Here is a 120,023-nt window from a genome sequence, read left to right on the forward strand (position 1 = left end):
CTTAATACTAAGAGATACAGTTCAATTTAATGATTCTTTATTTCTATAAGAGTTAAATATATATATATATATATATATATATATATATATATTGTTCAAACTTTATGTGAAAATAATAATTTAAATGATATACATGTAAATATATAAGGGATTTTTGAAGGGTATATATATTTATGTGAAAAAAAACTAAATGAATAATTGCTCATTTAGGCCTAACTGTATTTAGTGGTAAATGAAATATCTCCCTAAGAATTTACCCTCAAAATAAAATAAATAAATAAGAAGAAGAAGAAGAAGAAAAATTAAATAGGCTTCTAGTAGCAATTATATATCAGCCAGAGATGACCAGACTTTATTTATATATTAATCCATCGAAGGACTAAATCTCACACACAATCCCTGAGATGAATTATATACTAATCACCACGTTTGAACATAACCGGGAAGTCCATCCCATTCAAACCCAACCACTTCACCCCGTCCTCATCGAACACCCCCAGATCCCCACACTCCACCTTACAAAACTCACACACACTCGGACAAAACACAAGCTTGTACTCTCTCTCTCCGTACATCTCAATCTTAAACCAATTGCTCACCGTATCCTTCCCCGGATTCCCCTTCTGGCCGCTCGTTAGGACGTACCGCCGGCCGGTGACCTCGTCGACGCCCCCCAGCTCCCACACCAACGACTGGATGCAGATGGTGATCACATCGGAGAACTGCACGTTCAGGTCCGTCGAGAGCCGGACGATCTTGTCATCCGGATCTACCGGCGAGAAGGTCACCGGAAAGCCGTTTTTGACCTCCAAGGATTCCTGGCGGACGTAGAGTGGGCAGGTTACGTTACCGTGACTCGAAAGGGTCAGCCCGCCACCACGGCCGCGGATCACCGGTAGGACATAGTATTGGACGCCCGGGCGTAGCTTACCGCCGTCGACGTCGAGAACGGCGTCGTTGCTGGCCGCTGCCCATGATGGAGTTAAGAGGAGTATGATGGGTACGAGTAGTAGAATGAGGTGCTTCATGGCTAGCTACCATGGAAGAGGGGGGTAGTTCGAGGGTATATTTATAGGAGTAGAGAAGCAATCTTGGTCAGGCTGGTGAGTCATGTTAGAGATATGGACGTGTTGACTTTTGTAGAGATGAGAGGATAAAATTTGAATTGGTACGGCGGCGTTTAGTTTTGGCACCAAGTTTGTTCGGTAGATCTTCCAATTAATTTGCACGTTTCACGTGGATGGTTGTCTGCCTCAATTTGAATGATGCGTACGAAGGAGGAGTTTGGTCAAGGTTGGAGTTCTCTTGAATAGATAGATATCCTGACGACGGTACTCGCATGTTGTGCCAGATCTCACTAATTAATGGATTTAAAGTATAAAAAACAAAATAAAAGATATTAGGCATCCAAAATAACTAAAACTATTAAATAAAATTGCAAGAGAAAGAGAGAGAGATTTATATAGTTCAATAATTTGGTTATGATTTTGTACGGTATAAGAATCGTTCCTCCGGGATGAAGATGCAAAGCATGAAGTCAAGCTAGACATTATTATTAGGCTTGACTCGCCTAAATTTGGCTCGAAACTGTCCGATTTAGGCTTAGCTCGACTCGAGCTGAAGAAAGTAATAGGCGGCATGGGCTAAGCCTTTGCTGGCCCGGCCCGACTTGAAAACCCTATCCACTACTCTCATCTATAGCTCGACCTATAATGTATGTATATTCTTATAATTATTTTAGTCTCACATTAGATATTTAGTAAATTATATATTACTATATAGTTATGTTCTCATAAAAAATAATTAAAATATTTTCATATAAGCCTATTAAACATGGCCCAATAAGATATAATATTTTTTTTATATTTAACTCATTATGTTAGACTCATTGTACACAACTCAAACCTAATATCTAATGGGCTAGTGGGCGGTAACGGACTAAAACATTCTAGCCGGGCCTTGACCTCGCTTGAATAATTGGTGGGTCGGGCTATAAACAAATATTTAAGCTCGATTGATTTTGAAAAACTTGGCCTGAACCCAGCCTGGCCTGCTCGATAATCACATCTACGTCAGGCCAACAAAGAAGCTTGGCAGTGCGTAATAATGGAAGTACTGAGATCGGAGAGTTTGCAGTTCAAAATAGTGTCTTTTTTAGGCATGCTGAGGTTAAGGACTGGATGAATCATCTTACACCGGAGATGGCTCGCCGGATCGATGAGATCACTGAGAACAAGTTTGGAGATCAAATTTGTTGCAGACTTGTGCTGGGATTTATGATGGTAGTTTTTTGGTATTTGTTTGGCTAGCTACTTGGATTACAGTCCATTCTAGTATGTATCCATTCTCTCCCAAATTAATCATTCCTAATCAGCTGTTTAATAAAAAATAAAAGTCGATGGATCGAACCACTGGTGCCAGTGATTTGGATCGGACTTCCCCGATGTGTAGATCTAAGCATTGCTCGAGTGAGATTGAGCTCATATCTAAGCGCGACGAACTCTCACAGGCCCGAACTTGATCCAGATCAGATCGGATTTAATTCTCAAGCCCATCCCACCCCATGCGCTTCTACCTCTATCCACGCTCAACCCAAATCCCCAGGCTTAGGCCGATCCACTCTACTAATATTAAATATTTTTAATTTAACAAATATTAACATCCTCAAATATATCAATGTATTAAATTAATATTATAACTATATATTAAATTAATTGAGCCTCAAGCCTGACTCAATTATAATTTATAAATAGGGCTCATAAGTTAAAACCCGATGAACTAAAAACAAAAATAAAAGATACAAGGCTAACTAAAATGTTAATAATTAAAAAGAGAAGGTAGAAAGATTTATATATTTCAATAATTTGGTTACTAGTTTGTATGGTGTAAGAATCGTTCCTTCTTTTAAGAGTTTTTTTATCAAACAAGAAGCTTATCTTTTTTTTATTAAAATAGATTATCTCTCAAATTTATTATCAAACATGATCTAATTCATTGTAGCCATAATAAAAATACTAAATTTATCAGTATTTCTAAAAATATAATCAGTTCAGTGGTTTTATCGCTAGACAAATTTTTTTCTTAAATGCTGAAAGATTAAGTTAAATATATTTATATACATAAAATACTAATCAATTCGGCGTTTTAGGACCATACAAGAACGCTGGACTAATCATCATTTTTTACTTAGTGATAAAACACTAATTAGTTCAGCGCAGTAATAAATTTAAGGAATACTTTATTTTAGTTAAAAGGGAAAGAATTAGAACATCACTAGTTTGGTTAAAAACTCCTTTTCTTTTCACGTCCAGACCAAATAGGCCCAGCATGTTTTGTTTCTTCTTCCTACCGGTCAAGTAGTGGAAACTAATATCAATATGTAAACCTAATTCAATTATTAGGAACTATTAACACTACTATCCAATTGGAAATAGAAATAGTGAGGTGGGAATAGAGCCACATTTATAATCAACAATTACCAGCTAATTGTTTACCATCAATATCAAGTTATAACTACAATCACTCATTTTCGATTCTCATTCGTAAACCTGTGAGGTTACTTGAACTTATCAGCGGTAACCATAGAATCAGAGATGGTAACCTTACAGGCGGCGAGGTTAGGATTGGTGGTTAGATGGAAAAAGAACACTTGGATATTGAATATGGTTAATGCTAAATAAGAATTAATTTATAGCACCTTTCCTCCCTAAAATGATACGTATTGTCTAATTTGGCTACGCGTCCTGATAGCATGTATATTTTGTGAATGCCAAAGCCAAGACTATATTATCATATTTATTATACAGAGTTTTTAGATTCTGGTAGAGACTATCTCATGCATGCATCATGTGTCCCAATGGCAGTTACTGCAGGTCTGCCGTTTCCTGGCCAGAGTAGACCACTTTTAGTCAAAAACTGAAAAATGATTGAGAAGGACGTGGCACATGACACACGCAGTTCTTGCAACGATGACCTGGTTGGCGTTATAAATGATTGTAGAATCCAAAATGAGCAGCTCACACCACCGTAGAGTCTCTATGGCTTACTCCCATCTACTACTCTCCCAATGCCTCAACTCTCTGACCAAAGAAGAGGAGGAAGGCCATCGAAGGACCTACCAGAACTTGACCAAATTAGTCTCCACCTTCCCAAGAGTAGAAGCAGACGATATTTGGAGCCTCTATCGCCATAGGGATGGTTGGTGCGCACCTATTCCCATGATGGTTGGCGCCATGGTTGCACAGCAACACTTCAAGGCTCGCCCAAGTGATATAATCCTCGCCTCTTACCCCAAATCCGGCACCACTTGGCTCAAAGCACTTCTCTTCGCCACGGTGCATCGTAGATCCAACGCAAACTCCTCTACTCCCCACTCCTTGGAGACGCATAGTCCACACCAATGCGTTCCCTTTCTCGAGATAGAGGTGTACACCAACGACAAGATCCCAAACCTGGACTTGCTTCCCTCACCGAGGCTCTTCGCCACCCACATCCCATTTGGTTCACTGCCTGAGTCCATCACGGGCTCCAATTGTAAGATTATCTACATATGCCGAGACCCGAAAGACAACCTCATCTCTTGGTGGCATTTCATCAACAAGTTGAGGGCGAAGGCCAACATGGAACCTAGTCCTTTAGAGAAGACCGTTGAGCTCTTCTGCAATGGCGTTCACAATTTTGGATCTCTATGGGATCATGTTCTTGGCTTCTGGAAGGAGCATTTGCAGAGACCTCATCAGGTGCTGTTTCTTACGTACGAGGGATTGAATGAAGACCCACGTGGGAATTTGAAAAGGTTGGCTGAGTTCGTCGGGTGTCCTTTTAGTGTTGATGAGGAGAAGGGAGGGGTGTTAGATGGGATCTTGAAGCTCTGTGAGTTTAAAAATTTGAAAAGCTTGGCAGTGCGTAATAACGAAGGGACTCAGATCGGGGAGTTGGAAGTTCAAAGTAGTCTCTTTTTTAGACGTGGTGGGGTTGAGGACTGGGTGAATCATCTTACACCGGAGATGGCTCGCCGGATTGATGAGATCACTGAGAGCAAGTTTGGAGATCAAGCTGGCCTCACATTATAAGCAAGCAGCTTGATGATGATATTTGTTGCAAACTTGTGCTGAGAATTATGATAGTAGTTTGTTAGTATTTATTTGGCTAACCATTCTCTCCCAACTTAATTTATTCCTAATCAGTTGTTTGATGAAAAAATAATAATAATAATTCAACCGATCATGGAACCACTGGTGCTAGTGATTTGGGTCGCACTTCCTCAATTAACCCTATGTGTTTCAATCTGGACTCTGGAGTCAATCCACTCTACTAATATTAAATATTTTTAGTTTAACAAATATTAACATCCTCAAATATGTAAGTATATTAAATTCGTACTATAGCTACATATTAAATTAGCTGCATCGATTTGGATTGAGGCCCAAGCCTAACTCAATTATAAATTGGGCCTCATAATTTAAACCTAATCAAGCCCAATGAACTAAAAGTACTTGACTTAGCAATAGCGGGTCGAAGTAGATCTAACTAATATTGTTACAAAAGGAATAATAATAATAATAATAATTATTATTATTATTATGTTTGACAAATAATCATGAGAAAAATCTTTTAGTTACGCACGTAGTTCAAAAAAATGCACAACTAGAATCCGTTATTACTAGTTATTCCTGTCGAATTGATACTAATCATTGAAACTGATGGGGGTAAACAAATGAGTTCGAATATTAATAAAAACTACCGAAAAGTTATCTGTCCAAATAATACTCTAATCGATCTATTAGCAACAAATAGATAGACGGCATGAGATTAGTAATGCGTCAAGATAAAATTTAAATTAATTGGATCGCCATTAAATTTTCATCTCTTTTTAAAAAAAATACCTAATTTAATCCAAATACAAATTTAATTCAAGTTTGAATTGGATTAAACTTAAATTATGTTGAATAAACAAATCAAACTTTATCTAATCATGTTTGATTGAAAGAGTATATATGAAATTTTGCATCCTTTTCCAACGGTCCTAAATCTTATAAGTTCATATTCGAGTTTTATCGACCAGAGCCCAAGCAATCCTCAAAATTCATATTTTTAAACTTACATAAATGATATATCAGTCCATGGATTTTACCCTCAAAATTGAGAAAACAATAAAAAAGAATGAAGTAGGCTTGTAATAACTAATAAGAAGTGTCAGCCAAAATATGGGTAGACTTTATAATATATATATATATATATATATATATATATATATGTCCATTTGAGGATTTAATCTCACACATAATCGATCCTTGAGAGGAGTCTACTAACTACTACGTTTGAACGTAACTGGAAACTCCGTGCCATCCAAACCCAACCACATCTCCTCGTCCTCAATGAACACCCCCACATCCCCACACACTACCTTACAAGACTCGCACACACTCGGACAAAATATGAGCTTGTAGTCTCTCTCATTGTACCTCTCAATCTTAAACCAATTGCTCACTGTATAAGCCCCCGGATTCCCCTTCTGCTCGCTCTTTAGGACGTACTGCCGGCCGGTGACCTTATTAGCGCTCCCCAGCCCCTAGACCAATGACTAGATGCAGATGATGATCACATCGGGGAACTGCACATTGAGGTTTGTCAAGAGCTGAACGATCTTGTCATCGGGATCTACAAGCGAGGTCACTTGAAAGCCATCGTTGACCTCGGAGGATTCTTGGCCGACGTAGAGTGGGCAGGGTAGGTCGCCATGTTTCGAGAAGGTCAGCCCCCCCACTAAGGCCGCGGAAGACCAAAAACATTCTTCGTAGATTCTCTTAGGGTCAAAAAGATCTCAACGAGTTGCAGATTTTGTAAAAATTTATGATCTAATTCGAATATAAGAATTCCACATTTTTTACTATCCGAAAATTACTTCCGTTAGGATACAGGAGTCCCTATAACTTTAAATGACTTCCAGGGTGTGATCAAATAACATTTATAATGGGTGTGTTCAAATAACATAATGAATAGTTAAATACAAAGTGCCCATTTGAACACACCCTGGAAGTCATTAAAAGTTGATATACATGAGTCTCTCTAACTTTAAAAGATTTAATGCCTATGTATATTCGAATGATTTTTAGAGTGTGTTTGAATAGTTGCTAGGGTGCGTTCACATAATATAATAAACAATTGAATGTAAAGTGATTATTATAATACCCTTTGATTTTTTTTTTTGAGGCTACTCCAACTATCATGATATCGCTTGAGCACATCAAAGATAATTTTTATATTATTTAAAATATTATAAAATTGTTCGAACACTTTGAATTAAAAGTTTTTGAAACTGAAAAATCTTCAATTTACATCTTTAGATCATATATATATATATATATATATATATATATATATATTTTATTAACTTCAAAATTAATTTTTTATTTTAATATTCTTCATCAAAGATCTCATAACTTGTCACGACCCATATATATATATACTAATATATAAAATCTGAATACATTATATGAGTAAAATTTAATTTTGAAATATAATTTATTAATTACATAAGTATAAAAAAAATCTTACACACAGTATCATATTTTCTTTTTTATGGGTTAATAGCACTGCTGCTCAAGTACTTACAGATCTCGCTCTTCGAGAACATAATTATCTATTCTTATCCACCAATTGATCATGTTTTGCAACCAACTTTGAATGAAATATACTTGACTATGAATTCTTACTAATAGAAATGCCTAGAAACCGCCAGATTGATATTATTAAAAATTGAATCACGTAAATCTTTTCGCATCGTTACACTAAGTTTTGGGATCCGTTAATTAAAAATAGAAATAGTACGATGATAATAGATCCACGCTTATCACACGCAAGTAATTCCCCAATAATAGATCGCCAACTAATTTTTCCCCATCCCAATATCAAAGTTGGGTTGCCAGCTTGCTATTTATTGTCTATTCCATGTCGCCAGCAGCCGATTAACTTGAAGTTACGATTTTAGGTATGAACTTATTATACCGTTGGATAATCCGATCGATCGTAAAAATCTTTTTTTTTTTATATAGAAAAAGGAGAAATTTAATAGGAAGGAAACAATTTTAATCAGTGTTTTTGTTTGCTTCCGTGCATCTCGGTAAATAGAAACAATTTCTTCTTCTTCTTCTTCTTCTTCTTCTTCTTCTTCTTCTTCTTCTTCTTCTTTTTTTCCTTGCATGCTGCTGCTCTTGGTACTCCAGAAATTCTTCATACGTTTGTTTTTTTTTGACAAAACTAAATATTGTTCGGCCTATATGTAGGAGGAAAAACTAAGATGGACATTTCAACCAAAAGAGTAGGATATTTATACTAATTCCTACGCATCTAAATGTTCTTCCATGTTTTATCCATGGGCAGCAACCCTTGGACTATTCTATAACAAGTTGTTCGATAGTTTGACCTTGTACATGTGACGTCTATTGTTTGACAGCTCTTTGTGTCGACTAGAAGATCCAACGACTAGTAACTGCAGAATCCAAACCTTTTCAGTACCAACCACCAAATATAGATTCTATAGTGTCCCAATGGCTTACACCAATCTCCCACTGACCCAATGCCCCAACTCCATGACCAACGACGAGGAGGAAACCCATACGAAGATATACAAGAAGTAGACCGATTAGTCTCCACCTTCCCAAGTCAGTTGAAGTTATGGGCTGCCACCATATAGATAGATACTTCAGTGCCGGAGAATAGATTATAATTATGATCTGATTATCGTAACAGCCGATTTTACTAGTTCTACTCATCCGGTACCAATTTCTCAGTACCGGTTTCAACCCGTGAAAAAGGGCATATTAGTCCTTTTAGCACATCTCCATCTCCATCTCCATCTCCATGATCCATGGCTTTCATCACCGGATCAATGATCTCTCGTTGTCGTGGAGCCCACCCTTGGCTAAAATATAACTAAAATATTTTCATATAAACTTATTAAATTCGACCCAATAAGATATAATATTTTTTTATATGTAATTCAATATGTTAGACTCATTATACACATCCCAAGTCTAATATGTTAGACTAATTATATACAAGCCAGGTTAAAATATTCTAGCCTGATTTTAAGCTTGGTTGGGCCTGAACCTGGTTAGATAATCACATCTACAACATGTGAACAGAGAAGACGCCCTTCTTTCCATGCTGATCGCTACCTTGGAGACCCAGGTCGTTTTGCTTCTACATCCTACAGGTGGAGTGGTGGAAATGAACTCATCTGGATATGCAAACCTAATTCAATTAGGAACTTTAAACATTAATGCCCAATTCGAAATAGAAATAGTGAGGGTGATCGAGATGGGAGTGGGGGCACATATATAATCAACAATTGCCAGCTACTTCTTTACTATAGATCGATATTAAGTTATATATTCCAATAATGAAATAAACATCTTACCCAACGTTGACTCGAGGAGATTATAGGGTTCATTTCAAAGAACTTTAAGGTGCCATTATGCAAGAGGGGTAACCTTATCTTAGTGGTAAACATAGCATGAGAGATGGCAGCTATACATGCGGCGAGGTTAGTGTTGGTCAGATGGATAAAGAACACTATTGAGGATCTTCTTTCCTGAAATGATGCATCTTGTCTAATTTAGATACCCGTTTCCTGACAGCATACATTGCGAATGGTCAATCCAAGATAACAGTATTTGTACTTTGTTTTTAGATTCTGGTAGAAACTATCTCACGCGTGAATCATGAATTTGATGGAGGTCTGCCATTTATTGGGCAAAGTAGAAACCTTTTATTCAAGAACTGAAAACATGGCACATGGCACATGACGCACGCAGTTCTTCTGCAGAGATTACCGGCTGGCATTATAAGTAATTGTAGAATTAGCAGCTCACACCACCAATAGAGTCTCTACTCTCCATGGCTTACTCCCATCTAATCTCCCAATGCCTCAGCTCCCAGACCAAAGAAGAGGAGGAAAGCCATCGAAGAACCTATCAAAACTTAACCCAATTAGTCTCCACCTTCCCAATACTGCATGGAGACGATCCTGGGAATCTCTACCGCCACAAGGATGGTTGGTACGCGTCTAGTCACATGATGGTCGGCGCCATGGTTGCACAGCAACACTTCAAGGCTCGCCCGAGTGATTTTATCCTCGCCTCCTATCCCAAATCTGGTACCACTTGGCTCAAAGCCCTTCTCTTCGCCACGGTGCATCGTAAATCCAACGTAAACTCCGCTAGTACTCCTCACCCCTTGGAGACCCTTAACCCACACCAATGCGTCCCCTTTCTCGAGTCACAGGTGTACACCAACAATAAGATCCCAAACCTGGACTCGCTTCCCTCGCCGAGGCTCTTTGCCACCCACGTCCCATTTGGTTCACTGCCCGAGTCCATTACAGGCTCCAATTGTAAGATTATCTACATATGCCGAGAACCAAAAGACAATCTCATCTCGTGGTGGCATTTCATCAACAAGTTGAGGGTGAATGCTAACATGGAGCCTAATTCTTTGGAGGAGACCACTGAGCTCTTCTGCAATGGTGTTCGCAATTTTGGGTGTCTATGGGATCATGTTCTTGGTTACTGGAAGAACCATTTGCAGAGACCTCATCAGGTGTTATTTCTTACGTACGAGGGGTTGAGCGAAGACCCGTGTGGGAATTTGAAGAAGTTGGCTGAGTTCCTTGGGTGTCCTTTTAGCGTGGATGAGGAGAAGGGAGGGGTACTGAATGGGATCTTGAAGCTTTGTGGCTTTGATAATTTGAAAGGCTTGGCAGTGCGTAATAATGGAAGAACTGAGATCGGGGAGTTTGCAATTCAAAATAGTGTCTTTTTTAGGCATGGTGAGGTTAAAGACTGGGTGAATCATCTTACACCGGAGATGGCTCGCCGGATCGATGAGATAACTGAGAACAAGTTTCGAGATCAAGCTGGCCTCACGTTGTAAGCAATCAGTCGATCAAATTTGTTGCAAACTTGTGCTGGGAATTATGATATAGTTCGTTGGTATTTACTTGGCTAGCTACTTGGTTTATGGTCCATTCTAGTATGTATTCTTCCTCTTCCAAGTTAATTCTTTCTAATCAGTTCTTTGATGAAAAACCATCCCAATTAAGAGAAGATTAAGATTGAATGCAGGAGATCCCATGTAGACCTGAGCAATTCTCGCGGCAAGTTGGGCTCAGGTCTAAGCCTGACGAATTCTTCTAGGCCCGAGCTTGACCTTGCCCAAAATAATTATTCCTTTTCCAAGCCTAAGCTCGCCCTATGTGCTTGTAACTCAATCCAGGGCTCCAGGCTCAACAAATGCAAACAATCGGGTCAAAGTTTGGCTTAGGCCCACCCACTCCATTAATACTAAATATGTTTAATCTAACAAATAATAGATCGCCCAAATATATAAGTATATTAAATTAGTACTTATAAATGTTATATATATATATATATATAATTATGTCAGGGAAGAGACGAGTCTTTAGAGTTATAATCAAGCCCAAGAATAACCCAATTATAAATTGGACCTCATAATCTAAATCCGAGCCTGTTCAATGAATTAAAAATAATTGAGTCCACTTATGAAAAGAAAAAAGAGGTAGTGTCGTGCTATTGATGGTCCGGCCTAATCTTGTGTGAGTCATTGGATTTGTGCCAATGTATTACTCATGTGCATCTCACGATTTTAGTCATGCTCACTCTAATTTTATGATTCTCACATATTTGGTTTCAAATTTGATCTAAGTCATCGGATGAGCATAGTTGATAAGGTGGTGCACATCCAACAATGCACTAAGTTGAATGGGCTAGCCAACAATTGAAATTGACACACAATAGACTTGCATTCCACTTCTGTAAAAAAGATAATCTAATTGTCTACCTAACTTGGGTGACTAGGTCTACATGAAACTTCAACTATACTGGTTGGCTTTTCTCAAGATTAGATAGAATCTCAAGCTAGAAACAAAGTACTATAGGCCTTATAAGATTGTGGAACAAATTGATGTTGTCACTTATCGTCTTCCCACCAAAGTCTAATATCCACCCCCAGTCTTCCACTTATCCTAGCTTAAATGCCATTTGGGATCACTGACCATAGCTAGCTCATTCTTATCACTCGCTTGATTCTAATGGAGAATCCTTGCTCTACCTTGAAAATAAATTCTAGCTTATAGGGTGATAAAATAAAAAGGAATTAGGTTGTTTCTCAAATTTTGTGTAGTGTAACTCCATATTCGAGGAGGTGACATGGAAAGATTATGTTGAAAAATTATATATTTGAACATAAATTTTATACAAATTTTGAGTCCAAGTTTAAGTCGGGTTCATATATTATTAATGATAGATTAATAGTGAAAATTATCAAGCTCAATGAATACTTTAATATCATATATTCGTTTACTCAAATCTATGAAGAATAGTGAATGAAAATTAGTTTTAATGTAGCTATTATGACAATGAAAAATAAAGAAAGTGAGTTTAGTAACATATTGCCTATTTGAAAAATGTTAGTAAAGTATACAAGCGTCAATCTTTTCATAGGCTTTGGGCCCAACAAGAATACCTATTCTGTGGGTAAAGTTTGATACAATTTTAGTCTAGTTCGAATCGAATCAGGTGGGACCCAAAGTGATGTGTTCCTTCAGATGAAGCAATTAATATTAACATGTTGTGAAGAGGTGCATCCTTTTGATGTGCCATTTCATGACCTATTCGTCGTGGTTTTACCCTTTCAGTGCTAATCAAATTTTTGTACCCCTTTATCATGGCTGTTCATTTTTTAAATAGGCCTACGGTCTGCACTAGTTTAAAAAAATGAATTAGTTCATTCTATATGTAAACTTTTTCAATCTTCTGCTTTTACATTTGAGAGATTAATAAAGCATTTTTCTGGTTCAATAAGGCACTCAAATAGCAGATTTCTTTTATATGCAAAGTAGTTATTATATCTTAAGAGACCAACATCCACTGTTTCAGGAAGTAATCGATAGAGGACAAAATAGTCTTAAGAAAATATTATCTAATACTAAACTTGACTTATACAAAATTTTATATTCTTTAAATTGTAAGTATATTTACTTTTATTTCTTTTATCTTATCGGATTTTATTGTGATTATTGAATCAGATTATAAATGTCAACAAGATATTATGTCATTATTGCTAGATTTCCTTCCCTAGATCCTAGAGGGCAAGGATCTTGACTACCGGCTATTGCCATGACTTCTGTGAGGCCAGTGAAGAAGAAGAAGAAGTATCACGTGCTGACAGTTGAGTCTGAATAATTTTAATTTTCTATTAGTTAGGAGGGTGATTTGGAGATCTAAGAGTATAAATTGTGTGTAATCCCTAACTTGGGACCAAGCTTGATGAGTGAAGTAATAGGGTTGTCTATCCACAAGCTACGGTGGGAGATTAGTCCAAATTACTGAGTATATTGTGCAATTTCTGCAATTTGAGTGTGGATTTGCAGGTTCCTGCTGGTGATTCAGCTGCCGCAGTGATCAGGATCATTACAAATTGCGAATCAAATTTTTCGCCAGTTATAACAATCTATTGTGATCCATAAATTCCACTCGTTTTCTGTATATGAAAAGGCATCAATCTTGTTTTTAAACAGCAATCATCGTTGTCACTCTGAAATCGCCTGCTTTAGGTGCTTGAAAGATCTGTGGTAGCTGACAAAACCCATGAAACCAGAACTCAAAGCCATCCGCTGTAATTATCTGGACATACTTTTTGGCCTGACTTGTTCACATTCTCAACGGATGTTGCATTATTTACCCTGCCAATTGGAATCAAAACCTACACAAAGGCACCAAAATGTGTGAGCTAAAATATTTTCCAATACTTGCAGTGGTTGCATTCAAAAGACTCCGTGAGACTTTGTTTGAATTTATCTTGTAGGGAACTCTTGTTGGCAGAACATTGGACGTCGGTCTCCTAGGATTACTTTAAAATTGGACTTGACATGTGCGTGCGAACCAAACCGAGCCGGGCGGCGCACGCGCGTGTGAGTTAAGTTGCATAGTAACTTTTACCCACAAAATAGGTACCCCTTTTGGGGCTCAAAGCCCATAAGAAGTTTATTATTTATATACCATATTAACATTTCTCAAATATCCAATATCGTACTAAACTCACTTTTCTTTATTTTCCATTGCCATGATACCCACTTTAGAGCCAATTTTCATTCACTTCTCTTCATGAATTTGACTAAGTAAATATTTAACAATAAAGTACACTTTAAGCTAAATTAATTTCACCATTAAACTATCATTAATAATGTGTGGGTCCCACTTAAAACTTAGCTCAAAGTTAAAAAAAAAATCATGTCAAATACAGAAAATTACCAACAACTCTCGGCATGCCTCCTTTAGGAGAAGTTAATGCCAAGGTCTCATCGCTACGGAAAGCGTACCATCTTTGCAGTCAATATAAAGAGAGTGAAGAGTTGCCTGCAAGAGGGCTAGCGCGGCGAGCTAAGTAAATCAAGAAGTACTTTATAGCTCCTTTCTTCCCTAAAATGATGTATCTTGTCTAATTTGGCTATCCATTTCCTAGTAGCATATTTTGTGAATGGCAAATTCAAGACTACGTTATTAGATTTATACTGAGTTTTCTAGATTCTGGTAGAGACTATCTCATGCGTGTACCATGTGTGCCAGAGGTAGTCAGAAACTGAAAAATGAGCTAGAAGGACATGGCACATGACACACTCAGTTCTTTTGCAATGATTACCCTGTTGGCGTTATAAGTGGTTGTACAATCCAACATTAGCAGCTCACACCACCGTAGAGGTCTCTATGGCTTACTCCCATCTACTACTCTCCCAATGCCTCAACTCCCCAACCAAAGAAGAGGAGGAAAGCCATCGAAGAACCTACCAGAACTTAACCCAATTAGTCTCCACCTTCCCAAGACTGCGAGGAGACAATCCTAGGAATCTCTACCGCCACAGGGATGGTTGGTACGCATCTATTCCCATGATGGTCGGCGCCATGGTTGCACAGCAACACTTCAAGGCTCGCCCAAGTGATCTAATCCTCGCCTCTTACCCCAAATCTGGTACCACTTGGCTCAAAGCTCTTCTCTTCGCCACGGTGCATCGAAAATCCAACGCAAACTCCACTGCTCCTCACCCCTTGGAGACCCATAGCCCACACCAATGTGTTCCCTTTCTCGAGTCAGAGGTGTACACCAATGACCGGATCCCAAATCTAGACTCGCTTCCCTCGCCGAGGCTCTTTGCCACCCACATTCCATTTGGTTCACTGCCCGAGTCCATCCCGGTCTCCAATTGTAAGATTATCTACATATGCCGAGACCCAAAAGACAATATCATCTCTTGGTGGCATTTCATCAACAATTTGAAGGTGAAGGCTAACATGGAACCTAGTTCTTTGGAGGAGACCATTGAGCTTTTCTGCAATGGTGTTCACAGTTTTGGGTCTCTATGGGATCATGTTCTTGGTTACTGGAAGGAGCATTTGCAGAGACCTCATCAGGTGTTGTTTCTTACGTACGAGGGGTTGAGCCAAGACCCACATGGGAATTTGAAGAGGTTGGCTGATTTCATCGGGTGTCCTTTTAGTGCGGATGAGGATAAAGGAGGGGTATTGGATGGGATCTTAAAGCTTTGTGGGTTTGAGAATTTGAAAAGCTTGGGAGTGAATAATAGTGGAAGGACTGAGATCGGGGGGTCAGCAGTACAAAATAGTGTCTTCTTTAGACATGGTGAGGTTAAGGACTGGGTGAATCATCTTACACCGGAGATGGCTCGACGAATCGACGAGATCACTAAGAACAAGTTCCAAGATCAAGCTGGCCTCACATTCTAAGCAATCAGCTTGATGATGAAATTTGTTGCAAACTTGAGCTGGGTATCTACTTGGCGAGCTACTTGGTTTATAGTCCATTCTACTATGTATGCATCCTCTTCCAAGTTAATTCTTTCTTAATCAGCTATTTGATGAAAAGCCATCCCAATTAAAAGAAGATTAAGACTGAATGCAGGAGGTCCGTGTATACCTGAGGAATTCTCTGGTCAAGTTGGGTTCCAGTACTCTAATCCCGATCAATTCTCGTAGGCTTGAGCTTGACCCGGCCCAATATAATTATTCCTTTTTTTAAGCCTAAAGTCAGTCAAGGCTAGACGTATGCGACCGAGTCGAGTATAGCCGTATAGGTAGCTCGACATGAACCATTTTTTGGGCAAGTTGAGTTAATAGTTTTAATTTATTTGGCTTCGGATTTTAATTATGAGACCCAATCTTTCAGTTGGTTATGTTTAGGTTTGATTATGACTCACTCAACTTAATTCGACCATGACTTAATTAATTTTACTTTATTAATATATATAAATATATATAATATTTATAATATTAATTTAATATACTTATATATTTAGGCATGTTAATAATTGTTAGATTATGATATTTAATATTAGTGGAACGGGTTAGCCTTAATCTTGTTTAAGTTAATTTGAGTGGCACCGAATTTGCGCAGAAGCATCGATCATGTACATCTCTCATGTATATGCTTTCATATTGATTAAGATCATCGGTATATTGGCATAAATCTAATAATGTACTCACGCTTAGTTTAAATAGTTTAGCCTAAATTGAATCCTCGCTCATCAAAGCGTGTGGGGTCCAGAATTACGTGTATGTTACTACAACTGAAATTGACCCGCCATAGACTTGTAGTCTTCTTTTTTTAATTTATTTTTGGTTAAGATAAGTAGATAACTCAATTGACTACCTAACTTGAGAGGATTTCCCCTCACCATCCGATCTATAGTCTATGAACTCTGAAATTATTAAAAAAAAAGTACCCTTTTGGGAAGAAAATGAGGATTCCAATAGAAAGCCAAGTGAAATTTATTAGATATTCAAATCTTTGCAACTTCTCATTCATTCCATCGGGGGAGTAAATCTCACCAAATCCCAGAGAATTTGGTCTTTGGAATGATCATCAAATAGGGGTCAAACACTTAACCATACTCGATCTCCGACTACTTACGCCGTTTGAACACGATAGGCAACGGCGTACCTGCTAGAGGGGTAATCTTACTGGTGACCATATTATCAGAGATGGTAGCCTAGCTTACAGGCGGCGAGGTCAGGGTTGGTCCGATGGATAGAGAACACTTGGATATTGAATATGATTAATGCTAGATAAGAATTAATTTATACTACCTTTCTTCCCTAAAATGATGCATCTTGTCTAATTTGGCTACCTGTTTCCTCACAGCATATGTTTGTACTAAATTTGTTTTTTGTTTTGTTTTTAGATTCTCGTGCGTACTGCGTACATCATATGGGCTGCCAGCTGGAGGTAGTTGGTGGAGGTACTGTCATTTACTGGGCAAAGTAGACCCCCTTTTATTCAAAAGCTGACAAATGAGCGAGAAGGACATTTCTTTTGCAGAGATTACCGGTTGGCATTATAAGTAATTTTAGAATCCAACAATAGCAGCTCACACCAGCGTAGAGTCTCTATGGCTTACTCCCATCAACTACTCTCTCCATGCCTCAACTCCCTGACCAAAGAAGAGGAGGAAAGCCATCGAAGAACCTACCAGAACTTAACCCAATTAGTCTCCACCTTCCCAAGAGTGGAAGCAGACGATCCTAGGAACCTCTACCGCCACAGGGATGGTTGGTACGCACCTATTCACATGATAGTCGGCGCCATGGTTGCACAGCAACACTTCAAGGCTCGCCCAAGTGATCTAATCCTCGCCTCCTACCCCAAATCCGGCACCACTTGGCTCAAAGCTCTTCTCTTCGCCACGGTGCATCGTAAGTCCAACGCAAACTCCTCTACTCCTCACCCCTTGGAGACCAATAGCCCACACCAATGCGTCCTCTTTCTCGAGTCAAAGGTGTACACCAATGACCGGATCCCAAATCTGGACTTGCTTCCCTCGCCGAGGCTCTTCGCAACCCACGTCCCATTTGGTTCATTGCCCGAGTCCATCCCGGGCTCCAATTGTAAGATTATCTACATAGGCCGAGAACCAAAAGACAATATCATCTCTTGGTGGCATTTCATCAATAAGTTGAGGGCGGAGGCCAACACGGAACCTAGTCCTTTGGAGGACACCGTTGAGCTCTTCTGCAATGGTGTTCGTAGTTTGGGGTCTCTATGGGATCATGTTCTTGGTTACTGGAAGGAGCATTTACAGAGACCTCATCAGGTATTGTTTCTTACGTACGAGAGGTTGAGCAAAGACCCGCGTGGGAATTTGAAGAGGTTGGCTGATTTCATCGGGTGTCCTTTTAGTGCGGATGAGGATAAAGGAGGGGTATTGGATGAGATCTTGAATCTTTGTGAGTTTAAGAATTTGAAAAGCTTGGCAGTAAATAATAGTGGAACGGCTCAGATCGGGGAGTTGGCAATTCAAAATAGTGTCTTTTTTAGACGTGGTGAGGTTAAGGACTGGGTGAATCATCTTACACCGGAGATGGCTCGTCGGATCGATGAGATCACTGAGAACAAGTTTGGAGATCAAGCTGGCCTCACATTCTAAGCAATCAGCTTGATGATGAAATTTGTTGCAAATTTGTGCTGGGTATCTACTTGGCTAACTACTTGGTTTATAGTCCATTCTACTATGTATTCATCCTCTTCCAAGTTAATTCTTTCTTAATCAGCTATTTGATGAAAAACCATCCCAATTAAAAGAAGATTAAGACTGAATGCAGGAGATCCGTGTATACCTGAGCAATTCTCGGGTCAAGTTGGGTTCCAGTACTCTAAGCCCGATCAATTCTCGTAGGCCTTAGCTTGACCCGGCCCAAAATAATTATTCCTTTTTTAAGCCTAAGGTCAATCCAGGCTAATATTATATTTGCATATATATTAATAAAGTAAAATTAATTAAGTCATAATCAAGCCTAAACATAACTCACCGATAGATTGGGTCTCATAATTTAAATCCGCAGCCAAATAAATTAAAAATCATTAACTCAACTTGCCCAAAAAAAAAGGTTCATGTCGAGCTACTTATACTCCGGCCTAATCTTGTTTAAGTTAATTTGAGTGCGGCACCGAATTTGCGTAGGAGCATCGATCATGTACGTCTAACAACTCTTAGTCATACTCATGTATTTGCTTTCATATGTGATTAAGATCCTTGGTATATTGGCATAAATCTAATAATGCACTTAGGCCTAATTTAAATAGTTTAGCCTAAATTGAATCCTCGTTCACCAAAGCGTGTGGGGTCCAGAATGACGTGTATGTTACAGCAATAGACTTGGTCTCTTTTTTTTTGTTCGAATTAAATTGAGTTGAATCAAATTAGTTACCTAATTTTATATTATTATTTTAAATTTTAAATAAATCGGATAATCCGTATGTGGATCTGATGCGCTAGGAATTTTACTCTTATAAATAAGGGTGGACATGCATTGATAATTATCGTTGGAAGAAATATGAGTTTAGCGAGATATTATTTTCAGTTTTATCTTTTATCTAGCCGATCGCTTTATCTTTCTAGGAGTAGATTATAGCCTAGATCGTTTTATTTTTCTAAGAATAGATCATGACCGTAGAAACATCCCAACTTTCTAAATACTAGTTACCTCCTACCTCTAGCAACTACCCTACAATAAGGTTATCCACCACCACCCTTGGCCGTCCACCACCCTTCGACGACTGCCGTAACGTCGAATAATTACCGTTATGCCCTCTCTAACATATCTCTAATATTTTATTTTTAACTTTTTATTCCGACCTCCGATTTAAGTGAAACAGAGTCATTAGAACTTTATCTCACGAGGTTACTTCCACCTAAATTTTCATAATTTTCTTACGTTCAGATCGGTCCAGATTTGGTTCGTAACAATAACTTAATCGACTACCTTTTTTTATCATTCATAAGCCCGAAGACTAAATATGAGCTAGACAAAGGGCTAACCCTTTCTATATACATAGGCACTTAGACTTCACCGAGCTTTTAGTTGCCTAATCTAGGCTCCATATGCGTCGTCGAATAATTGCTCCGAATCAAACACTGCTGAGATTTGCTCCAAGTCATTACATAGCCAAACTGTTCCTCCAAGCTAACCGCACTGTCGGCCATCAACTGAGTTGAGCTAAGCCACTAAACCACCAACTATCAAACAATTTCTCCACAATATTATTTGGGGTTAAAGTTAAACCCAAGACTTTGTTGGTCATGAGAAAAGTACCTACCAACTCTACTGGAGTTGGTTGTTACTCAATTAACTACCTAATTTGAGAGGATTTGCCCTCACCGTCCCATCTAATTTCTATGAACTCAGAAATTTAGGAAGAAATTGAGGATCCCAACAGAAAGCAAAGTTAAATTTATTAGATATTCAAATCTTTGCAACTTATTCATTCCACCAGGGGAGTAAATCTCACCAAATCCCAGAGAATTTGGATCTTTGGAATGATCAAATAGGGGTCAAACACTTATCCACACAATCCAAGATACTCGATCTCCTACTACTTACGCCGTTTGAACACGACAGGGAACAGCGTACCACCGACACCCAGCAACTTCTGCCCGTCCTCAACGAACACCCCCACATCCCCACACACCACCTTACAAAACTCACACACACTCGGACAAAACACAAGCTTGTACTCTCTCTCTCCGTACTTCTCAATCTTAAACCAATTGCTCACCGTATCTACCCCCGGACTCCCCTCCATGCCGCCGGTTATCACATACCGCCGACCGCTAACTCCGTCGACGTCCCCCAGCTTCCACACCGACGACTGCAGACAATAGTTCAGCGCCAAGAACTGCACGTTGACGTCCGTCGAGAGCCGAACAATCTGGACATTGGGATCCGCCGGTGTAAACGTCACCGGAATCGCATTGTTGACCTCGTAGAATTCTTCGCGCACGTAGAGTGGGCAAGTCGTGTTACGGCTCCCAAAGGTCAGCCCGCCGCCACGGCCATGGATGGCCGGTAGGATGTAGTAGTACATGCCCGGATGTAGCTTGCTGCCATCAACGTCGATGACTGCGGGGTTGCTCGCAGCCTCTGATGGAATCAAGAGTAGTAAGGTGGATAGGAGGGAGAATAGAATGATGAGGTGCTTCATGACTAGCTACTGTCGAAGAGGGAATAGTTTTGAGTGTATTAATTATTAATACATAGAGTGTCGGCTTTTATAGATGGGACGATAAGATCTCGCGTGGAGACAGGTGTGCCATTCTGAATTGGACAAGAGAGTTCAAATTGAATATGGCGGCATTTACTTTTTGACTCAAGTTGACTGACAGTGGAATAGTTTGTGATCTTCCACATGGTAGGCTGCTTCCGTTTAAATAATTGCATAGTTGAGATGAGAAGGAAAGTGCAAAATTTTGCTGCACAGCTAAGGAATTGGTCGAGATTAGCGTTCTCTTTGATCAAGGATTACATAAGGCATCTAACTGGTGGGCCAAACAAAGGTGAAGAGCCGATCTAGCAAATTCACATAGATCAAAGAATAAAATAAATAAAGTAGACACAAAGATTTAATATAATTCGGCAATGTGCCTACACAATCACTAGTCGTCCTCTTCACTTATCAATAGACCAAAATACAGAGAGTATACATTATTAAATAGGGATAAACCTAAGCCAAGTCCACAAAGTGTGGTTGTTATAATTACCCTTCTAAATGTAGGAGATAGGCTTTTAACATACCCACATAATATAAAACAGATTGAAATGGAAGAGAAGTGGATCAACCATTAGTATATTCTTAGACTATCTAAAAGTTCATCCAAAACGATAAATTACCAAAGCCGAGCTTGACCAGAGTGAGGAAGTTATTAAAGGGCCAGGAAATTCCCGTTGCACTCAGTTTGCAAAGACATGCATATTCCTCCAATAAGTTTGAGAAATAATCCTAATTTGTCAAAAAGTCCGTTCTCGACATCGTACCATTATTCATTGCTAACTAGATATATCTTGATCAAGAATACTATATAAGTTACTAATTTAAGTGGAGAACTGGGGATTTTGTTTATCCCCAGTTGAAGCCTCCATTCAACCTTATGAATTCACAATTTGTTTCAGTTTGAGCTTGGAGGAAACAATTTTGAAGATGAGATGTTAATTGCTTTTGCATAGAGAGGAACGGATTTCTTTCTTTATATCTCTTTTAGATGGATCCATATCATCCTCGTAATTCTCATACAATATCACAACCAAGAATTAATCGTAGTATTACAATATCGCAATCACTTCATCTTCATCCACGGTCCTTTTGTCATGAGATGATCAATCATACTAATTGAATGATGATCTTTGTATAAAACTTGCCCTGACAAAATTCCCGAGCAAATTTTCCACCAACTACAACAATCTATTGTGATCTATAAACTCTACTGGCTTCCTGTACATGAAAAAAGCATCAATCTTGTCCTTAAACAGCAATCCTCGTTGTCAATCCGAAATCGCCTGCTTTAGGTGCTTGAAGGATGTCTGGTAGCTAACAAAGCCCATGAACCAGAACTCAAAGCCATCCACTGTAATTATCTGGACATACTTTTGGTTTGGCTTGTTCACATTCTCACTGGGTGTTGCACTCTTTACCCTTCCAATTGGAATCAAAACCTACACAAAGGCACCAAACTATGTCAGCTAACACAATTCCAATACTTGGTTGCATTCAAAAGACTCCGTGAGACTTTGTTTGAATTTACCTTGTAGGGAACTCTTGCCATGTCTCCTTTAGGAGAAGTTAATGCCAAGGGCTTATCACTATGGAAGGCGATCTTCGCAGTAGATATAAAGAGCATCCCTGCAATAGGACCAGCTGTAGTAGAGAGGTAGCACTGAAAGGCCTTCAATAGTTTCTCTCCTTTCTCAACAGAGAAGGCTAGTCTGAAGTCTCTATCGACGCCGCCAGCATGAAGAATCCTTGCACTTAGTCTCAACTTCCCCTTGACAGTTTCGGAGAATTTGGTTCCTAGAGTCACTGCAATATCAAAAGAACAATATTGGTTAGTCATCTAGTTGCACCTATTTTTCCTAAGACAACTTGATAATAAAAACAGGCTCGGAGATTATTACCATGTTCTCTGATGCCTTGCACATAGTTGTCTGTTCTTTTGCTCAGTTTGCTCACCCAATCAACAAAGGACCTCTTCTTGTTGTTCTGTTTGGAATCAAACGACCCATATGGACTTGGATCTAGGTATGAAGTGGCAGAACTCACAGGAATACCAATGGCCAGATCATGGCTCAAGCTCTCCATTTCTTTGATGTATCTCCTTTGCCTTCTCCTCTCTTGAGTAAATTTTTCCTTGTGAGAGATGCTTGTTGCTCTAAACAACCAGGAGGGGTTCCCCTTTTATAAGGTAAAATGCATTCAAAGGACTAAAAGATGTGTAAGAAGTGAATCAGCACTTTCTGCTGCAGAGTCACCATCACCTCATCAGGATAAAAAGCTAGAGTATCCTATTGACCCAGGAAAAGAGCTTTTGCTTCTACTTGTAAAGAGCTAATTGTAGTATATTCCTCCTCCATTTTACTATTGCTGGTGGTTATAGATCTCTCCCTGACGTGAGGAATGAATCAAGGCAATTCATTTATCTCATTAATGATCGAATAGCCAAGCTAACTGACAAGATATTGTTACTTAATCAGAGACATATCATGTGTTTGATTTGGTGCTACACATTAGAAACACATCACAACACATTAAAGGATCTTTTGACAATTTGGATGATGCAATCTTCTTTGGATTTCCTTGTAGGTTGGGAGGCCTCAGGCTGATGTGGAATGAGATGGATCTGATGCGTAAAACTACCTACTTTCCATAAGAATTAAATGAGCTGCTTATTAGTCTTCTTTTTATCTTTCCTTAATGCTCTTCAAACTTCCACGTCGGTGTAATCACACGCAGCATCTAGTCAGCAATTTTCTACACCTAACCTAGCCTGGTGGTGACTGGAGAAGAATCTTTGGAGCTGGAAATGTTAGCTTGATTGTCCATATCAAGTATAAATATGAAAGGCCTAACAGTTATATTGAATAGTCCATGGATTTCTTGGCAACTACTTTTGTATACATACAGATGCATGAAGTTGGCTTCCTCTTGTCTTCTTATTTCAAAGTTACTGCTATACTCTCTGAGAACTTAAGAAGTGTCTTTTTTTTTTTTCTCTTTACTTTTAAACTATATAGGAATTGAATATTTATGTCCATTGCTTAACTTCAGCATCTGAGAGCACATGAATCACATAACTCATAGTTAGATAATTAGATTGCAATATTAATTGTTATGATCCGACCATTAGAGTTAAGTCAATCGAGTCGAGTTACTTAGTTAGAATTACTTATTAGTTTAAATTTCAAGTAAAGCGGAATGTAAACGAATCTGAACCGTTACGCTTCTACTCTTATAAATAGAAGTTGGCATGGGTTAATTATTACGATGAAATGGTTGTTAAGTTAAGTATTTTATTATTCCATTTTTATCTTTTATAGTAACTGTTATGTTGTTATTATTTTCGTAGGAATAGATCGTAACTCTAGATTCATTCAAAGCATCTAAAACCTAGCTACCGTCTTCCCCACGAGCCACCCTATCTTATAACCATCCACCACTATCCTTAGCCATCTATCACTCTTCGACGACCGTCATAATATCAGATAAATTTGACATTCCTCTAATGTTTTATTTTTATCTTTTCATCCTAATTTTAGAATTATGTGAAAACTAAAGGTAAAAAAATCTTAACTCGTGAGGCTACTACCTATAAAAATGTCACAATTTCTTTACATCCAAATCATTTCAGATCTAGTTTGTAATATTAATATATGACATGCTTGCTCACAGAGAATAATTCTGTTTAAGAGAATTTGGAAAATGAGAAGTAGTATATCACATTTTCATGCTCACAGAGTACTACCCAAATATTTGCAATTGACCCAATACAAATTATTATTTAAGGGCCCCTATTTTGCAAAAGAGTCTATCTTAGCACAGAGTTAGTAGTATCCTTAGGAAACTCTAAAATCAATTTTCACCGTAAGGTATGCCTACAGAACTGTAGGGTAATATAAGATCATGATCGAATCTAACGACAGCAATCGTCATGAAGTAGACAACATAATATCCCTCATCCACATACTCAACCTTGTTAGAAGAAAAGAGATTCTGATTAATTTGCAGCACATACTGCTGATTCCTGCTGAATCAACTCACGCACACACAACTTGTTGTGCTTTGCTAAACAATAATTGGGTCTTTAAGATAGTATCGAACGTAGAAACTACTGTCTGATAAACAATAAGAAGACAGTAAATGTTAATTAAGTTGAAAATATATAACATGCAATCAAGATTCTTTTCAATTCTATCTTGCCGCAGGGATGTGCTTGACTAGTATAAAGTGATGTGATCTCAAACAGTGCTTAACTATTTGGAGGGGGGGAAAGCCTAATGAGATTTGTAGTCTAACTTTTATGCTTTTAAAAAAAAGAGACAAGCTCAGGAACAAAGTCATGATGGAGAAGTTGCTCCCATAAAGGCAGTCACACTTCACAGTGGGAGTCGATATAGGTATGGCCGGAGCTACATGCATGCAAAAAGGAGGGTCATGGGTCCCCATTTTTTTTCTTAAATATCCACAATGCTATTTTTTTCAATTAAGATTTTATATTATTTGAAATTATATATTGAATACACCATTTGGCTTCGCCGTCGGATACTGACATTGATGATCATAAACCCCTTTTTTAACGGATCATCAAGGCTTTGACTTTGGTGCACTATTTGAAAAGAGTGATTAATCGTCTAGTTGTTTGTCAATTTCCGTAATAATGACATAATATTCTTTTTTGCTCGGTTTGGCTTGGTAAGTTATAGAAAATTAATCACAAACATCCTGTGTTTTACTTCTTACATCTAATCTTATAAGTATCTATTATTCACTCATGTATTTTGAGTTCAATCCTCAAAAACATTTTAATTTAATGTGACAATAGCAACCGAATAAAAAATATTTTATTGATTTAATATTAAAAAAAATGAAGTATTTAATTAACTTTTCTTCTTTCTCTCTCGAGGGATATTTCTATTCTCTCTTTGATTCCTCCTTCCCTTAGACTGCTATCCGCTCTCTCTCTCTCTCTCTCTCTCTCCTTCCATCTCACATATTTCTCTTCTCCCTCGTATAAATTATTTTCCTTCCTAATCCTCTCTCTCTTTCTCATCTCTCTCAACTTTCTTAGCTTGCATGCCATCTTTATCGTATTCTTTTCACCGCCGAAGAAAAACATCCATCTCCATCTTATTTTTGGCGATGGTGCAACAACATTGGGGTCATTGCCGACACCATGTAGTCTCCTCTCTCTCCTCTTTTCTTTTTTCTTTTCTTCTTTACTTTATTTTAGATCTCAGAGACAATTAGAGAGGGCAAAGAGATAGTAAGGGCACTTCAATCATTTTATATCTATAATTTAATTAATCAATGTATATGATTACCGTTGGTTAAAAAAATTGAAGTTATGATATTTTTTAGGATCAAATTCAAAATGCAAATATCTATAAGATAAGAAATGCTAATAAAAGAAAAAAATTATGGTGTTTTTGATTTATTTTCCTAAGTTCTATCTAGTAGTCTCCAGGACGAGCTCCTAGGTTAAAACTAAATGCTTCACAAGCCGATTATTCTCGTTTTGATATTGAAAAAAAAAAGCCGAGAAGATAGTAGGTGTTAAGTCACGCTGCCAACCCCCCCCAAGGCCAACATCTCAATCAGAGATACAGATCTCGAGAAAGATCGGAGGGCTAAAGCGGTCTTAAACCAACGCTCTTCCGCTCTTTAGAGTTCGTAGCCAAGCCAACGCAGTTGATGCAGAGCCCGACCAGGCAAATCACTCTCCACGAATCAATCCGAAAGGAGGAGGCAAAAAAAGAAAAGAAAAGAAAGAAAGCCAAGCACGCATAACCCCCTCCCTTCGCAACCTTAACAAACCTTTCCTTCTTTTCCCTCTTCCCTTCCCTCTTCAAGAAATCTTTAAACCCTAATCTTTCTCTCTCTCGCTCTCTCTCTCTCTCTCTCTCTCTCTCTCTGCGATGTTGCCCGCGCCGCCGGGTTTCAGTAACGGGCACACGCCGCGATCGCGAAGGGGGCGGGCGAGGGGATCGGTAGTCGGCAGGCACGGCAATGTCGGCGCCGGCACTCCGCACAATCCTCCTCTGGCTCCGCCGTGCACCGATTTCGACGTTGCCTACTTCAAGGCCTACTCGCATCTCGGAGTCCATGAGGAGATGCTCAAGGTCTTACCCGTCCTTCTTCTTGATGTTTTCTTCTTGATGGTGTCTTGATGGGAAGGAGGTTTCTGGTCTGAACTACTGAAGTATTAGTCCTATTAAGATGGGAGGATCAGTATTTGTATATATGCTGCTTTCAGTTATATGATTGAGATGTTATGCTGTTCTACAAATTAGGTTCTTCGTAAATATGGGTTCTTCAGTGATTTGAGAATCAAAGATGGTGAGAAATTTGATAACTCTACTTGCAGATGGTCAAAATGGAAGTTTCGAGCATCATTTATTCAGTAGAATATATAGAAAGAGCAAATGATGAAAATGGGGTGGACTTGTAGTCACGAATTAATTTTGTTTTTTCTTTCTAAATATTCTGAGAGATGTACAATTATGAAGAATATGTAGTTAGTGCATTATGTATGTATGTGAAGATACATTAGTAAATTTGGTAAGTCGTGATGTGTACTGTTTACTGGGGAAGAAATTCTTGCATGAACAGGCTGTAAATTGTCAAAGCTAGAAAACAAGGTCATAAGTAGCATATGAAGAAGATGTAGTAAGTGCATTTAATATGTATGTGAAGATACGGTAGTTAATTCAGTAAGCCACAACATGTTATTGACTTGTCGTAGCTAAACATTGTAACACAACATTTTTCATGATTGTGAAGATTTGTCTGTTTGTCGACAGCCTTTTTTCTCCGGGGCATGGGAAGACTCACTTGAGGGTTAGTGATGCGACCTTCTGTATAAGCATCACGCGGGTGAAGGCCCTTGAACGCGGGCAAGGTGCAAATACAAATACGAGATCTCTTTGTGTCATCCTAGTTGGATAATAAGATTTTAGAGGAGAGTTTTTAAATGTGCTTAGTAGAGAAGCTGTTTTACCATGCTCTTGTTCCTAGTTATTAATAGCTAAACATAGCCAATGCAGATTCAATTTGTAGTAATCAGCGTTGATGTCAGGTCGGGAGTGGGTCTTTAAAGTCTGTTAAATTCTTTTGGAGTTTTCTCATCATTGAGCCTTCTAATTCTGACCCCATCGTAATGCTGTACTCTTGGAAAAGGCTTGGATGATGACAATGACGCCTCTCTTTTTAGTGTGTGTGCATGTCAATGGATTTCATTATAAATGAAGACAACTTTCCCACCATACATCGTTAAAAGAAATTTGTGGAAATTTATTTATTTTCTTAACACTAGTCAATTTCGTCTGGAACCAAACTTTTGCTAATTATTCTATGTACATTGCAGGATCATGTGCGAACCGAAACATATAGATCTGCCATCATGCGATATCAAAATTTCATTGCTGGCAAGGTAAGATATCTCAATGCATTTTAGCATCTAGGAGGCACTTTAGGCTAAATTTCTCAAGGGATTATTTAAGTTGGATTTGTTTATGTTTACTATCAATAGTAATTTTGCAGGTTGTACTAGATGTTGGCTGTGGCACCGGAATACTTTCTATATTTTGTGCTTTTGCTGGTGCTAGGCGGGTAAGTGCAAATTATTTGAAACTTTCGAAGTCTACATTGCTTATTAACATCTTAGTGATCAGTTGATATGATTAGAATAATGTTCAGCCATATATGGTTCATTACTTGCACTGTTACGCTTCCAACATCAATGGATTAGCAATTGTTCTTTATGATTCCATTTCATCATCTTTCAACAAAGAATGAGATGTATCAATGGATTTTTTAATTAGGCATGGTGAACAACTGAGTCATGAGCTAAATTTAAAATCTCGACTTGCTCTTCTGCTGACAAAAATTGGAGATTGAAGTACTTGTATGTTCTGGACTATTGAAAGAAGGAATTTTTTGCTAAGGTGCAAGACACTAACACCGAGAGGTTAAGAGTTTCAAATTGACAAGTTCCATTGAATTTTTGTGGGGTCACTCAGTGATCTGTCATTTTATCTTCATTTCCCTCTCTGTGGCACCAATGAAAACTAAATGTCTAAATAGAACTAGCAGAAGTATGAAAGATATTATGTCCGGTCAATCCAGTCTCATAACAATGTAACACAATTTTACTCTACTGCTCCCCTGAAGGTCTTTGTAACGTCACTTGCAACCTTGGTTCATGATTAGATTACTAAATTTGTTAGTGCAGACCTATTCAATATTCATACCCTATAATCATCACAGAATGATGGAGGCTTTCTTCCATTAACAGAATGATGAATTAAAATTCCTTTCAGATAACAATCTTAGAGATTCAAATAAATTTGTGATGCAATACACCAATGATTGAATGAACTAGTACAATGTAGATTCTTCTACTCTTCAACAAATTATGAACAACATTGCACTTTCCCTTCAAAGGGCTGGTCATCTCAGTGTTTATCCAAGCTCAATAATAGTGAAATGTTCAACTGATGCTTCTATTGAGATCTCCGAGTCCTAAAAGTCTTTTCTACTGGATTAGTGGTGGATGTGAGCACAATAAAAACTTTGACTATGATATTCTTAATAGGTGATTTGTTATGAACATGTTTTGGAGTATGTGGGTTTTGCATTAGGTTGATGACATCAAAGATAGTAAGGCCCCGTTTGGTTGGAGAATGGGAGACTCTTATCCATGAATTAGATATCTCTTATTCATGGTTTGTACCTAAACACCATCAAATCCAAGTATAACTAATACCATGGTAAACATTTCTATGGTATTACTGATACCATGGATACCAGATGCAAGCCATGAATAAAAATGAGTATAACACAATCTATGAATTACTTTTTATTCTTCAATCAAACGAGGCTTAATTTTAGAAGTTGTTAACACAAATGGAGTACTATGTGAATGGGTTGCAAAGAAAGGAGATTAAAATCAAAATATCAAGATCAAAAGCAGGTATCACCATCTGAAATTTCAAAATGATACCAATAGTTGTGCATGACTAACAGTGGAATGTATCCACTGATTTACAGGATGAGGTATTAATTGTAAAAATTGGGCCCTACCAGACACATATTAATCTTGCAAAATCAAATTTCTAGAGTCTCTTCATCTTGAGTCAGTCTACAGAGATGTTGGAAAATAAAAGAATTTGAGGGATGAAAGTAGATGTTTAAGTTGGTGGCCAGCTTTTTTGCATGTGCATGTATTCTTTTTTGTGCATTTGTGATTGTGAGAGCAATTTACAATTTAAGTGTGTAGAGGATGCTTGATACTGGAAAAGAATCCGGCTAGGTAACTACTGTACATTCAGATCTTTTGGCAAGAATGTACATATGTTATAAGAGATACTTGATGCTCTAGATTGAGATATATATATATATATATATATATATATATATATATATATATATATATATATATATATTTTGCTGATAGTATTATTTGGCTTCTTCACTGATACAGAATTCTTTCCATTCCTTTTGCTGCACCAACTGATTAAGTTTTTTTATCATACTTTATAAAATCTTGATGTGTTTGCCAGGTATATGCGGTAGATGCTAGTGAAATTGTAGTGCAGGTACTTATTTTTTGCTTCCGTTTTCTATCCAAAGATATATATTTTTCTTCTTAACAAGCATTTCATGCAATATTGGACAAATCTATGTTTGGATTTGTTTATGCTTTCTAAATGTTGCTCGATCTACCTAACTGACTGATAACGCATGACTCAACTGAATGATTGGAAAAGAACTTTAGAACTATAAGAAAATATTGTATTTCTATACCTACAGTAATGGAGCTCCACTGTGCATTATCAAACATAATCTTTTTTGTTACCTAACTATGCTTCTTTATTAGATATTGGAATTGAAACTGTTAAGGTAATCTCCCACCCTAAAATGTTGTTGCAAGGATAATGCTTCATCCTTTTGCTGTCAGCATTGCATATGTGTATTCTATACCATTCCAACATCTTATATCCCAGATGGAGCTAATCATCTGGTAGATATAATATGCTTGAGATCTGCTTATGCCATTTAAGTTATTTATTGTTTTGGGTGTAACAAGATGAGCATGTCTAAATTCTCAGATATGATATTACAATGTAAAACATTTTAGCATTCTAAGCCAGAATAATTTTATTGGAAATTGGAAACCTCAATCCTCCAATTTTCTTATTTATGCTAGATTTGTTATGTTGCTTATAACCATATATTTGATAGGCCTAGCTTGTTTTTGACTTCTTGGTTTTCTTTGTATGTGCTGAGTAGGAAGTTACATATCTTCTAGGTTATATTGATATGTGTATTTACTGTTTAATATGTTCAGGCTGTTGAAGTTGTTAAAGAAAATAATTTGTCTGACAAGATCATTGTTTTGCATGGACGAGTTGAGGTGCGAGAACTGTTGCCAAGTCAGTTTCTTATTATTTTCCTTTTCTGTTGTATGATGTATGCATATCATAAATTATGCACCTCTTCTTCTTTTTTATATCTTTTCCTACAATTCCATAATTTTACAATGTGTTATATTGCCCTGCTCAACTTGTTTATCTTGTAAATTACAAAACCGATAAGCAAGAAGTTGTAAGTTCCTTCTCAGGAGGAATCATTGTTCTCTGTGCATGTTTACTTGAAAATTCCTTACAATAAAGCATCACTACATTGTGCACTGAACATTATGTTCTGACCTTTTTTACATGAAAATAACTAGCATATGGTTAATACTTAGATAGTTTGCTAATTTTTCATTCTGATTTGCTTGGGAATTACTTGAAAAGATAATCCTGACCATTGTGATTGTGTTAGAGCTTAGCAAAGTATGACGCATGTCCAGGACCTCAGGAAATTTCTAATATATAACTTTGTCTTAGTAAGAAAATGTTTAGAGACTTCATATCTTCTCAAAAAATTGCAACTTTCTAGTTTAGGAACAATAAAATAAGTGTATAGATGCTATAGATTTTGTGAGTAAAAAAGGATATGAAGGAAGTGTTTCTTTAAAGGGGGAAAAGGAGAACAACAGATTGATGTGGTTGTGGAGCCTGCCAGACTGTCAGCAGCAGAGTAGGAGAGGGAGAGATAGGATGGGTTGAGTTCATTGAGGTGCCAGAGAATTGGGAGGAAAGATGAAGTGAGGTGTCACTGGGAAACTATAACTAATAGAGGGTGATTAGGTTGTTCTTATTGTAGGTTTGATAAAACTCTAATTATAATGGCAGCAAAAGGAGGGTGTTCTTCAATCTTTGACATGCTGTAGTTGGATTGAAAAAGCTATGACAACAAGAAAAAGGAGGCTCAGCATATGTGCGAAAGATAGGTCTAGAGGGGAATTGCTTTCATTATTCTAACCTGCATGATATATGGATGGGAATTTACTATTTAGTTAGATTTAGGGGCAATAGAGGCACAAAAGTACACAGAGAAAAGGAGTGGTGGGGCAAAGCTACTTCCTTCATTTTGCTAGGATGTAAAGATGGCCTGTGTAAATGTAATGATGTTTCACACCTTTCTATGTAGTCAACACCAAGAGGCTTTTGAACTGTTCTATCTCCATTCTCGAGTGATAACCAGGATTTCCTCTCTGAAGAAATGGTAAATAGATTTGGATACTAGTCTCTAATAGTATAGCTGTGGCACTCCTCTGTCATTTGTTCCTTTCTGGCAATTTGTTGGTGTGTGGGCTTTGTTTTTCTTTTCTTTGATCTTTCAAGTAACATGCGGTGTTTATTATGCTTATGAGGTTCCATTGTTCTTTAACTGCTTTCTGTTTTGTCACACAATCTCACATACGGTTTCTTTGGAGATCCTAAATTCAGGATGTCAACATTGAAGAGAAGGTTGATGTCATTGTTTCTGAGTGGATGGGCTACATGCTTCTATATGAGGTACATGCGATTATCTTTGTTATTTAAAATTTGAATGTTGAGGAGTACTCTTATAAATTATAACTGAACCTGAGAACATATAGCTGCATTGGAGTAGCACATTTAGGTTGACTCGTCGAACCTAACCCCATTTTTCTTAATGGTTGACTGTAGAGTATGCTGGCTAGTGTAATTTTTGCCAGGGATAAATGGCTCAAGCCGGGAGGGCTTATTCTTCCCTCACATGCAGTGGTAATGTGTTCATGCTTATTACTCTCCTTTAGTTAATTAGTTGAGGCAATTTCAGATGAGATTTAGAAAAGCATGAACTGATATTTGAGTTTAATATTTACCTTTCAGACTAAACTGCTCTCCTTAAATCTAATAAGAAGAAGAAAATAAGCTTTCAAGCATACTAACTGCAACTTGTTTGGGTTCCATGAAGAGTTCTTTGTACTGGGGCAAGTTGAAATTAATTTTAAATGTCCTCATGTTAATGAAGTTGCACAGTTCTATGATAAAGCTAAAGTTCAGTGATAAGAGTGATGAGAGTTATGACAATTGGAGCAACTTCTTTTACTTTGTATAACATTATGGAAGTGAACATGAAGAAATTACTACAGGGTTGCTAAAGCCCCAGAGGGGTTATTAAATCATTAAATTAATAGGACAATTAGAGAAAAACTTCTTTTAGTTGGTCTAGTACTATGAAGATGAAGAAATTGCCACAGGGTTGCCAAAGCCCCAGAGGGATGACTAAAATAATAGGACAATTGGAGAAACTTCTTTTAGTTGGTCTAGTACTATGAAGATGAAGAAATTGCCACAGGGTTGCCAAAGCCCAAAGGGGGCACTCTATGTTACATTTCGTCTCTCCCTTCTCTTTCCCTCTCTCTTTCTCTCTCTTCCTCCCTCTCTGTTACTCATTCTCAATCTCTTCCTTTTCTCTCTATTGCCCCCCTCAATCTCTTCCTCCTTTTCTCTCCCTTCACTCTCTCTCTCTCTCTCTCTCTCTGTTACATCTGCAGTAACAGACACTATAAGAGAGAGAGATGGAGGAATATATTGGAGGAAAGAAAAATGGAAGACTGAGAGATAGAGAGGAAGAGTTTAGAGAGAAAGGAGTAGAGAGATGGGGTGTTAGAGAGAAGGAAAAAAAATGAAAAAAGTACTACTCGAGGTCGCCGGAGGTTGAGATTGCTGATTTTGAGGAGGTTGAGATTGCTGATTTTGAGGACGTCGAGGTTGCTATGATTTGTGTCAGGTGCCGTCGGTAGGGGAGAGAGAGAGAGAGAAAGAGAGAGGAGAACAGGAACATCAATTAGGGAGAACCCGTATCGAGCGGGATTGGCCAATCTTGACCCGATATTGATCGAGTATCAGTCGATTTGGTCGATACCTAACCAAAACCACTCGGGATCAGCTGAAATATTGCTTGTCACTGGCATTGAAATCAATGTTCATCAATGTCAATGCTTCCTTGGCAGTGAAGAAGGTGGGCCGGTTCATCTCTTGGGAAATCTCTCACTGAGGCTGTCTTAACCTTGTGTCTTCCGGATGCGCTGTCTCCCGATTCTTGGGTGTGGACTGAGTTGGAATTTGGAGCACCCTCCTCTAAGTCTCACCCTCTCTCTTAGTGGCAGGAATGACAACTGTATGGAAACTTCCAATAGTTCCTAAAACCTAAAATTGTCTGGAACAAATGCCGGGACGCCTCCCGACTAGTGAATGGGTACACTTTATTCAGCTGTCTCCCTTTCCTCTGTGCAGGAGTTCAAACTTGTGTGGAGAATTTTCTCCATCTCCTTATGGGCTATTCTCTGCCGACTTCTCTATGGGTCCTCCTTGAATGGGAGCCTTCTATTCCTCTTCTTCTCTATGATGCCTTCTTAAATGGGAGCTTTCCACTCCTCTTCTTCACAGACAAGGATGGTGTAATGGGGATTGGCTTCTTGAGGGTTCTTCCCTTGAGCTTCACACCCTCTGCTTTCTGAGGTGTGCTCTTTATGGGCTCTGGTTTGTCTGGAAGAGCTGCAATAATGTCATATTTCCATGATTCTGCTTCCTCTCTGCTTCATCAGATCTTGCCTGCTGGTTGGGATTATTTCCTATCTTAGATGCCAGAGCAGAATGCTCCTCTCGTGACCTCTTCCACGGCTTTACCACGTGCAAGACACTGGTCTGCTCCTTTGATCCTCTGGATTAAAATCAAATCCAATGGATTGCTCTCATTGGCCACAACCACCTTGATGAATTCCTCTTTGCCGAGTCTCTTCTGTTGAGCCCTTCTTCCCCTCTTCAAGCTGAAGCAGAGAGTCTGATTAGGGTTCTCTCCTTTGCTGCCCTCAGGGTGCTAGACTTCATATTCTGTGTATCTGATTCTTATCCTCATCAAGTTTTTATCAGATCTAGATGACCCTCCTTGGACTATCAGATCTGTAATGCTTGATGTTTGGCTGTAAAGACTAGGTTCAACATCTGTTTCAACCACTGCTCTCAGGATGTTTAATGAAGCTGTACATTGGCCGGCAACTCAAGGCAGTGGGAGGCAAATGTCGAAGTGTACATAAGGATACCATAATCTTTTTACAGCCAAAGTGTACTTAACGCTGTAAAGACTTCATATTTTGGTTGAGGTAACATAATCTTTTTACCAAAATAATAATAATGTGTGGTCTGCCATAAATAGGAATTTTTAACCTTCACTACTATGAATTGTTTTCTTGACAATTTGTTGTCTGGCTTTTTGGAAATATATTTATTATGCATTATATTTGAAAGCTCAACAGTACATTGTATTCAAGCTGACAGTAACATCATGTTATGTTTAATATTGTGCTCTAGTGTTCATGTTGTATCCAAAATATAAAAGCAATATAGATAATGGCTTTCTGTATTGCAGCTCTACATGGCACCCGTTACACATTCCGAGCGTTACCGAGAGAGTGTTGATTTCTGGCGTGATGTGTATGGAATTAAAAGTAAGTTGACTGGGACTTATTTGTAAATTGTGACTAGCAAACTTATTTGCATTTCCAAGTGAGGTTGATTCAGTAATTTTAATAGTTTGCCTTCCATATTGTGCAAATGAGAATAAATCTTGAACAGTAGTTGGGATTAAAATTGGGCAAGGATATTTTTCTTTTGAATGGCAATGATGTTTTGCATGGATGCAGTGTCTTCTATGGTGCCTCTTGCAAAACAATGTGCATTCGAGGAGCCCTCTGTTGAGACAATTACAGGAGAAAATGTTCTGACTTGGCCATCATTGGTGAGTGCCATATTCTCTTTACTTCTTCTGGCATTACACTGGTTTCCCTCGGTTTCCTTCGGTTTCCTTATTCTGAATTCGTTTAATGTGTCATAGTCTATCAATAAAGATTGTATTTGAGCTGAACTTTTTGTATTAAGCGCAATGTTGCTTGCACATGGAAACTTCTCTTTTAGCATTTTTACTGGTTTAATGTTGGAGGATTTCACTTGAATTGCAAATTGCTTTTGTGAACTTCATGAACAGGTTAAGCAAGTGGATTGCTATACTATAAAAAGTCAAGAGCTCGAAACTGTTACTGAGAACTTTAAATTTTCATCAATGCTTCATGGTAAAGTGTCCTTGTCCAAAATTTGATCTTGTATATTATTTTTATGATATATAGTAAGCATGACTTCTTCATGAATAAGAGAAAAGAATTCTAAGTTGGCTTTTGCTTGCCACGTGGACTTATTTCCTTTTCATTTTTCTCATCTGAAGCTCCACTGCATGGGTTTGCTTTTTGGTTCGATGTCGAGTTTGATGGGCCTGCAATTTCTTCCCCGAACTACAATCTGCTGGTAGACTCTTTGAGTCCATCAGACCAACTTCCACAAAGTTCTAGCCAAAACAAGAAAAGGGCAAAATCAGATGAAACAATTGTGCTATCAACAGCACCTGAGGATACCCCTACCCACTGGCAGCAGGTAATTGAAGCCTTTCTTAATCTCTCAGATAAATTTGCAAATTCCTCTGTTTTGACTTGTCATGTGCATAATCTATGTATGAATAACAACTGATGGACCTTTCTTTCAGACTCTTTTGTACTTGTATGATCCTATAGAGTTGAAGCAAGATCAAATTATAGAAGGTTCTATAACACTAACTCAGAGTAGAGAGAACTCGCGGTTCTTAAATATACACCTTGAATACTCGTAAGTTACACTACTGGCGGACTATTTCACTTTGAATTGTTTCTGCATTGTGTTATTCAGATTAACTAATACTCTCATTTCTTTTCCTGTTTTAGCAGTTCTGGAGGCCGATCTTTTGTAAAAGAATCTGTGATGCGATAATGTTGACTATGAAGACTTTCAGAAACAAAATTCTGCAGCTCACCAAGCCCCTGTGAACATTTTATTTTTAGAGACAATATGGTTTGCTGAAAAAAGAAAATACAATTAGGCATGACCCATGACAATGCTTTCTTTTGGAGGTATACTAGAAGCTTCACTGGTTTATTGACCTGCTATTTCGGCAGGAACCCCCTTAAATGGTGCAGAGGAAATTCGTTTTAACATCTTGTCATCTGCATCGACTTCTGGCTCTGATTGCCTTAAAAGCCCAAATTACGGGCAATGCAAGTGACCATGGGTGTCAAAGTAACTCATTAATCAAATCCAATTGGTGAAGAATAATTTTTTGAATGTAATCTGAGTAGGGAAGCTCACTAATCAAATATAATTCCTTTGTGTGACTAGTTTTAACATTTCATATTGTTAGTCCTCATTTATAGTTCAATGTAAAAATGCACAATCATATTGCATTAGGATTTACATGATGTGTAAAGGACATCCGAGTATATTTAATGTAGCAAGACTAATGTTATCAATTGCAAGGTACAGATCGACTTCACTGGTAATATTTCTTGTGGTTGCCACAGCCAAATGGAATTTGAAGTAGCGTCTTCTTCATATATATATAAGCGAACTTCAGTTTCCGTGTATTAATAATCATAAATGATTCTACCAAAAGAAAATCATAAATGCGATTTTGCTCCTGCAGATCCTTCCAAAAGGGAATAACTCATCTGAGGCTTTTGCAGTTATGGCTTATGGAGGCGTAGTTGTTTACTGCGTGCATTGGGAGTTAATTAATCGTGAATTTGAGTGATCAAATGAAATCAATGATTAAACGTGAAGAACTTTCAGCATCGTTTTCAGTGAGATTGTAGTTACAAGCAAATCGAAAACACCAAATCAATGAGTCCTTACCACGAGGAGAGGCATACAAGATGGATCTTTATCAAGTTAACATAAAATTTGCCTAAATAATGATACATCAGACATCCTGTTGCATGATATGCAAGGGAGAAGCATAATACCGCTTCATGCCAATCAAAATTTGTCCCTACCGAAAACCTAAAATCTGGTTTACAGCTTTGGAGAATGAAACTCCAAGATTACCAAATCTGCAATTCACAACAAAATGTTCATAATCAGCAGAGTAACAAGCTGTGCATAAATCTCTCCTGTCATAGCCAGATAAAATTAATTGCGAGCTGAAAAAAGTAATTTAACAAGTTAAATTAGAATAAGATATCGCAGATCTACATCTGTGAAGAAACAGTTAAAATGGAATAATTAGGTATGAATTGTGCTAATCCAAAACCTACCTATCATTGAATAAGATCATGGTTAGAGGCTCATGAATTTCCAACAAACAATAATTAATCTAATGTGCTAATTTGAATTTGCTTTACGCCTTTATCTGTCTTAGATGAAGAAGAAGTTAATAACCTGGCAAAATCGCACCTCAAATTACTTGCTTTTACAGCTCAATTCAACATGCGTCAAACTTACGGACGAGAGGGCAATCTTGCCCTAGTCCAAGATGGAGGACCAGTCAGAGGTAGTCTATTGCATTTTTCTGTACACCAGTGCAGTAACCATAATTCATTCTCCAGAGGTGCTACCTATGAAATGCCGCAACTAGCAGCAAGGGGAGAGTTTTAGCTAACCATACAATTATAAATTATTTAAAAATTCAATAGATGGATGGAGCTGCAAACCTTAAGCAAGATCATGTTAAAATATATCAAATTCTGTAAAATTGGATCAGTCGTCATCTTCATCATCTTGATTGTTGGCATGATTGATCTTTTGAGCACGATACATTTCAGCAACCTAGAGAAGTTTGACCAACAACTTAAGAAGAAATTTAGAGGAAAACAATATCAAGCAGGTCTAGTGTCGACCAATAAATGTTATCCTTTATTCCTTTACTTGTTCAGATGTCGTTGCTTGTTCAGGGCTTTTGTCATCTCGCACACGTACCAAACGAGGAAATCGAAGGGAAATACCCTGTTAAAGAGCACAAGTTGGGAAAGAAAGCATTTCATCAGTTATTCTTCCAGAAAAACTACATTATGATGGTGGATTATCCATTGAGAAAGATTATGTTATGGTGCTAACTTTATTTGGATCAACTGTACCACTAGCAGCACGATGAACAGGACTGATGCTCAAGTCTGCAGCTTTTACCTCCCAAACCTGTTGCAAAAGCAAATTGATTACTATGAAAAATTCCAGAATTGGCAATAGGTTTAAGAACATAATTCACTTTCCAATGTAAAGTAATGTTTACGTCAAGCTGAAGAGAGCGCTGAGATGTGATGAGACTTCAAGATTTACTCAAATGGATCCATAAATAGTCGCATTGTTGATGAGAAAAGTGGTGAAAGGCAGCCGTGGGTTGTGGGTAGTCACTCAACCACCTAGCGCCTACGCGAAAGATAGGCGCTAAGACGGTCTAACATTTTTAATAAAATATTAATAAAAAATAATCATATCTGATGTATAATATATATAAAAAATTTAATACCACATTGCACCAAAATATTAATAGTGCCCTACTCCTCTTGATTATATGAAGAGCTCATGAAAAAGGAAACATTGAGGCTTCGGTTGGTCTTGTAACTACTGCTGCAAGGCCAGAGAGCCTAGAGAAGATATTTGGTGCAAAGAATGTTGAAGGAACATATAAGAATGTAGAAACGGAAGTAAAGAAGACAAAGGCAAAGAAGAGAAAATGGAAAAAAAGAGAAGAAACAAAGGAGAGTGAAAGGGAAGAAAGAGAAGAAGAAACATAGCAGAGTGAAAAGGAAGAAAGAGAAAAAGCCAAGTAAATGTGGAAGGCAAGAAACAGAGAATAAGAATTAGAAGAAAGAGAGTAAGAAGAGGGTAAACACTTGTTGCCACTCGAGAGAGTAGGAGAGAGGAGACGATTGGTTAGGGCTCAAAATCTCAGATGGCTAGAGAAGGAATTATGGAGAGATCATTTTTTTTTTGGTGAAAATTGGTTAGTTCATCTTATAGCATATGACCTATTGAAATTAGGGGTTGCAAAACAAGATTTGACCCGATAAACCGACACGATAATTTGACTCTTAGTCAGATTTGAGTTCAGTCTAATCGGGTTCAAATCATAAATGGGTCAATCTGCTTAACCCGTTTATTAATTGGGTTGTGTTCGGATTTATGCTAATGACCCATTTTGACCTGTTTGACCCATTTAAGTAAACGGTTTGAGTCGGATCAACTCGCCAATCCATTATATATATATATATATATAAACTGAAAAACCCGTTATATATATATATATAAAAACTGAAAAACCCTAAATACACCTACCCTAACTCACGCATGCCTCGGTCTCACATTCATGCCCTCTCCACTCCACTCCAGCCGTCTTATTGAAAGCTAGAAATGGCAAAAAGAAATTCGCCCCGACTTGCCGCTTGCCACGATGCCTCTATCTGCCGCCTATCGTTTATCACTTGCCGTCAGTGGATCTCCTCACCCCATCAGAACCATCTGCCCTCACCCTTGTTGTCACCGCCTGCCGAGCCCATGGTTCATTTTGCACTAATTTTTATTGAAGATTCAAATGTTTAACTAGTTTTTATTTCTCTACAAAATCTCTCGAATCTGGCACATAAATTAGGGTAGTTCTTATGGCAGATTTTAATCAAAGATCTTTTTTGTTGATTGTTAGATTTGGCCATAATTTTAATCACTTGACTTTCAATAGTTAGATCTGTTTAATTGGTTTGCTAGTAGCATTGTTATGTTCCAATGTACTAGTAGAAAAATTTTACTGCAATATTTTAGATCTGTTTAATTACTGCAATGTAGTGTTTTGAAAAGCAATAATGGCGGCCGTCATGGCTAGGCGGCGCAATGACCACCCCTCAAAGTGGCAATGCGGCCTGCCAAAGGCAGGCATGCCGCATTAGCGCTCAGCTTTGGCACCTGGCGGACCGCTAGATGCGAGTCGGGTTGATAGACACAGGTCAGGTTCTGGCAAACTTAAAAAACCTGACATCGATCTCCTCAGTCTTCTCTCGCACTAGATCCTCCTTTTCTGCCCTAAGCGGCAGCGGTAGCACGAGCGGTGACAAGCGGCAGTGGTAGCACGAGTGGCAAGCAGCAAGCGACAACACAAGCTCATCTACATTCCTTGCCCCTTCTTGCTCTTCTGCTGAGGCTTGTGTGTGTGTGTGTGTGTGTGTGTGTGTGTGTGTGTGTGTGTGTGTGGCAACGAGAAGTTGAGGTATTTCTCACTCGCTCTACTTCCCTCTTTGCTTTTTTTCTATGTTTCCAATTTTAACCCTAATATAAATAGATGACAGGCTGGCATTTGAAGTAATGCTTAAGGGTAGTATGGAGATTTTTTATTTTCTAGTTTTTTAGAATCTCAGTGATTGTTAAATGAGAAAAAAGGACTAGTTATGATTCTATTTTAGCTACTTGTAATCTTAGTATTAATTTTTAGCTACATTAGAATATATTATATATCTCATATAATTAGTTTTAATTTTTTTATATATTAAAATACTACATCACCTTGGCGCCTACCTTCAGCCTAAGTGCTAGGCAGTGGGGTGACAATTTGCAGCCGCCTTTCAATACACTGCTGCAATATTTACTGCATTGATCTATTTAAACAAATAATTATATAATGAACAATGTTCGACTGCATTGATCCGTTTACTACAATGTTTAATTGATCTATTTAATTGATTTGTTAGATTTGCAATGTTTAATTAATTATTGCAATGTTTTACCGCATTGATCTGTTTACTGCTTTAACAGCTTTCTTGGATTCGGATGATTGTGTTTGAAGTGTTAAATGCTATTGTACAATAGTAAACAGTAGATTTCTCATACCATAGCTCTATTATGGAAGATTGGAGTATCTGACTTCTTGTTTCAGTATCATTTGTGCATCAAATAAAAATGAGGCCATGATGCATTTACTTCTTACTTAGATCACCTTAATCTTCATTGCCTGAAGCACCTTTGAAGGCATATGTCAGGCAAAAGATGTATATAACTATGTAAGCTATTGTAATAGAGTAAATTACATTGAACTAAAAGTATAGTAATTAAAATTAATAACTTCTCCATTGTGATATTCTTTAGATAATTTCTCTTATCTTTTCACTCAAAAGCTTCCTATGTTATGACATGATTTTTTTGATTCTTTTCTTATGTCAGAACTTCAATTTAATTTAATTTTGTAACTTCCGTTCCTATGTCATGATATTGTTTCTCTTGTTCTCATTTTAGTTCATAATAGTGTGAAGATATTCACTAAATATGGAGAAAGTATTTATGAGAAGATTTCTCCTCCCATAGTAGGTGGAGAGAACTCTAGTAATAAACGAAAAAAGAAAGCAAACATCTAGTGTTTGAGAAGTGTTTAGGAAACTATTCCAATTAGAGAAGATGGGTGAGGGGTAAATGTAAATTTTGTAATGTAGTATACATATCAGATATCAAGTACATGACTGAAAATATAAAATGTCATATACCTATATGTCCAAAGTAAAAAAAACTAAATTATTCCTTACTAAATTAGAAGGATCTGTCTTTTCAAATTTCTAATTTTAATTCGAAGAAATACCGTGAATTGGTTACAATAACAATTATTAAGCATGAGTTGCCTTTTCAATTTGTTGATTATGAAAAAGTTAAGAGTACTGCACAGTTACTTATGTGATGACGTCAGACTCATTAGTAGAAACACAACTATGACAGATATTTTGAAAATGTATAAAAAGAAGAAGATAAATAAAAAATTTGGTTATATTCTATTCCTGGAAGAATTAGTTTAATGCCCGACTTGTGGACCTCTATAACCATCATTAGTTACTTATGTCTCACAACACACTTTGTTGATGAAAATTAGGTATGTACAAAGAAAAAATTATTGTCCATAACACTTAATAATGCATGTGCAAATAATTTGTTTTTTGGGTTGATGAAAAGCTAACTCACATCAAAGGATGTTTTATTATGTGAAGGTGTGATCATCTTGAGTTTGATTCATTTGAGAGTTTTGAGTTTGTGACTAAATCACAAAAGTCACAATTAGAATTGTGTCTAGAAAAGTCTCAAGTTGATCGAAATTCTAAACTGAATATTCTGAATTATTAGAAATCCTATCAATTTCGACATTCAAATCTTTTTTTCATTGCATGTGATATATTAAGTACTCTTATCTTTACAGTTGCTTCTGAATCTGCTTTTAGCATTAGTGATAGAGTACTTGACCAATATAAAAATGTCTTAAAACCTAAGACTGTAGAAGCTTTAATTTGTACTTAAGATTGATTGTTTCTTACTAGAGGTAATTATATTTTATTTTCTTATATAAATATTCAAAAAATTTAGTCAGCTAATTATTTCATTATATTATAATAGAAAATTTAGTAGCATTGGAGGAGCTAACGGAACATATTACAAATTTGGACTCTATGTGAAACTATAGAATCTGATGAATGCTCAAATACATAAATCTAATACTTAATAAGGTACTTGTATAGATTTTAATATCTAGGGAGAATAGTGGTTCTTGCATTTATATGCTTTTCTTGAAGATATCATAGTTTCCCAAATTCTTATATACGAGGCAATCTAAGTATTTACTCAATTTTCTCAAGATATTTCTTTTTATAACTTTTATATTATATTTTTATAGTCAATATCTTATATATTTAATATTGATGTTTGGTATGAGAATCTCAATTTTTTCTCTCTATCTTCTATATTAGTTATTTATGTTCTCTTTATTCTTTTTGACAAGGTCATGATCTTTGAACAATAAAATGGAGGGTTTAATGTTGTTGTTTGTTTATTTCAAACTATTTATAATTTGTAATAGATTGTAAACTTAACTATGTTCTAATTGTCATGGGATTGTTAGATTTGAGAGTTAGGAACTAAATTAGTATTTAAATACTTAATGTTGGATATTAGTGGTTGAATTGTGAAGTTGAAACTATATTGTAATTGTCATGAGAGTTGAAACTATGTTGTATGGATTTATATTATAATGAATCATTAGAATTATTATTTTTATGTTGCATGAGTTTTGAATTGAAAAGAGTCAATTTTGTTTGTATAATACACCATTTATATAGATTAAATCGATAATAGTTGATTTTTATATAGGGTTAATATTATGTTATTCATGTCATGTTAAATAGGTTATCATTTTGTGTTAACATGTCATGTTAACACGATCCATTTATTAAACGAGTTATATAGGTCGTGTCGTATTATTCATTTAATAATCGGCTCGTGTTTGTATTACGATGAAGTTAACTTAGACTCGAATATAACCTGACAAGATTGCCAACCCTAGTCAAAATCGGCATGTTAGCTTAGGTAGGCCAAAGCCAAAGCAAGCCGCCAGCCAACCCGCCAAGACTGCCATGTTGCTACTCCGCCTCCTTTCCCAGCCACATTTCCAATCTACAGGATGGCCTGTGTCTGCCCCGTCAAGGCAGCAACCTTGAACGTCTTTCAAAACATTGGAGAGAGATTATCTCAGTCCTTGCCCAAGCGAATGGCATTTTCATGATCTTTTCAGCCTTATTGCTTTCGGAACAATAAGAAAAGTCATAGATTTATCAGGCCTCGACTAAATAAGTAATCTTAATATAAGAATTATACTCAATTACTGGTTATAATGATCATGAAACTCAAGAAAATTGGCAACATCCACAGAACAAATTTATCAAAAGAAATTTATGCCTTAACAGGTAACTTCTTTCACAGCTACAAACTTACCAGAAAATGAACTTCCTGACAACTCAAGAAAAGTATCAGACAAATAAATAGGAAAACATAGCAACTCGGTGAGTACTCTTGTAAAGTTCTTTCCACTATCTGTCTATCTCTTTCATCTGAAATTTCTAAGAGCCAACACTACCGTTCATTATGTTGTTACTTTGATTAAGAGCTATTAAGAACATCAAAGAGACAACAAGGCGAAATGCAAATTAAATTGTTGTAACATTATAAATTATCAGAGACATCATCAATTACCTCTGATGGCTCAAACCATACATCTGGATTCATTGAATCGGCATACCTATAATATGGCTGGAAAGGACAAAAGGAAAAGGTTTTACAAGAGAACATATAACACAGAAATAAGACAGCATGTAACAACACTTCCAAGTAAAAGGAAACATGATTATAGGGTCACCTTTGGTTTTGGAATCACTTTAGTCCGAAGGCTTACAGAGCACTCTTCAAGTTGTGATTCAGAAAATCCAGTACCTAATTGCCAAAGGAGAGTATTATTGTGGCATTGATTTCAATCTGATTTGAGATACAACAATAAACAAGCCTCTCTTCCCAATTATTCAGGATCAGCTATGATTATAATACATCTTCTGGCTTACCTATATTACAAATTGTTTGATACTCTTCATTGTTTTCATCATAGCAAGCAAGGAGAAATGAACCATAAACCCCTACAAATAAAAGCAGTATTAGCTATAGGATGGCCAAAAGAAACCAGAGAAACATTCAACAGAAGTACTAAATACAAAAACAGCTTAAGAAAGTTATATCAGATGCTGCAGAGAGTACTAAAAGAAAGATGTATGTTATTTTTAAAATCCTAAATTTCAAACTTGGTATATTTCTTGACATTTACCTGTCCGTTTTCCTCGGCCATGGAAAGCAGCAATAGGCACCAAATCTAGTGAATCACCAATGCTGCAGAAATTGTTATAGTTAAATGACCAACAACTGAAGATAATAACTCAGCGATAGATACATCTGGGGAAAAATTAAGACATCCCAATGCACATGGCTCCTGTTTTCTAATGCTCTGATGTAACCATGAATCTAAACTTAGTCCTAATAGATGGTCAAGACCATAGAAAAAGTATTTGAACCATGGATGGCCGAGCCGTGCCGAGCCATGCCGGGCTCGCACGGGGCTGTGCCGAAAGTGCCATGTGGAGCCTTTTTTTTCTAATTTTTTTCTATTTTCATTGGTTATTATCAAATCAATTGATCAATTGATCATTTAGAAGACTTAGATAAAATTAATGATAATGAGACTAAAGATAATAATGATGATGGTGATGGTAATAATAACGAGACTTAGTCGGGTGACGGTGATAATGGAGATGAGAAATGCGTCCCTGTTATACAACCTTCTCAGAGAGATATTCTTTTTACAGAGGACTTAAGTTTATAGAGAACAGGACATTAGGAGAAGTGCACCCACAGGATGATATAAGTTTATCATAATTACCATCATATCAATCACACCCACCAGAGCCAAAACACTATTATTATATTCTATATCTATAATCTGCATATGTTTATGGTGTGTTTGTGTTTATGCCGATGTCATTCATTCCCGTGCATGTTTAATATTTATATCATATCATAGGAAAATTATAAAATTTCTATTTGTATGAAGACTGTGTTAGACGTTATAATAAGCAATACTATCAGTGAATAAGTTTTGAATAATATCGACAGTATTTAATGCAATATTCTCGTGTTATTCTTATGCCGACAAATAAAGTATTTGATTCTTCTCATCATTTTACGTTCAACTAGATATTAATTTTAATTACTAAACTATTATCGATTAATATTATGTATTCAATTATATTATGAAGTGTTTCAATCACTAATATTAGTTTTAATGAATATCTTCAATCATAGTATATGTTGAATAATATTATATTTAACTGTTATTTTATCTTCAATAAAATGTCATTTACAAAAATAATCTAAAAATAAAATATTATAATGTAGGTTTTAAACTTTTAATATATATATCTAAACCAAAAACTAAAGATAAACATATCAAAGACCGCAAAACATATTTAAATATTCTAAAAAATTTATTAAAAATATTCTAAATGCGTGCCAGTGGCACGTATGGGTGTGCCACTAGCACGGTGGGGCGTGTCGAGGCATGTCGCTCGACACACCCTTTGTCGACTGGCACGTGCCACTAGCACGGCTGTCGTTGATTTGAACTATATAAAATTAATATCACGCACCGAAGGTGGCCGGCCACCTACGTGGGGGTTCAGTTTAAGCAATTCGGAAATCAATTTTCAACCACCTATCACCAATACAGCTCCCAAGTTACTATCTCATGTTGTGCATCTTCCTTAATTACTAGTCATATGTTTCATTGGATAAAGGACCCGACATAATCAAAGTATCATCATTATTCCACCTACCCTATCTCTTTTTTTCTGCAATTTTATATACTAAAATTAAGAATATGTACATAGATTTTTATTATTTTCAGGTATTTGGAGCAAATTAGTTTCCACCTGTCCATGTAGTCTTTCTTTAATTTCAGCCAGTTGTTTGATCTCTTTGAAGGCTCATATGTAGCATCTTTATCCAGTGTTTTGATAATCAATCCTTCACAACTACAGAAACATTAGAACGTAAGTTGCAGGAAGAAAGCAAGCTTGTATTCAAAAAAGAAACAAAGAATAACAGTCACATTGAAATTCCTCAAACAATAGTAGTTAGACAACTTACTGACAGATATACAGGTAATCAGAAAGTAAAAGGTCAATTAACTTCCAAAGTCCAAACATACAGAAATTGACTAGGGCAGTATTGAAGCATACTATTTTGACACGATATTGATATTTCTTGGTCATTCAATAAATAAAGATTATATGCCTTTCTACAATATATAAATTCTTCACTAAATGCATTTAATGCAACAAAAAGGAGAGAATAAACAGGAAAAAATATGGTTAAATACTACTGAAGCAATCATCGCAAGGAAACTTCATATTCTGTTCTATCACCGCAGAGAAGGACCATAATTACTTAAAGATATATATGTTCCTCATAGAATCATAACAACTAGAGCTATATAATATTAAATGGTAATCTTAGATGAAATATTAGAAATTCTATCCTAAAATTTTCATCAGCAGCCATGAACATAAAGTATGAAACAGCCACCCAAAAGAGAACAGTTCTGTAGAAGCCAAAATCTAATGACAGTGTGCCAATAACCAGAATATTACCAGCTTAAGAGTTAACAATTGTCAGAAAAATAAGAACTTCCACATGACACAAGACATGGACACAACAACAAGGAAGCTAGCAGAATCTATCAGTTCAAGGAATTATTCATCAATATTTCTGTTGCATCTTATGTTTATCCATACAATCCATCACACTATTTGAGATGGTAAGGTTCTACTCATATTAAGATTAAGCCCTCAAACTAGATATATAACTTAAATGTACATGTTTTTAGAGAAAAGCATTATCCCTCTCAACATATACCAATCATGAGTTTTCTGATTTTCTTATACATAATGCACTATTTCATGATTAAAAACGCTTCTTTCCTTGCTCTTTACTTCAAAGTCAAAACAGCTATTCAAAGTTACTTTTAACAATAAAACATAGTCCAACTGACCAATCTAGATAACATAACTACACAAGTGCCACAAAAGATCCACTATGTAAGAACATGAATAATCAGGCCTTCATCATTCATGGTACATTGGTAGCAGATAAGAGAATCAGAAGATATGAAGTGAGACATCACAAGAATCAAATCGAATATAGCTCAAATAGGAATAAAACTAGCAATCCACATTTAGCAGCATCAAGAAGAAGGATAACATTAAGCTCAGCAATTTTTTTCTCCATAGTATTATAACATTTGTATGCCTTGCCTACCTGGAGTTGACAGCTGCCTCAAGAAACTTCTGTATTTCCTCAAGATCATTTGATGTTATTGCAGTTGCAAACTGAAAAACTCCTGGTACTTCCTCAAAAGAGCTATAAAGGTGCTGGACAAGGCCAAATCAGTCAAAAGAGTGAATATCACTCTTGCCATTGAAACAAAACACTGTATTCACGACAATAGCATTTATATTATTCTTGACAGTTGAATCAATCCCAAGTGTGTTCTGTATATATATATATACATGCATATATACATACATAAGTACATATATATATATATATATATCAATGTTTTGAAAGATGGCCGTGGGTGGCAGCCAGTCACCCCATTGCCTAGCTGCCTAGCGCCAAAACAGAAAACGGGCGACAAAGCGAATGACAAGATGGGTGACAAGGCAATTTAGCATTTTTAATGTAAAAAGTAATAAATAAATAAACATATTATATATATATATAATTAACTAATTATTGCTTTACACTTTTACTTCCTCCACCAATTAACTCACATTTTGAAAAAAATAAAAAGTAAAATTACTGTATAGAATAGGAAGACAGTAACTACTATGTCTAACTAATTACTGATTTAAAAACAATAAAAACAGGAACCGATAATTAATTGCTGATTATTAACTCTAGTTTATTCACATTTCAAAATCCTCTACAGTAAAAAATTGTAAGAGAGCTCGGGATTAGCATAGCAAATTAAGAGAGTTCGAAAATTAGTAATTCCTCTAATTAATTCCTATAGTTGTTTACCATAGCAGATTAAGAGTAATTGAATATTTAAGCATGGGAAAATTAAAAATTTTAAAACAGCAAAAATGAGAAATTGTAACTCTGCAAGAGAGCGGGAGTGAGTGAGCGAGAGAGACTGGGAGGTGGAAGAAGATTAACTCTGCATGCACGTATACATGATCATTGGGCCGGCCGGGCCGGATTCGGGCCGGACTTTTCGGGCCAACCGGGCTTAAGTATTTGTTCACGGCCCAACCCACCAATCACTTGGGCCGGGCCGGGTTCGGGCCGGGCTAGAATAGTCTAGCCCGTTACCGCCCGTCGGCCTGTGAGAGATTGGGCTATCTAGTCGGGCCGGGCTGGCCCGACCAACCAATCACTCAACCTAACCCATATTTTAGCTATTTTTATAATTTTTTTAACTATTAGCTTATTTTTTTAAAAAATATTTATATTCCTCCATTTAAAAAATAATTAAAATAAATTAAAATTTTTTAAAGATGTGCTTAAAATAATGCAAAACGGTACAATACCAAAAAATTTCTATTGTAGCAATGGTAAATTACCGTAGCAGAACGGGCGGGCCTAGTTGCGGGCCAAATAGGCGGGCTTTCAGGCCGGGTTGGGCGGGCAAAGGGCTAGCCCGTACCGCCCATGGATAGTTCGGGCTCGGGCCGGGCCGGGTCTAAACCGGGTCCGGGCCGGGTCGGGCACGGGCGGGCTGAGCCCTTTGATCATGTCTACATGCATGCTGACGCTCATTGCCGCTCGTGACTTTGTTGTGGGAGATTGGTCGCTGCATTCACTACCGTAGGCGGAAGATTATTTTTTTTCTAGGGTTTCGGTGTGAAGAGCGAGCGAGAGAGAGAGTAGGTGGGTTTTTTTTATATAGGTTAGTGACTAAAATCTGACCCACTTCACTTCGGCCCCGTCAAGAAATGGCAGGCCAAAGCATCGACTGCCTAGCGCTTTTGAGCTCCTAGGCAAGCCGCCATTTGCCCTCGCCAAACAAATTAGTAGGGCAACCAGTGCGCTGCCTTGCCATAGCAGCCGCCATTTCCGCTATTCAAAACACTGATATATATATACAACGAGATATATTAGTAGCTTTATGTTAAATAATTTACATCTTTCCCCAAAGCTTTAACAGCAATTCTATAGTGCATGGATCCGAAAAACTATATCTCGAGGTTAAACAAGATTAAGGATTTTCTATTTCTTATATTTAGATTAGGTTTTTATGATCCCAAGACGCAATCGGTGGTTAACAAAGTGTTAAAACTTTGAGATCTCAAATTTTTTACACAAATTTTGTGAAGAAACTGAGAGTTGGACTACAAATTATAACTAATATTCAGGAATAATTTAAAACTTTAATAACCATCGTGTATGTACATAGAGATTCACAAAAGCTCATTTCAAGGTGAAGAGATAAAATAGTCTCATTTTAATTCACCTTGGGATGATTTTTTCTCAAATCCCTGAGCACTCCTAATGGCTTTATATGTGTTCAATTTCCTCAGGTTTCAACATTAAATTTGCGTGCTCTCTCCGGATCAGCTTCCTAGCAAACAGAATATCGAATAGATTCCAAAGCCCCTTCATTTTAGCTTAAGACTAATGACACCAATTCCTAGAGTGACAACTGAAACTGCCCTTAATGCGCAAGTGAAAGCCCTCAGTGACTGTGTGTATTATTACTTGGACCATAGTTCATATTAAAACATTTCAGTGGTATGAGTACTATGTAAATGTCTTACTCACATATATATCAAAAGCTAAACAAATATCTAAAGATCAGAAATTCAGAACTACACCATCATGAGGAACAAGATTGTGCAAGAGCAATGTGTGCACAATGATGCACTAAACTACAACTTTCTCTGAGAAATAAAGAACTGTGATACCTCTCGGCGAACTTTAAGTTGCTCCTCCAGAAGAGGTTGGCCATTTATATATAGAATATCAAAGCCAAAGGTACAGACTGCAACTTTTATGTCACTTAAGATAACTCCCTTGCGAGCTCGAGTGCTAAGGACCTGCAAGAAGGAAACATAACTGCTCCATAGCAGCTCTAAAATAGCTTGGACAAAATATAGTTATGTTCTTTTAGCCAATTGCTAAGTAACAAAAAAAATTGGGAATATGAACTGAAGATGCTAGCTGTGCAGGTGCAGATAGATATTTCTGAACTGTAAATTCTGGTATGCAGAAAACATGAGGTTTTGATATGCATATGGAACATGAGGTTTCCTGTGGCAATAAGTTAGCAGTATTTGGGTGATATCTACAGCTTAGATAGTGGCAAAGACATCAATGGAGTTGGGCAAAAACATGAAAGTGTTAACCAAATAGTAAATATAAAGAGAAACTTGAAACTCGATAAAATCATTAACATTATTTGTTAAACAAGACTTTGCTAATCACACAATAAAAATCATCTCCAATACTCGTTAAATTCAATATCATCCAACCAACTAAGTCCGGTATAATTCTTACATTTCCTCCCCAACAGATATAATTTGCTCAAGCATCTAACTTTTTTCACTTATAAGTAGCATATTATGTTGGTCCCATCTCAAAAATCAAATAGAAAAAGAATTAAGAGGACAATTTACCTATTTTTATGAGTAGATTATGCATGAGACCCTACATTTCTATAAAGGAACCAAAAGAATATTCTTCAGGACCATTTATGTAAGAACCGGAAAAAAAAGGGTTGAGAGAGGAGGGTGCACGTGCTGCACGTCCAACCCCCTCCCCTCCCCCCTTCCGGCACGTGACGAGGCAGTCGTCGAAATCTCGCTGAATCCAATCTATTTTAAATTTTTATTTTTGCACTGTAAATTAAACCCTAATTTTTCTCTCTCCTCAACCCCTTCCCCTCCAACCGTTTCCCTTTTCTTCTTCCTCTCCTCCTTCGCTTTCTTCTTTCTCACCGTCGGAGTCACGCAGTGGAATCAACCGGCCGGAATGCCGCCAGAGCCATCGGAGACCACCACGTGACTCCTTAGTAAGCCCTCTCCCACCTCTCAATTTTAATTTTAGTTTAATAGGTTAAAACAAAAATACATAATTTGTGGGATTTTGGCTTCGCCGGCAACTCACGCCGGCTAGCGGCTTCGGGTCGCTGTTGCTCGTGTGCCAAAGCCTCGCGTCGTCGACCTCATGTCGCAGGCACGCTTCCCTGAAGTGTTCGTGGCTCGATGGGTGGTAGAGACGACTCCATGGCCGTCGGCCATGGAGTCGAGCTGTCGACCGTCATCTATGGCTTCTCCTCCACCTCTCGTGGTCTACTGGGTCGCGAGAGTGTCGAGGAGGTTAGGATGCGGCCGACAGATCGTCGTCGGCAGTGACCGCCGGCATTTTTAATATTTTTTATTTAAAAATATTATTATTATTTATTATTAAAGGTGGTAATTTTTAGCACGTGAGCTAGAAATTAGAGATTCAGTTGTCTTGCCTAGACTCAGGTGAGTGGGTTCACTCACATATTTATTTTTATTATATTTCGTACTTGTCAGACCATGTAATTTTATGTGTGCAAATTTAATTGTTATATTTTCTGTGTGCATTTAATCATTATACTCAGTGCATCGCCATACCTTGTGCAAATATTAAATTTTAGTGAAAAGACAAAAATGAGACTAGTATTGGTATGACTTAAAGAACAGTCCCGGTATAAATCACTTGCGATTTTCCGTGGTGACTCAAATCTATCTGAAAGTCTAGGGGAAAGTCCTAAATCAGATCACTGCGGTAACTTTCTTAAGTGACTCTAGCAAGGTTAGGGAACAGTCCTAGGATGAATGATTACCATCTAATAACTCTAATCGGATCAGCTATGAAGAAAGTTTCAAGCGTCATATTGAGGTGACTTCTAGTTTATGTGGATCCACAGAGTATAGATCCATTGAGACATATGACAGTATAAATATTAGAAAGATGTTAATATGTTGAAACTGTGCAAGATTACAAGTTGTGACTCTCTATTGTTATCATTGTCATTATTTAAAGAGCATGCCTATTGCAAATTATTAAGTATATGGTTGATTTAAAAAAAAATTTATTCAACATTAATAAAATTTAGAATTTATTTGGTTTTCGAGTGGATTCCACTCACTGAGCTATAGTTGTTGACTCATGGATTCTTTTTATTTATTTATTTATCTATCTCAGATAATAGTCAGCGTGGCGACTGAGCGAAACGTACCCGAACTCCATCTCCACTTAGAATCCACCTATTTACTTTTTCGCTCTTTTTGATTTTATGCTTTAAATTAAAAGTTAAATTTATTTCGTTTAGAGACTCAAAAGCAATGACATTGTTTTATAATTATTGCAATTAGTTTAAATTTAATTAAGCAAATCTTCTTCGTTTATTTATTTTTGCCATCGTACACTTAGGAAATATTAATAAGGCTTCGTATATCTCAAACATATTGAGGTGCATGGCCGGTCATGATTCTTATTTCGGGTCGTGACAATTTAATTCACAAGCATAAATGAAACAAAACTACTAGAATGAGAAGGAAATAGGACAGCAAAGAGAAACCAATTCCAGTAGAATAACCAACCCCAACCATTGAGACTAAAGGCTTGATTGTTGTTATTTGTAATTCTAAGAAAATCTTATGTAGCAATACTGATATGTCACGAAATGGAATTTCAATACAATATAAAAGGATATCTAAGAGAAGGAAGAAAAATTGCATCTATAAATAAATGATTTGACTGAACTTCCTACAAACTTAAAATAAATATCAAACCTGGAAAGGCAAAATTCTCTGTTTTTCACGGTCGTAAGCAACAATCTCACAATCCAGCACAAAAGATCTGACAGTCGGTTTTCTGAATCTGCATTCAGATGCCAAATCAATTATCAATGCAAGCATTACACTTCCAAGTTCCAACTAGTTATCAATTCTAAGAAGTCCAATCATACAGACGTTCCCTTCTAAATTGAACAATTTAACAAAAAATAATAGGGAAATAGAAAAACAAACAAAAAGACAGCCGCCATAGTGCATGCACACCTTAGTGCATGCAGTAGTAAGTCAATTATCAAAATCAAGAAGGATAGGATATCAATAGGTGGCTTCAAATGATCTTATAAGCTAAACATTTCGTAACTCTAAGATCCTTCAAATAAAGGATAATCTTCAAGGACTTACTATTTTCAGATAACAGATGTTCAAAGGTCAATTTCAAGAACCTTTATGCATTCAAACCATGTCTCCCATGAATATTTTCAAGGATCAGAATAAGCTGTGGAGACAAAATTTTGAATTAATAATAAATAGAAAAGGAACAGAATGAAAGGAGCCTACGAAGCCAAGTTAATAAACGTCCAATTTTAGTCAAAAGTTGCTTCCCAATGGCTGACAAGAAACTTGAAAAACAATCTGACTCTTCAAGAAAAAGAGATTCAATGTTATCACAATCCACAAATACTGGAGAATAAAAGAAATCTCTTAAAGAGAAAGAGATGACCTCTCCAACCCAATATTACTATATATGAAAGGTCTATTCACCCCAAGATAAAAGAGAACGGATATCTGGATTGTAACCATGCTATCAATGGACACTTGCAAAATAGTAGTGCCTTAGAGATGAAACTTTCTACCACACTTCAATTGTGGTGTTGCACTATAAGGTGGTTATTAGCATGATAGATTACAAGCGTCTAAAACAAAACAAACATAAACAAAAGCTCTCCACATGGCTAGCATCAATTTGTTCATCAAATAGTTGCAGAATAGGGCAACATAAGTCATTAATGGCTTAATGCCAATTGGGAGTTCACCTAGAACGAGTTCCTAATGGCAAACACTATCCTGAACCAAATGTGGCATCTCGAAAAAAAACATACGACAAACATTTTTCACTAGTCCCAAGAAAACATACAATGTTTGCAGTAATAATATGGAAGAAAGCTGGCAGGCAAATATACCTTGACACAGCATTGACAACGTCTGGGTACTTTCCAGTATTTCGTTCAGCATTGCGACTATAAATCTCTACCGCTCCATCCTCCAAGTAATGGATCTTCATTTGAAATAAGAAACTAAGTGCAAGTACACAAACATGTGAAGAAATTGTAACATTCTAAAGAAATTAGCAATACCTGAGCACGCTCACCATCATACTTATACTCACACGTAAATTCCATACCCTGGAACTTATCAAGGATCTCTGATACGGCTTTTGTTGGCTTTGCCAACATGGGTCCAACAGGCACGCCTAGAGAAAAATTGCAAGCCTTCGGGAGTTTCCACACACCAACTTGAAGAAGAGCTGGGACAATTTTATCATAGATAGGAAGTACTGAATATACTTGCTTGATGATCTTCCCAGCCTTTAAAAGAAAATAACAGAACAATTGGAAAAAAGAGAAAAGAAGTCAAGAAAATTCAACAGCCTCTGTTTCATTGTTAAATTAGGACAAATACCATTTATAAGAATAACAACATGAATAGAATATCAATGCAAGGAAACCAGTGACCAGTGATACTAGAAGTTTCACAAGTTTCATATGTATTAGATTTATTAGAGTTATATCGTTATTCATTTTATTTACATACATGATTATTTGTATAATTAGAGCTAAGGTATAACGCCCCCGCCCGGCATGTGCACGTGCACGCCCATGCGCCCACACGACGCATGCGACAAGACGGGTAGGGCCCGTCATGCACAAATACACTCTTGTGCTCATATAATCCATCATAAGATAAATCATGACATAATCAAGTTAAACCTGTTAACATATAACTAAAATCACTGGTACATCAGTACACTATAATCCAACATGTATTATACAATTCATCGTCTAATACAATGGAATACAAATATCTAATAATGGTATAACTTAATATCTATATAAACTATCTTCTATACAATCTCGCGTTTATAGCTCATCTCATCTTTTCTCCAAGATATCTTTTTATAATATCTTAAGTCACTATCACATACCACAAATATTTAAGAGGGGTTAGAAAGAAATAAAAAGAGTTATAAGCTAAAAGCTCAGCGAATAGACCTTACCCCAAATCAGTGATGCCAAAAAAGTTAATCACATAATGATACCATCTGATGACCCTAATCGGATCAGCTATGAAGAAAAGTTCCGCGCGTCATCTCGACATGACTTCTAGTTGATGTGGATTCACAGGGTTTAAACCCATTGAGACATATAACAATATAAATATTGAAAAGATGTTAATATGTTGAAACCGTGTAAGGTTACAGGTTGTGACTCTCTCTATTATTATCATTGTTATTATTTAAATAGCATGTCTATTGCATATTGTTATAAATATTGTTGCTTTTAGTTTAATTTTACTCATCATTAATATAATTTAAAATTTATTTAGTTTTCGAGTGGATTCCACTCACTGAGCTATAGTTGTTAGCTCATGGATTCTTTTTATTTATTTATTTATCTATCTCAGGTAATAATCAGCGGAGCGACTGAGCGAGATGTACCCGGACTCCACCTCCACTTAGGATTCACATATTTACTTTTTTGCTCTTTTAGATTTTATGCTTTAGATTAGAAGTTTTATATATTTAGTTTAGAAGTTTTATTTATTTAGTTTAGAGACTCAAAAACATTAACATTGTTTTATGTTTATTACAATTAGTTTTAAATTTAATAAAACAGATTTTTATTTTATTTATTATTTTGCCATCATACACGTAGAAAGTATTAATAAAGCTTTGTGTATCTCAAGCATACTGAGATGCATAGTCGATCATGATTCCTATTTCGGGTCGTGACATGACCCATTACCCTATCACTCACTGGTTACCAATGTTTTAAAAGACTCTAGAAGGCAAACAGGGCGATAATGGTTCATGTACCATTTAGGTGCTAAACGTGCGACTAGAATATTATATTTACTCATCCTAGAATAAAAATTTATTAAGTGATAATAATATATCAAAAAGATTGTTTCAAAAATCTAATGATAATGTCTATAGAACCCATAGAAAACTAAGAAGAAAAAAAAAAGCAAACACCACAAATCATAACATCCATATTTGTAAAACTCTTAAAAACATTAAAAAAAAAGATTAATTATCAATCTGAGATTAAAGCTTCAGCTTGATCAAGATAAAGCTCTTTATTGGATCTTATTTCGTCATCAGAACCATCATCATCTAATTCTAGATTCAATTCAGCTTCCTCATGTCATCCTCAGAGACTAAATGTGCTTCATCAATGTCATCCAACCTTTTAGAACTAGAAGTACTTAATACTGCAAATCTAGAACTTTTCCTTAAAGTCATTACTTCCATTGCACCGGAGGCATCTTCAACCATATTCCATGTTAACCCAGAGCCAAGGATTACTTCTTTATTTAGTTTCAATTCAGATAATCATGCAGCAATATTATCTATATTTTTGATGTTATAGGATTTTCTTCTAACCTTCCTCGCGAATTCTTGTTTTATCATGTAATTGGACATAGATTAATTTATTAAGTCTTTGTTGCTCAAGCCTATTTCTTTTTTGCTATGGGTCTATGGAAGAAAAAATACATTATAAAAAAAAGAATCAAGCATTGTAGAAAGAGAAGTATCATTACTATTCTTTCCTACCATACTCCACTTTCGCTCCTAACCCAAAGAACTACATGTCAAGTTTAAAATTCTTAAAGCCATTTCTTTTTCGTGAGGTGTCTCAGACCCATATAAAGACCACCATTTAACTGCTCAACACAACAAAAAAATAAAATAAAATAAAATAAGGCATTTTAAACTCAAATAATAAAATTCTATAAGTATTCAAATATAACCATAGAGTTAATACCTAGATGGATATCTGAATTAGCCCTTTGTCTTATAGCAATTCCTTTACCAAAAGAGACACTTGCATTATAAGCGTCAAGATCATCAGAGATCTTACCGTATGCTATGAGATTACCATGATAGAAACGTTGAACACATCCTGTAAAACCATTCATCACAGTACTATTCCTCTCAGTTTATTTATCACCATAATAATAATATGAGTACAGAAATTAATATAAACCAACCACGAGAGTTAAGTCAGTTAAGTTGAATCGGGTCAAGTCTAGTCAGTTATATTTGCTTAGTCTTTAATTTTGGATTATAACGGATAATTCGTGTGTGGATCCAATCCGCTATGATTCTACTCCCACAAATAGGAGTTGTCATGGTTCATTTGGGTTGTTGAACGTTGAGAGAAATATTAAATTAGTCAATTCTTTGTCATTATTTGACTTTTAATCTAATTAGAAAATCATACTTCCACCCTCAAACCCTAGCCACCATTACTATCTACGAGCCACCCACACCTTCAACCGTCCACCACCCCCTTCCGGCAGACCACCACCCTTCGACGACCGCCAAAACGTCGAATATTTTCATTTCTATCCTATCTTGACTTTTCTTCACTATTTCTTTCATATATTTCCACCCCTACCTTGAAATCACGTCATGTTAAAACAAAAAGATCACTAACTCATGAGGCTACCATCCATTAAATATCAAAATTTTATTATGAAAAGATTGGTCCAAATCTGGTTGGCAACAGTAGTATCAGAGCCACCGTTTCTCTGCTAATGATTAACAAGAGATCAAAGAAGACAAACGAGGAAAAGCACCCATAGAAGACCAGAAACTCATCTCTATCCTTGTGAAAGTTTCCCCGACACCACCACCACCAGCAACCGCCAATGACTGAGCCACCAACGTAGGCTAAGCTGATATTTAAAAAAAAATTTGGCCGATTTGAAGAACTTAAAAGAGATGCAAACTTTCCTCAAGAACATGATCCATGCCTTGACAGAGGCCATACTAGCCCCCGCCACCGCCCTACTTAGCCAGCGCCGTCGGCCGTTGTCAAACCGGGGGCCCCCACTGCGAGAAAAATCCAACCCAAGAGGGAAAGGAGGAGCCGGCCCAAATTGCGGCCAAAGCATCACCTCCTATCGCGATGGAGTCCACCTACCCCCTTCAGACCCAGATTGTCATTATAGAGACTCCAGTGTAGCCTCCTGCAACGAGCCCATCATTTCTATGACCACTGGCGGCCACGACTTGCTTCCTCGGCCCAACTGCTAGCCAATGGTAGCCACCGCAGCCGCTGGCAACCTTCGGATGGTCGAACCAAATATCTACCACCACTACGAGCTACCCTTTCGTTCGGGGTGGCTTCCTCAGGGAAGCTCGCTGCCACCAAGGGCTGGTGGATCCGTCGACGACACGCCATGATTGCCATTGCAGTAGATCGAACTCAAGTTTAATTTTTGACCTCCACCACCCTCTACCACAGTAAGGACATGTCGGACTATGACTATTGGCGAGCCATGACCAAACCCAACAGTCGTCGCCGCTCATGCAACCTGTGGTGATGCCCTTAGGCCAAACACATTTTTAGCCCTAGAGTTAGGGTTATGGCATTTGCATAGAGGAGATAAACTGCATGAATCCCAAAGTGGACAAATTTTCACAAACCAGTTCAACAACCTCAAGCAAATCAGTTATGGACCCATGAGCATGACCTTGGACGGCGCCCATAACTGGCAGCTCCAGTTCCACATCGAGACCACCGACGCTCGCCTTAGGACAGTGGGGTACACCAAGACCAACGACTAAGTTCAAAGGAGGAGACACGCAACCCAAAAGCCGGTCCTTATCACAAGCGCAGGTGGATGAAAAATGAGCCAATGGCTTGTGTTTTTGGTGTGACGAGCGCTACACTCTGGAACATCGATACGCCAAGGCTATGGGCAGTGTCGTGTTGATTGATGGCTATGACGACAAGGCTAAGGGGGATGTCACAGATGAGATAGTCGAAGAGGAGCTTGAGCAGATAGTGGAGAAGGATATGTAGGCCGAGATCTCTATGCATCCATACTCCGATACTTGCGCCCCAAAGACCCTACGGGTGGACGTGCTAGTCCGAAAGTAGTGTGCACATCCTCATTGACACGAGGAGCACACATAACTTCTTGGACAAGAGATTGGTACAGAGTATAGGGCTCAAGGTCGAGCCCACTATCAGATTTGATGTGACCATCGACGATGGCACCCGCCTTAGAGCCGACAGTGTCGTCGAGGAGTGGTGGTACAGGTACAAGAACATAGTTTCACCTTGGATTTGTATCCGCTAGCACTTCGAGAAGCAGACATCGTGCTAGGCACCCAGTGGCTACAGAGTCTTGGTTCTATCACATTTGATTTTTTACAAATAAGACTCACATTTTAGAGAGATGGATGTGTTGTACGACTAGAGGCTTGATGTGACCATCGGTGATGGGCACCCGCCTTAGAGCCGATCTATCGAGTGGTGGTACGGACACAGGGACATAGTTTCACCTTGGACTTGTATCTGCTAGCAGTTCGAGGAGCAGACATCGTGTTAGGCACTCAATGGCTCCAGAGTCTTGGTCCTGTCACATTTGATTTTTTTCATAGATGAGACTCATATTCCGAAGAGATGGACGTGTGGTACGACTAAAGGGGGTTCGCACACAGACAAGCCCTCCCTTATGAACATTGGTAGGAGTTCCATGAATAGGTGAGGTTGCCTACTTTCATCTAGTGCTAATGGAGCCTAAGACCGTCTTTAATTTAGGTACTCGTGTCGATTTAGATTGCTTATTAGCTGACTTTTCTAGACCTTTTGAGGCCCCACAAGGGTTGCCACCTGCCAGGCACGGCGATCACAAGATCGAGATTGTATCGAGGGCCGAACCGACAAATGTCCAACCTTATCGATATCCACATATCTAGAAAGAGGAGATTTTGAGGCTAGTTGCAAAGATGTTGGAGCAAGGCATTATCCAACCGAGTCAAAATTCTTATTCCTCATCAGTTTTGTTAGTGAGGAAGGACGACAATTGGCATTTCTGCATAGATTACCGAGCGTTGAACGCCATAACCATCAAGGACAGATATTCGATACCAAAATATAGAGTTGTTGGACGAGATGACGAGAGCATAATATTTTAGCAAGCTCAACCTTCGTGTGGGGTATCACCAGATCCGAGTGCGTGTTGAGGACGTTCACAAAATGACATTCTAAACTTATGACGGGCACTATGAGTTTCGGGTGATGCCGTTTGGGTTGACGAACACACTGACAACCTTCCAAGGGCTGATGAACGACATATTCCGTTCACTCCTACAACGATATGTGTTAGTATTCTTCAATGAAATTTTAGTGTACAGCAAGATTTGGGAGAAGCACTTGGTTCACCTACAGTCAATGCTAGCGCTCTTGATGGACCACTCTTTCAAGGTGAAGCGAAGTAAATGCCTATAGGGCAACAATGAGTAGAGTACTTGGGACACATCATTTTGGTGGAGGGAGTCGTGGCTAACCCGAGCAAGGTGGCATGCATGCTCATCTTGATGAAATCGATCAGCGGATTTGTAAACGGTTATGGGAAGATTGGAGCACCACTGAGAGCCTTACTAAAGAAGGATGTCATTGAATGGATTAATGCAGCGACAAAGGCATTCGAGTGGAGCTTACGTTATTTTATTTGGCAGCAGATTCACACGCTTGTGCAGCAAAATTAGGTCACCAAGCTATTGGGATTTGACTACAAGCTACAATACAAGAAAGGAGCGTAGAACGAGACAGAGGATGCGCTATCCCGATAGCCCAAACGGGCCGAACTGACGGCCCAGACCATACCTGTCTTCCCCTTCTTGGCTGACATACGAATAGCAGGTGCTACTGACCCGAATATCTTGAGGATCTTGAAGGAGATAGAGGATGACCCTACGAGTCATCCTAGGCTCGTGAGTAAAGGCGGATTGCTATTGGACCGCGAGCGCCTCCGGATACCCGCGGACGTGGGCCTACGGCGCAGAGTAATGGAGCATTTTCATTCCACCCTTGAGGCGGGACACGAGGGACTCCTACGAACTCACAGGAGACTACTACATAGTTGTACATGGCCTGAAGTACAATAGAAGCTGAGGACATTCGTGCGTGCTTGCAATATGTCCCAACGGGCAAAGACCAACTCACTGAGGCCAACAGGATTACTCCGATCCTTGCCCATGCCGAAGAGGATTTGGGAGAACATCTCTCGGTTAGACCTCAATTCAACCTATCATCCACAAACAGATGGCCAAACTGAAGTGAACTGAGGCATAGAACGATACCTACGGTGCTTTGTAGGAGAGAGATGGCTCGACTAACCGTAGGCGAAGTAGTCCTACAACACTACATTTCACAGCACCATCGAGATGACCCCGTTCAAGGCAATGTATGGTAGACCACCACCTACCCTGAGGACATACGACCTCAAGGCAACATCAATGAGGATGGAGACAGAGTTAGAGCTGACAGATCGAGATGCTACGGAGACTACGGGAGCACATGACAGCGGCCTAGAACCGCATGAAACAAGAATACGACCGCCGACATCAAGAGTTAGAGTTTGAGATCGGGGATCTTGTTTTCGTGTGAGTTCAGCCATATCGACAAGTTACGCAACATCCGGTACGCAACCCCAAGTTAGCGCATTAGTATTTTGGGTCATTATGTGTATTGGAGCAAATAGGACCGATAGCGTGTAGATTGGAGTTGCCGGAGGGATCTCGGGTTCATCCCGTGAAGGGCTGTCAGGCTTGACGAGCAGCTCGGGCTCGGCTCGGGCTTGGCTCGGGTGAAGCTCGAGTCCGGCTCGGCTCGATCAGAGCTGAGCCGAGCCCGAGCCATCATAATAGGCTCGAAATTAATATCGAGCCGAGCTTGAGCTGGAGCCGGCTCGCTCAGGCTCGGCTCGATAGGCTCGATAGCCTGACTCCATATGACTAAGGACACGTGGCATAAAGAAATATTGCCACGTGTCCCTCACTAACTCATTCTCACCCGTAACACAATATTCATCACCCTCACCTACCCCACCCTCACCTACCCTCACCTACCTCACCCTCATTAATTACTTCACCTTTCCCATCACCACCTTCCCCATCCTCAATTCCCCCACCCCACCCTCATCTTCACTCTCACCCTCATCCACCTGATCACCTTCACTCTTCCCTCCCCGTCGGCCTCCATCGGCAACGACGGCAAGCCACCACCACAGCGCCACGCCTTCTTCTCCGTCGGCCTCCTCCTCCGTCGGCCTCCTCTTCCTCCTCCGTCGTTGGCCTCCTCCATCCGTCTCCGACTCCTTCGGCAAGCCGCTGTCCATGTCGCCACCGCCCACGTCGCCACCGCCTCTAATCGAGCTTGAGCTTTGCTCGGGCTCGGCTCGGGCTCAGTTAGGCTCAGCTCGAGCTCGGCTCGGGTTGAGCCGAGCCGAGCCTGAGCAACATTATGAGGCTCGAAACTAATTTCGAGCCGAGCCTGAGCCAGAGCCGGCTCGCTCAGGCTCGGCTCGTTTACACCCCTAATCCCGTGTTTCATGTATCACTATTGCGAGCGAGAGTAGGGGCGCATCAGGCGGTAGGCACGCATATACCTGATCCAATTGAGGAGATACATGTATTTGAGCCAGTACGCGTGTTGGCGAGACGGAGATGATAGTGGAGGGGCTCGAACGACATTCTGACGAGGCGACGTGGGAGTCTGAGGATGACATTATGGAATGATTTCTAGACTTCTCACCTTGAGGTCAAAATGACGAAAGCATGGTGGATTGATACAACTAGAGCTGGATTAAGTTGTATCGAAAGGAATAAATTTGCTTCAAGTATAAAGCTTTCTGTCAAGGTGCATTTGAACACCAGGAACTAGCATTCGAATGCACTGTTCGAAAACCTGCACGCATTCGCAAAAACATAGAATAGGATTTGCGCATTCAAACCCTCTCATTCGAACGCCTGCATACGTTCGCAAAGACAGAGAATGGGTTTTGTGCGTTCGATCGGCCTCAAGCCTATTCAAACATGCCGCAGCGAGGATGCTTAGTTTTTAGGGATTTACTTTAGTTGCTTGGGTCAAAGGGATAGCCTCTAAGTATTGTGGAGTATACCCTAGTTGGAGTTTTAGAATGAATCTTCTTTCTCCCTCTCACTTCCTCTCTCTTCCTCCTCGTGCCCTAACCTTCCTGTCGACCCCTAGCCAACATCAGTTAGATCATTCCCCTCGTCTGTCGCTGCGCTACTTCTTCTAAGAGTGACCCCTTCTTCCTCCTCGTCCTACTTCTTTTCTAATTGCACATATCCCTATCTCCACATTCATCCCACCTTCATTTCCTTCCACCATCATTAAAGAGCTAACTTCAATCCAAATACCCAACCTAATTCCCTTCCTAGTCTGATCTGTAACACATACTCTTCTTGTTGTTGCTTCCAATCAACGTAGCCTCTTGCAACACATGGACATGAAAAATTGTGTCTCTTTATGCTTTTCTTGACAATGAGGTGTACATGGATCCTCTACCTAGTTTCTATGTTCTTCTAGGCCATATCTATCAATTACAACGAGTTATCTATGGGCTCGAGCAAGCTCATCATGCTTGATTTGATTAATTTTGCAGTGTTCTCAGAGACTAGCAATTTCAAGAGCTATGAGCCACCAAGTTTTTATTAGATCCTACTCAAGGTCGGCTCCCCTTCTGTATGTCAATGATATGATTAACATTGGAGATAACTCGAGTGGCATTCGCTCTCTTCAGCAGCATCTTCAACGCTAACTTTTTACATATCGAAATTACTTAGTCGATATACATTACATTCATCAGCAGTACCGAGCTAACATCATTTCTCTCTATTGCCTCAGCACTGAGTAGCAGATTATCAACTTCTTCATGAAGTCCCTTCTCCTTCGCGCTTTAAACATCTAATTAGCAAACTCTCGATTTGTGATCCAACTTGATTTTGGAAGTGGATACTAGAGTTATTAGAGTTATATTATTATTTATTTTATTTAGATACACATTGTATTTGTATAAATAGAGCTAAGACCTCCTCTTGCATATTCATGCAATATATTTTTCACCAAATCTTCTTATCTTCCTGTCTTCTCCCTAAACTCGTTCTAGGGTTAGGGCTTGTATTGTTTCAACATGCATGGTGCACCTATTAAGATGTAATACTATGTATTGCAAAATGACTCCTATAAAAAGGCATATTGCTCGGGGGGTTACCTTCTACCTTTATAAATCATATATGTGATTCAGATATTGTTTTAATAGAGAATTAGAAATATGTAATAATACAAAGAGCTGGTGAGTTGGAGTTTTGGATCCACGTCATTATATTGCTCAACTAGAATAACCAAGTCTTTCCATTAGTCAATTGCGAACCAAGAAAGCCATGCTAAGTATTAGTCATAAGTTTAGAATCTTAGTTTGATTTATCATAATGAATGTAATCCTTTGGCACCAAATTATTATATGAATATTAGGTATAGTACATAGTACATGAGGCACTAACAGCTCCAAACCTAGTCCCTTCTCTCTACATTTTTTTCTTTTTTTCTTTAAGCATCGGATTCAGCTGTGTCTTGGTTCCCATCTCATATTTAATTTGACCCGGACACGACCAATATCTACCTTCAATAAGAACTAGACCCAGCTGAAAAAAGACATCTACTAGATTTTAATTGTACAGAAGAATGATCTGACAGGTAGAGAAAGGCTGCAAGCCTGCAACAATATCAGCTTATTGTGATATGATTAGAGCAAGGATTCCCTCAAAAATGTAATCAAGAAATTTGAGGCAACACTAGAATAATGGAATCTCTATAATTCCCTTGAAAAAGTTGTTCAGAAACTAACACTAGCATAAGCATGTTAAAAACCCTGAGCAATCATTTGGCCAGAATTTTCCATAAACCAGAGTAACCAAATAAGCACTAACCTCTTCAAGGGAAGATTGACTTTTTGAAGGCGGAGGACCAGTCTCCGAATACACAGCAGCTTGTCCCAGAGCTACCAGGACTGTTTTTTCTGCCAAGCCAATCCGCATTTTTGACTGCAGCATGTAAGAAAAATAATCTAAGGATCATAAAAGCAACTGCAGGTAACTAATTGGCAGAGTGATACCTGCAGAAGACGAATGATATATTGAGGTTCACAATCAGTTGCTGCAACAAGAAGTCCTTTTATATGATTTCTTTTTTTGTCTTGACTATCCTTCCCAGCTTCCTACTTGAACAAGAAGAAAATAGAGAATGAGGACCTGAAAAAACTGAACTTCATAGGGTAAATAATAAAATTCTTCAGCATTTTAATTTGAGAAAACTACAGTATATTTAGTCTTTGCTTCTGTACAGATCAACTCTAAGAAAAGCATGCAACTTCGACTTTTAGGCACCATAGCCCTCATTGTAATCGCACACTGATCCTAGGCCACTCTTGCATCTTCTTCAGCACCCAACCACCTTATATACCCCCTCCTTTCCAGAAAGAAACATCATCCGCTCCCATCTTATTCATGCTACAAGCTAATAAAAATTTACTACGGTGTTATTGCGTTCTATTCAGCGTCATGTTTCTGAACAATATCACTCAACCACTTGCAAGAAGTTTAATTCCAGCATAAACTGTTTAAAAAAGCAGTTATTAGACCATCTTGAATCCATTTGAGACATAAGAGAAAGGCTAACCTTTGCAATAGCACGAAATGTATCCAACACCTTTGTAATCGTTAATGTCTTAGGTTTGAACATCACTTTCTGAGACGAACGGCTAGCTTTCGCCACAAGCCCCAAGTCACCCAATTCCTGCCATCGTACACAACAATGTGGATCAAGAAATCAAGCATTTCAGATAAAGAAACTTCCTTTCCGTCTCTACCATTTACCTTGAGCTGCTTCTTGACATGCTCCTCCTTCCTCCCATAAGCCTCCGAGAGCGCCTTAATAAGCGACGCGTCCCCGATCCCGAGCTCAATCCCCTCGTGCGGGGCCGCTATCCTATTGGCCGAGAGGTACACCGTAGCAAGAAGATCCCCCGGAGTGGTGGCGATCACCGTCCGGAACACATTTGAAAGGATATCCGTGATGGCGATCCGACCCGACTCGTTCGAGATGAGCTCAAGGGCACGGGCGAGGAACAAAAACGGGACGGGCTCGCCGGGCTTCCAAGAAGCGGCCGCCTTGGGGTCGAATTCCTGGCCCTTCTTCTTGAGCTCAAGAATCGCGTTCTTCTGGTCGGGATTCTTGGGGTCTTCTAGGTTTTCCGATTTCTTGGAGAAAGGAGGAGAGGAGTCTTGGGGTTGGGGTTGGGATTGGGGTTGGGGCTTGGAGGAGGTGGTGGCGTTCTTCTTGGACTTCTTCTCGGCCGCGGCGCGGGCGGAGCCCATGAGAACGTCGGTGACGGTGCGCTTGCCGGATGAGGACATGGCAGAGGCGGCGGAGGAGCGGCGGCGCGAGGAGGAGGAGGAGGAGGAGGAGGAGGAGAGGCGGAGGAGGAAGAGGGGATTAGGATTTAGGTTTTTAGGAGGGGAGAAGGGGAGAGAGAGGAAGGAGGAGGGAAGAGGAGGGGGACATTTGAGGAGGAGAGCAGCTGGCGATCTCAAGAGCAGCATCAATAGAGTGAGAGAGTCGCAAGGGTTATTAGAAAGGGTACGAGGGCGGGCTTTTTTGGGAAGTGGGAGTGGAGAGCCTGTAACTGTAAGGAATTTTATTTGAGAAAAAATAAATACTAAAAAGAGAATAATTTTTAAGTTTTTGACCATTTTAAGCCTGACACTAATTTTGGTAAATGCATCTATGATTTACTTTATAATTTAAATATGAAATTATTATTTTTACAAAACACACATAGTTTGCTAAGTTTTAAAGTGTATTATAAATCATTGCAAAAAAAACCACCTTACCTCTTTACCTAGCGGTGCGACTTGTAACTTTTAAATTTAAAAAAAAGATTGAGCAAGACAAGCTAGAAAAAACTTGTCCTTCTTTGATAAGTTGTCGTTGCGCATCATTACGTATAAATTTATTACTAAAATAGTTTATATTAGTCAATTTAATTATCATGTCATAAGTCGACAGTTATTCAACAATTTATATATAAAATATACTAAACAATACTTTGTATAGTATGTTGAGCACTTTATTTATTAAGCGTTTGAACAATATGAATTATTTAGTATTTTATAAATATTAAAACACGATTTATCTTTTATATAAATATTATAACAGTTCATCATTAATTTGTAATATGGCAATTTAGCTTGACAGAAAAAATCTATTTGAAATCTGGGAAATAATTTTAAGTAATTATATTTTAGGAGACATTGATTTTAAATAATAATAAATATTTTTATTTTATAAATAATAAATATTATATTCATTTTTAATAAAAAAATTTAAAATTTAAAATAACTCAAAAATAATTTAAAATTAAACTCATTTTAAAGGCCATGGTACTATTTTTATTAAAAATTGATTAGTAAAACTAATTATATATTCAGTTTAACTAACTAGATTATTTAATAAAGATTATAGATATAATTAAAATTATTAAATGTAATAATTATTGGATAAATTTTGAATTTTTAAAATGCTTAAAAAAATTAGAGCCGGTTTCATTTGTTTAGTGGGCTCTAAATTTAGAGTAACGGAGCCGGTTGGAGTTAGCTGGATTATTTTGATAAATAAATACTTTAGGCGGACCCATTTTGGTCAAAAACTCCCAAAAGTGGACTAATTAGAATTGGGTTGGATTCACTTCATGCACCCATGGAGACATGACTCCACCGAAAGAACCACATTCCCCCGACAACGGCGACGACGTCTCTCGATGCCTCTCCCTCCTCTCCCGCCTCGACGCCTCCCCGAAACTCCCCCAAACCCCCAAATCCACCCTCCTTCGCCTCGTCAAAGCGGAGCTCCGTTTCCTCTCCCGCCCGATCCGCCCCCTCGCCTCCAACCTTGGCTACCTCGACGCCGTCTGCCACGTCATCCACCACCCGGCCGTCCGCAGCATCTCCCGTGTATGCAGGCCGGTTGGCCCCGCCTCCGGCGTCCACGTGGACGTCGTCTGCGCCTTCCGCCGCGTGCCGGCCTGGGTCCTCGTCTCGGATCGCAACCCTAGCTACGTCACCTGGGTCGGGTCACCGGGCGGTAAGCGTAAGGGCCTGCGTGACCGGGTTGAGCGGGTGATCACCTCCGCCCGATCCGCAGGTGCTCTCAGGCCCGAGAGGGTCGTCTTTGTCTTCGCTCGCGGGATGGGAGATGGAGTGTCCAAGGATTTGGTGGGGCAGTTTGGGGCGGTGGAGATTGGATTGCTTGATGAGCTCGAAGTGTTTGAGGAAATGGAGGAGGGGTGGGTTGGAATCAAGACGATGGAGAGCGAGGAATTTAGGTGGGCCTTGGACTGCAGGGTTTTTGAGATCAAGATTGGAGAGGATTCTGGGGCTAAAGGTCCAACCTTGGGAACTTTGGAGGGGAAAGAGGAGATGGGTTTGTGTGATGCGTTCGGATCTTTGTTATCAAAGATGAGGCTGAGTGGGTTAGATGCGGTGGAGCTGATTAATTTTGATACCACTGCGTTGATCGCAATGGTGTCGGGGATAAGCAATGGTGGTGCTGAGCATTTGCTGAAGGCGCCGGAGGATGAGATGAGGGCAAGGTTTAAGAGCAACTATGAATTCGTTATCGCTCAGGTAATTATGTCTTTGTAGTTCTTGAACTTTAAATGGCATCTTTAGTTGATTTGTTGTGGAAATTTGTAACTGGAAAGAGCAGGCTTTATTAAATTTTACGTTAACATCTAATGTAAATATCTTCGTGACCCCATAGTCTCATTCTTTCATCTTATCTATGCCTTGGCTTATTTATCCTTATGGTCTTGTAGAGCTTCTATTTTATTTGCTATATAGATATGCCGAAATGAGAATGACTATTGATTGCACTTAAACTTCCTTTCAGGAGATCTGAGCCCATTACTCTGATAATTTGTATCCACGAAAGAAGCCATCCATTGTATATTCCATGAAGCAACAGGAAAATTATATCGTGAAAGTTAAGGGTATATGAGAACATTCAAGGGAAGTTGTGAAAGTTTGTTTCAGTTAATCAAAATGACGTTGTGATAAATAAGTATAAAATCTATGAGATTGATCTTGACTCTTTGAGGTTGATTTCTGAAAGGAAATTTAATATGATACGTTAATTGGACATATATTACCTTTGATCTTGTACCTAGTCACTCAGGTTTTGATTTTTCTCTTCTTTTTTAAATGTTTACAACTATGTAAGAGACTCCCTTTGATGACTTACAAAAGTACTTTATATTATGGAGAGTTGCTAGCATCATTCTTGCATTATCCACAGAATTTATACTGGAATTGAGGAAGTTTCCCTAATTATTTTTCTCCTTTTCTGTTTCTCCTTGTTTTATGTGTGCTCAAGATAATAACAACTGGAATTCTGGTTTCATGCCATTCCTGAATATTTTGAGTCTTCTAGATCAATACCTTTTGAATCTCAACTATCAGAGAAGTTGGGGTCAAGTAGCTGTAGGCCTGTAGCCTTCTTCCTTCCCTTCTTTTTTGGGTAGCAGAGAAACCTTATTTTGATTCCTTTGAGAGAAGTGAAAAATGACATTTTATCACTCTAAAGGGATGTTCTATGGCAGTTTCAATTTTGAAATATGCTCTGTTTTGTAAATCATTATTTGCTTTGGTGTTTCTCTTAACATGGAAGCTGTAATAAGATTGTCCATCTGTTATTTCTTGGATATCACCTGTGACATTTAATTCTTATGTGAAATATGCTGCATTTTATGCCTTAAGGTCATTGTGTTTATAACAATGCAGTGTACTTACATGCACTTGTGGTGCACAAGCACGATATCAAACTTCAAAAATGTATTGTACTTTTATTGCACCATGTTGACCATCTAGTTGTTCATGATGTCCCATTCTTATTAGACTTTCTCACTATATTATCTGTTTCTAGGCGATGTCAGAACTTCAACATCCCATTCTTGCTGAATTAGAAAATGTGATAGCTGGAAAGAAGGGTATCGTCTGTCAAAGCGTTTATTTGGAGTTTCAAGAACTTGTTGTGATGTGTGGTGGACCCAATGAGAAGATGAGAGCAAGTCAATTAGTGAAATGGCTTTTGTAAGTTTCTCAACTTTGCTACAAAAATTATAGGTAATGCATTGATGATCGACTTCATGAAAACAGGAATGTTATGCTTCATCAGAGAACATTTCAATATTTTATAGAACCAATCTATCTCAAGTTTTTCAACAATTAATTACGACTTAGTATCCGTTGCTTAGTCATAACTTCAATATTTCAATGCATTTCAGTGTTGCAAATCAGTTCTTCTTTAGAGTGATAGGATTTTTGTTTTTCCCCTTTCAACTTTATAAGTTGAATGATCTGTAATTTTAAAAAAAAAAATTTCTAAGGTACTTTGTGCTACGTACAGATATTCTCTGCTGAATCTTGTTTTTGACTCTCTGGATTATTGTTTTTCTGCTACTGCTTCTATATATTATTATAAGGTAATTTTGTTTACTCTGATGCCAACTTGAAGAGGTTTTGTTTTCCAAACTAGTTAAATAGGGCAGTTTTCTCAGACATTAAAGAAACTACTATTCGGTGTGCGCTGTTCTAATATAAACAGGTTGGTTGCGATACTAAACTTGGTCTTTTATTTAAGACATTTGTAATACACATTGTTATCTATTAATAATAGATTAAATATTTGATGGAGCTCCAAGGTATCAAGGAATAAACTAACTTCATTAGTTTTCTAATTACCGAATCACATGTAAGGTTCCTAGTGGGAACATAATAAATCATCCATTCAAATCCTCAAAGTCATACATAGATGAATCCACACAGTAAGCGCCAATATGTTGGTTTTGAACATGTCTTTCAGCTGGATAAATGACTCTCTTCCATTGCATGACAAGTATATATTTCTGCAAACTAAACTCCACCTGCATGATGCTTTTTACCTGCTCTAGGTGCATAATATCAGTTTTGTTGAACTACTCCTTTGAATTTGTCAGAGTTGTGCCTGATACTCCTTCCACGCGCCTAATGGACCTTCCAACAACAAGGAAGTTAGCACTGAAGAACAAAATCGCCTTTGGAACAGGAGACCATTGGCATGCTCCCACTTTAACTGCTAACATGGGATTTGTACGAGCTATCTCGCAAACCGGCATGTCTTTGCTGACGATCGAGCATCGACCTCGTGCCTTAACTGGCCTCTTAAGTGACTGCACAAGCCTAGGGTTGTAACAAAAAACGGAACATCGTGTACAATTTTGAAATCACTATTTCCACCATTATGTAAATGATCAATAACCTTTCTGAAATGTTGATTATATTCCTCATTTTCTTTTAATTTTATTAAGAGCAATGTTTGGTGTAATCTATCAGTGCCCCATTCCAGTCTTCGCTTTTCTCTTTAGAGCCCTTGGCCATGTCATGTGAGGTGAGCTCACAAGTTGCAATTCCTCACACGACTTCTTCTCTACAACTTCGATCGTATGATTGTATGTCACCGAGAGCCAATTAACTAACAAGTATACTTTTTTATTAATAATAACTACTACAAGGTCAAATACCTATGGGCTATAAAAACATAATCTAAACAACCAAAAAATAGACTAAATAATAATAATGATAATGATAATAAACAAACAGCACCTCACAGTTTTAAACTAAACTTGCAGCTGCTGTTCTTGATCTTGATCTGGTTGTTGGCGGTCAAGCTATCGACCACCAAGCTGCACCTCACCTTAGACGTCACCTTCCATAGCTTCAACCCGCCGAGCTTCACCCTCACCGGCACGTCGCCCTTGAAGTCGAGCGGGACCGCCCCCGTCTGCTCCTGCTGCTGCAGCGCCGTCATCTTCTCACTCCCGATCTGTCCCTCCCCGGTCATCACCACCGTCAGCACCGTCGTGTTCCTGTGGCCCTGGTAGAACGCCGGCAGTGTCCCCTCGCTCAAACTGTACCCGGAGTACCACACGCTCAGCCGCGAGCCCCGCTCGTAGTATATCCCGATCCCCTTGTTCGGGTTCTCGGCCGTCACCGTCACGTCGAAGCTGGCGTGCACCGTCAGGTTCGAGTCGACGGTGAAGGATGAGACGCGGAGGCGGTCGACGGAGTACTTGGGGAGCTTCGGATCGAACACGAAGTAGAGAATTGCCAGCGTGGCGGCGATAAGGACGAGGAAGAGGATGAGGGTGAGGATGGTCCAGCATAAGCATCTGCAGCAGCTGCAGCCGCCTTTTCTCGATTTGGGAGGCCTGGAGTGGGCGACGGGGATGCGGCGGATCGGCGGGTAGGGAAGGGGGTCGGAGCCGGGGTCGCCTTTCTCTGATCGGGAGTGATCGCGGGTGATGAGAGGGGCGGACGGCTTCTGGGCCTCGACGTCGACCGGGTGGATTCGCTGGTGATCGCCCATTGCTCTCTTCTTCCTCTCTCTCTCTCTCTCTCTCTCTTCTCGGTACAGAGGTTTTAGAGGAGGTAATATAGATTGCAGAGGAGGAAGAGAAGAGAGGGTGATGAAAATAAGGCAAGTTATAGTCTTTCTTGGATGGTTCCTTGCTATGAGGTGGGTAGCTCAATTTTGACCTTGGGGGTGTAGATATATTTAATTTAAGGGAAAATTTTTAAATAGCACCCTGTGTTTTATATGATTATATCTGATCTTTAACTCTTTTTTCTGTTTATAATTTTTATATCATACTTGTGTAGTCTCGGGTTGGATTAGAAAGTATCAAAGGGGTGCTTTTGTAAGTTTATTCACAGAGTTAAATAAACCATGGTCTAAGATTAGTTAATTAAAAATAATGTAGGGTGTTATTTAAAAAAAATCTTAATTTAATCCCTTATGTGGAAAGAAGGGCTTAACACTCGGTGCGATGTTGGTTGAGACGTAGGTTGAGGGCGTTGGTAAACGCGGTTTGAGTGCGAGAATGGTGTGAATGGATAGTTGTTATATACTTGCAGGTGACGACTGACGCATGGCAATAATTCGTCAATGGCTTGCAAGAGTTTCTAAACTTTAATGACTCGGCATTTGAATAAGATGTGTTGACGAAAATAATATGCCTGTTTGGTACTCTCGATAGTTTAGTGTGTGGAATTGGCAAGGAGAACAAATATTATAAAATAAAAAAATAGGAAGGTAAAATTTTTTAGAAAAAAATTATAGCCATTCATATTCTATCTTATGAATACTTTATCATTTGATTTTTACAAGTTAATTTGAATTTTTTAAAATACCTTAAAGTTAACTTTAATCTAATAGAAGTGGACCAAATAAAAAAATCTTAAATTACTCTTAAAAATAAAAATGTTTAGGCTCGGCTCAGCTCAGATCAAGCTGAGCCGGATCAAGCACGACCTGAGCTCAAGTTTGATTAGAGAAGGAGGAGGAGACGGTGGAGCGACAGCTTGCCAAAGGAGGAGGCCAATGGAGAGGAGAAGGCGGCGACAGCTTGTCGATGAAGGAAAATGAGACTGAATTGGGAGGTGAAGGAAGATAAGGAGACGGCAGGGCGGCAGTTTGTCGTTGATGGAGGACGAGGCTGGATGAGGAGGTGAAGGAGGAGGAGGACGAGAAGACGGTGGAGGAGAAAGATGAGGAGGCCAACGTCGAAGTCGAGGCCAAACCGATGGAGGAGGAGGCCATCGAGGGCCAAATGAGCCAGTTGACAGAGAAGTAGGAAGAGGAAATGAGGAGGAGCTTGGGTGTTGGGTTTGTTACGAGTTATTTTATTAGATTTAGGGTTAGTGTTAATAGAGATAGGATTATAATAGTCATTAGATCAAAGATCTAATAGTTATAAATATATTATATATATAATATATATTAATATATATAATATTAATAAAATTATATTTAAGTCAAGCTTGAGCTCTCGCTCGGACTTAGCTTGAAATACAAATTGAGCTTTAAAATAAAACTCTGGCTTGGCTTAACTTAAGCCAAATTGAGCCGAGCCAGAGCCCGAGCCCGAGCTCGAGCTGCTCACTTATTTCGGCATCCCTAATCGGGAATAAGTATCAATATATAATCTAGCGACATTTTGTGATGCTTAATCCAACTTTGTGAGATATTATTATTGTCCGCGTAAGCGTTAAGGAAGGCAATCTTTGTCTAAAAAGTATTCTCGTTTGACTAATAGCACAGCGACAGATGTGGAAATAGTTGCTCTTATTCTCATTTATTTGATATATATATATATCAATCGAGACAGCTAAGAAAAATAATTAAACCGCGGATCTGCTAAGCAACCAGTCGAATTTCCACGCCTGACTGAAATCAGATCAATTCTTGAGACATAAATTGTTTAAATCAATCCAAGATTTTCTTAGATTCTGTTTGGATCCGGTTGTAAAAATATTAAATTTGAGTACCTGCCGAGAAACCAAAGGCTTCAGTCAGGTATTGCCATTAAAGCAATTCAGAGCACTAATGATTCTTTACTTGGATATTCTCTCGTAAATGTTATATGCTATTATCAGATTGTAGTAACTATGCTCAAAATAGTTAACGCTTTAAGCATGGACATAATTAAGTTCTTACTTATTTCTCTCTGAAAAAAAAATACTACAGTGATTAGGTTTTTTTTTCTTTAAAATAATTTAAGCTATTAATCTTAAAAATCAGAGATTCATCTATTCTATACTTTTATTTAGAAATATTTATATTTAGATCCTATGAACTATCGTTTATTTTTTATATAGACTTTCTCATTTATTTTTTTGGCAACAAATTCCACTTTAGTTGTATAAATTCTTCTAAATAACTGTTCTATTAGTTATCTATTAGATTATTTTATTAAAAAAACGTGATCTAAAAAGGCTTTCTATGAATCATCTTACACTTATTGTAAAAGAAATAAAAAGTTGAAAATAAGAAAATTATTTGATGTCTAATACCGTGAGAATAAGGAGAGATGTTAGATTTAGTTGAGAGTTTAAAATGTGAAAAAAAAACATATCTAGACACTCCAAGCACCTAATTATGATCCTAAGTTTCTCAAAATTATAGCATACTTGATAACAAGAAGTGTTTTTTTTCTCTTTTTGCTCTCTCTTCTTCCTTCCTTTTTCCTAAAAACTCGAGCTCTCCTCCTTCTCACCACAGTTTTTGAAACAACACCCACTTCCAAAATTCACGTGTTCCTCACGTAGAAAATTTTCACGTGATTCTCACGTGACCTGTCAGTGAAATAATCTCACAAAGTATCTGAATAAGTCAAGAAATACCATAATAATCCAACAAATAAACCAGAATTACAATATCACTGGCCTCAACAAACCTCTAGGAATACAAGTCCAACACAAATTTGTTAAAACATAAATACCATCGCAGAGGCTAAATCCAACTGAAATAATAGAATAAACAAATGCTAAAAATAAAGGAATGAATCTGCTACTCCTCGATGTCCACCAAAATGACGGTGCGCACAGAGCCCAGCAAGTAAAATCCAATAATAATCTAAGAATATTACATGATATATAGAAATGCAAACCCATAGCATGTCAGGGAAAGTGTACATTATGACTTTTACTAACTTTCATCATTATAACTCATTTTACATAGAAATCCATACAGAAGTCGAGTCACAATAATATATCTCATAAAGCACCATAAAAATCGAGGGGGACTAGTCATCTAGCGGTATTATCGCCCATACATGTCTGGCGACGCTGCATATGACCGGTTGTCTGTGGCCATCAAACTAAGGACCCCAGTCGTAGGCCCATCAACACCGCTCTAGTAATCATCACACAGAGCGAAATCATCATATACGACGGATAAGAGCACACAGCTCAATAGACGCCATGACCCTGCGTCCTCGGGTACCGCTAGAGCTATAATCTCTACCTCTTAATCATCTTTTCTAATATCATCATAGACTAGTCTCCAACTAGGGCAGTATAATCACCTGAATGCTCCACCAGCTACCGACCTCAGGTGTAGACCGCTAATATAATACTATATAATACACTCTACCCTTAACCCCGGGTTGAGTGGGTAAAAGGGCACTGCCTAGCTGAGACTTGATTAACAATGATACGTGCACGTGGTGCCATGACCTCTATTATTTATTTAATAGAATCATTAAAATAACAAGTATTATAAACAAGCATAGAATCTATCATACATGTGCATTAAATGATAAATAATGCAAGTAAGAATTAACATGTAATTAAATGCAAGTATGAAATGTCATGTAATTTTCACAAGTAAGAAAACAACATTTAATTAATATAGGTAAGAAATGACATAAGTATGCATTTTTCGTAGACTATTATATAATTCTACTCGCCTGAGTTATTTCTGGAATCCATCTTACTCTCCTAATCAGTCGGCTCTTCTTAATTTTCGAGATCCTTCCCGCACAATAATGGATCTAATAATTTATAAATAAAATAAACATAAGATTAATGAACTTATAGACTAACTATTTGGTTGTATGAATTTAAGTTTGATTTTCTAGGTCCGAAATATTATTTGTCTTAATTTAAAAAAAAATAACGGTCATTTAGAGTCGTTTACAATGTAAGTGTCGGAGATAAATGAAAAGACTAATAAATTCAAATGTCTAATTTAATTATGTATAAATCCTAATTTTATTAATAACATGGTTGAGAAAATTTTAATTAATTACAATTTATGTAGCCAACAGAATTTAAAAAAAATAACAGACTAATAAATAAACTAGTCTTAGGGTTAATGGTTGGGCTGGGCTCAAGGTCCAGCAAATTAGGTGAGAGAGAGTGGGCTGCAGACCTACCTACAGCCCACTGGATTAGAGACAGTGGATTGGGCTTAAGAGCCCAGTCCAACAGAGTGAGGAGGTGGGCCTACCGCAGCCCACCAGGTTCTAAGGCGCTCTGGACTGGGCTCAAGGGCCCAGTCCAACAAGGTGAGATGGTGGACCACCGAGGCCTTAGAGAAGGTCTGAGGACCTGGGCTGCAGTGCAGCCCACGCCACAGCCCAGAGAGAGAGCGGTGGGGGTTGGCCCAATCCCCACCTTCTCCTCGTCTCCTTGCTAGAGAAGGAGAAACAGAGGAGAAAGGGATGTTGCTGTCGGTGATCCTTGTCACCGGTAGCCCCCGCCTCCGGCAACTCCTCCCCAAGTCGACTAGGTCAACTTGGGTGCATGAGTGATCAAAACCTCCGGCCAGAGCGGCCGGAGGGCGAGAGTTGAGGAACTCCATGATCGGCGGCCATGGAGCTTCCCGACTCAGTGCTAGGTGGGCTCGAAGCCCTCATCTCGGGTACCTACCTCTTCCAAGTGAAGAGGTGGGTCAGTCGAGGTTGACGAGCGAGGCCACCACCGCCGGTGGTGGTCGCTTGTGCTAAAGAAACCCGGCGGTGGGAGGCGACATGGCATCGCCTCCCTCGTGCCCCGTGGGTACCCAATTTGGGTATCCACAACAAGGGGTTAAAGCGGGGAAACTTCCCGAATCGATGGGTTGTCGACTTGAGGTCGCCGACCGGCGAATTTCTCCGGCGAAGGCAGATGAAAATAAATTCCTAATTATGCATGATTAACTAGGCTATTTTCAAATTAAACTAAAGAGGGGATGAAGGCTAACCTGAGGATCGAGGTGAGGGGGTTTTGGTTGATTGCTGGCGCTCTGGTGACTTGCTGCCTACGACGAGAACTTCGGCGGCTCGGGAGAGAAAAGAGAGAAGAGAAGAGCGAAGAAGAGGAAGTTGCGAAATAAGAAAACTCGAGGGGAAAGAGTGGAGATTAAATAGAGAAGAGGTGGAGAGAGCAACGGAGTGGAGTTAACTCCACTCCGGCGCACTTCTCTCCCACCTCTCGCAACTGACTGCGAGAGGTGGGGGAAGGGGGAAGGGGGAAGAAGGAGTCAGCGCACGCGCATGGCGCGTGCGCCAACAAATTTTTTTTTTAATATACAGATGTTATAGTTTTGTTGTTGTTCAACACTGTGCCCATTGTCGCCGTTCAACTTCGTCATCTCTTGCCACCAAAAACCTCTTGCAGTTGCCGCTTCCCACTGTTGCCACTTTTTTCTCTTTCTCTTCTTCACTAGATCCAAGCTTGGCCGCTACCCTTCCACCGAATCCAAGCCTATTGCATCCCTACCCCTTGCCGCCTTCCTCATAGGGCTTGGATCTACCCAAAACCCTTTCACCGTTGTTGTTCCCTACTGTTGCTCTTCACCACCGTTGCCACTCTTCTTCTCTTTTCCTCCCTCACTGGTTCCAAACTTGGTCGCCACCCATTTGTCGGTTCTCCACTCTGCCATGCTAGGTAGATGAGATCCTCTAAGTGGGGAGAGGGTTTAAGACCCTTTCATAGTAACAGGTTGTGCTTTCATACAGATGTGTGATATTTAACAGTGGCCATATAACTTATTGTAGAGCCCTGTTGTGCATATTAGGGTGTTGTTAGTATTTTTCTTTTAATTTATATTTTAGGAGACCACGTCTTAGGCTGCTGGACTAACGGAACCCGTTGATAATGCTAAACTCGAGGCTCTTTGCTATTGAGAATCTCTTGGGCAGTTTTTCATTTTATTTTGTGTTGTGCCTTTAGACTTAATCATTTGGGTTGAATTATTGTGCTGTCTATTGTACGCCAAATGTAAGATTTGTGTTAAAAGACTGTTGCTCTATCTCCCCTATTTATATATATATTTTTTATTGTAATCCTCGCTTGTTAATGAATAATCTTGGACTTTCCCTTAAAAAAATAGCATACTTGATTTAAGGAGTGTTACAGGGGATAACTTGGCTATAAATTTCCGAAGCGATCGCCGTTACATAGGGAAACTTCCCGCCGACTTCTCCAAAAAAGAAAGATGGAGGAGGAGTTGGGCTCCAGCTCCAGAGCAATCGATTCCTCAAACGTCGGCTTCCAGGTTCGTTAGGGTTAGGGTTTCGTTTAGGGCTTCGTTTGTTCTAATCTTTCTCGTCCTTCTTCTCTGACATCCGATCTCCTCCAATTCGTACAGCTGCTAAAGAAGTGCGGGTGGAAGGAGGGCACCGGCCTCGGAGCCTCCGAGCAGGTGAGAATCTTGGATATATATATATCTCTAGGTTGTGATCTTTGCGACTTCTTGGATTAGTTTATTGGACATGATTACGCAATTCTAGGGCTTAGGTTACATACTGATTCGTTTCGTTTACCATCGAGGATATTAGCTGCGAGCGAGATGTTCTTTAGATGCTCAAATGTTAATTAATTTATTCACTGCCCCTTTTAACTGATTGTTTTAACTTCTATTTGGTTTGAATTGATTAGCGGATTGTAGATTTCAGTCTATTATTATAAAGTCATTATCATCTATCAGCTTAAACATTTGTGGTGCTGCAAAAGTTGGAAAACTTTTTTCTAGGTGTGTTATTACACGAGGGAGGGCTTCTTAGGGGCTGCCGGCTAAAACAAAATATAGTTCATATGGATTTTCTTTGGGCAATTTGACAAATTTCCTCCTTTATCTCCTTTAATTTAGGTGCATTCAGGAAATTAATACGCGTTTTGAAGAAATTGGAAATATTATATTTTCTTCTTTTCTCTTCCAGCTTGTTTTCTTCATTTATTCTTCTTTTTCATGCCATTCTTCTATTAGATATTTCATCTTTTATGATGTCTGCTATAAAACAGAAGGTTGTTTCCTCTGTCTGATATCAGATGATTTGAGAGCATTATCTGTATCAGCGATCTGTTCTCACTCCATTCGAAATTTATGTTGCAGGATTGGTTGGTTAGGGAATTCGTAGCATTCACGGATAATTTTTTTCATGAAATATTTTAAATATTGTGACTTAAGGTTGGTAAGATGATTATTCATCGTGAATATGCAATCCTTCATTTGGTTAATGTCTTAATGAGATCTTCATCATGTGTGGAATACTGGAATTGGGAGAATAACTTGCCATTCAAACAGATTATTAATGCTTTCACTGTGTCTTCTAGGGCTAAATAACAATTTATCTTATATTTCGAAGATTTATTTAGATATTTGAATGTCATAATATTGATGGACAGGGAAGGTTGGAACCTCTACAGACTCATGTGAAGAAGAATAAGCGTGGTTTGGGTGCTGAGAAAGTAAAGCAGAAGTTGAAGAGCCATGAAGATCCTCCTACTTCCAAGGTGCGAAACAAGCATGTCAATTGATACATGCCATGCCAACAAGTATTTGAAATATCTGTTTCTTTTTCCCTAGAATATTCATGAGTTAAAAAATATGAAATAGTGCCACCATTGTCTATATCATCTTGAATCTTCATGCCTTTTGAATATGAAATGGGAATGTGAATAACCTCAAATTCTTGGGGCTTATTCAACTGGTACAGGTATTGTGTAGAACGAAAAATGGAAAAAAAGAGGAATTAGTACAATTAAAAGATAATACTTACAGTAAGATTATGAAGTTTCTCAACAAATGTGTCACGTCATAGAAATACAATATTTATTTTTTGGTAATGCCATCCCAACAGATTTTTTCTGCACCATATAGCCAAGTATGTAATCTTTTCAGTTTTCACTTCCAACTGATTAATTTGAACAAGAACAGATGGATTGTTTCTTCCTGTTTTGCACTATGTTTCATCCATGCCTGTACTCTTTAGTAGTGAGCTTGGTCCTTGACCTAAATATTCTTAAAATTATCTTGTTTCCTTATTTGAAGACATATTAGAAATTCAGAATGATCTGAATGTTGTGCACACTATGTGCCAGGAGGATTTGCAGTCTAAGAAGAAAGTGAAGTCAGTCTCCAAAAGAATTAGGAAAATGCAAGAAGAAGAGAAAAGAATGGAAGAGAGAGAATTTGAACGAGCTTTCTTTAGGGAGTTCTGGCCAGAGAATGTTTGAAGGACAACATTTATGTGGCATTCATTTCATAATCTGCATTGGCAGGAAAATGTGTACAGGTAGTCATATTATGTTTTTGCCCTCTTGCTTTGTTTACCTACTGTTCATTCACTCTACATTATGACCTAGTCCATACTTCGTGGAGAGCTAATTTGTGAATCCTCCATGGGTTTCTAATTTCCCTTTGAACTCAAGTCAAAGGTAGACACTGCCTGTAGCATGCCTTACATTCCCACCTGTCATTGAACCAAATTGCTGGACAGTCGGGGATGGGCATGCAAGCCTGTTAATCAAAGTATACATAAAAAGTCACTTTGTTGTAATTTTGATGCATCTGATCTAGTTTTCTCGTCGATCTGATATGAGCTTTATTTAGGATGTTGGATATCATAGTAACTGATATTATGACGGTACCATGTCCTGCGAAAATGTGGATTTGACTACTTTATTCTTATCAAGATCTTAATTATTTTTGTATCACCTAGTGATCTCTTCATTGTTCAAAGATACTACAAACAGCAAAATGAGCAAAGGGAAAAAAAACTTTCTTAAATGAAAAAAAGAAGAAAAAATGGCAAACAACATTAAGGACGGTAATAACTATTGTAGCGACAAAACACAATTAAGAACACAATCTTCAAAGTATATATTATTTTTTATTTGGCACATTATTTCACAGAAGTCAATAAAACACGTGGCAGGAAAATGATGCTGGCCTGAACACTGGCAGTTGTTGCCAGCTAACTATTGACGTGGAACTCTGCTCTCTGGTAGATACTATGAGGTTATGAAATTGAGTATGAGCTATATCGGTATAAGTCTGGCAAATGCTACCTATTTGGAATTTGTGTTGAAACTTTAAGTTACATACAGCTAGTAATAATAGCGATATTAGGTAAATGTGCTTGGTATATATGCAACTTAGGAGTTTAGGTATTTTTGTGGTTAAGAGGGTAGATATGTTGCTGCTGGTACTAGTTTCATTTTCCTTATCCTTCTTGAGGTTGTTGTCTATAGACTATCTTTTCGTTCCGGAACCCCATATAAGCATGTGTTTCATCAGTTGGGATCTGCAGGCTATGTTTTCCTTTTGTAAGAGCAAATTTTGTAGAAATTATGTTACTGAGAAATGAGGTTTTTTCAGTCAGCTTTGTTCTTCAAATTATTACTTCAGGCACATGATCCATCTTCTTCAGTTCTTTCAGGTCACGAAGAACTTATTCAGCCTTATTTTGAGCCTTAGGGGCTACTGTTGAGTGGTGTCTGAATGGCTATACAGGAGCAGCCTCCATCTGAGACTTACATGACAAGAGATCCTAATGGTGGAATATTTCAAATCCCACATGCACTGAGAAATTTCCCCAGTGGGCAAACACCAGGACGCGATGCTTTGTTTGTGGATGGATTTTTTTATGTAGCATAAGCAATCCTTTAGGCTTTATCTTTTCTACATGATATAATTTCCCTACTCTCGTGGTATATATGTGCATGATTCGTGAAATAATGTTAGAAAACTGTTTCAATAAGGGAACGGTATGGAGCCTGCATATTAATGTAAAAATAATTCATGTTCTGTTAGGCCTGAACGCGAGAAAAAGGACAGAAAGGTGCAAATCGATGAATACCATAGCTCAAACATGCTTCCTCTATTAATATCAAAACCAGAGATGAAAAGGAAATCAAAGAAAAACCAGCCAGTTGATTGAATTCATGATTTGAATCATATCTATAGTCAATGAAATATAAGTCGTATAAAATGACTAGAAAGATGATGTAAAAGGAATGGAACTATACAATCTTCATATTTATGCGGATAAATATTAAATCATATTAAACCCTTTAAACAAACAAAATAAAAAAATCTTAACTCTACCGGAGTCTGATGATAACCAAATTCCTCTTCTTCAATTCCGATTGGCAATGCTCCTTGCTCAGCCGCATCTCGAAGCACGGCAGCCTTTGCATCACTAAAGCCAAGCAAGTACTGCAACCGAGAAAGCTTTCCAGGCTTCGGGATCCTCTTCAGATACAAGCAGTAGAGGCCATCAAGCTCCTCTGGCGATGACTATGACAAGGGACGGTCATGTCACAAGCAAGCATGTCATTCAGGGATGCAACCTGCGGTAAAAGAAATCAAGCATGGTTCCAAGTTAAACTTCACCAGATCTCTTACACCATATAAGTCAGCACAAGATGAAACTGAATTACAATATGCATCATTAGAAACCAAAGAGGTCTGACAATTTCAGCACATTTAGGAAGAAGAAAAGTTAATATTTTAGACTTTGAAAGAGCCACTTATATCTGAAAAGGCACACAAAATGAAATCCAAGCCATAAGCATTACCAATAGCGAGAATTATCTGCTTCAGAAAGCTAAGACATCAGATAATGCATCATATTTATGGTGAGGTCGGTAGGTTCTTTAAAAACAAGAAGATACTACCTATGCCCAGAGTAGTCTATGGAATACTGAAATGTCAAAGGCTGCAACATGTGTTTTGCAGATTGGAAGCATATGTATTGCTCGTAATATAAAAAGCCAAGTCATGGAAGAAGTCAGCCATTTGTGGACTATGTATAAACTAGATAAAAGCACATTCAACAGAACAAAATCAAGCTATCAAAATAATAAGCATCCTCTTTGAACTTGACATAATTGAAACTCTATCATGTCTGATTGCTATCGCTATTTCGTGAGTTCCCTTTCTTATAAGGCAGAAGCCAGATATCTAAACCCCATAAAATTTGTCCACATATTATATATATATATAATAAATAATTAGAATACTACAGAATGTAGATTGACCAACTTAATGACAATGGCTTCAATGTGATCTTTTATCAACGCCATTGGATCGTCATAACCCGCGACAAGATTGTGGAGATTCACCGCCGCGACATCGGAACGCTCACATTGAGCGCGTAAACCATCGCATCCCCGGCCGCGCCGAGCACGGCTGCTCTACCAAGCCCTGCTGTCCGGCTCCCTCCAATATTTAGTCCTAGGCCATACCCCGCCACCATAGCGGCAGCGGCGATAAAAACAGAGCCCGCCAACCTCGCAGGAGGCGACGAAATGGCGTCGACCAAAGAATAGAACCCGGAGAGCTCCTTCCGGCCGCCAAACACGGGAGGTGCGATGACACTAGATGACTCATCGGAGGAATAAATTGAGGTGGAGCAGCGGAGGAGAGAGAGGCGGCATTGGCGGCGGTCGAGACGGAGGCCAGAGTTCCGGCGAGGCTGGAGAGAGAGGAGAGGAGAGGAGAGGGTTTTAGAGGGGAGGAAGCGGAAGGGGCGGAGATAAAGTGGGAGATATCCATTTCCTTTTTGTTCTTATTCTTGCTATTATTCTAATTCTCCTCGTCACTCATGGGAGGACGATTGGGCGAAGAGAGGGTTTTGGGTTTTCTAAATTCCGTTAGTGAAGGAAGAGAGCAGGAAGAGAGAATTACGGACGGGTGAAGAAGCGTATTACGGTTACCGAAGCGGTTGATTAAAATCGGACCGTTGAAAATTTAGCACAAAGATGGCGCATGATCTTATATGTTTGATATTTTTTTCTCATTTTGATCCTTACAATTCTCATAAATCACACACACACACAAAAAAAAACACTCTACTTGGAGAAGGTCGGAAGTAAACCGAATTTTTCGATAAAAGAGGGTTCGAAATGAGTTCCTTTGTAAAAGAATAATTGGGAAAATATTGGAATATATAAATATATATCTCTTTCTCTCTCTACATGTATATATATAACTGTAAAGGTTATTTGGTCCAAACAACCAACTAATCCTGGAGCATCATTACTCCTGCTTATCTACTACGTTGCTTTAAGACACTGCAAACAAGATGCCAAAGTGAATGGTTATGCTCAAATCCATGTCAAAAGGGGTGTGCATAACTCCAAAATCAAATAAAAAAGAGACACAAAAGGCAAGGAAAGCTTGAAAAAAAGTTTCCATGAGATGTGAAAGTGAAACAAACTGGATCACAAAACATAGTACAAACAAGGTGACATGATATATCCTGATTGACTGCTTTGACCTTTCAACCAACCAATTACAACTGACAATTGGATAGCTTAAAAGGAAAGGCAAGTACACATCCTATCCGTAATCCAACCATCCATCTTTTGCCCACGTAAGATTGAGATCACACATAAAGGCTTTCTCCTCTCATCAGTCAGTTTGGTGCAACCGCTTCCACCTCCCACAAGAATTGGTTGGCCAATCCATGGAGACAAAGTGCTCTCCAGTGCCAAAAAAATCAAATCTGCCAAACTAATAACTATTATTATATAATTGATTTATCAACACTTTACTTGATGTATATGATTTCCCACCACTTGCATCTTAGTTCACTTGCCTTGCACATTTCGGCAACTCATTTAAAAAGATCCAAGGCTCACCTTTTTGCATTAAACTTGCAACATCTTCTATCCAAGAGCTCCCCTGCCACATAAATTTGCTATCCCTCAATTCTAGTCCTGCCTTCTTAAGAATGATGCGGAACTTGATGAACAGCTTTCCCGAATAGCATTCCAATTCATTACTCATATATCTGTCTCACGCTCGATTCAAACTCGAGCATGAAGCGGTCAAGGTTTTTAATAGTGTTTGTGTCAATTTTCTTAATGGCAGCGTCAGGCAGCAGAAGTGAAGATCTTTACCACAACCAAAGGAATGATTTGATCCAGCTCCGTGACTCGCTGCGCTCTGCCGTGAACCTGCACTCGAATTGGACAGGTCCTCCTTGCTATAAGGACAGGAGCAGGTGGTTTGGGATCAAGTGCTCAAACTCTAATGTTGTCGGAATCACCCTTGAAGGGATTCAGCTGACGGGCTCACTTCGGCCGGATGCCCTCCAGAATGTCACATACCTAGCCAACCTCAGTCTGCGGAGGAATGCTATTCATGGCAGTCTTCCCAACCTCAAAGGCCTTGTTCATCTTCGAATTGTGTCCTTGTCACGCAACCGTTTCTCAGGACCAATTCCAAAAGAATTTGCATCACTGCCGAGCCTAACTCAACTAGAGCTACAAGATAATCTTCTCAATGGAACAATTCCGCCATTCAATCAACATACCCTGACAGAATTCAATGTCTCTTACAACTTCCTCCAAGGCCGCATTCCTGAGACTTCAATCTTGCAGAATTTTCCAAAGAGTTCATTTGATCATAATATGGATCTGTGTGGGAAATCGTTGAACAAGCCATGCTCTTTGAATCCTCCTGGTCGTAAGGCTCCTCCACATGGACTGATGAACCCTCCTGGCGATAAGGCTCCTCTGAATGGACCAACGAATGGTGCACCACCTCCTTCCAGACATTTCAGTCAACCGAAGACCAAGGGTTTGGAACTATGGAGTATTCTTCTGATCGCATTGGGTGCAGTCTTGGTCCTTTTCATGGTCATCTTATTGTCCTTGTGTTACAACAGAAGGTATCAGAAGGCACAGTGGCACCGAGATCATTCAGGTGTTGCCACTTGCTATGTTATTACTTTATCTAACACCTCTCGATCAGCCTTCAATAACTAATACATTTTTTCTCCATATAGCAGAAATCTCGGCAGAATTCATAGAGAAGGCAGCAAAAGGCATGGCAACTTCAGCAGAGACAGAAAGGAGAATTGATTTGGAGTTCTTTAACAAAGAAAAGGTGGCCTTCGACCTTGATACTCTACTGCGATCTTCGGCAGATATCATGGGGAAGGGAAAGTTAGGGATTACATACAAAGTGACACTGGAGTCTGGTCTGATCACCGTAGTGAAGAAGCTCAAGAACATGAATGGTGTGAGCAGGAAAGAGTTTGTTCAGCACCTGCAGTTGCTCGGGAGGCTAAGGCATGAGTACATTGTGGAGATCATCTCCTACTATTACTCCAAGGAAGAGAAGCTGGTGATCTATGATCATATCCCTGGAGGGAGCTTATTCCAGCTGCTGCATGGTAAGTAAAATCAATATCAGTGATAGTGTTAGTTTACTAACATTCCAAAATCTAACATAAGCTCTGTTTTGATGCTAGATCATAGAGGAGAGGGAAGGATGCCTTTGAAATGGGCAGCACGGTTATCTATAGTAAAGGGTATAGCCAGAGGTTTGGCTTACCTACATCAATGTCTACCCTTTCACACGGTTCCCCATGCTAACTTGAAATCATCCAATGTCCTCATCCTTCATATGAAACATCAAAACTACAGCACCAAGCTGACAGATTATGGATTCCAACCCCTTCTTCCGCACATGCATAAGCTGGCAGTAGAAAAGACCCCAGAATTCTCACAAGGCAGGAGATTGACCAACAAGGCGGATGTCTTCTGCTTCGGCCTGATACTTCTAGAGGTTGTCACTGGCAAGTTTCCCAGCAAGGACGATGAAGATTTATCGCAGTGGGTGAGATCAGCTGTGAGAGATGAGTGGTCCACAGACATTTTGGATTTGGAAATAGTGGCTGAAAAAGAAGGGCATGGAGATATGCTGAGGCTCACAGAGATTGCACTTGAATGTACAGCATTTGAGCCAGAGAGACGCCCAAAGATGTCTGAGGTTATCAAGAAGATTGAAGAGATCAACGACACAGCCAGTGAAAGAAAAACCTTAATTATAGATCTTTAGAATTAAAAGTTCATTTCTTTTACCTTTTGCCAAGCCTTCTAGGCTGCATGTATAAGAAATTGGATGCCAAATCATGGTCCCTTGGAGTATGTTTCTGCAACTGTATTTTCAGATGCTATTCGAACTCTTAAATGGCAAACCAATCCATATTTGAGCAGTTAGAGCATAGAAGAGATCAGATATGTTCATGAAGCAGCATTGAGCTTCTCTACCTAGAGGTTAAATTCATCTTTACTTGTATCCTCATGTTTTCATGAAAAGCATGCATTTCAATACTGCTAGCATCTCCACAAATCCTAGTTTTCTGAATTTACTTCTATTTTATTAGGAAAAGTTCTTTCATTGCAAGCTTGTAATAGACTACAAATAGCATGAAACAATAAGCAACACCACGTAGCTTTTGGCACATAAGGTATGTAAAATATTACTTGTAAGCATCAGCAATATTACCAATAACAAAGAGAGAAGTGTTCAAGATAACAAAAGGAAGAGAAAAATCAGCAAGAAACACGAAAGAAAAGAGAATTGTTGTGGTTAATTATCCAAATAGTTCAAATTTCCATTCCTCAGCATCATAACAATATAATAAGTCACATTATTTCTAAACATAATGGTGACAGATGTTAACTAAAGAAAAACAGAGAGATACAACAGCTAAATTTTTTTTCCTCCATTTATTGAGGAGTAGAAAGATGCAGGTTGAAATCATCCCTCTACTTATTCAACGGTGATATCAGAGAGAAGAGGTCTGAGCTACCTCGTGTAAAATCTGGCAACCCATGGTGCAAGATCAGTATTATCAGGGTCTCTTTTGTTTTTAGAGTAGTAATCAGACCAATAGGCAGGAGATAATCTATCAGTAAGACCTTTATAATAAATGCAAAATGGCAGCCAATCTTCACCGCCATTCATCCTCCTTTTTCTTTCTCTAGGATAAGCCAGAGGTGCTTGGACATATCTACATGTTAAAAAACCTAACATGAATTGCCCTTTTCAAATTTTTTTAACCAATCATCAACCAAAGGTGGCAAACAAATACCTGATCCCATCAATTACAGCATCCCAACAGAAGTGTGTATGGCCAAACACATGACAGGCTGATCTACTTCCACTGCTTTTGTGGATAGATCTTAGTCTGACTTCCAGAAAATCAGAGCCTATGATCTTTGGAAGTTTTGGATAAAAAAGCATTCTCTTCTCAGGACACAATTCTTGCCTGTATATGTATATACTTAGACGCTGAAATCGATCAAGTTATAGAAGGATCGCTCATAATTAAACAAAAAAACTAAAGTCATTTATGGTCTGGAGAAGTACCCCAAGTCGTTGAGGCATTTATTCATGCAATCAATATGCTGTCAGCTTTTAATTGGTGCAACCATAAGGTCGGCCTAATCAATATTCAGTACAACAAATTCTATTGAGCATATAATATTTGAACAGTCAATTCTTTATAAGATTTGAAATACAAATACAAAAAAAGCATATCTACTTACAAGACTAGATCTTTTTTCCAGACTGAAATTCTACTAATAATACTTTTGTGCTTCTTTTCTATTTGATATTGGATTTCCCTATTTACCACTGTCCTTGTTCTATATAAATGTGGTAAAATTAGGTGGAATTAGACATAAGATGTGGCACAAGGTCTTCTAGCTCATCTTTGTTGTTAAATCTTCTTTTCTGAGAGAAGAAAGCCAATTATGGTTTCAACTTTTAAAAATTAACAAAATTAGTTGTTCTAATAGGTATGAGTACTTACCTCGGGACAAAGTGAGAAAACGTTATTATTTCATTACTGGCCCTCTGAACTTCATTGGTCGCATTATGGTACCTCTCATTCATCATATCAAAGTAAAGAGCAAGAGCAACATCATCATTTGACAAATGTGCAGGCCATTTGCAAGCATGAAAGTCTTTGCAAGCCTGATCAGTTGGGAACATTTAAACTATGAGTTGGAGATTAGATCAAAATTTGATAAAACTTGGAAATTCTAAATAACTGGCTTTGAATTTGGTGGATATCTGACGCCTTGGACAAAAGTTCAGATCTCAAAACACTATAAATTGGTTATGCAGTGTGTTGATTGTGGCTGATGCATCAAGTCCTGCTCTAATTTTAAGGTCGTGCAGTATATAAAATGAACACTTGGATAAGAGTAATAGACATCTGCGCTTAGTTGATGGAATGAGTTACTATTAAATGGAACTAAATTGCTATATCATGGTTCAAGAAGGATGGCAAGTATACATATGTTTAATTTTAAAATTCTGGGTGAATCATCAATAACAACTATGACCTGATAAGGCAGTACATCTAAACCTATCACTAAAACAGGCAGAATTTCATTAATATAAATAGAGGAACTTACCATATCTAGGGAAGGAATTCGAACAGAAGTTATATCTTTCTCTTTGTCAAAACTCTGTTACATATTCTTCCAACATCAGAAAACATAGAAAAAAAACAAATTTTGGTTATTGCATATGAAAATTCAATTACCTGGTGATACCAGGAGTACAGAGGAATGATTCCCAAACCATCTAAAACTGCTGGTCTAGTCTCCACTCCTAGATCGCTGCACGCATCAAGCAATGCGGTCAGTTTCTCCAGTGAATTCAGCTGAAACAAATTCCAAATTCAGTATGGAAATCACAAATTCACCAACCAAGTAGTTTAATTTTCTGCACTCAATACAATCTTTCGAGGGAAGATTATAAAACTTGAATTTGCCAAGTTGGCACAAGAAAAATTCAATAGTGAATCACCTGCAAAAATTTGCCTTCTTCTCGTCGGCACCACAAGTCATGGTTCCCGGGCACGTAGAATACACTGCCAAACCTGCCCTTCAACTCTGACATAGTCAAAACAAAGTTGTTATATGTCTCCGCTACGTCTCCGGCGACGATGAGGACATCATTCTTGTACCACACGGGCGAGAGGCGCCTCACCCACGCCATGTTCTCGGGGTAATCCGTGTGCAAATCCGATACAACAAAGACTCTTGGAGCATCCAAGTCACTGCGGCAATGGTACAAACAGTTGGTGGGCAGGTTTTGTTGCCTCTTTAAACTACAAATCTTTGCTTCTCGGAAGGGCCGGTTAGAAGCCCAAGGATCGAGTGCATCGAAGGCAAAGCTGCGGTATTGCCAAAGACCTGATCGAGAAGGGAGAAAGCTTGCAAGTGTCATAAGGATTCCTACAGCTATCGGTTATGAGCTTGTAATTGAAGATGATCTCTTAATAAACACCAACAGGCAAAGCTACGGTATTGCAAAAGACCTGATTGGAACACGCAACGATAATCTTTTTTCTTTTTTCTTTTCCTTTTTTATTCCTTTTTTTTTAAGTAAGAGGAATTGGGACTCTTTAATTTAATTACACCTAATTTTTTAATTTAATATATATAACTCAGTGCATATATTTTTTCTATATTGGACCCATATTTTATTATAATAAAATACACATAATTTAGATATGCAGTAGTGCATAATAAAATCTATTATCACAAATTGAAAAAATAAATGTAATTAAATTACATAAGACCAAAAGTAAATTCCAAAAAAAAGGTAAAAGAAAATTCATTATACAAGAAGAAGAAAAAAGCTCACAAAACGTGGCTTTTATAATTCAATTATATTTAATTTTTTATTTATAATAATAGATTCTAGCATGCACTATGTATTTAAATTAGATACACTCTATTATAATAAAATATACATTAATTATAATATATATATATACTTAATTTTATATACTAAATTAAAAATTTTAATATAATTAAATTGCAAAAGCATTGGAGAAGCAAAGCCCAATTCAATTTTTACCCAAAATTATACCCGCATCAGCAATTCAAATCCAGAAAATAACTGCAAGGGCCCTCTAATGTGATGTATTCAAAAGACTCAGATTAAGTAGATATTTTTATTTAACATAATTAAATTAAGTAGATTCTAAAATATAGTTTTCGAACTTAGCGAGGAAATTGACGATTAGTTGTTAATCTTAAGAGTACATGTAAGCTTTATATGCGTATCATCTTAAAAAAAGTTTTGAGGTTCCAAAATTAGATTACTTTCACATTAATTTTTAGAGTAATGTAAGTTTTATGTGTATATCATCTTGAAATTTATAAAACATTTAATAGTTTGCTCCAATGGAATTCCAAATTAGAGAGGGATTCTTGGAGCCCAGCTCTAAAGTGCTTATATATATATATTTTTTTTTTTAATTTCAAAATTATCCTCTAAAGATATACAACATTTTTTAAAATTTAATCTATATTATTTTATTTTATTAACTAATTATTTAAATTAAGCGTATATTTAGTTTTATTAATTAATTTTAATAAAAAATACTCTCATTGGGAAGGTGACATATATTAACTAATTCCACAATGAAGCATCTAGAGAAAGACGAGCTAAGCTTCAAACTCCTCATTCAACTTTGTCCCTTGAATGTTATTCTCATCATTCCAACCAAGGACAAGTTTTTGAACAAACTAATTTTCTACTAAAATGAATTAATTTCTAAAAAGGACGATAGATTTAACTGAATCTATTACTATTTTTATGATAAGTTAAGCTTTATATATATATAAATTGCCAATAATATTAACTTTTTTATTTCATTAACTTATAGATATAAAATTCTGAATTTGTTGGTGTTTCTACCTTAAAGTTAAAATACTAATCTTATCCTTATTTTACTGATAATTATAAGAAAATGTATTATTTTTGGTATTAAATTTGGGGTGGCATTGGGTAAGAAAAGATATCAGAGAGGCTAATTTTGTCAAATATTCACCAATGAATTGAAATCTATACCTTTAAATCTTGCCCAACCCCACCACTATACTGCACTTTAACAGTAGCCCTTTCACGTGAATAAATTATAGGAATAACTCCTCATGTGAGTGATTCAAGCACAAGGAGAGAGGAGGAATAGAATAGAAGGATGGAGAAAGCCACTGTGCCTATGCGGGTGAAGCTACTTATGGGTTTGTTATGTCTCACTACTTTGATATGCACTGAATCCAGGGTGATGGTTGATTTGGATGACAGGAGGAGTTTGCTGGCTAATGGATTAGGCGTAACTCCTCCTATGGGGTATTTATTCTTCTTATCCTTCATATCGTGGATAAATATCGGATTATCTTACTGCTATTATCGTTTGATATGTTCCAGCTATTCATTTATCTTGAGACTAGGTTGATCTTGGTTTTGGGTTGCAGGTGGAACAGTTGGAATTACTTCAGTTGCTCTGTTAATGAAACAATCATTAAGGAAACAGGTAGATTTTATTTAGAACTTATTTATTAAGATTTAAGAATGTGGGGATTATTTACAAATTAATGCATCATTTGTGCTGAACAACAGCTGATGCACTGGTCTCAACTGGGCTTGCAATGCTTGGATATCAATATGTGAACATTGGTGCTTCCCTTTCCTGTTTGTTTCCTCTTATTTTGATATATTGATGCCCTCAGTAAGGAATAACTAATAATTTTTCGGGTTTCAACATGATCCAGATGATTGCTGGGCTGAGAACAAGAGGGATGCAAAGGTTTCAAAATTTTAGTTATTATTTTATGTTTATTTAGTTACAGATGATAAATAGCAAGCCTATTGGTTAGATGTGCTTTAAATCTTGTCTATAAACTGGAAAAATAATTCAAAGTTTGTAATATTTTAATTAATTTGTCAATTGCCTACTGAACTTGTACACTTTTGTCTCTTTCAGGGTCATCTAGTCCCTAATAAGTCAACATTTCCATCAGGAATCAAGGCACTTGCAGATTATGTTCACAAGAAGGGTCTTAAACTAGGGATATACTCTGATGCAGGGTAAGTATGACCCATAAGAGCGAGTTATCTTTCTTCCTGATATTCTGTAGCTATTAGTATAATCACTCTATTTGGATAATTTCAGTTACCAAACATGTAGCAAAATGATGCCTGGGTCATTTGGCTATGAGCAGAAAGATGCCCATACCTTTGCATCATGGGTAAGGATTGATATTCACATCGTCTTTTCTCTACTGCTACAAATTTTTCTTTTAACATCTTTCATTTTATTTTATTTTTAACAAGAGTATAAGTCTGTCTATTCCGTGGAGAATCTTGTGTGAGTTTTGCATTTTCTGGAGTACTTTGGCAGAGTCTTAGTTGGCTTTATTTTGTTGGATTGCAGGGCATTGATTATTTGAAGTATGACAACTGTAATAATGGAGATTTGAAGCCAATGGCACGGTAAATTTTATTGTCACTGGATTATTTGATTCCTCATTGTCGCTGCAATAAACCTTCCCTGTGTAGTTTGACGAGTTAAATGTCACTAAACCTTTCTTTGTTATTGGAGGGTAGGTACCCAGCTATGACTAGGGCCCTTATGAAGACTGGTCGACCAATGTTTTTCTCTTTATGCGAATGGTAAACTGTAGACTTCAGTGGCTAGTTTAGATCTTGTCTTGTTCCTGGATTTTCTCTGGTTCATTATTTTGCTGCCCTGATGTTTAGGGGTGATATGCACCCAGCTCTTTGGGGTGCCAAGCTAGGAAATAGCTGGAGGACAACAAATGACATTAATGATTCATGGGAAAGGTCAATTTCTTGACTAAGTTGTTTGTTTCACTAGTGTAGCTTATTAGGAGGTGGAATTAAAGGAAAGACCCTTCACTATTTGATTGAAATGATTCCATTTTTTCTACTGCAGCATGGTCTCGAGGGCTGACCAAAATGAAGTGTATGCGGAGTATGCGAGACCTGGTGGTTGGAATGGTTTGTTCTTCTTCAATTGAGTAAATATATCTGCAGTAACTTAAGAATATAGAAGCAATGTCAGTCCTATACACATTGATGGGCTAGAAGCCTAGGGCTGAGTTCCTTTTGGATCCTAAATGTGTTCAAAACCGCAGCAAATACTAGTTAGTTGTATTACATATTTCAGTTTCAGCATCTTGATCATAAGTTGTCTATAGAGTCTCAGCGAGACATGATATTTGCCATAGAACAACTAAATTTGACTCATTTTTTTATTGAATTTAATCAACCAGATCCAGATATGCTTGAAGTAGGAAATGGGGGAATGAGCAATGATGAATATATTGTCCATTTCAGCATATGGGCTATTTCCAAGGTATAAATTGATGATTGTAATTTTAGGTAACATCTGAAGTTTTACCTTTATGCTTCATGTAACTGATTCAAGCTCTTATTCCTAATCCACAAGGCACCTCTTCTTATCGGATGTGATGTACGGAATATGTCAAAGGAAACTTTCGTCATCCTAAGCAACAAAGATGTCATTGCTGTAAATCAAGGTCAGGAACCGGTGAATTTCTCTCTGCAGTTTTGCTATGTTATTGTACAACATCACATTTATTTAGGAACTCTAAAGTTCTCATTCATATCACTACCTTCTTGTTTTGAGGCTACCACATGATAAAGACTAATAATGGAACTTCCATTGCCTATCATCTGTCTACTTTTCATCTTTTTTTGATCCACCAACTCTCCTAGACTTTGTTACATGTTTCCTTATTCACTATTTCCACATAAATAGCAACCCTTCTCCATAAATTCCTCTTCACCTCCACAATTGTCAACTAACTTTAATTCTTATGCTTTTGTCTGATATTGACTTATGGACAGATCCTCTCGGTATCCAAGCAAAAAAAGTGAGGATGGAGGGAGATCTTGAGGTTGGGCAGAAATTTCTTCAATTTAACGTCCATTGAGCTTTATATTTTACAAAGTGAGCAGGAGGTCATCTGATTACTCTTCTTTTACAGGTCTGGGCTGGACCGCTTTCTGGATACAGGACTGCAGTTGTCTTGTTGAACCGATCGCTTAGAGAGAGTCCTATTACCGCACACTGGGATGACATTGGAGTTCCACCTGAGACGGTAGTCGAAGTAAGAGATTTATGGAAGGTACTTGCTAATTCTTATACATCTAGCTTCTTCACCACAAAGCATGTGCACCATTTAGTATCTGCATCGAAGAATTTCTGTACTCATCTAGGAATGCTTATCATTGATGCAATAACAAAAAAATATGGAAAAGATTATGTTGAAAGAAGTATTAGTACTAATGAGGTATCCATCGTAAGCTAAAGTATCTTGAATGAAGAAACTCTAGTCCTTCCAATTTAGTGTGATGTCTACACGTAACATAATAGAATAAGTCTGTATCTCCTCAAAAGCTATGCTCTATATTATGTTTATTATTTTGGATGATACTTTAGGCTATCTCTGATATATTACTACTTTAAGGAGAATATTTGACTCATCTTTGAATTTTGCAGCATAAGACATTCGAGAAGAAGTTCGCAGACAAATTGAATTTTACCGTAGGCCCCCACTCATGCAGGATGTTTATCTTAACACCACTATTGTAGACGCCGATGTGAGAATCTCATGAAGATCTAATCAGAGTCAGCATCACTACAGATTTCAGCTGTTTCGTTTCTTTAGACTGTATAACTTAAAGTCTCTGAGATAACAGCACAACTGTCGTCGCATATGAATTGCGTCATTCCAATAAGATCTTGGAAGCAAGTTGAATAAGCTGCATGAATGAGTCTACTTCTGAAGAAATTAATTTATGGCCTTGTATTTCTTTCCATCTATAAATGATTACAATATCGAAATCTAGGAGTCACACTTGCCTTGCTGCCTCTCACAAAAGTCACCAGATTTGTTTCAAGTATGCAGTCCCATGTTATGCCATTGACGAGGTTGCTTTCAGGTATTGTATAGGACTTGAATTCAAGCCTCTCAAATGGTGAAAGCTGCATGAACCTGAACAATTAGGCGTTTAAAAGCTATGCTTTAAGATCATAATTAGGAATGCGCTTTGCTCTGTTCAGAACTCAACTTGCACCTATAATCTCTTGACCATATGGAAATGCAAAGCTCTGAATTTAATTTTCCTTCGTTAGTGTCATCTTTTCCAACTCAGATAGGCTTTTAGTCTGTGATGTTTATCTGCATTTCCATCTCTATATTGTTGGAATATCCCATTCTTTTGGAAGTTCATTTTATCATCCTTATCCCATTAAGTTTTATAGATAATAATATATACCTCTCCAAAGTTCCTTATTTGCATGGATACCCTTCAAGTTATTTTTTTAACAAATTAATACCTTTAAATAAATAAATAAAATATATATATATACGAGTATTTCTATCTTTCTATACTTAAGTTGATAAAATTTTAACAGTCAAGTTTTAGGGGTACATATGCACACAAAAAAAGATCAAATATATCACGATATCCACCTATCAAAGAAACATAGAAAATATATAATGGAGGCTAAACACGTCAATTAGGAATTATTATTTGATGTGATATTTAGGTCACGGATTAGGTCCAATCAAACTGGGCTATCTATCTATCCATTTTTGCATAACCTTGCGAGTTGCGAATATATTTATCCAACATCGTGAATAATCTTATCCACATATCGGAGAAACTCTCGGATGGATAAGCTCTAATGATCACGATAAGATGTGCGTTAATGATCACCTCTGCTTCCTTGTAAACATCCTACACCACGAGCTCACGCAACTGCTGTGGATAAGCTCTACATCAAGGCTCTGAAAGCGAAGTTGCATATCGCCTTCTTGTCCAGTTTATTCCGTCGCGAATAACTACTCACTATTCCGATCCTAATCCCGAGCATTGTAGCCAAATTAATTGTTGGCTTATTCTGATTCTGTCTTTATCCACCACTTTATTCTTCATTAGCTTATGTAGTTTAATGGGTTGCATCTCTTAGGGCAAGCAACAGTTGCAACTTTTGTCTTGTGGGGCCCGCTGTAGTCTATTATAGAAGGCAATTTAATTGGAAATATAATTTTCCTAACTAGGGCAAGCAAATTTAAAGATAAAATCCTCTTCCAAGTCGGATAAGATCCTCACTCACATTTAGATGGCATAATTTTGGAAGGATATCTAAACCCATAATCTATTTTAGATAGAGAGCCACTATTTCGGGAAACTTTATGAGATCCAGCCTATAATGCCATTTTGACCTGGGACAAAGTTCGGTGTCCTAAGATGAGGATAACAGAGCACGTACCCAAGAATAACGCCGAGCTCCACCGATTAGAACCGCGGATAAGACGAACTATTCACCAAGGACTCAGATAAGTCCGCCGGCACCTGTCGCCCTCCTAGAACACCACACGCCAGCAAATCCCAACCATTTCCTTCCACGTCGACAGAACCGACAGGTGTCAACGAATTACAGGAAGGCACGGACCGCCCCGGCGTCGTGCGGTGACATGGCATCACAGGAGAAAGCGGTTGGTGGGTAACAACTGGACCCAGCTGGGGCCCACTGGGTGACAAATAAAATGACTAGGTCGTGTCCTCTACGTCCACAGTGTGGACCCGACCCATGCAACGTCGAGGCCTATATAAAGAGACTCGAGGCCTTGGTTCTTTTTCGCTCTCAAACCAATTCTAAGCCATGGCTAAGGGATCACATAGACCTCTCCTCCTCTCGCTCCTCTCCTTGTTCGTCCTCTCCAGATTCCTGGCGGCGGCGGCGGCGAGAGTCGTTAGAGATTCGAACCACACGGCGGAGACGAGGAGGAGGGCCGTGCTTGAGAATGGCCTTGCCCGGACTCCTCAAATGGGGTAATTAATTTATCAATCCGTTACTATATATATATATATATATATATATATCACAGATGATAGATAAGATAACATTAAGTAGTTCTCTCTCTCTCTCTCTCTCTTTTCTCTATAATAAGAATAAAACAATTCTTCGATGACAACTAAAGAAAGGTAAAGAGATCTATATATGTGTAATTATATACTAATAATCTGAGGCTCCAAGTGAGTGCGAGGGAGAAAGGGAAATAGATTTCAAACCAACTTTGTACTGCATCTATAAAGACTTAGTTGCCATTGTTAATTAACTTTGTGAGAAAGCAATGGCTGAACTAATAATGCCGGACTTATGGAAGAGTACTTACTGCACAACTAAAGTGTGAGGGTGGTAGGGGAGGAAAGTGACGATGGAAATGAGACAGTTCACCTGCTACTACAACTACTGGAGTCAAAAAGTGAGAGAGATTTGGTTGGATTGTTTATTTTATTTTATTTTCTTCTTTTCTCCACTTCCAGTCTCTTGCTTTGAAAAGCGTCATCCATCAAATCTTATTATATTACAATCGTTTATTAGTTTCTTATATATATGTCTCTCCTTCTAATTTCATCAGGTGGAATAGCTGGAACCATTTCCATTGCACCATCAATGAGCAGTTAATCCGGGAAACTGGTATATTATCTTTATACGTTATAAAATAGTGAATTTTTTTTAAAGAAGACCCTACATTTTATAATTCATATCTATACCTATCTTTGAGCTAACTATATCATTAACTCGGAGACATTTTTCTCACCTAACTAACCCACGCTGGCTAAATTTACTACAATATCCTTGAGAAAAAAATATTCTTAATTAAAGAAGTTTGTTATTTGTAATGGTACTTTAGTCAAAGACATTCTAGAAGTTAAGTGAAAGGGAAAAATAAAAGTAAGGGTACTTTTGGTATTTTTAAGGATACCTTGGTGTCCCTATAGTACAGTTTGGTTGAAGAATTAAGATAATTCATGAAAAACGTTAGACTCATTTTTTATTCATAGTTTAGAAGAGGTATATGTTTTCTTCATGTTTGGTTGCAGTACAAAGATAGATACTGCTTTGATCATCTCTCTTATTCCAAGTCTAAAATTGGAATAAAGAAATAAGGATAAAAAGTCCGATATCTATGTTATTAGTAATTTACCTTGGTTTTAATTATACTAGATACGGTGGTATTTAACTACAAACCACGAATAATGGATTTCTAAAATTTATGGATAAGGATCTCTTATTTCTTTTTAATCAAACAGGGTAGGGTAGACCCGTGTAGTTTGACTTTAGAAAGGGTTCTTGAACAGGTTCAAAGACTATTAATCTGGTTCAGTAATTAAACATCTTTTTATCTTTTTTTTATAGTTAATCAAATTTATTTTTTAAAAAATTAAGACTAAAAAAAATAAGATCAACTAATTAAATTTGGAGCTTAGCCTTAAACGAAACAAAGCTCAAATAAATATCATTTTCTCGAAAGGTGTTCTTGCATGTATACCATCCAAAATCTCTTATTTATGAATGTATATCTCAAAACATAACCTTTTTATATTCATGCCTTCTAAAACCTTTTTATGTTTGACTTTTAAAGTTAACTATTAGTTAAAATTTGAAATAAAGAATGTTCTTATTTTTTTATATACAATTTTCTTACCTAAGGATATTTTTATTTTTTATTAAATTATTGAGATTTAATCTCATATTTGTTGAAAAGTAATTTAGAGGTTATCTGTGTAAAATATATATATATATATATATATATATATATATATATATATATGTGTGTGTGTGTGTGTTTTGAAAGTATACATATCAACTCTGTTAAGTTAGTTAATGATAAAATCACTAAAATGTAGGGTGCTAGTCGAAAATTCTCCATATCATATTACGCCATGGTTGGCTGCACGCCATTTGTCTAGTAGAGAAGATTTGGGAGTGATTGGGCCATCAAATGGGACATGACAAGGGTCCGAATATGGCGACAATGTCTACCTTATTCTCCTTATCTTAATACCTTATCCTAGTGAGTTATTCCACGTTCACCGAATAAAGTTTGCCACGAGCCTCCTACGACAAAGATTTCCAAGTTGTCCGTGAAGAAAGAAGATAGGCTATTCCGACCACTGGATTGGATGGATATCTTTTATTTTGTGAGAGATAGTGAGAGCTACTGCCAGAAAAAGTGACATCCAACCTATCCTTATTACTTGTTAGGTCCCAATTTCAATTGGGAGGAAGTTGGGTCCCAAAGTTGTTGAGTATGGAGGAGTAGAAAGAATCTTTCTCTGTTTATAAGCTTAAAAATAATTTAGATTAATCCACAAGTTAATTGGTATTATTGATTTGGTACAGTTTTGTCACAAAAAAAAAATGGATGGTTTAAGTGAAAAAAAGTACATGCACCAAATAAATATGTTAATATTTTATCAAAATTGCACCAAATAATTATGTTAATATTTCTTCTTGGCTTTGGTTGATGCAGCTGATGCAATGGTATACACTGGTCTTGCCAAATTGGGCTATCGATACATCAATATAGGTTATCTTTTTAACCTTCTCTCAGACCATCAAAGTTTTTTTTAAATTACAAGATGAGCAAATGCTGACATTAATTAAATTTTTTTCCCCATGGTGATTTCTCTTCAAAAATTCAGATGATTGCTGGGGAGAATTCAACAGGGACTCTCAGGTGAGAGCATCTGTTATAAACTAATAAATTTTTACCAAGAGAAATAAGTGTGCAATTTTTTTTTTCTTCTTTGCAATTGTTCTAATGCTGCTCTATTTGGACTTTGTCAGGGAAATTTAGTTGCAAAGGGATCAACATTTCCCTCAGGGATGAGGGCCCTTGCAGATTATGTGCATGGAAAAGGCCTCAAGCTTGGAATCTACAGCGACGCAGGGTGCGTAATTTTTAGGGTTCTATCTATATGGATTAATACTAGATTGCATGGCAATATCAAAGGATGTCATTGTTATGAACTTTGTCTATTTCAGAGACACCACAGTTGGAATTGTTTTTCTTTTACGATCGGACGTTAATGTGATGCAAATTTATCGTCAGAATGATATAATTCTTGATTTTTCTTCTACTACCTGAATTTATTGGAGGATTTTCAGGTCAAGAACATGCAGTGGAACAATGCCTGGTTCACTTTATCATGAAGAACAAGATGTCAGAACATTTGTTTCTTGGGTATATATGCATGCTCTTCCTATATATATATATATATATATATATATATTCGGGCTAAAAATTCTACTGCTAACCCATAAACCTATAATTTGAATCATACACGATTCATTTGAGGTTTAATATCCGACAAATAGATATGTCCTTATCGATATCTTTTTTTCCTTTAATTTCAAGGGCATCGACTATTTGAAGTATGATAACTGCTTCAACCCTGGAACCAGCCCCCCAGAGAGGTAATTTTTCAGAATTATATGCACTAAAAGCTTACTTATAATTCAATAATTCATTGGCCTATGAACCTTATTTCATCATCGATACAATTTTGCTGAATTCAGGTACAGTAGGATGAGCAAAGCACTTCAGACTTATGGGAGGAACATTTTCTTCTCTCTATGTGAATGGTAAGCTTGCTTGTACTATATCATCAATTAAGAAGTACTATTAAAAAAATGTGGTGTTATTTATCTACAAATTTCTAGTTCAATTGAACAATGATTTAGTTGTCAATTAGAATCATTTCAATAGGAGTTTACTGTAATGCAGGGGCCAAAATGATCCAGCAACCTGGGCAAAGGGTATGGGAAACAGTTGGAGAACAACAGGAGATATTGAGGACAACTGGAATAGGTTCATTTCTAGTTCTACTGGAATTAACATTCACATACCATGATATATCTTAGATTTGTAAACTGATAACTTTTTCTGCGATTGTAGTATGACATCTCGAGCCGATCAGAATGACAGATGGGCATCTTATGCAGGACCAGGTGGATGGAATGGTAAACAAATTTCCTTAATCATAGACTACTTAGCTACACTACTTTAAATTTGAAGATAGAATTAGTATTTCATTTCATGATTCAGATCCTGACATGCTCGAAGTCGGAAATGGTGGAATGTCAATGGAGGAGTATCGATCACATTTCAGCATATGGGCATTAGCTAAGGTTCTTAATCTATATCAACAGTTCTTTGACATCCTTAATGGAATCTATGATTTTTATTTTGTGAATGGAATTGTGCAGGCTCCACTTTTGATTGGGTGTGACCTAAGATCGATGAGCCAGGAAACAAAAGAAATACTCAGCAACTGGGAAGTCATCGCCGTTAATCAAGGTTGGAGAAAATAAAATTTGTTACAAGTTTTTCCATTCAATTAGAAATGGATAATATTGGGTTATAAATTATGGTTGTCTGATAAGCTCAATCTGATTATGGTGTGTGATGAAAACAGATGGTCTTGGAGTCCAAGGAAAGAAGGTAAAATCGAGCGGCGGTTTGGAGGTATGACCTTAAAAAAACTTGAATCTAAGCAATGTCATCTATTTCCTCAAGATTTTATGAGCAATTTGAATGAATTGGTTGATTTATAAAGCACTCAATTCCTCCAATCTGTCAGTTCAGAATACTTCTCTCACTGAAAGGAAAAAAGAAGATAGATTCAGAATTGCAGTAATACAATAGACAATCATAATCTAACAACTTCAGTAAAAGCCAGTATTCTACTCCTTTTGCTTACCTCTTGAATTATAATTTCAGTTGCAATTAACTCTTCAGAAATCTTTCTAACATGTAGGTTTGGGCTGGTCCACTTAGCAGTGGTAGAGTGGCTGTAGTTCTATGGAACCGGTCATCGTCGCGAGGAACCATCACCGCAAATTGGTCAGATCTCGGGCTTCAGTCATCAACCGTCGCCGATGCTCGAGATCTATGGGCAGTAAGTCTCACAATTCAAATCTTCTCTCCTTCTATTCTTTTTCCCTCCTCTGTAATCTTGAATATTTCAGCTTCATAAGCACTGTAAACTCTAATTCCCGTTTCTCTCACAGCATTCAACAATATCATCAATTCAAGGATCTATAACAGATACAGTGGAACCTCATGCCTGCAAGATGTATGTCTTGACACCGAAGAACTAATCATCATACTTGGCGTGATCATAGAAGATTTCGATTACATCGATGTGCGCAAGCACAATTAGACATAAGAATGGCCCCGTTGTGCAATGGAGTATTACAAATAATGGGAATATTGAGTGCAGTAGCCCCTATTTCAATCATGATATAATGAATAATATTGTGAAATTGTCATTGAAATAATCAAATAACTCAAGTATCAGTTTTTCTAGTACTCATGATATGCCATTGGAATTTATTGCTATATGTTAATATTTCTATCTGTTTTTCTAGTACTCTTCCCTTCTCTAGCAAAATAATAATAATAGTAATATTAAGATGCTTCTAAATTCGTGCAAGCAAGTAAGATCCTCCCTCTTGTGTGAACAACCAATGGTCCACAATCTCAATTTGCTAACGGAATAGAGAATATCCATTACTTATAAAAAAATTAAAAAAATTATAAAATACTCTCATTGAATTTTAAAATCTAATTCTCCATTTATAAATTCCCTACATTTCCAAGTGTTTTTCTTAACTTAAAAAACATTATGGAAAATTACTTAGATATTAAAGTTATTTTGCACTTGTAGTTATTTTAACTTATCACTTACAAATAAAAAACTAAAAATATAGTGTTTTTAGATATTCTACTCAAAATGCAGGTCATATGTTAAATACTTGATAATAAAGATATAGTACAATTTTTTTAAAGAAATTGATAAAAAGTACCCTATCTTTTTCTCTTATGATCGTTTACGTCCTATCTTATCATATCATATTTATCATTTAACCTTGCATTTTATCTAAAATAGCTAAAAAAATACTGTCATTAGTTTTATTAATTATTAGTTACTATATAAATGAGTTAAGATAACTATACCTACAAATTGAATGTAATACTCTTTAATAACTTTTAAGGTTAAAGTGAAAATAAAATGGAGAACTAAATTTTAAAGTCAAATAAACTATATTTTAGAGATTCTAATTTCTTTTTCTGTTTAAAAGTAATAAAAAAAAATCGTTAGCTGTTGCTAGCGATAAAATTAACGCAATATTTTTTAGGCGTTAAAACTTAAAAGTAAGAGGCAGGGGTTAAATAATAATTATTCATATGATATAATGTAAACGATAGTAAAAGTAAAATATAGGGTGTGTTTGACAAATCAAAGATTCACACGTCCCCCCTTATAGATAAAAATAGTGAAAATAGATGTTGTAAATCGAAATAAACACCTAAACAATGGGGCAAAATGCAAAAATGCCATCAATTTTAGGCGGGGGAAGTCGCAAGGATCAAGATAAGTCTTTCCGACAGGGCAGGCTAACCACCACCACTCCCGCTAAAATACGCGTAGAAAGAAAAACGACGATTACCCCCCCCTCCTTCCATCTTCTTCCTCGAGAGAAAGTAATATTTAAAAATCTTGCCTTCGAAGTCAAACGACGCATTCGCCTGACAATTGGATTCGACCATGTCAACCGCCGTCTCCCCTTCCCCGCCCATCGCTATATTATTTCCTCCTCCCAAATCTCCCACGGTTATGGTTCCTAGGGTTCTAAAAAGATCAAGAACACTAATCCGCTGCAGATCCACCGAAAAAATGTCATCGTCGCGGCCGCCGACGAGCCCCGTGGACTGCATCGGCACCGGCGCCGACGTCGAGTGCTTCGTCACCGAAGCTTCTTCCGAGTCCGATCAGCTCCTGGCCGAGAAGACCACCTCGACCTTCGAGATTGAGGTCGGAGGAGACCTTAAAGATTCGGGAACGGGGGAGGGGGATTTAGTCCGAAGGGCAGTGGATTGGGCGATCTTGGTGTCGCCGTTCTTCTTTTGGGGGACGGCGATGGTGGCGATGAAGGAGGTGATCCCAAAGACCGGGCCTTTCTTCGTCTCCGCCGTCAGGTTGATCCCTGCGGGAGCACTTCTGATCGGATTCGCTGCAATCAAAGGGAGGAAGCAGCCGTCGGGGCTACTAGCGTGGGTCTCGATACTTGCTTTCGCTGTCATCGATGCCGCGTGCTTTCAGGTGGGCAGCGTTCGCCGAGTAGAAAGAAGTAAGCTATAAGAGTGTCTCCGGTTATTTACAATTTGGTGGTCGTGCAATGTGGCTCACCAACATTTCTTTGTGTTTCTGCGATGACAGGGGTTTCTTGCTGAGGGTTTGCAGAAGACTTCGGCTGGCCTTGGAAGTGTATGATTAGGGTTTCTTGATGCTTTCAGTTCTTAATGCATTGCTTTTAATTTTGGGATTTACTTGCTAGTTCGTTTATTAATAGTATTAGTATTCATTCTTGGGATATCCTATTTTGCTGAATATAGTTATTTATAATTCGTAAATTAATCTTAATTTTAGTTCTGTGACATTCTATTTTAGAAGAATCTTTAGTTGATTTTGCAGACAACATGACTACTGCATTTTCTGCCCTCTCATTTGCATTTTGGCCATTATGAGATTAGTGCTAAACTAAGGAGCCGTATGTGCTGTTAAGAACCTGTAAGGAATGCTATGATCTATGATTAGTTATTGCACAGAGTTTTTCAAGCTTCTAGGGGAAGTGTGTCATGCACAGTTGTTGATGTCTCCTCCATGAATATTTCTTTTCCCGCAAAATCCTTTGTCCATGTTTCAAGCTTGTAAGATGGCTGATCTGCAGTCACCATATCACTTGGAGAACTGATATATTGTATATATAAACACATAAATAGATATATAATGCAAAATAAGCTGTGCTTGTGCATTATTTCCAAAACAGATTTCTTATGCAAGATGCACAAGTTCTTTCTTGTGTCTTCTTCTTCACTCTAGTGACTGCCAATTCAATATCCAAACTGCAGGTCATCATCGACTCACAGCCTTTAACAGTTGCCATACTTGCGGCTTTATTATTTGGAGAATCAATTGGTGGCATTGGAGCTGCTGGGCTCGTTCTGGGTGTTGTTGGGCTTTTGCTTCTTGAGGTTAACTTCTTATATGCTTATGACCTTTATTTGGAGAATCAATTGGTGGCATTATTGTTCTCTGTTTTTATGGCCAGTTGGGATCAAGGGTTTCTAGATATATATATATATATGGAGGGTAATAGCTGCACATTCATGCTTATGTTTAATCTATTACTTTGCTTAAAACTTTCTCTTGCCAATGACAGATGTTTATGCTATAGGTTCCAGCCATTTCTTTTGAAGAAAACAACTCAACAATATGGGGAAGTGGGGAATGGTGGATGCTTCTTGCTGCTCAAAGCATGGCGATTGGAACTATCATGGTCCGATGGGTATCAAAGTATTCTGATCCTGTCATGGCAACTGGATGGGTATGTTCTTGAGAATGCAGCTTATAAGATTTATACTGAAGAGTAAACATACATAGAAAGGAAGCTGCTAATATTCAGATGATACACTCCTAAAGAAAAGAATATTGGTATGCTGGAACCTATATATCATATTGACGGCAGATACCCTCTCCTCCATTCTGATTCCTATGTTCTTTCTGCTGCATTAAATGGATGTTTTTGCATTAACTTTAAATTTTTTATGTCTTTTAATTTGTAAACCATTTTACCTCCCTTCTAAATTAGGTCATACAAGATCATATTTCCGCCGTTTCCGTTTTCACATCGATGTATTGCTATTGTATTATATTGTGTAAAACTGAATTCACATGATATAGTTGATTATAATTTATTTTATTCTATCATGTTGCAGCACATGGCTATTGGTGGGCTCCCTCTATTGGTGATTTCTGTTCTTAATCATGAGCCTGCTTTGAATGGAAATCTTAGGGAGCTTTCATCTAGCGATGTTCTAGCACTTTGCTACACCTCTGTGTTTGGAAGTGCTGTCAGCTATGGTGTATTTTTCTATAATGCAACAAGAGGTCAGATTGTTCTCCTTTGATATATGATAACAACTATTGTATACACAATTTAGTTCCTTCTGTTGCATGGATTTTGAATACATTGCTGGCAATTAAATTGGAATTTTAGAGATCTTGATTGCCAATATATACTACTTATTAACCACATTTTTTATTAAGTGGCCAAATACTTGCAATTGTAAAAGAGAACTATTACTTTCCTGGGCTCGATTGGTGATTGCTCATCCTTTGTTTTGTATTCTTGCAGGTAGCTTGACCAAACTTAGCTCCCTCACATTTTTAACTCCAATGTTTGCCTCTATTTTTGGGTAAGTCTTTTGTTAGGTCTCCATGTTGGATAATCACAAAAGAGAAGTTGTAATTCTTTTCACTTCTTAAAAATCACTGGAAAACATAATGTTTACTGTTACTGATCATTCAGATTTGTGCATTTAGCCATATTTTGCAATATGACAGCTACTGCTTTGTTTTCAGATTTCTGTACCTTGGTGAAACATTCTCGCCTATACAGCTGGGTGGTGCATTGCTTACATTGATAGCTATTTATATGGTCAATTATCAGAGCATAGTTGACAAGGCATGAAGAATCAGTTTCTTGCAGCTGGTGATCTTTGCTAGGAAAGACAGCGGGATATTATACTCACTATAGGATATACTCCAAACAAACAGGGGAAAAGAGTCACAAAGACTACTGAAGTTATTGGTTCTCTCATTTTCTCCTTTCAAGTGTTAAGCAGGAAGCTTTGAGGATAGGTAATCCTGCCATTTAAGCGTGAAGCCACGGTGTATAACTCTCTGTTCCAAATAGATTGGATCAGACTGTAAGCCCTTCATCTGAGATTGCTACTTGATGGCAACATTCTGTGATCTACATTGTGCTCAAGTAGCATGACAACCATATTCTTGTGCCTGCAAACCAGGATTTTTAATGACATTATGAGAAGATTTCCTCAATTTCTTTATTGCTTAAATTGTTGTACTTTCATGCAACTATTACAGCTTTCTGTTGTAAATTAGACTCAGAGTCCACTTCATGGAAAAGATATTGAAGATAGTTTCAGTATAAAAAAAAAAAAAGATATTGAAGATAGTTTTGCTAAAAAGAAAAGGATGAAATCCAATATCTTTGGCTATTAATGCTTTTAATGTATTCTCTCTACTCTACACCTGTTTGGATGGAGAGAACCAGGAGTGAAGAGAATAGGAGGTTACAAGAGAGTGGTGACATTCTCTTGTTTGAGAGAATGAGAGGTTAGTTTTCGCTTCCTTTAAAAGCTTATACTGTATGACGTGCACACATGGAAAGTTCGGATGTCATGAATTAGAGTAAGATTCTGCCTGTAAATCATGAGCACATAAGCTTGCGTTTAAGTTTTTGCGTATTCTTTGATGCAGCAGATCTATGCTCATGAACAACTCAAATCTACAATAGGCAAGATTGTCTCACATTCAACTATATATGCAAGCGGAAAAGAAGTAAGATTGGGCGGTTATATATGAATAAAATCATCCTTCAAGAAGAAAAGGAAAGGAAAATATATCTGAAATTTACTGCACGACTTGAAATTAAATATTTTTCACATTACCCTGCACAACTTAGTCACCTTACATGTAACTGGCTAAGTGCCAGGAATCTTGCAGAGTTGGGCACATTACCATGGGCTGAACTTACTGGTAGATCTTACAAAACAAGTTTGTTTCCTATGCCTCGCACTTGTAGAGAACACAACGACCACAGCTTTATGAAAACTATAAAACTGGAAGTCTATATCTTTCCATTTGCTATTCATCATAAATATGGTATTCTATATAAAGCTAGAGATGTCCTTGGCTAACACATACTGAAATTAACAAGGCTAATAATCTCCTCCTTCAGCTGGTTATCTATTGTCTTAATGCTCACGCAGGGTGAGTAGTGAAATAGTTGAAGTCATGGTGTTTGACCCCAAGTTGCTTGAGCCAGGAGTCTGCAGAACTGAAGAGGGAAGCCATCCTTTTTTTATCTCCATTTTCAGGATTGCTCCAAAGCTTCCCCTGCATCTTGTAGGACGCAAGCCCAAACGGAGGAAGGGAGATGATGTTGCTCTCATCCTCAGATTGAGTTTCACTTTTATTATCAGTATCATTGCTCTTGTCCTTGGATTGTGTTTCATTTTTTCCATTTCTATCAGTAGTGCAATAGTAACCATTCGGCACGTTCACAGGCAGATTGTCTGCAAGAGGATCATGACAGAAAAATGCCCATTAATGTTTGAAGGATTATCGTTTGATTAGAGAATGCTTCCTAAGGACAGAGAAATTATGAAATTTTGATTGATAAGCTATATGATTTATGATATATATGAATGACTATATGAGTTCCTACGGACTAGTAATTTGGTTTGGAATATGGAGCAGGAAAATTTTCCAAATGAACATAACACATGTAAGTAATAATCAATTTTTCATAAACCAGCTCAGATGGTTTACGGAATCCTCGCTTACATTTTGACCAGTGAAGTAAGAAAGAACCTCCAATGAATCATATTAAAGTAAGGAAAGTTTCTACTACCAGCAAGAAACAGAGTTTTAGTACATATATTTTACATTTCATGAAGCATTATATGACTTTAAAGAGTAATGTAAAAACTAAGACCATCCTAAATTCAGACTTCTATTGATATTGCTTTGGCTGCTGGCCAATCTGGTCATCCCAGTAAATGCATATAAAGCCTTTTAGATTTATGAAAGGGCAGGGCTTGCATATTTCCTAGACTGAATAGTTTTAAACTGAATGAGCTAATAAATAGATTTATGAATTTCTAGAAAATTTTCCTAATATTTTACAAAAGAGGCAGTTACCTGGAAATGATGACGAAATGTGATGATAAGTTAGGAAGCACGCGGACAATTCCTTCACATTGTGCTGGGCAGGAATCTGATAGATAGGGTACCTGACAAACAAAGAAAAGCATAGTAACACAAATCATTTAGTGGCTTTCTACTAGTTTTAGAAGTATTTCCTTAATGTTTATCCCAAGAGATTGTAATATGGAGGCAGATTCATTAGCCCGGAAAGGGATTGCATGGTTTAAAACCATGCCTTCTTGGTGCTCATGACTTTGTCTCCACAATATTTCATTCCTACTCATCAGCCTCACAGTTTAACCACACACAAAAAAACTGTTGTACGTCTATATTAAGAGGAAAGATTAATAGAAAGAGAAAAAAAGGAAGAATTGTGCTATATCCAGCAAAGTTTTAATCCAAAACTAATTGTTTAATGGCTCCGTAATAAACTGCTTAATTCAATTCCATCGCCATTTCTGCAGGTTAATTCATAATTCAACGATTACTCAAATCAAGAACCAAAAATTTCCAATCTTCTGTGATGATTTCACAATGATCGCAAGAAAAGGTCGCTGACTTACGGGACAGTTCAATCTTTCAATTATTCTCATTTCCGCAAAACAATATTAGCAAGTATCACTAAGAAACCATACCAGGCAACTGACAACCAACTGGCCGGCGAAAGCTCCACGCTCTTAAGAGAGGTCAATCCCGGAAAGTTCTGAGCTAATTCATATACCTAATAAAACATTTGAAAAGAATTAAAGTCCCGAACGTTTCCAGCAAGCACATAATATGAACATAAAAAAGTACCATGTCAACAAGGGGTATCCTCCCATAAGGAGAACAAACTTCAAAGAACTCGAAATATAAGTGCCCAAGGTGTTTCTTGGCACCCCATGAAGCATCATGGTTTAGAAGCGAGTGTTCAGACACATCGCTCCACGATCTAGAGAGCTTCTTACACTCGTCATTAACATTCCAGTAGTCCATCAAACTATCTCCATTCAAGCTCCTATGTGAAAGATCACACACTTAAATCAATCATCAATTTCCTCAAAATCTGTCTAAATTCAGAAGAATATTATGTGATTGATAGAGTTGGAAAGACAACCTAGATGCATTACGGACTTTCTTAGTATACAACTGAATGCCAGATAAGTAGGGTACATAGTATTGAACTACTGTCTGCCCATTGTGGAGGCACACGTCGGTACCGACACCATACACACTCCATTCGTAGTATTGGCCCCAGAGATCTGAGAGAGTGAAGTACTTGATAGTTTCCTTTTCTGAACATTCACAAAGGGCATTTGATGCACGAAAGCTCGACTGCATCAAGATGATACAATAATATGAGTCAAAATAAGTCAACAATATACAGTCTACTCAATTATAAGAAAATAAATTGGCTATGACAATACATTGGAGGAAAGGGCAAAGAATACTCTCTTCCCTTATTAAGCTAATACAGATCAAAGATGAGTTGCTGATTCTTAGAGGAAAGTTTGATCACTCCCATCCTCCTACCCCAACCCAAGAAAGAAGAAAGAAAATAGATCAAAGAACATAGAGGGCATATCAATCCTAAATTCAGAATATATTTATCTCTACACAATAACTATAGTTCTCTAATAAAGGCAAGACATTCTTCAACCATCCAATAACATGCAGCAGAAAAAGGAAAAAAGAATTCGTAAATTGACAAGTGGAGAACCCAAAATCACCCTACTAACTTGAAGTGGATGATAACAATTCTCATCTCAATACCACTAAAAGAACAATAATTTATCTAAAACAAGCGGTAATCAGCATCAGATTACGACTCCAAAGACCGAAAAAAAAGAAGGAAAAAATAAAGTGGAATCAAAAGATTTTATGAAACCATGAAAGATGGGATAAGAACAAGAAGGATGGAATAGAGGAGAAAATTAAAAGGAAAAGAACAGTTGTGGAGAGGAGAGCACCTTGCGGAGGATGTGGGTTTCCACTGTGGGAGTGATGCAATCTAGGAAGCACTGGAGGTTGGAGCGCCCTTGCGGTTTCGAAGCCATCATTTATCCCTATACTAATTTATTCTTATCTCACTATACCACCTCTTCCCACTCTGTAAAACAAAATAAAGATATAAAAAAGAAAATTTCAATTTTGAGGCCAATTCCAACAACAAAGCAAGCAACAACACTCTGTTTTCGCCGAAGAGGAGATAAAAAATCCTTACCCGATGCACTGTTCGTAGTCCGAAATCAGTACGACGACGAGGACGATTCTCAGCACCACCCAAATATAGAAACCCCAAGCCCCTCTCCTTTACTCCATTAATGCGCTCTCTCTCTATACACCACCCCTGCCCACCGCTCAAAATCCAATCTTTCCAGCAGCAATTAACCCAAGAGCAAGAGCCCAGAAACGGCAGGCGAGAGAGGGAGAAGGAGGAGCGGAATTGGAGAGAGCCCAGACGGGTAGAGGCAAGTATATAAAGGCGGGAGCGCGGAGGACACTTGGAAGGAAGGTGCCTCACGTGCTTGGTAGAGAATTAAAAAGTTCTCGCCTTTCGTTTTGCCACAGTGATATTTTTGGATTCTTGCTCTTTAAAGCGCAACAGAAGCGCTACTGTTTCACTTAAAGACGAGGAGACTCGAGAGAGAGAGAGAGAGAGAGAGAGAGAGAGAGAGAGAGAGAGAGAGAGAGAAGGCGAGGGTGGTGATGGACGACGAGGGAGAAGGAGAAGACAAAGAACCTTTTTGGACTTGCGAGTGGTCGCTTCGCCGCGTGGTTTTGACGGATGTCGTCGGTTTCGTAGGAATCGAAACGCTTCGCTCGTTTTTCATTGCGTTTGCTGAGTTGGCCCGCTCCCGGGTTACCGGGTTTGAGACGGAGCGGAGGGACAGGAGCGGGTGAGTCCAAACCGAGTCCAAACCAACTGCATGGAAAATTTGTATTTCAACCCTTTCCATTTCTCTTATTTTATATCGGTAATGCTTTTTTTTTTCTCTAATTATTCTCAGAAAACTTCACGAAGGATTTAAGTAATGCCAAACAAATAATGGTTGAATAGGAAAAAATTTTAAAAAATTAAGGGGAGTAAAGAATTTTTTTTCCTTTATGTATAAGGTTCCTATTTTCAAAAATAACAGATTTGAGGGAGATATTGTTACGATCTGACCACATAGTTAAGTCGAGTCGAATCAAGTTAATTAGTTTTATCTTATTATTTAAATTTTAAATAAATTAGATAATCCACATATAGATCCGATCCGCTTAAAATTTATACTAGTATAAATAGAAGTAGACATGGGTCGATACTAATCATGAATGAATATGAATTTAGTTAAATATTTTTTATCGTCTTTATCTTTTATTGTGGCCGTTAGATCGCCTTATTTTTTTAAAAGTAGATCATAGTAGGAGAAGCATCCCATCCTTCCAAACTCTAGTCACTTTTTTTCCACCAGTAACCACCCTTGGTTGTCCACCACCCCCGACCACCGCCGCAACGTCGGTTATTTACCATTATGCTCCATCTGAGCTTACTTCACTATTTTAATCATAACTTTTCATCCGGATCTCTAATTAACTTCATTCCAAAATTATTAAATCCAAAACTTTCAAAATTACTATCTTTCAAAATCCTAGAATCATCCTAAGAACGAATCATTTCAGATCTAATTTGTAACAGATGCATATGCAAATAACTATACAAACAAAAACATTTTATGAGTTTCTTTTATGCTAATCCTCATGTGAAGGTTATCTTGTTCTAATGATAACATTAGTATATGTTTAGCTCCATAATGGTAAGTTTAATCTTTTATAAGAGTTGATTTCTTGACTGCATCCAGTAAAGTAAAGAAGACTTTTGGATGGTGAATATGTAAATGATTGTTTATATTGGTGTTAGTGCCACAAAATACTCCGAGTTAGCTATATCTCCACTAAGTTGACATTGCTTTGTATAATGGATTGGGATTAGGACAAGGGATGTACTTTTTTAAGAGGTGGAAAAAAAAATGATGGTTGATTCTTGATATTGGCCTTGTGGCAGACACCTAGATGATCCACTTTCAACTAATCATGGGTAAAGAATTTATATTTTTGCCTCATGACTTCCCTATAAATATCACATCAAATCTTGGCCAAATCTTAGTATGAATCTATTTATTGGTGTCGGTGCCACAACCTAGCAAATGGAACATGGAGTGATATTTTAAATTTATTGCCCTGTGAATTGCTTTAAGATTTAACTAAGTAGAGATTGGAAAAGGGGAATTTTCAAATATTGCATTACAAAATTCATCATATATATAATTTTTTTACTAATACTTGTCTTCTAGGATTTCACTCTCTTTTTTTTTCTTAAAATTATAACACTTTGAGGTACCTAGATCTAACTATTGTCAAGTGGATGGGTATCAATTAAGGAATATTATATTAGAATACAAAAGAAAATTTTTTAAATACTTAAATTATTCTTTTGTGGGGGTAGGGTAGATCTCACTGTTAGGTCTAACTCGCTTAGGTTAAGCTCAAACCTGCTCGATTCTAACCGAGCAAAACTTTGCCTGAGCTCAAAATTATAATAGATGGCACAAGCTAGATCTTTGCGCACTCAGGCCACAAGAGCCCAAAATGGTAATGAGCTGCACGAGTAAGATTTTTGCTCGCTCAGCCTGCCACGCCGCCCATATTATACATATGTTAGACCCATTAGGCAGTAGCACGCTATTATATTCTAGCGCTAGGCCCGACTAATGATATGAATTAAGATTAGAATTTTTAAGTGTAGTTATATGAAAATTAGAGAAAAAATGTTTAGTTATAAAATCTATCAAAACATAGTGTTAATAAAATAAAAATAAAAGTATAGGTTGTTATTTGAAAATAACACGATTAGATTAAGAAGTTTCAATTAAGATTTTCTTTTACAGATACGCCCTTCTAAATTTTGGATTTGCGTAGAAACCCTTCAAAGCTCGCTGTTTTTGCATGGATAAGTTCAGTCACTTATGTCAAAATCTCAACAATTTTAATAAATGAAAAGAGAAAGATATCTTTAAAAGTAACGCATTCAAAACGTTACTATCAAGTTGGTCAAAATCTAATTGTTACTACCAGTAAAAAAGAGTTTCATCTATAACTACTGAGAATAACTTAAAGTAAATTTAAATAATTTGTGCCACTCTGATAATTCGTCTATGACTTGTGTCACATATTCAATAAACGGGTCATATTAGTATTTAAAATTTTTAATTCATGACCCGGCCCAAACCTAATTCTAAATCCGAACCTGACTAATCCGACCTAATTCTCCTGCTAGACAAAGCAATTTTGAAGTGACCAAAGAAGCCTTTCAGAAGGCAACAAAATTAAAAACCTAATAAACTATCAAGTATGACTGTATGAATTGTAGCTGTCACTGAGTAGTTCTTCAAACTTCAAATGTCACGTACTAAGATACTAATCTTCAGCCAAAAAAAGAAAAGAAAAGAAAAAAGTAATATAATTTAATTTATTTTATTTTTATGTAGAGTAGTAGCGACACTTAATTAATTAAAAAGAATAATATCTTGAAGTGGTTGTGGGGCAATACCCTGGTCTCGCTATTCCAAGACTAATCCTCATTAAGATGACCTACATTGTCTGAGATAAAGATATCACTTCATAGATTCCTAGAACCGGTGGTTGGTCTCCAAAGTAAGGTAGAAGGAGGGCTAATCTTGTGTCCTAATATGCAAATCTCATAACCCCATACACTAATTAGTTATCAATTAATGCATGATGGGGTGTTCTAAATAGAACAAAGTCAAATACAATATGAACATTATTACTATTTCTATTTTATGAGGTTTTTTTTTATGGAAACTAAAATTTAATACCAAAATGGATTTATTCTTATCAACTTAGCATTTAGAGTTCAGTGTCTTCTTTATGGGTGATATCTTAAAAAGTTAGCAAGATGGCATAAATATCATATAAAATATTAGAAAAATATTATACTTATTTTTTTTTTGATTATTCATGAGCCCGAAGGCTAGATATGGGTTGCCAAACTGTTCTTCCAAGCTAACCGCACTGCCGAGCCATCAACCGAATCGAACTAAGCCACCAAACTACCAACCACTAAACAATTTCTCCACAATATTGTTTGGGGTTGGAGTTGAACTCATGACCTCCTTGGTTGGTAAAAAATATTAAACATATCAACAACTCATCTTCTGAGTAATATAATAGTTAGTTTTTTTTTTTTGAATAGAATATAATGGTCAGTTGACAAAAGTAAACTCTTTTGGGTGTTCATTTTGGTAAATAAAATTTAGCCCAAGAGTAGCTTCATAAAAAATAAAAAAACTAGAGCATAAAGTTAATATCAAATATAGGAAATTTTTTGGAGAGCAGATCTTGTGCAGTTCAGATGCACAAGTTTCATGCAGCACCAATGGGAAAGGTTGTAGCAATGATTTGATACTAATCAATTAGTTATTAAAAATAATTCTTATTTGCTCATAAATTAAGGGATATATAAGATATTTTATATATGTGACTAAATTTACGCATAAGTAAATTAGAATTTAGGTTTTTTTTTATTGCTTATCTTTATAATTATTTTCTTAATAATAGGAGTGATAGTTAAAAAAGAGAAATAAAATATGACTAATTTACTTTTATAATTTAAAAGAGTCACCGGTACTTTTGATTAATTTGATTTAGTATTATTTAATTAAATCATATTTCGTCATAAAATTAGACATAAAAAATCTTGGGCCGCACTCTATATGGGCCAAAACCTAATCATTCGGACAAAAATGATAGCATTTATATTGTATAATTTTATTAATTTGGAATCCCGGTGGTGGCACGGTCTAAGTGGAACATTATTAAATTTTCACTTCTCTTCGGGCTAGAAAATATATATATATATATTATTTAAAATATTCTATACATATGCATCAGTATTTATAATAATATTATTGCTTTATTATAAAATTATAGGACGTACAATAAGTCATCCATCTCATTCACAGAGTTTTCTGGTAGTTTACAAGAGAGTCTTCTACTGGTCTTCATTCTCTTTCCATGTTATATGTTATAACATTCATTCACAAAGAAGGCCCACCAAGATAATTGTGTTTCTAAGATCCTACAAGGACTAAGTTATCGTATTAATTAGGTCCACAAATTGATTACTAAAGTTTATTATCTATATATATATATATTTATTTATTATCTTTATTATTAGTCCGGAGGCCGGTTGCAGTAGAGTTGCGAGGCATATATTCACATCTTGAGTTAATTTTAACCTAACAACAACCGACAAGATAAAAAAAAATGCTTAAAATACTCTCTCATTTGAGAAATTATTCAAAAGCACTATAAATTTTATTTTTATTATTATTTACATCCAGCTTTACGGGTACTTATTATTTAACCCTTATATTTTAAATTTAATTATCAAAAACACTTCAATGTTAGTTTTTTTAACTAAAGTTAATTATACATATTAGTTAACTTAACGGTAGATATAAAATTAAACATATAATATATGAGTTAAATAATAAATATTTAAAACTAAAATGCATAGTATTTTCAATCAATTTTCCTAAAAAGCAAATCTAATTTAACTCATCCACATATTAAAACGATTAGAGTGTTTTCGATGCATTAAAAGCAAATCAGAAAGGTGGCGATAAACTTCCTAATCAAATTCCTAATCAATTAATTAGTTGGATGTAACTACTAACTGTGTCCAAAAGATGCATGCTCATGTATCATGAATATTGCCCTCATTTTCTCCTACTTTTAAAGAATATTACTGTGATTATAAGTTGAAAAAAAAAATTAAAAAAGAAAAGAAAAAGAAAAACTTCAATGGCAGTGGAGTTGGGTGTTAATTAACCATCACCAGCCATATTGAGATAGCTACTAGTCTTTCTCATTATTCATTGCCAGCATGGGCTGAGAAGGACCTCCCCTTAATTAGCTGCTATTATTCTTTTTGTTCTTTTGTTATTTTTTCTACGAGTTAATTATATTTTATCTTCTTATAACTAAAATTATTTTATCTCCCTATCTTTGTGTAATTTGGATTAAATTATTTTATTTTTCTTAATTTATTTTAGTATCATTATGCCTCTCTTTTTTGAATTTCTTTTTTCCTGAATTACAACTACAAATATCGTTAATAGATATAATATAATGATTTAATAATTTTCTTTCTAAATCTTTAATCGTCAAAGTTCTCCAAAGGCTCAAAATGATTAAATTTCAAAGTTAATTTCCTTCTCATACTTTTTAGAGATCTTTCTTGAATGTATCTGTTATCACTTTGCTGATATAAAATTTTCTTTTCTTATCCCTAGTATTCTGCTCTCCATGAGCACATTAAATGCATGTTCTTG

The 120,023-nt window shown here is 37.6% G+C and overlaps 18 protein-coding genes across 26 annotated transcripts; 11 read left to right on the top strand and 7 right to left on the bottom strand.

Annotated features, from left to right (window-relative positions):
• Nucleotides 1-416: 416 nt before the first annotated feature.
• LOC140794360 (kunitz trypsin inhibitor 5-like) lies at nt 417-1,028 on the bottom strand. The gene has a single exon (XM_073146373.1). It carries the CDS (start codon nt 1,026-1,028, stop codon nt 417-419), a length of 612 nt encoding a protein of 203 aa, XP_073002474.1.
• Nucleotides 1,029-4,037: 3,009 nt separating this feature from the next.
• Nucleotides 4,038-5,072, top strand: LOC140794361 (flavonol sulfotransferase-like). Its single transcript, XM_073146374.1, has one exon. The coding sequence runs from the start codon at nt 4,038-4,040 to the stop codon at nt 5,070-5,072; it is 1,035 nt and encodes a 344-aa protein (XP_073002475.1).
• A 4,812-nt stretch (nt 5,073-9,884) lies between these two features.
• Nucleotides 9,885-11,001, top strand: LOC140794103 (cytosolic sulfotransferase 5-like). The gene has a single exon (XM_073145970.1). It carries the CDS (start codon nt 9,901-9,903, stop codon nt 10,933-10,935), a length of 1,035 nt encoding a protein of 344 aa, XP_073002071.1. The 5' UTR covers nt 9,885-9,900; the 3' UTR covers nt 10,936-11,001.
• Nucleotides 11,002-14,783: 3,782 nt separating this feature from the next.
• Nucleotides 14,784-16,231, top strand: LOC140794032 (flavonol sulfotransferase-like). The gene has a single exon (XM_073145840.1). The coding sequence runs from the start codon at nt 14,787-14,789 to the stop codon at nt 15,819-15,821; it is 1,035 nt and encodes a 344-aa protein (XP_073001941.1). The 5' UTR covers nt 14,784-14,786; the 3' UTR covers nt 15,822-16,231.
• Nucleotides 16,232-17,446: 1,215 nt separating this feature from the next.
• On the top strand, nt 17,447-18,687 carry LOC140793204 (cytosolic sulfotransferase 5-like). The gene has a single exon (XM_073144563.1). It carries the CDS (start codon nt 17,483-17,485, stop codon nt 18,515-18,517), a length of 1,035 nt encoding a protein of 344 aa, XP_073000664.1. The 5' UTR covers nt 17,447-17,482; the 3' UTR covers nt 18,518-18,687.
• Nucleotides 18,688-20,306: 1,619 nt separating this feature from the next.
• On the bottom strand, nt 20,307-21,091 carry LOC140794058 (kunitz trypsin inhibitor 5-like). Its single transcript, XM_073145873.1, has one exon. It carries the CDS (start codon nt 21,070-21,072, stop codon nt 20,464-20,466), a length of 609 nt encoding a protein of 202 aa, XP_073001974.1. The 5' UTR covers nt 21,073-21,091; the 3' UTR covers nt 20,307-20,463.
• A 990-nt stretch (nt 21,092-22,081) lies between these two features.
• On the bottom strand, nt 22,082-23,300 carry LOC140793309 (GEM-like protein 4). The gene is made up of 3 exons (XM_073144716.1): nt 23,037-23,300; nt 22,667-22,941; nt 22,082-22,577 (listed from the first exon to the last, which is right to left on the bottom strand). Exons 1-3 carry the CDS (start codon nt 23,218-23,220, stop codon nt 22,407-22,409), a joined length of 630 nt encoding a protein of 209 aa, XP_073000817.1. The 5' UTR covers nt 23,221-23,300; the 3' UTR covers nt 22,082-22,406.
• Nucleotides 23,301-26,805: 3,505 nt separating this feature from the next.
• Nucleotides 26,806-37,882, top strand: LOC140794222 (probable protein arginine N-methyltransferase 6). 4 transcript variants are annotated; one of them, XM_073146150.1, is made up of 14 exons: nt 26,842-27,254; nt 27,936-28,033; nt 28,499-28,564; nt 28,675-28,743; nt 30,696-30,731; nt 31,484-31,549; nt 32,973-33,041; nt 33,195-33,272; nt 35,923-36,001; nt 36,197-36,291; nt 36,538-36,622; nt 36,772-36,977; nt 37,087-37,205; nt 37,304-37,882. In XM_073146150.1, exons 3-14 carry the CDS (start codon nt 28,535-28,537, stop codon nt 37,344-37,346), a joined length of 975 nt encoding a protein of 324 aa, XP_073002251.1. In that variant the 5' UTR covers nt 26,842-27,254; nt 27,936-28,033; nt 28,499-28,534; the 3' UTR covers nt 37,347-37,882. The 4 variants fall into 4 exon arrangements, with proteins under 4 accessions (XP_073002249.1, XP_073002248.1, XP_073002251.1 ...); XM_073146149.1 differs by having other exon boundaries at nt 26,895-27,254; nt 37,301-37,882; XM_073146148.1 differs by lacking the exon at nt 27,936-28,033 and having other exon boundaries at nt 26,806-27,254.
• A 298-nt stretch (nt 37,883-38,180) lies between these two features.
• Nucleotides 38,181-68,354, bottom strand: LOC140794097 (DNA ligase 1-like). 2 transcript variants are annotated; one of them, XM_073145959.1, is made up of 19 exons: nt 67,548-68,354; nt 67,351-67,467; nt 66,788-66,889; nt 66,603-66,716; nt 55,924-56,154; nt 55,750-55,844; nt 54,566-54,653; nt 51,704-51,835; nt 49,053-49,165; nt 47,666-47,767; nt 46,009-46,070; nt 45,752-45,823; nt 45,553-45,626; nt 45,390-45,446; nt 39,465-39,542; nt 39,276-39,353; nt 39,062-39,176; nt 38,805-38,981; nt 38,181-38,461 (listed from the first exon to the last, which is right to left on the bottom strand). In XM_073145959.1, exons 1-17 carry the CDS (start codon nt 68,271-68,273, stop codon nt 39,108-39,110), a joined length of 2,310 nt encoding a protein of 769 aa, XP_073002060.1. In that variant the 5' UTR covers nt 68,274-68,354; the 3' UTR covers nt 38,181-38,461; nt 38,805-38,981; nt 39,062-39,107. The 2 variants fall into 2 exon arrangements, with proteins under 2 accessions (XP_073002060.1, XP_073002061.1); XM_073145960.1 differs by lacking the exon at nt 47,666-47,767.
• A 1,024-nt stretch (nt 68,355-69,378) lies between these two features.
• On the top strand, nt 69,379-73,092 carry LOC140793847 (uncharacterized). Its single transcript, XM_073145592.1, has 3 exons — nt 69,379-70,355; nt 71,653-71,819; nt 72,725-73,092. The coding sequence occupies exons 1-3, from the start codon at nt 69,438-69,440 to the stop codon at nt 72,957-72,959; spliced, it is 1,320 nt and encodes a 439-aa protein (XP_073001693.1). The 5' UTR covers nt 69,379-69,437; the 3' UTR covers nt 72,960-73,092.
• A 143-nt stretch (nt 73,093-73,235) lies between these two features.
• Nucleotides 73,236-74,359, bottom strand: LOC140793848 (NDR1/HIN1-like protein 6). The gene has a single exon (XM_073145593.1). The coding sequence runs from the start codon at nt 74,131-74,133 to the stop codon at nt 73,372-73,374; it is 762 nt and encodes a 253-aa protein (XP_073001694.1). The 5' UTR covers nt 74,134-74,359; the 3' UTR covers nt 73,236-73,371.
• A 6,023-nt stretch (nt 74,360-80,382) lies between these two features.
• On the top strand, nt 80,383-84,076 carry LOC140794509 (uncharacterized). 3 transcript variants are annotated; one of them, XM_073146596.1, is made up of 5 exons: nt 80,383-80,589; nt 80,683-80,736; nt 81,720-81,827; nt 82,416-82,609; nt 83,747-84,076. In XM_073146596.1, exons 1-4 carry the CDS (start codon nt 80,530-80,532, stop codon nt 82,548-82,550), a joined length of 357 nt encoding a protein of 118 aa, XP_073002697.1. In that variant the 5' UTR covers nt 80,383-80,529; the 3' UTR covers nt 82,551-82,609; nt 83,747-84,076. The 3 variants fall into 3 exon arrangements, with proteins under 3 accessions (XP_073002697.1, XP_073002698.1, XP_073002699.1); XM_073146597.1 differs by having other exon boundaries at nt 83,756-84,076; XM_073146598.1 differs by having other exon boundaries at nt 82,428-82,609.
• Nucleotides 84,077-86,499: 2,423 nt separating this feature from the next.
• LOC140793844 (uncharacterized) lies at nt 86,500-92,470 on the bottom strand. Of its 2 annotated transcripts, none has more exons than XM_073145586.1 (8): nt 91,942-92,470; nt 91,676-91,795; nt 91,545-91,598; nt 90,935-91,098; nt 90,212-90,388; nt 89,196-90,130; nt 88,666-89,098; nt 86,500-88,497 (listed from the first exon to the last, which is right to left on the bottom strand). In XM_073145586.1, exons 1-6 carry the CDS (start codon nt 92,362-92,364, stop codon nt 89,926-89,928), a joined length of 1,143 nt encoding a protein of 380 aa, XP_073001687.1. In that variant the 5' UTR covers nt 92,365-92,470; the 3' UTR covers nt 86,500-88,497; nt 88,666-89,098; nt 89,196-89,925. The 2 variants fall into 2 exon arrangements, with proteins under 2 accessions (XP_073001687.1, XP_073001688.1); XM_073145587.1 differs by having other exon boundaries at nt 91,676-91,751; nt 91,942-92,389.
• LOC140793843 (probable leucine-rich repeat receptor-like protein kinase At1g68400) lies at nt 87,144-89,329 on the top strand. The gene is made up of 3 exons (XM_073145585.1): nt 87,144-88,032; nt 88,118-88,504; nt 88,583-89,329. Exons 1-3 carry the CDS (start codon nt 87,144-87,146, stop codon nt 89,170-89,172), a joined length of 1,866 nt encoding a protein of 621 aa, XP_073001686.1. The 3' UTR covers nt 89,173-89,329.
• A 1,563-nt stretch (nt 92,471-94,033) lies between the features above and the next one.
• LOC140794213 (alpha-galactosidase 1-like) lies at nt 94,034-97,748 on the top strand. Of its 2 annotated transcripts, XM_073146133.1 has the most exons (16): nt 94,034-94,156; nt 94,237-94,281; nt 94,407-94,465; nt 94,552-94,608; nt 94,704-94,738; nt 94,916-95,019; nt 95,105-95,180; nt 95,366-95,424; nt 95,539-95,604; nt 95,692-95,775; nt 95,888-95,952; nt 96,228-96,310; nt 96,404-96,494; nt 96,826-96,875; nt 96,966-97,106; nt 97,481-97,748. In XM_073146133.1, the coding sequence occupies exons 2-16, from the start codon at nt 94,277-94,279 to the stop codon at nt 97,571-97,573; spliced, it is 1,068 nt and encodes a 355-aa protein (XP_073002234.1). In that variant the 5' UTR covers nt 94,034-94,156; nt 94,237-94,276; the 3' UTR covers nt 97,574-97,748. The 2 variants fall into 2 exon arrangements, with proteins under 2 accessions (XP_073002234.1, XP_073002233.1); XM_073146132.1 differs by having other exon boundaries at nt 94,034-94,281.
• Nucleotides 97,749-99,630: 1,882 nt separating this feature from the next.
• On the top strand, nt 99,631-105,155 carry LOC140794440 (alpha-galactosidase-like). Its single transcript, XM_073146469.1, has 15 exons — nt 99,631-99,822; nt 100,413-100,471; nt 102,312-102,368; nt 102,484-102,518; nt 102,629-102,732; nt 102,950-103,025; nt 103,200-103,258; nt 103,361-103,426; nt 103,569-103,652; nt 103,740-103,804; nt 103,890-103,972; nt 104,051-104,141; nt 104,260-104,309; nt 104,602-104,742; nt 104,855-105,155. The coding sequence occupies exons 1-15, from the start codon at nt 99,653-99,655 to the stop codon at nt 104,942-104,944; spliced, it is 1,230 nt and encodes a 409-aa protein (XP_073002570.1). The 5' UTR covers nt 99,631-99,652; the 3' UTR covers nt 104,945-105,155.
• A 1,089-nt stretch (nt 105,156-106,244) lies between these two features.
• On the top strand, nt 106,245-109,752 carry LOC140793215 (WAT1-related protein At3g02690, chloroplastic-like). The gene is made up of 7 exons (XM_073144578.1): nt 106,245-106,950; nt 107,068-107,115; nt 107,760-107,882; nt 108,086-108,235; nt 108,627-108,798; nt 109,046-109,106; nt 109,273-109,752. The coding sequence occupies exons 1-7, from the start codon at nt 106,396-106,398 to the stop codon at nt 109,379-109,381; spliced, it is 1,218 nt and encodes a 405-aa protein (XP_073000679.1). The 5' UTR covers nt 106,245-106,395; the 3' UTR covers nt 109,382-109,752.
• Nucleotides 109,753-110,358: 606 nt separating this feature from the next.
• On the bottom strand, nt 110,359-114,374 carry LOC140793858 (uncharacterized). Its single transcript, XM_073145606.1, has 7 exons — nt 113,849-114,374; nt 113,595-113,734; nt 112,742-112,959; nt 112,441-112,642; nt 112,281-112,366; nt 111,640-111,731; nt 110,359-111,011 (listed from the first exon to the last, which is right to left on the bottom strand). The coding sequence occupies exons 2-7, from the start codon at nt 113,682-113,684 to the stop codon at nt 110,698-110,700; spliced, it is 1,002 nt and encodes a 333-aa protein (XP_073001707.1). The 5' UTR covers nt 113,685-113,734; nt 113,849-114,374; the 3' UTR covers nt 110,359-110,697.
• Between the last annotated feature and the right edge of the window lie 5,649 nt (nt 114,375-120,023).

Source organism: Typha latifolia, chromosome 8 (genome assembly GCF_019914945.1).
Source record: "Typha latifolia isolate L0001 chromosome 8, TyphaL0001v2, whole genome shotgun sequence".
NCBI classification, from domain to species: domain Eukaryota; kingdom Viridiplantae; phylum Streptophyta; class Magnoliopsida; order Poales; family Typhaceae; genus Typha; species Typha latifolia.

Bases quoted from the DNA above. Each gene is read 5' to 3' on its own strand.
- LOC140793843 (XM_073145585.1), top strand. From the start codon at position 87,144: ATGAAGCGGTCAAGGTTTTTAATAGTGTTTGTGTCAATTTTCTTAATG. The intron at 88,033-88,117 runs GTGTTGCCACTT...TCCATATAGCAG, and splicing joins GTGGCACCGAGATCATTCAG to AAATCTCGGCAGAATTCATA. The intron at 88,505-88,582 runs GTAAGTAAAATC...TTTTGATGCTAG, and splicing joins CTTATTCCAGCTGCTGCATG to ATCATAGAGGAGAGGGAAGG.
- LOC140794361 (XM_073146374.1), top strand. From the start codon at position 4,038: ATGGCTTACTCCCATCTACTACTCTCCCAATGCCTCAACTCTCTGACC.
- LOC140793848 (XM_073145593.1), bottom strand. From the start codon at position 74,133: ATGGGCGATCACCAGCGAATCCACCCGGTCGACGTCGAGGCCCAGAAG.
- LOC140793858 (XM_073145606.1), bottom strand. From the start codon at position 113,684: ATGATGGCTTCGAAACCGCAAGGGCGCTCCAACCTCCAGTGCTTCCTA. The intron at 112,960-113,594 runs GTGCTCTCCTCT...ATCTTGATGCAG, and splicing joins AAACCCACATCCTCCGCAAG to TCGAGCTTTCGTGCATCAAA. The intron at 112,643-112,741 runs GTTGTCTTTCCA...TCTTTCACATAG, and splicing joins AAAGTCCGTAATGCATCTAG to GAGCTTGAATGGAGATAGTT.
- LOC140793215 (XM_073144578.1), top strand. From the start codon at position 106,396: ATGTCAACCGCCGTCTCCCCTTCCCCGCCCATCGCTATATTATTTCCT. The intron at 108,236-108,626 runs GTATGTTCTTGA...ATCATGTTGCAG, and splicing joins CTGTCATGGCAACTGGATGG to CACATGGCTATTGGTGGGCT. The intron at 108,799-109,045 runs GTCAGATTGTTC...GTATTCTTGCAG, and splicing joins TTTCTATAATGCAACAAGAG to GTAGCTTGACCAAACTTAGC.
- LOC140794222 (XM_073146147.1), top strand. From the start codon at position 27,051: ATGTTGCCCGCGCCGCCGGGTTTCAGTAACGGGCACACGCCGCGATCG. The intron at 27,255-28,498 runs GTCTTACCCGTC...TGTACATTGCAG, and splicing joins TCCATGAGGAGATGCTCAAG to GATCATGTGCGAACCGAAAC. The intron at 36,978-37,086 runs GTAATTGAAGCC...CCTTTCTTTCAG, and splicing joins CCCCTACCCACTGGCAGCAG to ACTCTTTTGTACTTGTATGA.
- LOC140794440 (XM_073146469.1), top strand. From the start codon at position 99,653: ATGGCTAAGGGATCACATAGACCTCTCCTCCTCTCGCTCCTCTCCTTG. The intron at 102,369-102,483 runs GTTATCTTTTTA...TCAAAAATTCAG, and splicing joins CTATCGATACATCAATATAG to ATGATTGCTGGGGAGAATTC. The intron at 103,259-103,360 runs GTAATTTTTCAG...TGCTGAATTCAG, and splicing joins GGAACCAGCCCCCCAGAGAG to GTACAGTAGGATGAGCAAAG.
- LOC140793847 (XM_073145592.1), top strand. From the start codon at position 69,438: ATGACTCCACCGAAAGAACCACATTCCCCCGACAACGGCGACGACGTC. The intron at 70,356-71,652 runs GTAATTATGTCT...ATCTGTTTCTAG, and splicing joins ATGAATTCGTTATCGCTCAG to GCGATGTCAGAACTTCAACA. The intron at 71,820-72,724 runs GTAAGTTTCTCA...TGAATTTGTCAG, and splicing joins CAATTAGTGAAATGGCTTTT to AGTTGTGCCTGATACTCCTT.
- LOC140794097 (XM_073145959.1), bottom strand. From the start codon at position 68,273: ATGCTGCTCTTGAGATCGCCAGCTGCTCTCCTCCTCAAATGTCCCCCT. The intron at 46,071-47,665 runs GTGGAAACTAAT...CAATTTCTGCAG, and splicing joins AAGAAAGACTACATGGACAG to CATTGGTGATTCACTAGATT. The intron at 39,177-39,275 runs GTAAAGGAATAA...AAACTTCTCTAG, and splicing joins AAGCAACGACATCTGAACAA to GTTGCTGAAATGTATCGTGC.
- LOC140793204 (XM_073144563.1), top strand. From the start codon at position 17,483: ATGGCTTACTCCCATCAACTACTCTCTCCATGCCTCAACTCCCTGACC.
- LOC140794032 (XM_073145840.1), top strand. From the start codon at position 14,787: ATGGCTTACTCCCATCTACTACTCTCCCAATGCCTCAACTCCCCAACC.
- LOC140793844 (XM_073145586.1), bottom strand. From the start codon at position 92,364: ATGACACTTGCAAGCTTTCTCCCTTCTCGATCAGGTCTTTGGCAATAC. The intron at 91,796-91,941 runs GTGATTCACTAT...AATTTGTTTCAG, and splicing joins AAGAAGGCAAATTTTTGCAG to CTGAATTCACTGGAGAAACT. The intron at 91,599-91,675 runs GTAATTGAATTT...AATATGTAACAG, and splicing joins TGTACTCCTGGTATCACCAG to AGTTTTGACAAAGAGAAAGA.
- LOC140794213 (XM_073146132.1), top strand. From the start codon at position 94,130: ATGGAGAAAGCCACTGTGCCTATGCGGGTGAAGCTACTTATGGGTTTG. The intron at 95,953-96,227 runs GTTTGTTCTTCT...TTAATCAACCAG, and splicing joins GAGACCTGGTGGTTGGAATG to ATCCAGATATGCTTGAAGTA. The intron at 96,876-96,965 runs GTTGGGCAGAAA...CTTCTTTTACAG, and splicing joins GGATGGAGGGAGATCTTGAG to GTCTGGGCTGGACCGCTTTC.
- LOC140794509 (XM_073146596.1), top strand. From the start codon at position 80,530: ATGGAGGAGGAGTTGGGCTCCAGCTCCAGAGCAATCGATTCCTCAAAC. The intron at 80,737-81,719 runs GTGAGAATCTTG...ATTGATGGACAG, and splicing joins GCCTCGGAGCCTCCGAGCAG to GGAAGGTTGGAACCTCTACA. The intron at 81,828-82,415 runs GTGCGAAACAAG...ACTATGTGCCAG, and splicing joins AAGATCCTCCTACTTCCAAG to GAGGATTTGCAGTCTAAGAA.
- LOC140794103 (XM_073145970.1), top strand. From the start codon at position 9,901: ATGGCTTACTCCCATCTAATCTCCCAATGCCTCAGCTCCCAGACCAAA.
- LOC140794360 (XM_073146373.1), bottom strand. From the start codon at position 1,028: ATGAAGCACCTCATTCTACTACTCGTACCCATCATACTCCTCTTAACT.
- LOC140793309 (XM_073144716.1), bottom strand. From the start codon at position 23,220: ATGGAGAGCTTGAGCCATGATCTGGCCATTGGTATTCCTGTGAGTTCT. The intron at 22,942-23,036 runs GTAATAATCTCC...TTGATATTGCAG, and splicing joins GCAAGGCATCAGAGAACATG to TGACTCTAGGAACCAAATTC. The intron at 22,578-22,666 runs GTAAATTCAAAC...GCCTTTGTGTAG, and splicing joins TGGCAAGAGTTCCCTACAAG to GTTTTGATTCCAATTGGAAG.
- LOC140794058 (XM_073145873.1), bottom strand. From the start codon at position 21,072: ATGAAGCACCTCATCATTCTATTCTCCCTCCTATCCACCTTACTACTC.